Source organism: Micropterus salmoides, unplaced genomic scaffold (genome assembly GCF_014851395.1).
Source record: "Micropterus salmoides isolate LMB-PRFRI ecotype aquatic unplaced genomic scaffold, ASM1485139v1 Ms_hic_scaffold_2, whole genome shotgun sequence".
In the NCBI taxonomy this organism is placed as follows: Eukaryota; Metazoa; Chordata; class Actinopteri; order Centrarchiformes; family Centrarchidae; genus Micropterus; species Micropterus salmoides.
This window is the reverse complement of record NW_024041150.1, coordinates 14,668,042-14,812,220: the sequence shown is the minus strand read 5'-3', so window position 1 is coordinate 14,812,220 and position 144,179 is coordinate 14,668,042. Positions and strand designations below refer to the sequence as shown.

General features: G+C 40.1%; 7 protein-coding genes and 1 long non-coding RNA gene across 12 annotated transcripts; 7 read left to right on the top strand and 1 right to left on the bottom strand.

The window, feature by feature from the left end:
* Positions 1-4,112: 4,112 nt before the first annotated feature.
* Positions 4,113-11,300, top strand: LOC119912446 (titin homolog). Of its 2 annotated transcripts, XM_038731640.1 has the most exons (8): positions 4,113-4,564; positions 5,127-5,483; positions 5,696-5,728; positions 5,910-5,948; positions 6,155-6,193; positions 6,376-6,414; positions 10,229-10,345; positions 10,461-11,300. In XM_038731640.1, the coding sequence occupies exons 1-8, from the start codon at positions 4,519-4,521 to the stop codon at positions 10,556-10,558; spliced, it is 768 nt and encodes a 255-aa protein (XP_038587568.1). In that variant the 5' UTR covers positions 4,113-4,518; the 3' UTR covers positions 10,559-11,300. The 2 variants fall into 2 exon arrangements, with proteins under 2 accessions (XP_038587568.1, XP_038587569.1); XM_038731641.1 differs by lacking the exons at positions 5,910-5,948; positions 6,155-6,193 and having other exon boundaries at positions 4,123-4,564.
* Positions 11,301-14,105: 2,805 nt separating this feature from the next.
* LOC119912445 lies at positions 14,106-16,167 on the bottom strand. The gene is made up of 3 exons (XR_005446156.1): positions 15,149-16,167; positions 14,794-15,058; positions 14,106-14,675 (listed from the first exon to the last, which is right to left on the bottom strand). It is a non-coding gene; the product is annotated as an uncharacterized LOC119912445 (long non-coding RNA).
* Positions 16,168-36,724: 20,557 nt separating this feature from the next.
* LOC119912443 (transmembrane and immunoglobulin domain-containing protein 2-like) lies at positions 36,725-41,489 on the top strand. 2 transcript variants are annotated; one of them, XM_038731637.1, is made up of 5 exons: positions 36,725-36,888; positions 37,250-37,591; positions 37,895-38,002; positions 40,355-40,461; positions 41,273-41,489. In XM_038731637.1, the coding sequence occupies exons 1-5, from the start codon at positions 36,831-36,833 to the stop codon at positions 41,336-41,338; spliced, it is 681 nt and encodes a 226-aa protein (XP_038587565.1). In that variant the 5' UTR covers positions 36,725-36,830; the 3' UTR covers positions 41,339-41,489. The 2 variants fall into 2 exon arrangements, with proteins under 2 accessions (XP_038587565.1, XP_038587564.1); XM_038731636.1 differs by having other exon boundaries at positions 36,726-36,888; positions 37,238-37,591.
* Positions 41,490-41,958: 469 nt separating this feature from the next.
* On the top strand, positions 41,959-44,871 carry LOC119912444 (protein S100-P-like). The gene is made up of 2 exons (XM_038731639.1): positions 41,959-43,809; positions 44,627-44,871. The coding sequence occupies exons 1-2, from the start codon at positions 43,513-43,515 to the stop codon at positions 44,765-44,767; spliced, it is 438 nt and encodes a 145-aa protein (XP_038587567.1). The 5' UTR covers positions 41,959-43,512; the 3' UTR covers positions 44,768-44,871.
* A 17,627-nt stretch (positions 44,872-62,498) lies between these two features.
* On the top strand, positions 62,499-77,976 carry kiaa0232 (KIAA0232 ortholog). The gene is made up of 8 exons (XM_038730846.1): positions 62,499-62,770; positions 64,816-65,393; positions 65,814-65,954; positions 69,346-69,415; positions 69,542-69,626; positions 69,768-73,125; positions 73,321-73,429; positions 74,917-77,976. The coding sequence occupies exons 2-8, from the start codon at positions 65,157-65,159 to the stop codon at positions 74,931-74,933; spliced, it is 4,017 nt and encodes a 1,338-aa protein (XP_038586774.1). The 5' UTR covers positions 62,499-62,770; positions 64,816-65,156; the 3' UTR covers positions 74,934-77,976.
* A 445-nt stretch (positions 77,977-78,421) lies between these two features.
* On the top strand, positions 78,422-123,656 carry tbc1d14 (TBC1 domain family, member 14). Of its 3 annotated transcripts, XM_038730847.1 has the most exons (15): positions 78,422-78,537; positions 78,847-79,055; positions 83,185-83,938; positions 98,154-98,277; positions 109,554-109,678; positions 111,203-111,285; positions 111,597-111,714; positions 112,334-112,440; positions 114,026-114,106; positions 114,309-114,397; positions 116,819-116,890; positions 118,969-119,097; positions 119,528-119,637; positions 120,670-120,928; positions 121,026-123,656. In XM_038730847.1, the coding sequence occupies exons 2-15, from the start codon at positions 79,007-79,009 to the stop codon at positions 121,080-121,082; spliced, it is 2,157 nt and encodes a 718-aa protein (XP_038586775.1). In that variant the 5' UTR covers positions 78,422-78,537; positions 78,847-79,006; the 3' UTR covers positions 121,083-123,656. The 3 variants fall into 3 exon arrangements, with proteins under 3 accessions (XP_038586775.1, XP_038586777.1, XP_038586778.1); XM_038730849.1 differs by lacking the exons at positions 78,422-78,537; positions 78,847-79,055; positions 83,185-83,938 and adding an exon at positions 89,979-90,246; XM_038730850.1 differs by lacking the exons at positions 78,422-78,537; positions 78,847-79,055; positions 83,185-83,938; positions 98,154-98,277 and adding an exon at positions 103,390-104,016.
* Positions 123,657-124,750: 1,094 nt separating this feature from the next.
* Positions 124,751-126,203, top strand: LOC119911870 (C-C motif chemokine 4 homolog). Its single transcript, XM_038730851.1, has 3 exons — positions 124,751-124,911; positions 125,005-125,116; positions 125,461-126,203. The coding sequence occupies exons 1-3, from the start codon at positions 124,842-124,844 to the stop codon at positions 125,552-125,554; spliced, it is 276 nt and encodes a 91-aa protein (XP_038586779.1). The 5' UTR covers positions 124,751-124,841; the 3' UTR covers positions 125,555-126,203.
* A 14,234-nt stretch (positions 126,204-140,437) lies between these two features.
* Positions 140,438-141,412, top strand: ccl36.1 (chemokine (C-C motif) ligand 36, duplicate 1). Its single transcript, XM_038730845.1, has 3 exons — positions 140,438-140,598; positions 140,692-140,803; positions 141,132-141,412. The coding sequence occupies exons 1-3, from the start codon at positions 140,529-140,531 to the stop codon at positions 141,223-141,225; spliced, it is 276 nt and encodes a 91-aa protein (XP_038586773.1). The 5' UTR covers positions 140,438-140,528; the 3' UTR covers positions 141,226-141,412.
* Positions 141,413-144,179: the final 2,767 nt, after the last annotated feature.

Genomic DNA, 144,179 nt, shown 5'->3' with positions numbered 1-144,179 from the left:
GGAAAGGTACTTGTTATTCCACGAAGAGAGCTTTGGAATATTGGTTTAGCAATGATATTGTGTTGGCAGATCAGTTTTCAAATCTCAGCCAAGGGTTATTCATTATCTCCTACTGACACTCCCATAGGTAGGCTAAATTTGTTTATGGCATCATTCTGGTAACAGCAACATATCTATAAGGGCATTTTTTCAAAGAGATATTACTACCATACCATACGTGATTTCATACTGGAATCAATTTGTGGATTATTTAGTATAGAAGAAGGCGTGGCTTTACCTAATCGACACTTGATAACCAATAAAGTTAAAGAAATCTCTTTTAAACTCATTTATAAATTCTTTGCACATCGATGTGAATTGTAGTTTCTGTTGAGCATGTCCAGATATTATTTCTGAAAATTTTGACGAAAGTTTTGTTTTACTCTGGAAGAACGTATTGTTTGGTCTCTCAGAAAATAACACACAGAGAAACACGTATGTGTACTTGATTAATCTTCTTATTATAATGGCCAAATTTCATATCCATAAATGTAAATTTTACAGAAAAGAAGATAAGTTTGTACTTGTTGCAAACTTGAATAAAAAACGTTTTTGAAAAAATGCTGCAAGGGCCCAAAATGGTATAATGGTACAGCACTGCACTTTGCAACATATCACCTTACGTTACCTTAAACCTTTAAACTTTGTGGGTTTGGGACTTTTTATTTTACATGTTTTACTCTCTTCACGCCGGAGACACTGAAGGGACTAACTGTACATTTTCAAACCACAAAGCTAGAAATATTTAAAAAATACATTTTTATTTCAAACCAAGGCATCTAATTTATCACAAATCACCGGCATTAGGTTGAGCAAAAACTACTAACTCTACTAACACAAAAATGACAGAAATTATTAAAGCTAAAATAAAAATACATAAATAACAACACAGAATTAAATAATAAATAATAAATAGGACTATCTCAAAATCTATTAAAGAAAACAACTACACAGAACAGGTTTCAGTGACTTACTCAAGAGTTTCAACTAATTCTTCCAAATGGTTCAAGATGGATTTAGTCTTGAAGTATCTACATTTATGTATTGCAAATCTCCAAATAACACAATATTGAGAAAAAAGTAAATCTACAAAAACACCAAACTTGACAGTCACTGGTGACAAGTCACTCTCCTTGGACTGTAGCCAGCGTCACATCTCACTCCAGAAAGACTGCACTGACTCACAACGGAAAATGTTCCACATCTCAGGAATTCCTTTATTGTTTACATTTCATTTAAAATTTTAACGTTTACCTCTTTTACCTCAGAATGAAGTTAACAACGGAGCCTTCAGGGCCACTGGTGTTCAGGGGTCCAGTGTAGTTGCCTGCTTTGTCCAGTAAACCAGCCTTGACCTCAACAAAAGTAAGATTTTGCACACCACAAAGTCTAAGAGAAAGGTTCGTTTGGCCATCAAGTCAATTGACATTTATTTCACATTTCAAACAATTTTTTATGTAGTCTGAAAATTAAATAAAATTTTATATGGAGTACAAGCAACAGAAGCAAAAGTTATTGGCTGTAATTTCAAAGTCAGTACAGGAATTAATGCAACATCTGTTTTAACGTCTTCCTAGAAGTAGCAGTACAAGTAGTTACTTCTGCTTCTTGGAAGGGAGGAAGGGCCCCACCAGGAAAGTGTTGCATTTTGTCTGACTGGTTTACCACAATACCAACTCTCACGCCTCTACTGAAGGTTTGCCACTCCTATAGTAGTTCATATTTTGCTTATATTTATATATACTTTTATATTCAAGATCATTGTAGTACATGAACACAAAAAAGGAAAGATTGATTTTTTAAAAGACATTCAGAGTTGCATGAACCCATGTCTTGCGTAATTTCCTGGGGTATCATACATACTAGGTTATGACAGGATGTTGCCATGAGAGATTATATAGGAAAAAAAAAAAAGAGAGAGGAAGAGAGCAAGGAAGGCCAGAGAAGTCATAGGTCACAGTGTTGTCTGTCATACAAACTAAGCTCACAGCTGTTTTCTGTGAGGCTCCCATTGAATTACTGGTGCTTTCTGCCCTCTGGTGGAACTGAACTCTGAGTGTCATACAGTGTGAATAGTAGCTATGGATTTGATGTGCATGGCCAAAAGTCAGTGAACACCACGACTAATTAATGAGTTGAGGTGTTTCAGGCACAATGCTACCGGTCAACTGTAAGTGCTATATTTGTGAAGTGGGAGTATAGAGCCAGGACACTGACTTCAGAATTTAGCACTGAAAACCAAACCAGAACTGAAAACAGTTTCACTGAAAAATAATATATTTTTTAGTCTGGTTTGTTTTTCTATGACAGTGTTCTGATTTTAGTTACTCTTGGTGACATTGCTATGTTCATATTTAAAGCATGTTAAAAATAACCATGAATGTTAAAATATAAATACACAAATACTACAGTTGCAGTCGATCAGTAGTCTGTATCTGATGCCAGTGTTTGTTGCATTATATCACCCACTGCATTTTAAATTGTCTTTGTTCATTTCATTGGGTAGTCAAGGGGGAATTTAACCTGCAATCTCTGGACAATAAGGAAGCATGCAATGGTCACAGAAAGGAAGAGTGGTTGGTTTAAACTCATATCAAAAATAATTATTTCTTTAGACACTACAATGTAAGGTACAGTCAACATACTCTATGTGGTATTTCCTGTAAGTTCTACTAAACGGAAATGGCCTTGTGCTCTGCTGTGGACTGTCAGTATGACAGTATATAACAGGAAGACAACCAACCGCAAACCAGTAAACTGTTGGGCTTCAAACTTACATAGCCCCTTTGCAACCCTGTTTTTGACATGCAGTGTCTAAACAGATGAACAGACAAAAGTATTAATTCTGTTTGCCCTGGTTGATCCCTTTGACCTCACTGTACTGCCATTGCAGCATGAGGGCTCTCAGCAGTCAGGGTCTATATCAGCACAACTCAAAGAGGAAAGTCTTAAGCCTACTCTTAAATGTGGAGATGGTGTCTGCCTCCTGAGCCCAAACTGGGACCCGGTTCCACAGGAGAGGAGCTTGATAGCTGAACGCTCTGGCTCCTAGTCTACTTTTGGAGACTCTAGGAACCACAACTAACCCTGCATTCTGGGAGCGCAGTGCTCTGGTGGGGTAGTAAGGTACTATGAGCTCTTTAAGATAAGATGTTGCCTGACCATTAAGAGCTTTATAGATGGGGAGAAGAGTTTAAAATTTTATTCTGGAGCCAATGCAGAGAAGCTAAAACAGGAGAAAGATGATTTGTGGCAGGTGATCTTGTCAGTAGACGAGCCGCGGCATTCTGGATCAACTGGAGAGTCATTATTTATTTATTCACTTATTTGGGCAGCCTGATAATCAGGAGTTGCAGTAATCCAGCCAAGAAGTAACAAATGGACTAGTTTTTCTGCAACATTTTGAGACAGGATGTTTCTGACTTTTTTTGAATTTTACATAGTTGAAAAAAAAGGCAGCCCTTGAAGTTTGTTTTATGTAGGAGTTGAAGGACATGTCCTGATCAAAGATAATTCTGCTGCAGGTCAGGGCACCCACTGGTTTGTTGACTACTGTTTTGAAGCCTCGAGTTTGGCATATTGGCGCTCACCTTCTTGGTTTTTGGGAACCAGAAATGACCATATTTGGACGAGAGGGTGGAGCTGGGGACAGATCCGCGTTGCAATTGCTGACAGGTCGTCGTGGAAGCGACTTTACAAGGTAGCCACGCAATAAAGCAAACCCTATCTATTTTACTCTAAATAGGACTGTAATTTACTAAATGAACATCATGCTGTATTTAAGAAGACCTGAAACTAGTGATTGAGACTTTAAACTCAGGAGGACAGTGTATACTGAGGTAATAAATTAAGTGAGAATTATGCTCAGTTTGTCATAGACTTCTACACAATCTGACTTATTATGGCGACCCATGGAGCTGCCCCCTGTGATGGACTGGCGACCTGTCCACAGTGTACCCCGCCTTTCGCCCAATGTCAGCTGGGATTGGCTCCAGCCCCCCGCGACCCTGTACGCAGGATAAGTGGTTGATGATGGATGGACGGATGGAGCTGCCTCTGCTGGTCATTAGAACGAATGCAGGTTTAAGTCACCTCTGTATTGGCTTCATTTTTCAGATCCAGAGGTTCCCACTTGGTTTAACATCAGAAACATTGCAGGTCATCCAGGTTTCTGTGTCCAAAAAGTTTAGAAGAAATAAAAGGACATTTTGTTAGCCTTTGTAGCACAGACAAGAAGAAAATATGTCATCCAGGACAATCTGACTGAATTTAAAATATAACTTATAGATGCCATCAACTCATCTGGTGGGGATGTGAGGAACAGAGGTTGTGGCTTTATACATTTATCTTCAAAACCTTTGAAAACCAACAAAATGAGGATGACGCCTGGTATGTGTTGTTTTGCGCGTGTGTTAGATGTGAGGGGCTTAGCTCGGAAGAGATAAGTATCAGTATTCGGTGGTGAATCAGAGTGAAAGGATGAAACTTCTACTGAGCGGTCTGTTCTTCACCTCCCTCAGTTTAAGTAAGTAAAAACATTACATTAGCAGTTTAGAGCTCCATATTCATATTTTATTAGAGTTTCCTATAATTTATGAAGTTAAATGTGATATTAAAAAAAGGATTTAGATTCATTTTAAAAAGAATCCCTGTTGGTAATAGACTTACAAACAGATTAACGCCTGAAAATGTGTGGAGTTTCATTGTGTTGAGATTGTGTGGTAATGATCATAGAAGAAAATGTCATTTCAGTTCACTTAGTACGCATGCACTACATTAAAGCAAGTATATATTTCCATATTTTATTTGAAATGTTTGTGTGTGATTTAATTGATTAAACTGTCCAGAGGTCAAGTAATTGGATGGTATCGTTGGCTGGTGTGTTTCTGTGTTTTCTTGAAAGTGCTGGCAGTAAGTCTTTGTTTGTCATCTAGGGTTTTTTGAGACAGGAGCAGGTCATATTTCTAAAATGAGATACGATTAAGAGAATGCGTATTTCTTCGTTACAAATTATAGCTGTTAGAGCGCGTGCCCTATGTACAAGGCTGATGAACTACCAAATCATGCATCACTCTGTCTGTTCATAGGTGTTTCTTCAGGCACACTTGTTGTTACCCAGAGTCCTGATGTCTCTGTCATGGAGGGGGAGAGAGTGAACATCACCTGCTGCGGGACAGGGGGGTCAAGAATGAGAATTAGTTGGCTGAAAAATCAAACAGAAATAAAGACGGAGACATTTGAGTCGAAGAATTACTCTCAAAGATCTCTGAGAAAGGAGTCATCTGGCTGCTCAGACTTGATCTTTACTAATATCAAAAGAGAGGATGCAGGGAGATACACCTGCAGGATGACTGTGGAGATACCACTTTTAAAAGAGGCTGAAGGAAATGGCACTTTCATCACAGTTACAGACAGAGACAGATCAAAGATCAACCCAGCAGCAGGTAGGTAACAAAACACCAACAGCTTGACAGTGTTGCATTAAGGCTTTGACTAATATCTTGGTTTGCAAATGGAAGGAGCTAATAATGAAGCGTATTCAGAATGAGGTCTGGTTTGTTCAGATCAGTCAAATCGGACACATTTTTATATATAAGCTACTAATGCAGGATGTTAAAAAACATTTATTTTTCATTATTCTTCATCACAATTACAGACAGAGACACAACAAAGATAAACTCAGCAGGAGGTAGGTCACAAAACACCAGCAGGTTTGACTAATATTTTGGTTTGACAACGGATGGAGCTAATAATGATGTGTATTCAGAATGAGGTCTTATTTATTCAGATCAGTCAATTTTCTTGTTTTATACTGTATATATAAACTGGTAATGCAGGATTTTAAAAACCTTTTATTTTTGTCATCACAGTCACAGAAAGTGACAGATCAAAGATCAACTCAGCAGGAGGTAGGTAACAAAACACCAGCAGCTAGACAGTGTTGCAGTGAGGGTTTGAATAATATCTTGGTTTGCAAATGGAAGGAGCTAATAATGATGTGTATTCAGAATGAGGTCTGGTTTGTTCAGATCAGTCAAATCGGACACATTTTTATATATAAGCTACTAATGCGGGATGTTAAAAAAGATTTATTTTTAATTGTTTTTCATCACAGGTACAGACAGAGACACAACAAAGATCAACTCAGCAGGAGGTAGGTCACAAAACACCAGCAGCTAGACAGTGTTGCAGTGAGGGTTTGAATAATATCTTGGTTTACAAATTGATGGAGCTAATAATGATGTGTATTTAAAATAAGGTCTGGGTTTGTCAAATCTTTCTTGTTTTATACTGTATATATTAACTACTAATGCAGGATTTTTTTTGTCATCACAGTCGCAGACAGAGACGTCACAATTATCAACACTTCAGGAGGTAGGTGACAAAACACCAGTGCATACACACCATACCACTTTGCCAAAGATCAGGGCTGATCATAATGTTAATCAAGATTAATATATTACAGATATTCTGTTACTTTGTTTCTTTAAAGCAATACTGATAATGGTAAGTCTAACTAAAAATAGCATTAATACCACCAAATAAAGACAGTCAAAAATATGCAACTGGTCCACAATAATCGGTACAATAGATGAAGTCGAGTGATTGCTCTTAGGCATTCAGAAATAATCAGTACTTATACCAAATAAGAGAATTTAACTCAGATTAAATTCATCTCAGGGCACCACCCTAAAAACCTCATTCAGTCTCAATTCTGGAATTCTCTTCACTCACGTTCAGTGACCGTAATACTTTAACAAAAAACACGTAATTCACTTTTTTTTTCCTTCATATAAATGAATCATTAACTAACTTCTTACCCTGACCTGTATTTGGGGCCGTCCTTTATTTGTCTGTGGCAACCACACCGGGCCAGACCCAGCTTTGATTATTATTATTTAATACTTAATAATAATATATATTATTATTATTATTATTATTAGTAGTAGTAGTAGTAGTATTAGTATTAGTAGTAGTAGTAGTAGTAGTAGTATTTATTAATTAAGAGAAATAATTGCTGAAATTCTTTCTTTGTTCTTTTTGTCCACTTTAAGCTTGGGTACTGTAACTGAATAGACCAGGGGTTCTTAACCTTTCTGACAGTCCGACCCCTTTTTGAAGTTGAAAATATTTCTCTTGAACGTGCTATGATTAGTGTAGCTAGCCTAGGCTATTTCTCTGGAGTTTTTGAAGGTGCACACATAGCATAACTTGAAAACATAGTGTTCACATAGAATACTTCAATGATCAGTCTGTAGATGAACATAGTGGCAAAGACTGTACCTGGTTTGGTACCTGTTACATCAACAAATAAGGTTAGTCCATAATGTTAGCAGTCTGGTGGTTTGCGTGAACAGGGTGGCCTGGGATGTATTATTATTGAATTATTGTGACAGTCCACTCCGGTTGTGTCAGAGGTGTTACCCAATTAACAGTAACGTGTATGTGATCACTGATATATTAAAAAGAAAGTGAAATGCATTGCGCTTCAAGATATATGTTAAATAATGTAATAATTATTATTATTACTATTATTAATAATAGAATATAACTTTAAGTTATATTCACCTCAGGGCACCCCTCTTGAAACAAGAAAAAACTGAAAGCCAATTAACTAATTCAGTGTCATTAAAATATACTAAACTATTAATGTGCAATTTTGGTTAATAATTAAATTTCAGCTTTTTCTGAATGCTTAAACAACAGTCATTCTTGAAGCGCTGTTTCTGAAACCATTAACATGTGTAGCGATTTACCAAGTTTGCCAAGCCGAATGCATATTCTCTGCTTTACACTCTAATTGTAATTCATTAACACACTAACAAAACTGTGAACATTACTATATTTTGCTACACTATTTTGCCAATTGGCATTCCACACTGACAATGTGGAATGCCACATGTGAAAACATTTTTTGATTTTTAGTTCACATACCAGTCAGAGCTTGAGCACTATGTAAACCGGCCACAGGTTAACATTTGGAGGCAAATGTTAACCTTTAGAGGGGTGATAATTACAGTAGGAAGAGGAGGACATGGGTGAGAAGGTGAAGAAAGAAGAGGAGGATGAGGAGGTGAAGAAGTAAGAGGGGGAGAGGGCAAGATAAAGAAGGATGGGGGCAGTACAGAGTCCCTTTCAAAATACATTTTTTTTCAACTGCAAACCTGCATTGGTCAAAACTGAAGTCACATTGTCAAAACTCAGTGAAACAGAAGTGTATTTGGACCAAACTGTGAATCATTTCTCACTGCTTTCACACAAAACACATTCAATGACCACTTTCTTCAAAATTCATGAACTTTTTTCTCATTACTACTCCCCCACCTACAAAACACTGTAAACTATATAACACTGCAGCACATTTTTCAAATGCTAACACAAAGTGTCCAGAACTGTTAAAAACACATTCAAAATGTCCTGCATTTCTACAGCAACCAAACTGAAATAAAGTTTAGTAGAAATAGAAAATCTTATCAGAATATTTATGTAAATTTTAAGTTTATATACTTTACTTATATGTGCGTGGAGAGCTGTGTGTGTGTTTTGAAATAAGTGTGTTTTTTAGAGTGACAGTGTTTGCTTTCTGAGTGAGGATTGTTGCCAGTGTTTGGTTGAATGAGTTAATTCTGAAACTTATATGAAATGTTTTGGTTGTTTTTAGTGAGTTTTGGAGGTGGGATTGATGCATGTTGGTAATGCAGACTGGATGAAGCGTTTTGAAAAAGGGACTTCAGTTTTGCCCAATGCTTGTTAGCAATAGAAAAAAACTGGAAACTTAAGCTGATAATACACAGGGCAACTTTTTAAGCAATGTTGCTGGGCAGTCTTGCTGGTGACAAGTCCAACCATGTTTTCAATGGATAGCGGTGGTGCGGGGAGGGTGGCAGAGTGATGGAGGAAGGGGATTACGGTAGTAATCTTTACTCATTACCATTGACAGCAACATTGCTCTAAAAGTTGCTCCGTGTATCATTAGCTTCAGTGAAACAAGTGAGGAACACACATCCATACTTTACACATTTGGGCACCTGTGTGTATGTGAGTTTTACTACATGCATGACAAAACTTTATTGCAAACTGCTATGTCCTACACAGAAAACGCAAAAGCCACATGCGTTTTTCATTTTTACTATCAGTGTGTATTTATGTGTACTGAATTGATGCAAAAATACAATGTTTAAAAGAGTTTGAAGAGTTTTGCAAGAGATGTATGATGTTTTTTTGGTGTATGGCTTTGCGAATAGCCAACAGTTTCAGAAATTGTGTCTAAGCAATCAGAAAAAAATGTAGTAACTATAACAAAATTACCGAGGAGTTTGGGTGAAGAGGTTGATATATTCACTCTTTTGGAATATTAAAAGAAACCAGCATGTAACAAGATAACAAGATAAACAAAGAAAAAACACACTAGATTAGAACTGAAATGCAATTAACTAAAAGAAGGAGAAGACAAAGAGATCTGCATGTTAGATAAGGAGAGTGTGTGTGTGTTTGTGTGTGTGTGTGTGTGTGTGTGCACATGTGGTTAAACAAAGGAGCTATGGGAACTTTACGTTTCCTCCTGCATATGAGCGCTTGTTTAAGGCCATATAGAAGTACATACTGTGCGTCAAGCATAGCATCTCTAACCAATTCAGCATGGGCTGAGAACTGTGGTTACATATTCTCTCATAAACAAGGATGATCTGTTTTCCTTAGAGGCTAGCTGGCCAATCGTACAAAAAAACCAACTGTATTGTAAATGTGGCTGTATTAAAACAGTGATCACAGACAGCAGGAGGACACTAAATGGTCTCTATGACTGCAGCCAGCAGCCACTGTGTGGCAGCAAAGTTCGACATGACAACATTTTGTCATCATTTTGTGAGCACACATTTTAAATGTCGATAGGCCAAAGCCATCGCACAGCTATTGTTGTTATCCCGTATTCATGCTGATTTTCTCCGATGATGCCAATATCATCAAATAATGATTTGGTCTGTCCAACTCCTTAGCAGATGTTAGCTATAATGCACAGTTTTGTTGTTTGCCAACTGCAATAAAAGAGATTCATCCATTTCACTGTTGATCAGATGTTTCTCTGTGGGCAGAAGGAAAAAATTACCTGGAAACGTGAGTGTGGACGCAGGTTTTCACACTAAAACAGCATTTTATTAATTAGTCGGCTGTTTCTGTGGGTAAATTTCAGATTCTCACAGGAAGGAAGTGTTTATGTTTGCCCTGAGGTGCCTGCCCATCCTTGCCCTTGTCATAACCTTCTTCTACCTCTACAAGTTAGGGAGCAGAGCTCAGCAACACATACCAGGTACAATACAACTTTAACTTAACTCCATTATGGTGATTTGGTGTCTAGATCATACATTGGCAACATATATGTTACAGCACGTTATGACTAATCGATCAGTGCATTCGTGTTTCAGATGATCCTGGAAATAAAGTCATTTCAGCCCAAAGAATGGAAGAAGACCAAGAAGAAGAGGAAACAGACGAGAGAGAAACAGAAGCAGAAAGTAGATGAAGAAAACCATAGACTGTCTAATTAGGTGGGTTTCCATCCACCTGTTTTTTTGCACATTTTGAATTTGCACATAACCCTTGGGGGAAGTGGAAAAGTTGGTGCATCAATTTTCAAAAGTGCAATGCAGACAGACTCAGAAAATAAATGATGTACATGAAGCATGTGACTTAAACATTCACTGAAGCTTCTGCCCCCCTGGAAAACAGATCTGTGTGGAACAATGAAGAGACTGTAACCTTCCTCACATTAATATATCAAACTAACAGGCTGCTATATTTCCATCATGTTTTCTAAGTTGTTTGAGGTTTGACTGAAGCTCTTCTATTTGTCTTGTCTTGTTGTGCCCTTTTCTACAATGGTATGGTGGCACCTGAATGGAGCTGTAGTGCCACCTACTGCTCATCTGATGAACCAACACCTACTTTCTGCATAAAAGCAGTGGATGGAAACATGAAACCTTTAGGGGTTTTTTTCCTCTTTTTTGCCGATTTGGATGGAAAAGAGGCTACAGTCTCGATTGGGATGAATTTCCAAAAAACCTACAAACTGTTATTAATGCTCTCATCACCTTCAGACTGGACTACTATGGTTCTTTACTTTTTGACATCAGCCTCTCTATTCTGTTTAAAGCTCATTCTAAATGTGGCTCAGGTATCTGAAAGGAAAGAACAGAGGTTGTGGTTTGGCACAGCTCAGCAAAAAAATTTCTGAGAAATACAAAAATAAAGATGTATGAAACCTGTTTTGTGTGTTGTGGGCAGGGATGTGCTGGGACTCAAATTCAGCCCAGGCCTTTGAGACGGAGAGGGCTTTTAATGCGAGATTGTTTGCAGTTATTTTAATGCTAATAGTGTTTTTATGGTGAGAATCAGTACGAGATTATACTACCAACATGTCATGTGTACAGTCAGTCAGAATGCTAGTTACAGATACTCACACACACATCCACACTCAGATACTCAATGGGCCAGATTTACTAAAGGTTTCCGTGAGTAAAAATGTGTGCAAACTTTATATCAACATGCACGCAGAATGACATCTTCCAAAAGTGCAAGATAGCACCTGTTGTTCATTTACTACTTTTGCCTTCATGTAGTGTTTCTCGACGGGGGCGGTACCGACCCCCAGGGGGCGTTCCGAGAACGATGGGGGGCACTGCAAGCAATATTTTGGAAAGGGGGGCGCTGAGCTGCTTTTGGGGGGCATTTGTTAGTTGGAAATTCTAAGGCCAGTTTACACCAAAGATTCATAACAATACGAGTTTAAACTACTTGCAAAAAAACTGGTCTGCCACATTAAAACCTGCCAGTTTAGTCCACTGCGACTGCTGCAGCTCCGTGCTGCCTTCACGGGAACGGGAAGTCAGAGTATCAGTTCTTCACATGGCAAAAGGGGTCCTGTCTGTCAAAGAAGGCTACCGCAAATGTGCCTGTTCATAATTATTTGTGTGTTCCCATCTCAGGGCATCAAATACTTCCGCTTTATAAGCGTTAGTTGATGCAAAAGGTACTGTCGGATTTACCATGAAAGCAACTTCGCTGTGACACCAGCGAACGAAGTGGACCCACCTTGCGCTGTGTTGCAAACAGTTTTGCCAAAGCGGACATATACAGTAGGCTAGTTTCAGTAGGTTACAAAATGTAACGTTAAAAACTGAAGCACTAACTTGCTCTGTTGGGGATTGTAAGCGGCACTATCAGAGGTGTTGAAGATAACGTGTGTGGAATTATTCGTGAGCTTTCTGCCTGACCACAGGTGTTGGTTAGTTTTTCCCGGCATGAGCTCCTCCTCGTCTCATCCAGTTCTGTGTCTGTTAGAGGGGACACTTCCAGCCAATCAGTAATGTAATGTAGTAGGCCTATAGGGTATGTAGTAAAATATTATGAATTCTCTTTACATAGGCTAATGACGTTAGTCTCGTAATACGACTTTTTTCTTTACATGTCAGAGAACAGATACGTGGGAGAGATTCTGAATGTGCAGAAAGTTTTGAACATGAGGAGATAAGTTACAGTGTTTCCCATACGTTCATTTATTTGTGGTGATATCAGCGCTGACCACCACATTTTTTACTAGGCTTATTTAAAATCGTATTTGATTGCAGAGCTGCAGGCAGGACGTATTCACACGGCACATCCTCTCTCTCTCTCTCTCTCTTGGTGCTTTCAGACCAAAAGTGAAGCGAGTGTTCGGTGGTGAGTTTACATACAAAGTCAATGCAAAGACGCGTAGAGCCAAGATTTCCTGACGGGCGGCGCGAAGCGACACAAAGGAATTGGCCTGAGTTGAATATTTTCAACTCAAGTGAGAAAGTTGCATGACGCTGAGAAGGTTGAGATTGTCCGTATGTTACCGACAGCTTCAGAGCGTTGTGTGGAGAGGGCCAGGAAGAGCGGGCGATTGAAAATCTGCTGGCCGGCGGAGAGCTGCTAAACTTTGGGGAGAGGAGCAGAGAGCAGCGCGGCAGCTTTTGGACAAATAAACACCCGTAGTCGGACTGGATTCTGCTCTGACAACTATGCCGTTTACTCGCGGGAGGAGCTTGGAGTAAACTGCTTTTATTAAATTAGCTTTAGTTTTTGGGATTACAACTTTGATTTATCTTCACTCCAGCTTCTCAGCAGCTAGCTTCCGTGTACATCCGGTTCCAGTGTTGTTAGCGTCGTTTGGCACTACTTCATATTTATATAAATACCGGACAAAACTAGACATTACTTGGAGAAAAGAAAGCGAGGAGGTTGAACTACCTGGTGAGTTCAGAAAATATGTGTATGTAACTTTATTCCAGCTACCGTTGTACTTTACTGTGACCAAGTTAGCATAGCATAACGTTAGCGCCGATCGAGCCGAACTCCATTCAGAAAACAAACAGTTTAGAAGTTGTTGTCCTGCTGTCTTGCTGACAGACCTGACAAAGCATGAATTCAGTTTAACAAATCTGTTGTAGTTATTTTGGCATCAGTTTGATCTGATGGCAAATGCTTTGACACATTTATGCAAATCAATGTGCAATAGTCTGCTGTTTCCTACATTATCAGTTGCTTACTCTATGTCATGTTGATTACAATGCATTACAGTATACTGGTTCTCTGTTGAGTAGCCTTACCCCCCAAAACATCTAGGCATAAGTTCATTGCATAAGTCACTACATGCAAAATGGTTGAACATGCCATAATGTGCAAATAATTTTTCCTACATGTCTATAAATGTGTGCTACGGTACATTGATGAAGATATCTGTTATGATGTTACAGGTTTTTTTTTTTACAGTCGCTAGGACACATTTCCCAATACTTAGGCCACTTTTTCAAAACTCTTCACACAGTTCTCCAAACCAACTTTCAGCTCGGCACAGCAGTTCATTTCACTTTCAAAATGCACTAAAACTACCAAATCACTTCATACATGTCTCAAAATCAATTTGTTGTTTGTCAACACTAGGTTGACAAACAACAAACACACCTTGTCACCCAAAAAACAATGACCTAAAAAACACTAACAACAGGTAGCATTATACAATGTTTTCTTGTGTAAAACAAGGACACATCTCTGTTTATAATTCACTGCAATATAGGTTACTGGAATGAATCAGACATGATGCAGAATGCTTCAATATATTTTATGTCTTTTATTATTATTTTTTTTTTTGCACTGAGTAATTCCAAAATACAAGAATTTGTATACACACTATCCACTGATACAGATACAATAGTAATGCTAATCTACTCGGTCTTCTCCATTTGGCCACAGGTCCACATCACATCTTATGTCATCTAGGGCAGTACACCTAGTAAAGAATCTTCTGGCATGCCTGATCCATCCTTGGCAATCTTCTGCTGATATGTCCAGGCATCCAGCATTCATTGCGTCCAGGAGGGACATTTGATCATGTGGATTCCATAGAGATCATGCAGGAACGCAAGGAGATGTTCAGTGTTGTATGGCTCAATTAGTGGTTTGTGTAACAGCAGTCCATCAGTGGATATTGCTGCGTACATTGTGATGTTGGCACCCCTCTGGCCCCGGACATCCACTGTGGTTTTGGCCAAGTTGAAATCTGCCTCATCAACAAAGATGAAAATGTGGGGTGTTTGCCTGCCTTCAATCTCCGTGACTCTCTAAAATAAATCCACAAGGCAACATAAGCTGTTACAGTAGTAAACATTACATAAAAAGTTGTCTTTGTATGTGTTTGGTTTTGTTCAAAAACAGTTCTGTATCTCATTGTGATCTTACCTGGACATATTGGTTCCTGAGTTCCTCTCAAAAGGCACAGTGTACAACTGTTTCATCCTTACCTGATGTTTTTTTCAGGACTCTAGAAATAGTTGTTATGCTTACACTGTGAATATTTGCAAAAGTAACGTTGTCTGCCAAGACTCTGTCTCGAATCTCAGTGAGTTTTATGCCATTGTTTCTGATGACCATATAAACAATGGCAGTTTCCTGCACATCAGTGAACATCCTTCCTCTCCCACCTGTGTGAGGTAACCGTTGAGTCCTAAGCAGAAATGCAAAAGCAATTACACACACGTCTATTTACTTCTGTAATGTGCAACTCAGTCAAATGCCCTTGCAGAATACAAGTTACCTGTTGGTTTGCCGGAAAACTCTAACAATAGATGCCACTGCTGAGCGTTGCAGATTTGGCTGCACTCTCTGACCAGCCTCTCTCATTGAGAGACCATGATTTATTAAATGATCAATTACAGTAGCTCTGATCTCATCTGAGACTACAGCTCTTGATCTTCCTCTTATTTTTCCTTCCACCACGCATATGTATTCCTCGCCCCCTCCCAGCCACTCTTCTTCCTCTTTCAGTCACTTCTCTATTTCTGGCTGGGTCCATGTTTACATCACAATGCAAAACTACTCAGCAGTTGTCTCCTTTTGTAATCAAATTGAAAGAGTAACACCTGTGTAGATCAGCTGTGGTTGGTCCAATTGTTTTTATAGCATTTAATTGTAGGATTTACAATATATTTCATTAAAATATTACTGTAGAATTGTAGCAAATTGCTGTCTTATTCAGTTTTGTATTATGTTATTGTTTTGAACTTAAGTTTAACAGTTTTGAAAACAGTGTGTAAGCATGTGCTAATTGGCCTGTAAGTACACAGAGTTTTGGCGGTTGTTGTGTCAAAGTGAGAAAAGAATGAATGTAATTTGGAAGATGTAGTCATTGAATGCATTTTGTGCCAAAGCAATGATAATTGATCCTCAGTTTGGCCCACATATACTTCTGTTGTGCTCACTGTGTGAAGAGTTTGCTCTGTCACCAAATTACAGTGCATACAGAAAAGTGTAACATTGAATCCTGTCCAATTCCCAGCAATGTATAACTCTGTACTGTTGAAAATGATCTGTGCCATACAGAAAAAGTGCAGCCTTGTGCATTTTGAATCATTGTCATCTAATCCTTAGCCATAGTTTACAGATACAAATAGTTTTGCAAATGTTGAGGATGATTGTAGAAATGTACCAAAGCAACTGAGAAAAACTTGTTCCTGAAATTTCAGTGCTGCAATTCAGTTGCAGTAACACTGGTACGTACGTGAGACACAATGACCACAACTTGTATTAGAAGCACCAACCACTTGAACCAGTTCTGCTAAAATACAAGCACATTTCCCGCTTTACACTCAGCTTGCAGTTTTACAGTAAAACCAATTTCATAAAACTACAAACATTTCTCTATGCACATAGATTTAAAAATAAAATGTATGTAAATGTAAAAGATTTTCTATATATTTCAAATGTAAAAGATTTTCTATATATTTCAGTCTGGTTGCTGCAAAAATGCAGGATATTTGCAATAATTCTGTTTTGAATGTGTTTTTAACAGTTTTGGACACTGTGTTAGCATTTGAAAAATGTGCTGCAGATATACAGTGTTTTGCAGGTGGTGAAGTAATGAGAAAAGAATTCATGAATTTTGGAGAAAGTAGTCATTGAATGCATTTTGTGTGAAAGCAATGAAAAATGATTCACAGTTTGGTCCACATACACTTCTGTATCGCTGACTGTGTGAAGAGTTTTGACAATGTGACTTCAGTTTTGACCAACGCAGGTTAGCTGTAATCACAGCAAAATGTTTCCTTTGGGTTCATACAGCTGTAATGATGGCGAGTTGTGCTTATTCGCGTTATCGCATTGTGTGTAAACACTCAGCAGTTGTCCAGCAATAAAACCCTCACAAGGATAGCATTGCGTCGATTAAATTCGCGTTTGGTCAGTTTGCTCACTCATGAACACGGCTGCTCAAATCAGTCCAGCACTACGCTGTCAATGTCGGAGACCCTGCTTAAAAGAGTTATTAGCAAGCATGTAAGGAGCCTAGCTAATAAGGAGAGCTAAGTTAATGTTAGAACACTAATAGCTGGTGGTCAGTATCGACTGCACCCTCCACCCTCCATGTTTTTTATAACAATAGTAACAACAACAATAAAAAAAACTAATTAACAATATTCATGGCAAATACCCAATATCTTTTTTTGATGGGGGGTGTTAAGAGACCTGGATAATGGATGGGGGGGGCGCTGGCCCAAAAAAGGTTGAGAACCACTAACTTAAACTTAGACCATCAGAATAATGTGAAATATCTCATAAAAACTGTACAGAATTGGCTTTAAGTCAATCTACAAAATACAGTGCATTACTACAGGTTACAATTTTCGGATGTTCCAATACTGATAAATAACTTCCAATAAATAAAAAATATCAGGTTATGTTGCGTTTTTTCAGATTTTGAAAAAGGAGAGGCTCAGTCCAATGAAAATTAACAAAAAGATTTAATTACAAAAATTAGTGAATAAAGAGATGGCATTACAGAACAAACAAATAACACTGCAGTGGACTGAAAAGTTGGTCCTCCGTTCAGATTTACAGCTTACAGTCAAGTCCGAACAGACTGAGCTAAAGCCGCCTCCAGCAGTGGACTGAAAAGCTGCTTCTCCTCCCAGATCCACAGCTTACAGTCCTGATTCTCACAAAATAAATTGTTAATATCCTCCAGGTACGTGGACGGGTCCATTTTCCTCCAAATGGCTTAGGTCCATAGCCAATGGTCGTCACCCAATTGGGAAGGGTGTACCTTACTGTTCTACCTTTTGGTCGAACAAAAGAGCACTGATCCCAGACGTGAAACCCCGCTTCAATCTACAGGAATAAACAGTCTTTTGCTCTAAACTAATCATAGAGAACAACTGGGCTTGTCTCCAAAATGGTTGACACCTTGACCTATCTTAAGTGTCAATGAAACAGTCAAAACAAAACAGTCCTTCTGGCACTAAACAAAGAGGTGTCAGTTTTCTTCACATTACAAAGAGGATACAAACAATGGTTTAATCAACATTCTAATGCAATTGCCTGGCCTAAAATCCTGCAGTTTTACATTTGAAGAAAAACACTGAAACACTGGAATTAAGTTTGTTGTAACTTTTTAAAACTCAACAATCCCTCCTTTCACACCATTGATTGGTGTGAAATCACTATTAGACTTCTCTACAATTATGTCATTGAAATGTCAAAGTTGTAAAATCAAATCATGGTTTAAGCAAAAAATCATCTTCCTCTTCTCTGACCTCTTCTTCCTGCGTTGGTAACATGCCAATGTTACGTCTCCCCTCTGCATCCTCTTCTTGCATCTTCACTGGTTATGACCTTTTTTGTGTGAAACAGTACGTGTAGAAAATCAGTGTAAATGACATCAGTTCAATTGGTGAGTGCAAATGAATCAATAATCTGTGTGGGTGTTGTGGTTATATGAGTACTAGTGCAGTCTGTTTGTTGAGAGCTCCAAGACTTGTCTGTCATCTTGTTGAACTGTGCTGACCAGGACGGTGGTGAGCACTGCAGCCATTGTCTGTGTTGTTGGAGGGGATCCTCACTGGGGAAACACTTTGCACTGTGATGCATAGACCCAGGTGTCCCTCTCAGCTACCTTGGCGACAGTTGAAGTTGTCCATATCACCTGGGATGATCTTGACTGTCTGGTGATGGTCTCACTGATTGGAACCCTGGAAACTGCACAGTGAGGCCCCCAGGTGGTGCGTGTGGCCAGGATTCTTCTGGACCTTGTTCCTCTTCCCAGGCAGTCATTGGCAACTGGGAGTAGTTAGTTGACATGTTACTCCCTCTTCCTCTCCCTGTGTTTGGTAGTCCTCTTCTGTTTGAGGATTCTCTTCCTCTCTGTAGGCCATAAGGCACTGGTGCATGTAGACCTTCGAAAGGACAATCTCTGGACCAGTGTCCTAGCTGTCCACATTTGTAACAGCCAGTGAATCCTGTTGTCCTGGGCTTATACTGTCCTGTTGATGGTGGTTTCTGGTATTGCATGGGGTATGGTTGTGGAGGAACTGGTTCTGTTGTTGCCCATGGTGGCCACGTGGGTGAAGGTGTGGTTTCTACTGGTAGCTTTTTCATTGCAGCAGCTATGGCCTGTTCAACCACGTCTTGTATTTCTCCTGCAAATGATCCCATTATCATTTGTTTTTCGGGTTTATTTTCCTTTGCTTTGTTTATAATGTCTTCTTTTTCTGCTACTTGCATCTTCAGCAGTCTTTTGTTGAGGGCCTTTAACTCTTCATCATGTTCATCCTCTGTTTTGTTATATCTGCTGCAGTGATGAGTCAGTTGGAGTCGCCAGTGTTCTTCATCCATGATGTTGAGTCCCGCAATGTCATTCAATTTGGCTTGGACTGCTAATGGGAGAGCCTTTATCACTCTGTCTCTGTACAGCATGCGATTAGAGGTGGAGTGATCATAGCGTTCTCCAGTGCTTTCCAACCATTCATCTTCACACCTTCTTAGAAAGACATGCAGCTCCTCATCAGGCATCTTTTTAAGGCTGTCCAATCCAGTAAGGGATCTTAGTGTAGGGAATTTATCTCTTACTGCCTCCCAGTAGACATTTCTGTACCTGTTGAAAGGTGTGCCATCTGCTTCAGTGGTGCATCTGGCTATTCCATCCAGTTCCCGGACTCTAATATTTCCTTCTATGCGTCTCATGAGTGCTCTTATGTCTCCCAAACAGAGCTGGTCTCCTGCTGTGTATTTCTCACATTCGATGATCCATCTTTGTCCTCCTTTTTGTAGTGGTGGCAGTTTGGTCACTAATGCTTCCATGTCCCTGTGTTTCCAAGGCTGGTAGACTGTTGCTCCTCCTCCTCCAGCCACCAGAGGGTATTGTCCCTGTGTTGTGCTTTCTATGGGTGATCGGGTGGGGCTTAAGATGGGACTGGTCAGGACTGCTCCTTCAGATGTGGTGGGTGGCAGGGCAACCTTTACTTTGCCCCTTAGTCTGTGTGTGCATGTTGTGTTGTTGTCCTCTTCTTCTGACTCAGAAGAATCACTGGAGGTGTCTTCACCTTTTTCCTTCCTCTCTGGATGTGTCACACATCCCTTCTTTTTCCTTTCTTTAATTTCTTCTTCACTTTCTTCTTGTCCTTCACTGTCATAACCAGTCCTATGTTTTCTAGGCTTTTTCTTACTCTTCGTCTTTCTCTTCTCCTCTTCTGTTTGTCTCTGCCTCAGTCTCTGTCTTTCACTTCCCAGCATGGTGGCTTCCTCCCTGAGCCTGAAGGCTCCATCTCCAGTGCACTCATTATCTCTACACATTTGTCCTTGATCCAGGGTGGAGAAGGATGGATGCACAGGGCTTGTCACTGGCGTTCCGGTGCCGCCACTTCCTGTTCTGCTTGTTTCCAGTATGCTCTGGGTCTCGCTTATCATTTGCTGTGCATTTTGGGCCACAGCCAGAACCTCTGATATCACCTCATTCAGTTTTCGGTTTGCATCAGGAACTCCATCAACTTCCAGGACTCCTCCTGTTACCGGCATTAAGGGGGCTTGTACAGGTGGACGAGAGGGGGTAGGGAGCCTGGGTTGAGACAGCATGTATGGTGGGGGAGCAGTGGGAATCACTGAATGTAGTCTAAGGTCCTTAAACTCATTCTGCTCTTCCTTGGTGGTGTCCGAGTTGGCCTCTTTCTCTGAGCAAGCTCCACTGGGCTCTTCTGGGATGACATGCTTCACGTACATCAACAACTGAGAGACACGTGCCATACGTTTTGCAGCCTTGTCAAGGGCTCTTTTTGTTGATCCAAATCTCGGTTCTCCTTTCCTCTCCCATTTTGTTTGAGCTTTGGACGCTTCTCCTCTTTCATATCCTATTATCCGTGTTCTGTATGTTCCAGTGGGACATGGGTCTGTATCTCCTGGGATCAATTTTCTGTCCTGCCAATCCATCCAAATTTTTTCCAGCTTCTTTTTTGTTTTTTGTCTGTTTTTCTTTTCTGTGGCTGCCTCAATTTTCTGGAAAATCTTATTCTTCCAGTCTTCTGTTGTAATGCTTGAGGATGGCTGCAGGGGTTGTTTGTCTGCCATTTTGCTAATTTGTCTATCCCTGACTTCTACACATCAGTTTGTGTCTTATTCTTTGGGTTTTGGGTGTGTGTACTAAAAATGAAATAATACAACAGAACAACAGAACAAACTCTAACCCTAAGGGGGACTCTAACCCCTCAACACTAAAACAAACAATACTTAGGGACTCTAACCCTAAGGGGGACTCTAACCCCTCAAAACAAACAATACTTAGGGACTCTAACCCTAAGGGGGGACTTTAACCCCTCAGCACATACACAAACAATACTTAGGGACTCTAACCCTAAGGGGGACTCCAACCCCTCAACACTTAGACAAACAATACTTAGGGACTCTAACCCTAAGGGGGACTCCAACCCCTCAACACTTAGACAAACAATACTTAGGGACTCTAACCCTAAGGGGGGACTCCAACCCCTCAACACAAACAATACTTAGGGACTCTAACCCTAAGGGGGGACTCCAACCCCTCAACACTTAGACAAACAATACTTAGGGACTCTAACCCTAAGGGGGGACTCCAACCCCTCAACACTTAGACAAACAATACTTAGGGACTCTAACCCTAAGGGGGGACTCTAACCCCTCAAAACAAACAATACTTAGGGACTCTAACCCTAAGGGGGGACTCCAACCCCTCAACACTTAGACAAACAATACTTAGGGACTCTAACCCTAAGGGGGACTCCAACCCCTCAACACTTAGACAAACAATACTTAGGGACTCTAACCCTAAGGGGGGACTCCAACCCCTCAACACTTAGACAAACAATACTTAGGGACTCTAACCCTAAGGGGGGACTCCAACCCCTCAACACTTAGACAAACAATACTTAGGGACTCTAACCCTAAGGGGGACTCTAACCCCTCAAAACAAACAATACTTAGGGACTCTAACCCTAAGGGGGGACTCCAACCCCTCAACACTTAGACAAACAATACTTAGGGACTCTAACCCTAAGGGGGGACTCCAACCCCTCAACACTTAGACAAACAATACTTAGGGACTCTAACCCTAAGGGGGGACTCCAACCCCTCAACACTTAGACAAACAATACTTAGGGACTCTAACCCTAAGGGGGGACTCCAACCCCTCAACACTTAGACAAACAATACTTAGGGACTCTAACCCTAAGGGGGACTCCAACCCCTCAACACTTAGACAAACAATACTTAGGGACTCTAACCCTAAGGGGGGACTCCAACCCCTCAACACTTAGACAAACAATACTTAGGGACTCTAACCCCTCAAAACAAACAATACTTAGGGACTCTAACCCTAAGGGGGACTCCAACCCCTCAACACTTAGACAAACAATACTTAGGGACTCTAACCCTAAGGGGGACTCCAACCCCTCAACACTTAGACAAACAATACTTAGGGACTCTAACCCTAAGGGGGGACTCTAACCCCTCAAAACAAACAATACTTAGGGACTCTAACCCTAAGGGGGGACTCTAACCCCTCAAAACAAACAATACTTAGGGACTCTAACCCCTCAACACAGAACAACAATAACATACCATTGTTCTGTATTACCATCTCAAATTCTGTTTAACAGTCGGTATCTTCACTTTAAATCACTTTAAAATTTTAACAGACTTACGGAGTAGACGGTGCTTGATTCTCACACCTAAAATATCCTATACAGCCTATACAGAGTTTTGATAAAACAGGTCTCTGTTCTTACCTTCTGATATTTGGGCCCGTGTGAAAATCAGGCAATCGTCTGCTCTTGGTCTGAAGTTTTGTCCTGTCCTTTTCTCAAAATCACGTTGGGGTCACCAATTGTTGCGTTTTTTCAGATTTTGAAAAAGGAGAGGCTCAGTCCAATGAAAATTAACAAAAAGATTTAATTACAAAAATTAGTGAATAAAGAGATGGCATTACAGAACAAACAAATAACACTGCAGTGGACTGAAAAGTTGGTCCTCCGTTCAGATTTACAGCTTTCAGTCAAGTCCGAACAGACTGAGCTAAAGCCGCCTCCAGCAGTGGACTGAAAAGCTGCTTCTCCTCCCAGATCCACAGCTTACAGTCCTGATTCTCACAAAATAAATTGTTAATATCCTCTAGGTATGTGGGCGGGTCCATTTTCCTCCAAATGGCTTAGGTCCATAGCCATTGGTCGTCACCCAATTGGGAAGGGTGTACCTTACTGTTCTACCTTTTGGTCGAACAAAAGAGCACTGATCCCAGACGTGAAACCCCGCTTCAATCTACAGGAATAAACAGTCTTTTGCTCTAAACTAATCATAGAGAACAACTGGGCTTGTCTCCAAAATGGTTGACACCTTGACCTATCTTAAGTGTCAATGAAACAGTCAAAACAAAACAGTCCTTCTGGCACTAAACAAAGAGGTGTCAGTTTTCTTCACATTACAAAGAGGATACAAACAATGGTTTAATCAACATTCTAATGCAATTGCCTGGCCTAAAATCCTGCAGTTTTACATTTGAAGAAAAACACTGAAACACTGGAATTAAGTTTGTTGTAACTTTTTAAAACTCAACAGTTAACACACCCTCACCTACTGCTTCTGTTATACATGAACGATAGCTTCCTTCCATCTGATGAAGGAACGGAAGCTGTGGGTTTTCACACTTCTCTGCAGAAATATACTGAACACTGAAGAATTCATGATGACCATTATTGTAAGAGTGTGTGTGTGTATGTGTGTGCATGTGTGTGTATGTGTGTGTCAGTATTCAGCGGTGAATCAGTGTAGAAAGATGAAGCTTCTACTCAGCAGTCTGCTACTCTCTTCTCTCTGTGTCCTCTCGTCTTGGAGTAAGTAAAAACACAACAACTTATCCTTTAATATCACATCTGTTTCCCCGTGACCCGATCCCGGATAAGCGGATGAAGATGGATGGATCACATCTGTTTCTTAGATGAGTGCATGCTAATGTTACAATGTAATGCTAAATGTCTCAGGATTTGAACCAACATGTTTTGATGGTTTAAATAATTTAAACTGATACATGAATTAAGAGAACTAATAGTCTCTTATTGTCGGTGACGTAATCACTTTATTTCGTTGTTTGGCAAAAATCTGCTCAAATCACTGTGATGGATTTTAAACCATGTCTATATAGTGCATGTCCTTTTTTCCCCTAAAAACTCACTACAGTTAACTTCTGATGTAGCTTCTGAAATGAAGCAGGATGTACGGTGTTGTGATGAACTACCAAATCATGCATCACTCTGTCTGTTCATAGGTGTTTCTTCAGGCACACTTGTTGTTACCCAGAGTCCTGATGTCTCTGTCATGAGACTGCTGCGGGACAGGGGGGTTTGCAAGAATGAGAATTAGTTGGCTGAAAAAACAAACAGAAATAAAGATGCAGACATTTGAGTCGATGAATTACTCTCAAGGATCTCTGAGAAAGGAGACATCTGGCTGCTTAGACTTGATCTTTATTAATATCACAAGAGAGGATGCAGGGAGATACACCTGCAGGATGACTGTGGAGATACCAGTTTTAGAAGCGGCTGAAGGAAATGGCACTTTCATCACAGTTACAGACAGAGACAGATCAAAGATCAACCCAGCAGCAGGTAGGTAACAAAACACCAACAGCTTGACAGTGTTGCATTAAGGATTTGACTAATATCTTGGTTTGCAAATGGAAGGAGCTAATAATGACAAAACGGTTTCTTTTAAGCATTACTGGTAATTGTAAGTGTAACTATGTGTAGCGAATATGTATGACAGCGCTTCTTTAAACCACAGCAAAGTTGAAACATGGACATGATCAACTAACTACATTGCAGATAAGTCATGTATTTAAATTCCAACTAAAATATAGACACTTTTGTGGTGAAATAGAAAGTACTACATATGCAGTTAAGTTGTTTTAACTTGAAACTGTGAGCTAGTTAAGGGAAGTTTTTTTGCATTGAGAAATCAAAATAAGTTTTTGTTTAAACACAAAGCATGTAGTTGAAAGTGATAAAAGTTCAATCATCTAACAAACAAGAATGAGGCAACCAGAACACTGTAGTTAGATCGACTTTATGGACCTTAATTTGTGAGTTGAAACAAAGGCAATCTTCAAGTTGAGTTAACTTGGATTTTCAAGGCAGCAGGTAAACTTTTTTTTAAACAAACTGAATATAGTGAATACATATTGAAGCAATTTAATTGTAGCAGACCTAAAAATTTTTAGTTATGCATTTTAATAAATTTATGAGAATTGATACCCGATTATGAATTCATAATTGAAAATTCATAAAATCAAAATTTTCCTCGTTAAGGGCACCACCGGAGTTGTTATAATCCTAGAGTCTCCGGACCTCTAGGTAGTTTTGAATAATTATACAATTATTACTAGTGATCAGTTAGTTAATAATCGCCCAATTATCTTAAATCAGTCAGTCAGTCTCATATCTAAAGGGTCAATTCTCTTGGCAGGAACTAGAAATAGGCAACACACACAGCTCTTGATTATATTACAGTGAATTTATTCTCTAACTAAGGTGATAAAACGATGGTTGGATACAGGGAACATAAACATTTGCTGAACAATGAGCCTGGAGGTTCGGTTGTGAGAAGCATTTGACTCATACGGCATAGAAGAGCTACTGAAAGTAAACTAATGCTATAATTTAGGAGTTAAAATGGACATCTGATCACAGGACGTGTGTTAAGTCTTACTGCTTGTCGACAGTCTGCTTTTGGCCTGTTGCACGGGTCCCACGCTAGCTGCCGATCCTGGCTTTTTGCTAGGGATTCTCCGGGGTTCTCCGTGTCTGATTGAAAACGCCTCCTCCGGCAATTCGGCTGTTTTCAGGTTTCCTTCGTTGTAGCTGGCGAGACCACGTGGCTTGGTCTGACCTCGGTGAAGTTGGCTCGACGAAAAAGGCTTAAAATGGAACTTGGTCGTTCCTGAATGAGTCCAGTTTAACTTAACGGACTGATAACTTTAACAAACAAAAGAAATAAAGAAAATAAAACAAACTGAAGGCAGATCGATGTCGCGGCACTTCAGGTGTGTAGCTTCAGGCGAACAAAGGCCTGTTTGTTTCGCTGGCCGAGTCTGGGCGTTGCCTGGCGAGGCACGCTGCTCGTGCCGAAACGTCCAGAGAGCAGAACAGAGTGGAAGAGCCAACAGCGAAGAGAAGAGAGCGCGCAAGGTCGCGTGTCGCTCTTTTGTTGCCTGGGGCGTGGTTCCCCAGGGGGCGTCTCAGGTTTCCCAAGGGACTGCCTTTCTAAACTTAATGTCTAAAGAAAAGAAATCTATTTGCACGTATTATAATCAAATATTTTCCACAATCGAACCTCAATGGTTGAACGGTTGTACTGTTCTAAGCATTTGGTAACAGGAAACAATTGTTACATTATTGGTCAGGATATTTATACATTTAACGGCATTTCTGACGAGGGCATGTAATACTTATTTCGCCCACTTGGGGGAGCTCAGGTTACATGAGGAAAGCTTGGATTAAATCAAAGATCGTCTCTCCTCAGGAACCGGGGATATTGTTGATTCATCCTTAAATTCAAGCTGGCAATTAAGAGTATAGTAAAACATTTCTTTGTCATCATTTCTAAAGGAATTTTGTAGGAAAGTATTTTGAACAAGCATTGATTACATCAGATGAAGGAGTGTATTGCTGAAAATAAAAACACTGCACAAGTAACTTTCTTTTCAGCACTAATATCAACAACAGATAGCAACAACAGTTAACATAACTACTCAAATAGAGGCAAACGTATTCAGGTAACTAAAGATTTAATTAACTCAATTAAATGCTTTGAGTCTTTGGAGACTGCAGTCTTTTTACATTGAAAGTTCAGTGTCTGGACCATGTCACACTTGGGTGAGACAGGAGTTTTCCTTTCTGATGTGGTAATTAAACAAAGAATAAGGTCAGTTGCCACGGAAACGTGTGTGGGGGGGCCGGTTTTGATAGACTGATGCCAATGGCTGGTTCGTGTCCCTTTGTCAGTTTAACAGTCAGGCCCCGCGTTATCAGCTTCAGAATCAAAAAGGGGCCAGTTTTATGATCGGGATAGCACTTAGAGAAAGCAACTTTGACCCCTCCCCTTCTTCTCTGGGGAGGAGAAAGGAATTTAGGGTAGCTCCAAATTTATTCAATGTAAAATGCACAAATCCACACCGTTGTTCACTACATAATTAACATTCTCCCCAATTAACATACAGTTTATTTCTAGCTCAGCTTTACACTAAGCGCTGTGTCTTAATCAGCCAAGAGATAATGCACAAATTACTTTGTGAAGGAATTAACCTGAAAATCAGGTAGCAAGAGGGTAATGGATACGTAAAGAGACTGAAATAAGTTACAGAGAATGAAGAGCAACAACTTTATATGTGAAACATTTATCACACACACAACTAATAAAAGGTAAAAGTTTTGGTGGGCGTCGCCTCCAATACATCATGAGCGTTGGCTTTACATCGCAGACAGTTTCTAGCAACATCTCTATATTCCTGATAGCAGAAACGTCTGAGAGGAGCTCTCATACAGCCTCACCCTGTAAATCAAGATATATCCTTTCTGACAATTCCTCCTCACTGAATCACTTTCCTTCTTCTCCACTTTTCAGAAACTTGTCAGAAAGACTATTCTTCTTCCTTTACTTTTATTTTCAAATCCTCTCGTGGCCTTGTTTCCTATAGTTTTCCAAATCCTCCTCTTGCTCTCTTTTCTCCACCTGCCACCTCTCTTCAGAGACTACTTGCTCTGTTTTCCTTGCAGTGTGCTCTTTAGCTACATTTTAATTATTAAATATCATAGGCCATATAAATACATTTATTACAATTTTTATAATTACTACTGATAATAAATCATTTAAAAGATTTAAAAGTGGGGTCTGGGGGTCCTCCCCCTTGAAAAATTTAGGCTTTAAACACTTCATTTGCTGCATTCTGGTGAATTTTTCTGTATTTACAAAAACAAATTTCAGGTGACAACTGTCAAATATGTTTCTCCTGTTTCTCATTTTATTTCATCCCTGCTGAGTCAACACACATGCAGACATGACTGAAGTAACCTAAAGTCTTTAAATGTGCACGCGGCACCTTTTCACCTCAATGATAAACGAATTCCTTGTAATTCAGTTATAAACCCCTGCACCTTAATTGCTCCTATGTTTCAGCAGCTTTTCTGCTCATGTTCAAAACTTTCTGCACACTAAAAATCTCTCCCACACATCTGTGTTCTCTGACATTTACAGAATAACAATTTGAGATATAATGAGAATTAAGTCATTAATATTTTAACAAAATCTACCTGCCCTACTGCTGTGCATTACCCTGCGTTATTGCTCTTCTGATATGGTAGCAGGCTGCTACCCACTTTAGACCGTCTGACAGACAGACTGTACTGGATGAGATGAGCTCACTGCTCTTCATCAGAGGTAGAAAACCAAAACTGAAAACGCTTGTGATTAGACAGAAATATCACCACACATCCACACACGTGTTCACTTCAGCGCCTCTGATAAAGTTCAGCTCACAGCCACTTCAGAGGAAATAAAGCATCATGGAGTAGAGATACAGTAAAACAGCAAAGTGTCTCTGAGCGAGGAGGACAGAGACAGCAGAGAGAGCGACAGGTGTCTGTGTCACGGTCAGGTGTGTCATGTTATTCTCTCACTACTTTGTGGCGGACTGTTAACCGTTTGTGAAGTAAGTACATTGACTAGACGCTGACCGCCAACATTTATATTTAAATGTTTTGATTACAATTTTGCTCGGGACAAATTAGTAGTTGCTGACAAGCCCTGAAGCTGTAAGCAATGCATGCTCTCTCGCACTGTCTCTCTCTTTCTCTCTCTGAAGGCAGGTAGTAACGGCGGGGAGTCTATGGAGGACTGATCCTGACAACATCAGAAATAAATACAGACATAAATAAACGCTCAATAAGCATCCGATTAAATGCACAAAAAATAAAGTAAATAAATAAATTTAGGTAGTAATTAAATTATACAAGGAGACATAAATGTATATACGCTATCTATTTTTAATTAGCTTCTTTACTTATTCACCTTTGTAATAATTACCTTATTTATTTATTCTCCGTTATAATCTTCAACTTTATTTATTAATTACTTATTTTTAAAATGTATTTATTTATGTGTGTTTTAATATTTTTGTTTGTTTTATTCTTGCGTTGCATTTTCTAGCCTATTTATTTTCACCCATGGTATTTATTTCTGCCTGTCCTTTTTACATTTCTCTATGCATTTCTGCCTCATTATGCAAATGAGGAGGGGCTGTGTCTCAAGGGGTGAACTTCTCTCCTATTGGTGGATCAGTCAGACAGGAGAGCTCTAGGCCTACTCTGCCTGCAGACATCAACGAGCTGCTCCTCACACAGTCAGATGGCTTCCTTCAGTGCGCTGAGGTGTTTAGCAACTCTGTTTGAAGACACTACCAGCCATGTCTTCCTTCTTTTTCATGTGGATGCTCTGACCTACAGAGTTTTAATTTAGTGACTTATACGGACACAGAACTGCAGGAAAGTGAGCTGTTCCTGAGAGCCACATGGTCAGTTAGCCGCAGCTAAATTGAGTGCACTCCTATTCGCATATGTACGGTAAATGCTCCCACAGGGAGCACCTTGTTGCTCTGCTGTTATCAGCTGCTGTTTCAACAAAAACGCCATTCAGGGTGAAAAATCAAACGTGGTGTTGTGTCAGGAGATGCAGTGACTTAACCTGCGGTGAGTAAGAAATTGTTAAAAGTTGTTAAGCTATGAGGAGAGTAAACGTCTGTTAGCCGCTAGGCTAATTTATGTAGTGTTAATATCATATAAGCTAAAGCTCTAGTGGTGGTGACTAAGAAGCAAATTTGTCAGGATCAGTCCTCCATAGCGAGTCACGTTATGTGAAATTCAAACAAAATGTAGCAATAGTATTGCGAGTAGCCTCTGCTCTTTGAAGAGCTGCGAGACAGGCTGCCTGATGAGGATTATTGCAAATTAGCCTACTATAGAAAACATTTTTTATGTTGTTGTTGAGTTACATTCAGGGCTATTGTCAAAACAGTAGGGGCTAAAGCCCTGGAAAAATGACCTGGTGACGCTGTTGTAAAAGCGTCCCCAGTGTAAATGACCCTCCCTCCCTGCAGGTTGAGCTACTCCTGCTTACCGCTTCACCTGCTCTCTCTCTCACACCGCTCTGTCACTGGCTAACACACACCTCCTCTCCTGCCTGGCAGCGGCCACAGCTCTCCTTTACTCCTTCAAGTGCCTGTGCAGCTCTACTCAGGGTACCGCAGCTGATGTTGAAGCTACTGCAGCCGCGGTAGCAAACATAGCGGTTGTTTTCGCGCATTAGGCGGCCTCCATCTGAAGAGAACAGAGAGCAGAGGGGGCTAGTAAGACATGTGATTGGGCCGCCCAGTGTCAGTATAGAAAATCACCCAATGGGCTGCTGTCCATGCTTTATGGGCCGATCGTTGGCCCGTTTTTTAAAACAGTTAAATAAATAATTTACTACACCGGCCCCAAAGGTGCGTCGGCCCACCGAGCATTTGCCCAGTATGCCAGATTACCAATCCAGCCCTGGGTTCAGGGGCTCGCTCAAGGTCTCCTTCATCAGTGCCCAGGAGGTGAACAGGCACCTCTCCAGCTACCAGTCCACACTCAGTATCTCTGGTCCGATGGACTGAGCTACTGCCACCTTACACAGCTACTCAGCAGTACAGCAACTCCCATGTTCTGCAAGGTAAAATTACCAAAGTTACCCCTTAAGGTTGCAGTGAGCAATTCCGTTTTGTTCTCCTACTTCTCAACATACCTACTCTGTTTTGGATTGAGTGTAAATGTCTTCCCCTTATTGTGTTATCCCATTGCCACTTTTCTCCACACTATGTCTTTCCCCTCTGATTTTCATCATTTAATATTGATTTCAACTATTTATTTTTTTACTGTTTCTTCTGCCAATTTTTCTGCTCTCTTGTTTCCCAAGATACCTGCATGTACTGGGAACCACACGAACATTACAATATTCTCCTTGCCTAACTATTTTTAAATGATTAAACAGGACTTCATAAAGCAGCTCCTGGTGACTTCTGGCTGTACCTGTCTTAATGATGCCAACACAGAATCACTACATATTAAAATGTTGCTGCAGCTGACCTGTTCTGTCCATTCTAATGCTATCAACATGGCAAACAATTGAAGAGCATGCAGATTAAAAAAATCAGATGTTCTCTTGTTAAATCCCACTTGGTTACCAGGTTCAACAACTGCAGACCCTGTTGCATCTGTTTTCAGATCCTTTGATCCATCTGAAAAAAAATTCAGAAAGACTGTCATTATATTTAAGGTCCTTATAACTACAGTAGTAATTCCAGATGGATTTTTTTACTTCCCAGACAGGCCTAACTGGCCTTTGCCTTTTGTCAGTTGCTATCCTGTCCAGTCAAAACTTCCTCTTTGTGTCACTGCTTCTCCCATCATGTCTGCAGCAAGCTTTAAATTGGATGGCTGTCTCCAAGCCCCCTTAGATTGAACCAGCTGTTTTCGACATAACCGCGTTGGCATATCTTCGGCTTCTGCTGTCCATCTGTGTGGCCCCTGCCATTTCAAACTCTCCCTCCAGCCTTTGGGCCACACCTCCCATTTACATACATCTTGAAAAGCAAAATGTCAAATTGAACATCCTTTCATCCATTCATTTCTTTTTCTTATTTCCATTGCCATTTTAAATTTCAGGTTAGGCTTCCACTTTGACCATTTCCATTTAAACTTTTGCATTTTAGACTTCATCTGGGTGCCTTTGATCCAGTTGCTCTTGATTTTAACCTTCCTTGGATATGTCCTGGGTGACTGAGAACCTTCACAGACATTTTAAAGTTCACTTTTTTCCTAAATGATCATTTTACATTTGCTTATTTAATTTCCTTTTTCTTTTAAAGTTTAATTATGACCTGATTATTCCCAGTAGTGTAGTAAAATAATCATCTTTTTAATTTAATTTCAATCCTGACCGATAATAGCCTATCTTTAATAAGTATCTATTGTCCCTGCATCAGAATCAGCATGTTGACTCAAGGTTTCATACTTTACCTAAATTTTTAAAGGTTAAACTGCATTTCAGCTAAAAACCTGTACTATAAATTTCGCTGGATTAAAACACAGTGATCACAGAAATCAGGACACAAAACGGTCTGTATCAACAGTCTACTCAGATGTTGGCTGTGATGCCCTCAGAAGTATAAGAGATTTAGCTGTTTCTCTGTTAATCAGATGTTTCTCTGTGGGCAGAAGTCAAAAATGACCTGGAATCATGAGAGTGGATGGACAGCATTTTATTAATTAGTTGACTGTTTCTGTGGGTAAATTTCAGATTCTCACAGGAAGGAAGTGTTCATTTTTGCCCTGAGGTGCCTGCCCATCCTTGCCCTTGTTATAACCTTCTTCTGCCTCAACAAGTTAGTGAGCAGAGCTCAGCAACACATACCAGGTACAATACAACTTTAACTCCATCATGATGATTTGGTGTCTAGATTTTGTATTAACAGTATATACTTTATGTTACAGCACATTATGACTAATCGATCAGTGCATTCGTGTTTCAGATGCTCCTGGAAATAAAGTCATTTCAGCCCAAAGAATGGAAGAAGACCAAGAAGAAGAGGAAAGAGATGAGAGAGAAACAGAAGCACAAAGTAGATGAAGAAAACCATAGACTGTCTAATTACTGGGTGTCTTAAAAAGTCTTAAAATGTAATAAATCAATTATTTAAGGCCATTAAAAAGTTTTAAAAAGTCTTAATCGCCATTTAAGAAGATATTATATTTTGAAGATATTTTTTTCAATGTGAAAATCCTGTTTGTCAAGAGTTTGTTTGCTAAAAGTGTAGGTGAACGTATTTTGGCCTATTTAGAATGCATAGCCAAAAATACTAGACAGGCAGTGAGTAGCGACTGTGTGATTCCCGCAATGCTAGTTGTCCAAAACATAGTCGGAGTGGCGATCAAGAGTAACGGGATTAACCTGGTTGAACAGCCGGTATAGTGTATAGTGTATAAGTTATATACTATTATATGAAATTATATTGAATATAGTAACGTAATGAATAAATTAATATCAAACTTACAGTTTACTATTACATTAACAATATACTTTTAATTTAATGTTATAATATTATGTATTATTAATTATTAATAATATTATTATGTATGTATGTTATAATTATTAATATTATTATGTATTACTAATACAGTCATTTAGAGTAGTTCCTCCTCCAGGTTGTGCCTGTGCTGCACCGCCTACACTACTTATGTTATTCATCACTCAGTTTATTCTCTTCATCTTTGTTCCCTCCTGGCCTATTTGAATTTTGTGGATGGGGAAAGTTATCACACATATCATTTGCTGTAATGCTGCATACATAAACGTCATAGCTTATGTAAGACAGTTCCTTTTTGCAGGAAATCTGACCAGTCCTTCACATAGAAAACAGTTGGCCATTACAGGCTGTTATAGGCAACTGAGAAAGTTGGTGAATGCCTCAATTTTTAGGTGGCGTTACAACCTGATGACATATAGGCGATAAATGTTATAAATATATTTAAATTCCTTTCAAAAACTCAAAAATGTCCCTCTTTAAGGTGTGTGGCTGATTTAATCGGTTACAGCTCAAAGTGGTGCAGCAGTCTTAAAATATGTTGAAAAGGTCTTAAAAAGGTATTGAATTTTACTTCAGGAGTCCTGTATATACCCTGAATTATCATGTTAGGTGGGTTTCCATCTACCTGTTTTCAATTTGGCCATAACCCTTGGGAGAGGTGGAAAAGTTGGTGTATCAATTCAAAAAATGCAATGGAGACAGACGCAGAAAATAAATCATGACATTTATGAAGCATGTGACTTCACTAAAGCTTCTGCTCTGTGATCTGTGCGGAGCAATGAGACTGTAACCTTCCTCTGACTGGAGCTTTAGTGCCACCTACTGCTGATCTCGCTGAACCTACTTTTTGAATAACGGGTGGATGGAAACATGCATACCTCTGAAAAGCCTACATATTGTTATTAATGCCCTCATCACCTTCACACTGGACTACTGCACCTCTTTACATTCTGACATCAGTCTCTCTATTCTGTTTAAAGCTCATTCAAAATGTGGCTGCCAGAGTGTTAACTGATATCTTAAAGGAAAGAACAGAGGTTGTGGTTTTGTACACCTCTGAGAAATACAAAAATAAAGGTGGTGTGTGTATGGAGGCTGGGTGGGTGTGAAGGGTTTGGGTATAGAAAAATGTCAGTAGTTGTGTTAGTGGTAGATCAATGTGGATAAATAAAGCTGTAAGCAGTCCACTTCTCACCATCACCTTGAAGAATAAATATTAAGGACTGTTCAACTCTGACCTTTATAACTCTGACCCTTTTCCCGATCTTATTTGACTTTATTTTATCCCTTTTATTTTATTGTATTTTACTGATTTTATATAAATTTTTCATGCTCTTATCTTGTTTTTTTGTATTATTCTTTACACTTGTTAAAGCACTTTGTAACTAGTTTTTGAAAAGTGCTCTACAAATAAGGATTATTATTATTATTATCATTATAAATAGCCCAAAAATCGGATCCAGGGAGATACCTCTTTAACTGTTGTTGGAGGAAAAAGTTCTGCCATCACAGTTACAGCCAGACAGAACACAGATGACAGCACAGCTGGGTGTAAGTGATTAAATATCCAACATAATAAAGTGTTACATCGACGATGACTCGGTGACCAGCGTTCCAAAATCAACACGTGTCACCTTGTATGAGTGGCTGATATTTAGGATTAAAAAACGTGGCATGTAGCTAACACTATAAATCTGCACTGTGAGATGTGTCTTGCTGCTTTCATTTTATATACATATATTTATTTTATTTATATATATTTATTTTATTGATATATTTTTATATTTAGATCTCTGTGGTAAAGATTGGACAAAATTCCACAAATGCGTAAACAGGAAGTCACAAATGTAAGGTGACCTACAAATTGACAGGAAATGATTGTCAAATGTGCAAAAACTATCCACAAATGTGTAAATAACACTGTGTATGTGAAATTTAAATTTGTGTGGACAGTAAATTGTACATATTTGCAAATTGCACTATATTTTTGTGGATATGATTTTACACAACACACATGTAAAAATACATATTTGTAGACAGTGAAATATTTGCGCATCATAGCACACATTTGTGGATTGTTTTCTGTGGGTTACAAATATTAAAGTCGAATACAATCTTCCATAGAAATCAACAACAATCCTGCTGACGTTGAGCAGTAGGCTTTTCTCTGTGTTCCTCTCTGTAAATTGTTGATTTTCTCCCGATATGAAGTCTCATCATTGTTTGAAATCTGTCTCTCTCCATGTTGGGGTTTGCAGTTGTAGGGGCACAGTGTAAACAGGAGGGGGCTGAGCACACAGTCCACAGTTAACAGATTATATCCCCTTTGTTTAATTTGTACAAAAACAAAATTAATTCGCTTCATTTTACAGGGGGTTATGTGCCGGACATATGTTTCTTTTGGATGGAGCCAGGCTAGGTTTCCCCTTTTCTCCAGTCTTCATGTAAGCTAGCCTGGCACCGACATTACCCTCAATGCAAGATGTGCTATGCTAGTACTGGCTAATAGCCAAGCTGCATGCCTAAAGCAGAGATGAGCAACAGGCTACAGAGGTGGGGCATTTAAAGCACTCAATCTAACCCTAACCCTAATCTTGTGTGTCCCTCGCATGGATACCTTTGATACACGGTAGCTATAGTCTTTGGAACCAAAAGCAGTCTGGATTTTGTTTGAGGGGGGCACATAGTTGCAGACTTTGAAAACCCTAGGACCTCATTTGTAAATAGGTTTCTACTTGAACTTTGTTTTAAGATCATTCCCAACGGTGTGCTTACATTAAATTCATAGAAGATATTGATGATAAAAAAAACCTTGCTTATGCAGGTTCTAAGAAGCCAATTTGTAACTTACGCACATGTGATCTATACATCTCAAATGAACTTAAAATTGACGGCACCTGCCATGGACCAAAAGAGAAAAGCAAACTTTTTGGAAGACAAGCTTGTGATAATGGTAGAGAAGACTGAAGCCAGGCAACACGTATATAAATCTTTAAACCTCTCCTCCCTAAATGTGCAATAGCATTTTATAAAGGAAGACACCTTAAACTCTACACAGTAAATCAAGTCTAGACTTTGCTTAAAAAAAAAATAAATAATATAATTGATAAATAACTACTTACACATGGTTTTCTGTGTAAGTCATACTTAAGATCAAAATTGAGTGTAGGTCTGTTTTATTAATGAGGCCCCTGGCATACACAGCGTTTGTTTGAACAACATGAATTTTCTAAACACATTGGACGCATTGAAGGGTCTGGTTTGGAGACTCCTAGTGGTAGTACTAAACAGATACTATTACAGACAGAATTACACTGCTGCTACTTTAAAGAAACATAAAATAAAATATACCATGTAAACTTGGGACTGGGTCTAGGATTAGAAATGGAGCAAGGACTAGCAATCATTCAAATTTCAATAAAAATGGAAATATTGTGATTACTGCTTCTCTACTCTACATTTAATTTGTTAGTGACCTTTTTCAGTATTTCTTTGTTGCAGTAAAATAAACGGGGAGCCATTGTGAGAACATAGAAAGTGAAAATACTTCTCACCTACAGTTTTTATTATACATCAACTATGGCTTCTTTCTTTCTGAAGGAGGAAGGAACAGAAGCTGTGGTTTTTCACACTGCAGATATATAGAACACTGAAGAGAACACGATGCCCATTATGTGCGTGCCTGCGTGTGTGTGTGTGTGTGTGTGTGTGGTAGGAAGGACTTCGAGCAGCTGTAAATAGTCAGTATTCAGCGGTGAATCAGTGTGGAAAGATGAAGCTTCTACTCAGCAGTCTGCTACTCTCCTCTCTCTGTGCCCTCTCATCTTGGAGTAAGTAAAAACACAACAACTTATTATCACATCTGTTTCATTGACAACTGCATGCTTATGTTAATGCTATGGTAAATATCTCAGGATTTCAATGGTTTCAATATTTTCACCTGATAAATGTATAAAGAGAAATTGACACTGACAAACAATGTGACCAGTAGTTCTTTATTGTATCTTTTTTGGCATAAATCTGCTTAAGTCACTGTGATGGATTTTAAACTATGTCTATATAACACATATCCTATGATTTTGTATGACAAATACTCACAACATTTAGTTTCTGAAATGATACAGTATGGACGGTGTTGTGATGAACTACCAAATCATGCATCACTCTGTCTGTTCATAGGTGTTTCTTCAGGCACACTTGTTGTTACCCAGAGTCCTGATGTCTCTGTCATGGAGGGGGAGAGAGTGAACATCACCTGCTGCGTGACAGGGGGGTTTGAAAGAATGAGAATTAGTTGGCTGAAAAAACAAATAAAGACAGAGACATTTGAGTCGAAGAATTACTCTCAAGGATCTCTGAGAAAGGAGTCATCTGGCTGCTCAGACTTGATCTTTATTAATATCACAAGAGAGGATGCAGGGAGATACACCTGCAGGATGACTGTGGAGATACCACTTTTAAAAGAGGCTGAAGGAAATGGCACCGTCATCACAGTTACAGACAGAGACAGATCAAAGATCAACCCAGCAGCAGGTAGGTAACAAAACACCAACAGCTAGTCAGAGTTGCATTAAGGATTTGAATAATATCTTGGTTTGCAAATGGAAGGAGCTAATAATGAAGCGTATTCAGAATGAGGTCTGGTTTGTTCAGATGTCGTGCTTGCTTGTTTTATACTTTATACATAAACGACTAATGATTTAAACACATTTTGTTTTTTTTTGCAACGTTGTAAAATCATCTGTAATTAACACAAATCACATTTTACGTTGTTTTATGTAACAAAAACTTCAGTCCTAGTCAGCATTGCAATATTTGTGTTTAATTTTTTTCCAGGTTCTCACAGCAATCTTCCACCATATCCCATGATAATTTCCCTGGCTGTAGTGGGCCCGTTGTTCATCATCACTCTTGTGTATTTCTGCATTCTGCGAAAGAGACATGGTAAAATCAGAAACTGAATTGATGCACTGTCCCTGGTTAAAATGTTTAGTTCACCAAAATGACCACAAAAACAACCATATTTTTGTTTTTTACCTCTAGTGGTATCTAGTCATTCAGATAGCATTTTGAAAGAACATCAAAAACAGTGATTCTGTAATTCAGGATAATCTACATGCTGTCAAAAGTTTTTAAGTTTGGATAGGGCTCAGAGTAACTAGGACATTGTTTCTTTAAGGAGATGTTGCTGTTGATTTTTAGAATGAAATTTATGTAATTACATGTAAATAATGTAATGTATTTTGAATGCTCTGAATGCCACTCACTTCAGAGTTCTTGGGATTGCAGCAGAAATGTCAGAGCTGGACATGACGGCTAGTTAAAAAATTTTATTTTTGTATTTTGGGTAAACTGAGCCTTAATACTGTAGACCATAGACTCATCACATTGTTTATTCTAGGACACCAAGAACAAATTATAGTGCTTTAGCTCATTACAGAGCTTTGGTTGCAGAGATAATCTTCTACAGTTTCAGTGAGAAACAAGAGTAAAAAATCTTGGAATATTGAATATATTGAATATTGGGGCTCAGAGACACAGGAATTTTGAGAAATATTGTAAGGTTGATAGCTTTAATTCTTAGTGTGAAACAGCAAAATAGTGATAACTAGTATCCAAAAAATTCTCTGAAAGAGCTGTATAGGCTTAAAAGAGGAGAAAATTTAGACATCACAATTAATACAAGATTCAATCATAAGCAACAGTGTGTTTTAAACAATTTTAAGATCAGCGATACAGTTTAGCAAACCTATAATTCTATAGACATTAACAGAGAAGCGACTTATTGTGTTAAGTTAACAGAGGAGTAAATTAAAAAAACTTTTGACCATTAGGGAATTGATGCTAAACCTTACTATGCTTTAAAGATGACCAATAGGATCTTAAAATAAACTCTTTAAATCGCATTAACCATTTTCTTTTTGGAAGTGCAAAACACTGTCATACCTTTATATTTACAGCTGCCTATTCCACATCCATCAGACACAGACATTAGAACATTAAAATGTAGAGTCGTGTTTATGGCAAGCTAACAAATGCATGTCCACTATTCACTCTACTTTAACCTCTGTTTTGGTCTCTACCTCTCAGGAAAATATCTGACTCTTTAGCAGCAAAATATTCCACCATGTTCACCAGCTAGTTGCTAATATTTTCTGCTGTTGGACAGGTATTGTACAGTGGGTTCATCAGGGCTTTTTCATTGAAAACAGCTGCCGGCTGCATCTGGAAACAACGCTGACGAGCGCTTAAAGTGATCCATAAATCCATGATTAGAACAGCGCTGAACTTTCATTCATTGGCCCTGGTGAAAATTGTTGCAGCTGAAGTTGAAAAACTGACAGAATAGTTTGACTTGACTAAGGACCTCAAACAATAATACCGATAACCATTTCTAGATAAAACAAAAATTACGCCGACGTGCTGATTTTGAGTCTTATTCTGGAGATGACAATAAGCCTAGAGAAACGTGTTATTTCATCCTGCATTTCTGCGGTGAAATGTGTTTGACTCCTCCACATCCAGCAGATGTGTCATTTCTGTACCTACTTACAGTACACCTCAAAGTTAAGACAAAACCACTCAGTTTGGTCGCTGGCTGCTTGGTCATCTGACGTAGCTAATCCATGTAATCATCAGCACAACAACGTGACAACACATTTTGTCCTCTGCATTACCAGTGTCAGACATTCACTTTTTTTCCCCAGCATGAAATCAAAACGATATTAACATCATATTTTTTTCAACTGTCTATCTACTACATAACATGAGCTGACGGCAGCCTGCACACATTGCTGACAGTTATCAAAAACTTGGATGATGTGTTTACCCGTCACAGTATGCCAGTTTTTTTCATGTATGCACAGGCAATTATAAGGTGTCTTTATACATTTGGCATTTCAAGGTTTTAATGTACAAAAAAATGACAGCTCTATGGGTGTAAATGTAGTAGTTTTTCAGGAGAAATGGTAGTAATAACACAGCGCCACATGTCTGTTAGCAGTGCAATACAATGAACTTCCTGCAGTACTTTTGTTGGCTCCAGGCCCCCGTAACTGTGAATAGGTGTAGAAAATGGAAGATACCTACAACTACAAGGCTAATACTATCGGTACGTATTAGTGATAGTATTAGACTTGTAGTTTCAACAATAGCAGTAATAGTACCTGAAGCAAAAGCAAATGGCGATAGAGACTAGAATACCCAGCTAGATTAAAATAAAGCTTATGTGTGCCACTTTTATCATGACAGTATTTTGAGCAACAATCCTATTAATTATTTGCGTGTGGTCCACAGGTTCATCACAAGCAGCCAGGGTGATCTATGAGGTTCCCCATATTGACTCTGAGGAGGCAGACATGGACAAACACAGCACCAGCTCCTCCAGAGGCTCTTCTCAGTGGGTGAGGACAATTGTTTCAAGTCTACTAAGACACTCTTTGCCAAGATCAAATAGTGGGAGGAGAAGAGAAACCACCGTTTATAAAATTGGTGTGTGTTTAGTATGTTAATGTAGTCTCTTCGACCACTCAAAGCGCTTTTACACTACATCCACCAGTCACACACATTCATACACTGAGCCTAAGTGCTCAAACGGAAAGTAACATTCACACACATTCACACACTGGGGGAGCCGGGGATTGAACTGCTGACCTTCTGATTAACGGCCAACCCGCTCTACTTCCTGTGCCACAGCCGCCCCCGCATTACAGACCCAGATGTTTCTATGTTTTGCAGCATCTTACATGGACAGCTTCGATTACAATTTCAACCTATATAGAGAAACATTTCATTACGGTAAATTCAAGACTCAAGATTTCGTACCATCTGTTGGCACATGCTGCATACTGTTATACTGTGTGTCTGCACACTCTTTAATCCCCATAAGTCACAAAAAACAGTGTCTTTCACGGTAAAATATAGCAAAAAACACATGTAGGATGTAATACAGTGCAAATATCAAACAGTTAAGTTTTAATTTGTACAGTTGTACTTAAAGCGGTAAATTCCAGTGTTGAGACATTATTATTATGAAATATAACCGACATCCTGTTTCTGACTAATCGTGCCTATTGCTCACGCCTACTCAGTTTTAGTGTTCACATTAGCAAAGGTCCTCTATTGACCTTTGCCATTGTGTTACTCTTATTGATGGAGGATGTACTGCTACACTGTGTGCTTGCACTAACTGTTTTATCTCTCTGTTTCTTTCAGTGTCAGGTACCAGTGTATGAATCCGTCGATTACTTTGAACGTGTGGAGACCAAAGAATGTGGATGAGGGTTTGCTCAGTACACAGTATTTTCTTTCCCTGCTTTTCTGCATGTACTGTACATATTGTACATTCATTTACTGACCTTTACCTGAACTATGTAAATGCTTTTATGGGTGTAAATATTTTGTATTTTTCTATAAACTAAGTCTAATCCATCCTTGTGGTCTAAGTTAATTTCAGTGACCAGGTGTGTGTGTGTTTAGAGACAGGTTTCCTTGTATCAGACTTAATGTAGCTGCTTTTTGTTTTTGACACCTGCTGCCAGCTAATCAGTGGTCCACACCAGTGATTGATTCTATAGCAGCTGTGCAGGTTTCACAATGACTTCAGATCATGATCAAGACGCTGAGTGGAAACTGTGGTGTTACGGGGGTCGCTGCACTATAGGTCAATGACAAGAAGTGGAAACAGCGTTTGTGACGGTAGTAGCTCCTCTCTAATCTTCTTGTGTACATTTTTGACACAGAAAGCTGATTTAGAGCGTCTGAAATGTTAGATACTGAGTAGTGGAGAAGCATTTTGCTGAGAAATATTTTACTGTCATTCATCTCTCTTAACATATGTGCTCTGCATTTCAGGTTATCTGTTCATTTTCTAAAATTTCCTTTTACCATGTTGGTAAAATGCTAATTCTGATCAACTATGACCAAATCTGGGAGATAAAAACAGAAAGGAGGTCAAATTGAGCTAACATCAAATTAGTTAAAAACTTGATGCCGATTGTCTTGCCTACAGTTCCTCAAAGTATCACAGGCGTTATTTTTAGCAGCAGCATTTACGCGGCCCACAGCTGCTTCAGAATTCTTTGAAATATCATGCAGTCGCAATTGCACAACTCTGGGGAGGCCTTTAGTTCGACATGACAGTGAAGACACATCGTGGGAAACGATCTAGAATCTTTCGCGACACCAGAGCGCCGAGGAAGTCAGCAAGAGAAGGGTAGATTTAACAAGCTAAACTTAAGTTGGATTGAAAAATCCTGGAGGAAACTGGATAGCACTGTGATCTTTGTGACACAGATGATTTTGGTGTCACATTACCTGTGGTTATGAGAAAGTCATGATGTTTAAGTAAGTGAACACATACCAGCCTGATGGGTGCCTGGAAGTTTCTTGACTCAGTGAGTCAGCCAGTTTCAGGCTGCTAAAGAGGGTGAGAGGCTACAGAAAGACACTCCTTCACTCATGGGAACAGAACGTCTTACAATATACTACCCCTTACCTGCCCACCAGATGTATAACCATACTCGTGCGACCTGCAAAAGGTGTTAACCACCACACAACTTGACTGCTACTCTCACACTTTCTTTATTTTGCAAAAATTCACCCCTGTTAACCCCGTCCGTGTGAAATAGTAACACTGTGCATTGCTTTTGCTATAATGCACATAATTTGGATCTTTGCTCAAACCAGTGATGGTACAGCATGTTAAGTGAGACTCTACATTTCTTATATCATTTAACCATGTTTGGAACACGTGGGGTAACACTGCTATAGTTCCTGTAACATTTCATTCAGTCCACCTCCTTGAATGCGTCCTGCATGCTAGAGCTGCGATATGTGGAGTATTTCATAATGGTTCTTCCTTATTGTGCTTCACTTAATCTAATGGACCCAGAGCAGCTCTGCAACTTTGTTGAGTTGTTGGTTGTACAACCTGAGAAATGCCTTTTATACAGTACATCTTACATTTACTGACACAGCAGTGTTTCCAGGAAACCAGAACACGGTACCAGAGGAAACAGACGCATGCGAGCAGAGGCGCACACTTGTGTACTTGTACGCAGTTAAAACTTTCCTCGTGTGGTCTATAGGCTATATGTCCACCCTTACACAACACCACTGACAACCACAACCCGCAGCAGAGGCAGTGAAACTGGGTTTAAACAGGTTTCAGTATCATCTGGGGATGATGCCTAAAGGGACCTCCAAAACAGCCTTTATTTGTTCAGAAAGGTCGGTATGATATACTTCATCTCAAATTAAACACATCACTGTTTCTATTGCTTTTGTGGTTCAGTTAATAAAAACACCACCCCTTAAATCAATAAGTAAATGATTAATGTCCTAATGGTCAGTGAGGTAATATGTACACTGGGCGTTGTAGGACTGAGGTTGTATTGACACAGTTGGAACCGCCACCAAGATCAAACACTTTAGCTGGTTCTACCTGATCTTTTATGCATGTGTATTATCACCGGTCCCAACCCCATTTTTCTGAAGGTATAAAAAGACTTGCCTCCCTCATCTTCCACTTCCAACACATCTACTGCTCTGTCGACCTGTGTTGGTCTTCTATTTTCTTTTTTACCGTCTTAACCACCTCTCAAGCAGCCACCATGACCCAGATAGAGACAGCCATGGCCATCCTGATGAGGACCTTTGATACATATGCTGCCAGTGAGGGCAGTAAGGACACCCTAAGCAAAGCCGAGGTCAAGATTTTGCTGGAGAAGGAGCTGCCCGGGCTGCTCAAGGTACGTACAGACCCCCTGGGGAAGGATAACTGTGCTGACCAGGGCGGTGACAGCACTGAGACCTGCTTAATGAGGCTCATGTGCACATGCTTTTAATATTATCCTCTAAACTTCGCACATGTGGCATAGCATGAGGTCAGCGTTAAGTTGAGGCCACCATTACTGAAAATACATTCACTTATGGTGTTAAAACTTATTTTTCCTGTCTAATTCAACACATCACACTGATGCTAAAACAGGTCAAACATTTTTTACCTTCATGGCCTAAAAATATTTGTGGTTTCCAGTTTTGGTGGTTACTTTGGAGCTGCACGTAAACATTTGAACAATGAATTGAACAATGTCACATTATCTGTGGATACTTAATAAGTGAATACATGCTAGCCTGATGGGCACCTATTGATTGCCAAGAAGCTTCTTAAGAGACTTGGCACAGTGAGTCAGCCGGTTTCAGACTGATAAAAAGTGTTTAAGCTATAGAAAGACACTCCTGCATACCTGCTGTACAACCACTGATATAACCTGCAATGTTTTGTTACGGTGGATTTTGCATTATTTAACCAGTTGTTGAAACAGTCCCTCCCATCATTGTGTCCTCACTCAACATTAAGTTATTACTATTTCTGTATGTATTTTACATACCTATCTTGAACTCGAACAATACACTTTTCATACTAAGTCTTCTAAATGTGGCTGGAGACAGGGACTGATCAGGAAAATGTATAGAAAAAGGAAGTTCAGCATTCACAATTGCATATACGGTACTAGCATGTACTATTGTAACAATATCCAAAAAACTGATTGTTGGTTTGTGCAGGCAGCAAAGAACCAAGAAGAGGTTGACAAGCTGCTGAAGAGTCTGGATTTTAACGGAGACTCTGAGGTCGACTTCAGCGAATTTGTGGTGCTGGTCGCTGCTCTCACCTGCGCCTGCCACGACCGCTGTCCCAAGAAGTGAGCAGAGCGACCGCACTGTGGGCTGGCGCCGAATATGGCCAACGACAACATATAATCCCTGTTTGTTTTCTGTACTGTCTGAATAAAATGATTTGTTTACCGGTCTGCTGTTGGAAATGTCTGGTAAGAATATGGTGAGGAAACTATAATAGAAATAACACAGATGCTAATGATGCTTGGTGAAATTAAAGAATTAATTCTCTGCTTTGGATGGACAACTGCATACACCCTCTCGGGATGATGCAACTCAGAGTCCATTGCGTGACCAAAAAAAATATGTAATAATCAAGATTATATATGGTCTGGTTTTGGTTCCTTAAAATGTAGTTCCTTAAAACTTTTAGAGGCTTTCTAGTGTTTTCCCATAAGTGACAAAATGAATGATATACATACAAAACAAAACAACACAAAAAACGTCTTAATAAAAAGATGCAAAGCATAGAAATTGACAGCAGCCGGAAATAACTGAGACAAAGAAAAAGAAGTGCACTGTGAGTTTAACTTGGAAATGCAAGTTCACCTGCGACCTTCCTACTCACAAATAAATAAAAATACATAGAGTTGATCTAACTACAGTGTCCTAGTTGTCGCAACGTTGTTTTTTTTTTAGTTGATTGAATTTTTTAGAACTCGTTGCAACTTCAGACTAGTTTAAACAAATAATTGTTTTAATTTGTTTTTCAACACAAGACAACTTCTCTTAACTAGTCCAGCCACATAGTGTGAGAGATGGTGAACTAAAGGAAATGGTTTTAAGCCGCTGTAGCAGGTGGTCAAGTAGCCTCACTGATGTTGGAACTATCAGTAGACTTCCTGTCTAAGTAGGACAGGGGGGCATGCATGTGAAACTAAAAGTTCAAAATCTTCTTTCTTGACAAATTTTTTCGATGTTTTCACTTCACTTGAGGATTAGACGACATGTGTTCATTAGTTGAGAAAATACTACCAGCTTTGGTTTGATAAAACCATCTCAAGGTTTTCACCAAAAGATGACATTGTAGATACAATATATATAGATACAAGGGCCTCAACAGACAGCTGAGTGTTTTAAATCTCAGAGAGCATCTAGCCCTTGCAAGACGCCTGCAGAGGAAGAGGACCCTTGCAAAATCTCAAGCGAGTGGTCAAACCCGTGGCTTTTTATCTAACACAACAGTATCAGCCACATGCAAAGTATGTCGCTCCTTCACAAACAGCGACTTGTAAACATCTTAGCGGTCACACAGTTATTTGTAACTCAATTAGGTGAAAAAAGTCAACAGCAAGACAACAACAGGAAGTGTATCAAGACCACATCAAATTCAAGTAGAGGGGACGTTACTCAACGGCTCTAAAATGTAAACTGATATTCCGCATTAAGCCTGACTGGGGTTGATATCTGGCCTGCGCTGTATTTACACCTGATTTGAACAGTGTCTTTGAGTTTTCATTATACAAGCATCAAAATTGTTGTGCAATACTTACGTACGCCCACTCATTCTCTCTTACAGTTTTTCTCAGTCGCTTTGGTGCATTTCTCGAATCATCCTTAACATTTGCAAAACAGTAAGTGCATTTCTCGAAACAGGTAGTACAAGCAGCACAACACAGTGGTTTACCTGCAAAAGCCCGTAACTCGCTCAAAATTCTTAGTCTATCTCTCAAAAGCAAACCTTTATGTCAATGAACTTGTCAGTGCCATCAGAACGACAAGTCCTTGTGTCTCGTTTATGAGCAAGCAAGTCAAAATGTTTAGCCATTTTGTCAATATAACAGTGTACTCTGTAAGTATTTTCTGATGTACACAATGATTGAAAATGCACAAGGCTGCACTTTTTTCTATGGCATGTATCACTTTCACAGGTACAAAGTTATACATTGCAGGAGAGAGGACAGGAATCACAGGTATGCTTTTACTGATAACAGAGCATGTCTTTGTAATACAGAAAAAAGAGAGACAGGACTGTTGCATGGGATACACCCCTTTGGCTGATGTTCTGGTCTGTTGTATCACAGATGCTCTTCCACATCAAAACAGATAACTTCATCAATTCAGGACACATTTACAAAAAAATTCTAATAGACATGTATAGAATGTCTGTCTATACATTCATAAATATATATATATATATATATATATATATACACATATATATTATGGAAGCCCTAATTAAATATTTTTTACTCCATTTTCCTGTGATAATGGGATAATTTTCTCATGATTTCGAGATAACCATAATGATAATTATAGGCTGGTTTATTGAATCATTGGTTAGCTCACTTGTTGGGCACAGGGCTAACAGTCTTAAGGTTGTGTGATCAATCCTCACTAATGACTAAATTTTTCTTTTTTTAATTTTTCATAATCCTCTTCCATAAAGTTCTTATGAAAAGACTGTTTCACATGCTCACATTACTGTAAAGCACGTGCATTCCAGCATTTGGTCCACATCCATCAACCTATGGACTTTTTATTTCCCCATCATTTCCATCCATCCATCCATCCATCCATCCATCCATCCATCCATCGTCAACCGCTTTTCCTGTGAACAGGGATGGTCTGAGTGTTGCTATTGCTATGTTTTTGCTGTCTATTCTTATTTTGTTTATGGTCCATAAGAAACAACGTTTCGTTTAGCTATATACTTGTAGGCAAAGGATATGAATAAAGGATTTTAACATTGATTTTGGATAACATGTTCAACCATTTTGCATGTAGTGACTAATGCAATGAACTTCTGACTTGAGACTGGTATAATACATTGTGATCAGCATGACATAAGCAATTGATAATTTAGGAAACAGCAGACAATTGTACATAATCATTTGCATCAGCGTGTCAAACCATTTGCAATTTGTTCAGAACAATGAGAAAGTGCCGAGATGATGTGGAGGTTGAACAATTAGTTTTGAGAATTTCAATTCTGATCTGAGACATGCACCAAAGTGACTTAGAAAAACTGTATTATACTGAGGACTCATTAGAACCAGATGCAAGTCAATGTTGATGAAATTTATCAATTACAGGTATTTAACTGTATGTGTCCTTGGGATGTGTGACGTGAAACATTGGAGACACATAACAAGAAACAACAGCATGTGGTGAAAATACAACAACAAAAAACAAGAAACATTTGAAAAATTAAAACAAGGTAGGACACAAAGAAATTGAATATTAAATGTAAATGCTTTGAATTTATCAAAAATAAATAGATAAAAGAAAGGGGGAATGATAGAGAAATAAATAAATAAATGAAGCAGAGCTAAAAATAAAAAGCAACATATGTTGCTTCCTCCTCTCTCCCCTCCCTCTTTCGTTTGCGTCATTTTTCAAAGTTTTGTGAATGAGGAGCCTCAGTCGGCCCGGGGAGGGAGCTGGCTGATGGAGGCTACCTCAAACAACCGCCAGACCCAGTGGGAGTGGATCTGTCCCTGTGTTTGAACGTTCATTTCTTTGTTATTTGTTTTTTTTCGTCTTCTTTTTTGCCTTTTCCTTCCCTTTCCTTCCTCCCCCCTTCTCCTTCAAAGAAAGACGGAAAGGGAGGGTAGGGAGTATCAACTAGGGCTCAAGGTGAGGCAGAAAAAGATGAACAAAGGAAACAAACAAATAAAAAACACTAAGGCGGATGAATAAACAAATAAATACATAATAGAACGAATGAATAAATTAATGAAAAACTGAATAAATAGTGGTTTGGTTTACAGGGATTGGAATTAAACAGCGTTAACGGATGGTATACAGTGGGGAGAACAAGTATTTGATACACTGCTTATTTTGAAGGTTTTCCTACCTACAAAGCATGTAGAGGTCTGTAATTTTTATCATGGCTACACTTCAACTGTGAGAGACGGAATCTAAAACAAAAATCCAGAAAATCACATATCAAGAGATCAATCAGATCTACCAGTGCAGCCATTGAAGTGTCGAACGTTAATTGTTTAAGGAATAACATTACGTTTATTCATTTAGCTGATGCTTTTATCCAAAGAGACTTACAATTGCTATACATGTCAGAGGTCACCCGCCTCTGGAGCAACTAGGGGTTAAGTGTCTTGCTCAGGTGGATGTGTCACAGTGGGGAACTGAACCCCGGTCTCTCCAAAAGAACGCAACTCATCCACTACACCATCACCACCATAAGGAAGGAATCTGCGAAGACAGCTGTTCTGTGATCTCCGTTATCCATTTTCAATCCAACGGATTAGCCTGCTAATTGCTATTGCTAACGGTTCTAAAGCTAAAACAAACAGAGGCGGTGATCAAGATGGTCCTTGGCAGCATCCTCTTGTGATATTAAAGTGGAAGGGCGTCAGCTTTTAGGGCTGATATGTATTCATTTCATCCAATAACAAAACGTGTCTCAAACTCTAAACCGAACGATAATGTCAAAAAGACTGGCCCCATTCAACCCTATCAAAGGCCTTCTCTGCATCCAGCAAGAGAGGATCCCTTTTCTCCCTCTGGTTATTAGAATATTGAGAACACACGCTTGTCTCCCTGTTTCCACCTGGTTAGTCTGAGGTGGCACGCGTCACAGAAACAACAGAGGGATATGGAGATTCAAAGACACTTTTGAACCAGGTAGTTTGTTCATCCTGGGATCAGAAGCATCAAGCTGTCTTTTAAAACCCCCTCTGTGATACTTTCTGTCTTTAGGTCAGGTCAGCGCTCTATTAACCCACCGGGTAGCCCTGGCCAAGTGACACACTTTCTCCTGCTGGGACAGTTGTGTAATTAGAGAACGTCTGTGCTGCCCTCTAGTGGCAGATCCACTCTCACTTTCATGAACCTGTGTTGAAAACGGGATTTCTAACAGGAACAAAGTGCAGAGGTTTTGTCTTTATCATTAGTGCCATCATGAATCACTACTGCTGTCCTGAACGAGTCACCTTGTCTGGATTCACGGCTTCCCTTTTCTGTGAGACTGCTGTTGATTTGACTGCAAGTCCAAGTCCTCACGGGGCTGTTTGTGAAATGTGGCTGGCCTGTAATCGGCTTGCAAGGTCATTAGGCTTAGACTCGCTCTCTCTCGCTCTCTCTCTCTCTCTCTCTCTGTCCAGGGCATTATAAAGGCTTATGGGGATTAGGTGTCCAGAGTGGAGGGGATGTGGCTCTGCAGTCAGGAGATACAGGTGGGAAGATAAGAAGTGTGGTGGGGTGACATACAACATATTTTGTAGCGTATGTGTTCTCTATTTCTACATCTTATGTTTTTTTGTTAATCTTTTTATATTTATCTTATCATATGTACTTCCTAGAGTGCTGCTTTATAGCTTAAACCAAGGCAAAACCACGAGTCAGAAGATGATTTTTAATTTCCTGCCCCTTCAAATATTTTAAAATTCAGCAACAAGACAATGACATCTAATAGTGTATTTCACTGTCTGCTTTTTTACCTTTTGTTGTTTCATTGTATGTGCTGGCAGATATTGGGGATCAATAAAGTACAACCTTAACTATGATTATACAAACAGAAATCTATGTATTTCTGTTGTTTTAAGAAGACAACTCCACATATTGTGGCTAAAATTGACCAAATTGTTGTTTTTATTTACATACTTACAGGTAAACTTGTGTGGGCAGCAGCGGCGTTTGCTCTGCTCTCCTCTGTCCCGTCAACAACTGATGGGAACATTAACTGATGCTCAGAATGAATGGGCTGTTCACAAGCTAATGCACAAAATCATAAAATTATCATTTTGTTTCATTCTGTTCCATTCTTTCGAAACTACGACAATTAAACTTGCTTATTTGTGACTTTATTAACTCAGATTGTCGTCCCATGATTCAGCTCTAGCCAGCATAGCTCATGTTCTGTGTCACACTCTAATTGCTCCCCGGAATAAAACAAAGTAGGAGCAACAATCATATTGTTACACAGTAACAAAACACAATAACAATCAAAAGTGTTAAATCCTACTTAACACTCATGTTACATTTTAATTTTCCACTTTTTAATACATTTGAAAGAAATGATTGTACCTACCCACAGCAATCAAGCAACGGCTTCTTCTGGGCTACGGCAACAAGACATGGACAAACCACATGCAACCCACAAGTTAGTTAAGATTATGATTACATTTAATAATGATAATACAGGACGGCAGTGTGTGGTTGCTTGTGTAGCATAGCCCATTATTTATATTTTTAGACTAATATGTTGGGGGGACATGGTGAGCATGTAAGAATATTGGGGGTATGTGTCCAATAAATATTGTAATTACGGCCCTGGCTTACACTGTTGCTACCACTATCTACCATATTGTAGGTCGTCGACTCTCTGAAGAACCCCATGGAACCTGGTCAAAAGCAAGTAAATGGACCGTAAAAGAGTTACCGCAGATATGTGTCCCCAAAGTCAAGAATGAATCGCAAAGCTCAGCCTTTATTAGTCATAACAAATAGCCTTATTGATTGTTATAATCATTCCATCACTTCACTGCAGGAATTATGCACCAATATCCATTTATTCACAACTTGTTGACATTAATGACGATTGGTTATTAATTATTAATATAGGAATTATAAAGATTCCTAACTTGGAACAATCTTCTGGGGAATTCAAACCTTGTAAACTCAGATGAAAAGCATAATTTTTGGTGATATAATTTTAAATTAATTTCAACGCTAAGTATTCAGCAATGTTAAATTTCAAGTGCTTATGTGATTCAAATCCTTGTGGTATTTCTTTGCTTCCATATAAAGAATTAGCAAATGGTTTAATAACATCAATAAAACCAATATATTTGATCATATGAATCCTCTTCCAGTGGTTTGCTGTATTTTAAACACGTTATACACATTAACCATATATTATTCCTATACTATTTGCAGGTGGTACTTTCTCTACTGAAAAAAACTACTTATTTCAATACTGTAAATGAGTAGGTCTCCACTTCAACAAGACAAAGAATTCTGATAAATAAATGATAATCTATGAATTGAAGAGAGGCACTGTCTAGGTGTATTCATAGTTTGTTTTTTTTAAAGCACAGTTTCATTTTACTACTGATAACATTGGAGCAGATGTCTTCCCATAGGCTTGCATCTCCAACCGTGTGTGGATGCAAGGTATTTATGGTCAGAGGTTTAAACCAAATACTTGGTCCATGTGAGGAGTTATGGCAGTTATGAATACCTCATTCTGTTTTAAAGCCACGCTTCTCTGGTCATATGAGCTGCCAGGGTGTCCGGCTCATCTCGTGGCCTGACGTTCAGCAGGAGAAACACGATGAACACACTGCTGTTCTTTGTCTCTAAACTTTAGCTGAGTGTGTTTTCTCGTCTTGTTGGCGTAACAGAGCGTCACTGGGTTTCACTGAAGGACCAAAGTACATCTGGTGTCACTGAAAGGCTCTTTGACACATGATTGTTTGACTCATGGGTTGTTTGAATATTGATGATGTCAACTTTCAAGCTGTGATGTGTCATTAGAGGTAAACATAGAGACTGTTTAAAATACGACTTTCAGATTGTGGTCAACAACAGGAAAACAACACCAATCAACACCAAATGCAAAAAACAATGGGGACTTTATGGCACATTTAGCATCTTTCAGCTAATTGTTTTGACTCCACGTAACTTTAATCTTTTGTTTTTTTCTCGCTGCTCTCATCAACCTTGTTTCCAGGTGCAGCAAGCAGCTGTTCTCAGCAAAAAAGTTCTGATATACCCCAGGGGTGAAAGAAAACCTCATCATCCTTTACAGCCTACATCCTATTTTGTCTTTAATTAGTTGTACAAATGTCTTTATCACTGTGAAACCATGACACAACAAATGTTGAGGATGTTAAATTGCCTCCTGCCACCTACGTAGGAAAAAAATCGCATTACAAATTTTTAAGTCATACAGCATGGGTATGGTAGGAATTTGGGTAAACAGCATTACTAATCTTGAAACCTTTTTTATGTGATACTATGCTGGAGTAGATACACAGAATAATTGTTTAGTTACAAATCTGCTAGATTTGAATCCAGGTCTTCAATATGCTGAATTGAAAAGTAGGCCAACAGAAGAAAATGTACTTAGCAAACACAGTGACATCTGGCGATCTATAAAACGTGTAGCAGAACCACCACACCTCGCTGATACTGATAGTTCTATATCATTCTTTCTGACTGCCAGACTCTGTGCTTAGCACTGAAAGTCATCTGTCCTGGTTGAGTATTTAATATCAATAAAGTCACATGTAACCTGGGATGACACAGGGCATGGACACAGGATGTAGTGTAAATCAGCCCATGTCATAATGAACGATTTCCCTTGTAATCTGCAAAAGCAGGTTAAATTTAAGTAAGAAGATAGCCGTTATGTTACGTTAAAGAGGGACGTTATTCGCTCCCCCATTGTTTTGTCGGTGTCAAGCTGGTGTCTTGTTATTAAGAGAGGGAGCTGTTTTGACTTGACTTTCAGAAACTCACCCTGAGCTCTGTAACTAACGAGTGATTCCACTCCCGAGTATCTTATTCTCCGGGGGAAAAAATTATAAACCTAACTGAAAAATAAATAAAGCCAACCAGAAACACATCATTGTCACTCCTGCATGCTCCCGCTGCTAGCTACTGGTGATACATACCTGTCTAACACTAAATGCATGAACTGCAGTATCATGCTGCAGGAACTGAAGCTGGCCCGACTAGCTGAAGTCCAGCTTCTTCCATCTGGTGTAGCTTCAAATGCGTGGAGTGGGCATAGTTGCCCCACCCCTGAAGTTGCCCGACCTAGGAAAAGTGGACTGTCTGGCAGTTATGGTCGACACACTAGCCTCAGAGTTTGCTGAAATTGATCGGTTTGCTCCTTAACCTTGAGCCAGACGGGGCGACTGAAACCAGGGTGGACAGCCCCTTGTCCCCATGAGGATGGGATGTCCTGTCTACGGGGGCTTACTGTTGCCAGTTCTGTGAAGATAGACCTGGACAGGGAGAAGTAGAGGCTTCCGCTCACTTTTCCGACACCTGCTGCCCAAGCCAAAGTAAAGTCAGTGGGACTTAAAACGCTGGCATGCTTGGATGAAGCGCCAATGCGGTCTTTAGTCAGGTCCCATGACAGGCTGCTTTTTCTGTGCTGCTGTCCCAGCCATTCATTAGAGGATGTGTCTCTGGTCATGTCATCGGCAAAGCGTGAGTGAGCATCACGCCTTGTCGGTGAGTGGCTAACGTATCATTCTTTCCAAAGAGGTTGGCTCCAGCCCACCTTCATCAGGTCATTGTTGCCCACAGGATGAAGCAGCTGATTCGGCAGAACTGCTCTGCCATGTGAGGGCCTTTGAGTTCTTTGGCACTCAAAATCCTGGTGAGAAGATTCATTAATTTCACAGTCCTGTTCCTGATGATGCAAGCACGGGCTCATCATGTAATCATTGTATTTGCCAGACAAAATGGCGAGAGTAAAATTGTCAGGGAAATGATTTAGTGTAGTTTTATGACTTAAAAATCTTGGCTCTAAAATGGCTCTTTAAATTACTACACTCAAAACCACATGAGACGTGTCTTTATACCAGAAATAGTTGCTGAGTGAGGCTTCATAATTATGCAAGACTGGAATTACTTATGTGTCAATCTTGTATTTCAAAAGAGGAGGAGACCATGCAAGAATAATTTGCCAAATGATGCTGATGGGGACATCATTACCCTTTACCTTCAAATCCAGGTCCAACCTGTTGACCGTGTATGTAGACTGGAGGTTTATGTACTGGCTAACAAACAGTTGCCAGGACAACATACCATACATACATACCATAGTTCCTCAAATACCATGCATTCCACAGAGGCGTTTTCTATCAAACAGGATTCTGGTATCTGTATGCTTTAAAGATTAAAGTCCTGTCTCCATTGCTGAATACTGGTTTATGAACACAGCTTAGCAATGCTGTCTGTCTCTGCCAGGTGCATAGCCCAAACTACTGGACTCTGTATGTAGGCATTCTCAATGGGCCCCTCCCATCAACCCCATTTATTCATTCTAATATCTTTGTATGAGGCTCCTGTATAATCAGTCCCCTTCCACCCCCCAGTCCTACGCCCCTGGTCTCCACCGTGTGATTTGTTGCGCTGTCAACTTGACGCAGAAGCTCTGAAAGGCTCTAAAGTCTGATAGTGATGGGAAAGAAACACAAACAGCCCTCATTCATACCAGACAGTAGTGTCAACACTGCTCTTACGTTGGGTTGCAATGTTTTTAGGGCAATAAAATATATGTTTGGTTTCACTTTCAATTTTGTCTGGCACAGATGAAGATTACATAACGAGCCCATGCTTTCAGAAACAGGATTTGAAAGTGCCACAGTGCATATAGTCACAGATGAACAATTCATAGTAACATAGTATTGAAATTGTTTTTATTCATTAGTCAGCACACCTGTGTGTAGAATGTGTTTGAGATACTTACATGTCCCTAAGCAAGACACTGAACCCCTAGCTGCTCCGGAGGCGTCCAGCCTCAGACATATATAGCAGTTGTAAGTGGATTTGGATAAAAGTGTCAGCTTCAGCTTAATAAATGTAATGTAATATAATGATCAAATAGAGCAAACAACAAAGTCTAGGGCGGAAGAGATTGTTTCCCTTAACTCCAGGTGATACATTTACTTTAGATTGGGTTCAGCTCCTTTAAAAGTATATTGTCTGGTATGCAGGCTCTGATCAAAGAGTGCAAACAACAAATTGAGTGGCTGAAGAGAAAAAGAAACAAAACTGTCCAGGCTCTGTTTGACTGGGAGCACTTTGTTAACCTGCCAAACCAACAATCAGCAATCATTCATCTCGACTGAGGGCTGTGAGGCCATGTTATTTGCATTGAGAGCACATTCATACCTGTACTGTGTTGATAACAGGCTCTCAATGACTGTGACCGCATGATTTAATCCACATTTCCCTGCTTTTACAGCCACTTGCCTGTGACTTAAGTAAAACCAGCAGTGTTTGTGCTCTGCCCTGATGCAAACAGGCCTGCTCTCTGTCTTCACACACACACACACACACACACACACACAGAAAAACACATGACAAGGAGATTTTGTTCTCCTTTATCGTCAGCAGCCCTACAGAGAAGTCCTTCAGCACAGACACGTTTACACATTGTCTCGGCCTTACATCACCATCAGCCAGCAAGTGTCTGAATTCATCCAAAGCCACCCAGAGAAACCCTTTAATGCTCCCAACTCCCTCAGGATTTCTTTCACTACATGAAGTTTGACATCAGCTGTTACTTCAACACATTTTAAAATGAGTAGTTGAAATTCCTGGACATCCTGTAGGGTAGACAATTATTGCCTCAGTTGTGTTGTTTTGCCATACAAAATGGGATACTGCTCCTTATGCAATGATTAAAGATGCTTAAATTAGGGTAGTAATAAAACTAAATCTGGTAATCATTTTACTAGTGGCTTTGTGGAATTAGGCTATAGACAAAGATCAATCACCCTAAGCCATCAGACTGATTGACCTGCTGATTGATCTCTCTGCTGGAGTAATAATTGAGTCACAGCGAAATCGACCTCTTCAGATCATGTGCTAATGAGTTCTTCTGAACAAAGTTGACCTTTCACATGAGTGTAACCAGTAGACAAAGTATGTGTCAGGCTGCAAAGTGAAATACCTACTACAGAAAGAACTCAGTGACCCACTGTAGAAGTATGTGCTGGTGTGACACTCTTTATTGCTGCAGTAAACCATATCACATTTAGTCTAGATGGAAACTAAATGATTGGAAAGTTGTGTGAAAGGCAGGTGTCTTCTGGAAATTACGTGAATGAAATCATGATAGCCTTGACAAAGATATTTTACTTATGTACTGGAATAAAAATAGTTCGCCCCCTGTGATACAAAAGTTTTCTTCTATTTATATGTAATAAAATGTGTAATAAATGTGATTTATGTCAATCGTTAAGTCTTCAGGCTCTTTCAGAATAAAGAGTTAACGAACTGTGTATGAATACATGATTTATTTATTTTAAAGTGTTTCTGGGGGCATTGTATGCCTTTATTAGACAGACAACAGCAGTATCAGCACGTTGCTAATGAAGCTAATTATGTGAATTTGCTAATCCCCCTACTCGGCCGCTGATTGGCTCAGACTGACGATGATATTTTGTAATGCAGTGCTGGCTAGAAGAACAGGACTTTTTTGCTGTTCTGCTGTTGCAAAAAAAACTGACTGGATCTTGTTATGTTAACCATGACCGTGGCTACAAGTCTGTTGTGCCCTAAGCCATGTCTTAAGTTTATGTTCAAAAGTTAAATAGTTACCTACCTCTGCTGTCCTTCTGCTTTATGAACTGGTTAAGTGGGGGAGGGGCTAGCCAATGTAACACCTTAAAAACAAGGCAAGTTATCTGCAATTTTTAAAAACTATCTAAACTGAATAGATAGTATCTTTTTAATTATATGACAGTGATTATAGCTATTGACCTTTCTATCAAGAGTTTTTATTGTCTGTTTGTACAGTGACTCAATTGGTTAGTTGTAATGCGTTCGTTTGAGACCAGCAATGGGAAAAGATCATAGCATGCATGATCCCCCTACTCGGGGGCTTGGCTGCCCCTGTTGTTAAATATGGTCTGATATGTCTAAAATTAGCCAAATTAAATTTAATCATGAAATTTTATACCTGCTTTTAAATGTCATCTTTGAATCTAAAATGATTTAAAGTGAGACACCACCATGATCTTTTCACCATTAACAAAAACATCGGGTTGTGGGGACTCAAAACAAAAAGTAAAAAATACACACACTTTTGTTTATGTTCAGGTGTAAACATGAATTATTTAGCCAGTTAGAAACCTGTGCCAAGGCTGCTGTTAGTTTGTTTGCAGCTTGTTGTTTGTTTTTTGCATGCACATATAGAACTGTGTCGTCAGCATACATTTGTATGCTGACAGAGGGACAGGCTAAGGGTAGGTCATTAATATACAAGCTAAACAAAACTGGGCCCAGCACTGACCCTTGGGGAACACCAATATTACAGTCTAGGTATGTGGACTGTGCATTGCCAATACGTACACTTTGCTTTCTGTTTATTAAATATGAGTTAATCCATTTAATAGCATCTTTGGAAAAATTAAAAAAGGATAGCTTTGAGAGGAGTACCTCATGGTTTACTGTGCCAAAAGCCTTCTTTAGATCCAAAATACTGCTCCTATTTCACCACCTTCATCTAATTTCGTTTATTGATTTGACTCTTTAAGAGTCGATCTACTCTTTGTTTTCTTTATCTTTCTGAATGTCCTAAGGTGAGGTAACTGTAAGGACAGGAAACAATACGTCATTCTAGTAGGCAAGTCACTGTTACAACTGTAACAGTCTGTATGACAGCAGATGCAAATGCATGTATGCACAGAGTCCAGACAGAGAGCAGAGTGGTAAACAACTGTGGAGACCAGAAAGAGGAACCAAAGTCATGTGGCTTTGTTCGAGACGAGATTTGGTTCTTCCCCAAATAGCCTGATTGGTCTCTTTGAGTAAAGCTTCAAGCTGTGATTGGTCAGTTCAGTCAAAAGATCATCTGGATTACATCATGATTCACTTCACAAGAAAAACTACACAAGATTGATCAGGATTTCTCCTACTCTGAGGCAGTGAAATTGGTTACATATTGTATTTACTGTAGCACTGATTAATACTGTATTGGCTGCCTGTGGCAAGTCCTGCAGAATAATTTAGCAATGTGTTTCTTCCTTTATTTTACAAAAATATTCATATTTAATTATCATAAAATCCCACATCTCACGAAGAATACAACAATATCAAGTGAAATTTTCTGCAACAGAAAATTTTATCTTGAAAAACGTTGGTGTGTTAATGTGTTGATCATGGTGTGTACCAGGGCTGCCAACTTTTCAATTTAATTTGGAGTCAGATTCGATATCTGCGAAATTGATGCATTTTATTAGTAGGCCTTCTGTGACATTAAGCAGCACAGGGGTCAAGGTCATCACTCCTCCACCCCTTAAGAGTTTTGTTCAAAGGTTCAGCAGCTAAATTCACTAGCTACATTTAAGCAACACATTGTTATTATTAAGATGGGTATCATGCTTAGCTGGGTCATTCTGGCAGAAGTGTGGTAAATATGTGTATATCAGAGAAAAACAGAAGCTGTCTTACTCTCCACATGCAGTTGGCTAATAGTGAGAAAAGAATGGAAAACCAGCAATATCGCAAACATGTGTCCAGTGGCACTTCAGTCCTCCAGCAGGTTGTCACCACAGAGGAAGCTGGGAGCGGCTGATCTGCTCAGTGAGAAACATTCTGAACATCTCAATGAAGATACAACTTTTGTCAGGGTGTTGTGGTGGTTGAGCAGGTGGGACCCAAATGCAGGGCGCAGAGCAGAGGAGGTATAGTTCAAAAAAGGTTTAATTCCAACAGAAATCCAAATCCATGGGAAACACGATTAATAAGGCAGGCAGGCAGGCATTTAAGTTCATTTAAGTTCATAATGTAAAAGAGTAATTTACATGGTTCACTGATTTGGAAGGGATGTTGATTGTTGCTGCCTATTAACTTTACGAACCTTTAATTGCATGGGGATACTCATGCGAGAAGGTTTTGGTGAGTAATCTTTGGGGACAGTCAGGCAAGCAGAGTGGAGAGACACAGTTATTTGACCTCCCTCTCTTTCTCTCATTGACAATTCTCACTTCTGTAATTGTCCTGTATAGATGTTTTCTTGTATCTAAGTAAACAGTTGTATTTTTACCAAGTGGTCCTGTGGATTTATTGATGTGGATGCGGACGAGGGGAATAGTTAGAGCGTCAAGCTGAGGCTTCATTTGTTGGAAACACCTATGTTAACTTTAAGATTAGCTGTTTAACTGTTTTGGCCAGTTAAACCAGTTAATTTTTTTGAAGTCATTCTTGAACTGAAGTCTTAACTTGTAAACACATTCCTTAAAGCTACGGTCCAACCGAATAAAATTCCACCCCCTCCCTTCAGGCCTTCTTTCACAACCACTCCCCCAAAACACATGTGCAATGAGTGCACGGGCAGAGTGCGCACAGGAACGTAGGTACAGGCAGGTAGGGTAGCAATTGGCTGTGCTTATTACAGTCCTGCAACTGCCACAGATACCGGATTTATTTTTTTTTTGTGTCAGAGCATTTGATTTATTGTTTGCGGTCGGGATGTAAAGAGAATTTCAACAAATATAACAAAAATACTTATAAATTGCCTACCCCTGCTTTAAATTTTGATGGTGCAACCAGATGTATTAAATCACTAGTTAATAACTTGGTAGTTGTTTCTAAGAATTTAGAAAGCACTTTACACAGAGTAGCAATGGATTTCCGAATAGCTGGTAAAACTCAATCCCTGGAACTGACTTTAATGAGGCTTTGTGATTAAATTCAATAAATCATGCACCAGTATGTTATTATTCTATCCTAAACGTCAGTGTTTTTGTGTTTTGTTTTTCAGCATGAAAATGGTCTGAAACCAACACATCAGCTGGTGTTCTTGGGACCCATGCAAATTACAATCTTATGCATTTACACTGAAGGTAATTGACCCTTGGGGGCAAAAGCAGAAAAGACTGAATAATGTCAGCTTTGATGGACAGTATGAAAATGCTTATGAGGTTGTGTTAGGACACAGAGACAATATCAACAAGGCAGCGTGTACAGTATGCCACATGTCTATAGTAATCTAGCTGGCTTGTGAGCTGTGACTAATAAGGATTTACCTCCGTGACCTACCCTGCGGATGATAACCAGCCCCACCTCAGTCAGCATTGGGAACTCGCTGTTAAGGTGGAAAGCAATGCTAAAGCTTTGTGGAAAACATTTTTTCTTTCACAACCTTGGAGTGAAATCACTCAGAGGCCTCTCAACCCCCCCCCCTTTCCCCATCTCCCTAACCCCTTCCTAAGAGAGGATTAAGGGGCATCTTTTAACTGCGCCATCTGCTCCAAATTGACTCTCAATTAACACTGGCAAAAGAGGAAACTGTCAGAGCGAAAAAGCAGTGCGCATTGAGCTGCTGCTCTGCGACTGTGAAGTCGTTGCATGTTACTGTGCTCGTGGCTTGGGTTCAGATGAGATTTTATCAGTGACAGGAAAGACAGAGCTAAGGAAGGCAAAGAAAAAAAGAATCCTTCTTAACAACTCTGGTATTGAGTCTTACAGCTCAATATTTCTAGTAGTCTTGTAGTCTGTGACTACAGAACTTATTGAAAAGGAAGTTTGCAGCGTGTGCACAGTATAGTAATGGTAAAACCCATGATGAAACCTCATCATCGATCAGTTTATTTGTGTTTGGCTACAGTCTGTTCTCAGGCCTCAGATAAAGATCAAAAGCAGAACTTGGTGCTAACTGGCCCCGAGTGACCCTGGGAACTGTAGTAAAATTACAGCCATTGCCTTTTATAAGATGTCAGCTGTTAGATTCACACACTGTTTCACTCACACAAGCACACGCACCTCTCACACACACTTCTACACTCCCTTTCTTTTGTTATTGCTTTTTGTTAGTGCACATGCATAGACTGCACACGCCTCCTCCTGACCTCTCCTGCTCTCTCACACACTCACCTCACATAAAGATAATTATGTCTGGTTACACAACAAGGAGGCAATGAAGCTTTTGGGTGTATTTGTGTGTGGGGTGGTGGTGGCAGGAGTGCAAACAGCTGGTCAATGGGACTTGGCTCATCTTGTACCAGAGGTCATTAACCTTTGGGGTCAGAGGGCAGATCAAGTGTGCTGGTTCAAATCACAATATGTAGTAGACTGGTAGTAATGGAACCACCACAGCTGTAGCAATAGGATCAGTTAATAGAGGGACAGTAACAATAGCAGTACCTTACTGATAGTAGTGATAGAACTGTGTCTAGATAAACAGGTAAGACAATGTGAAGTAGAGCTGCAGGTATACTCTGCTCAGACCAAAGAGTGGTTCATAACAAATAACAGTAGGTTCCAGTAATACTAAAGCAGTAAAAGTGAAAACCATCAATACCTTGGAGAGCATGTTTTCTGACAGAATGCAGGTGCTTGTATTTGTGCATCTACATGAATAGATACATTGGAAATGAGTTTGCATGCCAACAGATGTCTTATCCTCTATAAGTGACCAGACCACACCAGAGTTATTAGTACAATATTCCATAGATACGATTTTAACAAGAATCTAAGCTCATATTAAATAAATAAATAAATCAATCCAATTTGGTTTGCAGTTTGGTTGCTTTTCAAAAATGTAATAGCCTATATAAAATAAGGTGTCATTTTGTAACCAATAATTCCTAGTTCTATTTATGAAAGAGGTCTAACTCAAAGCTTCAGTGATAAAAACAGAAATATTATTTCTGTGAAATCCATTTGTTAAGTTGTTGACTATGTTGATTAGGTGTGAACTCAGTGTAACAAAACACAACTAAAATATGAAAATACCAGCATAAACACATTTTAGAGCAAATACTAATTTATTAATAATAACAAATTTGACACACTGCAAAACCATATTGTACGATGGATATTTTGTACATAGAAATAGTGGCTCTGTGTTATTTGTGTTTTTATATTTACAAGTTCTTCAAAACTTTTTGATTATGTGATTTATTTAATTTGCAGTGCTGAATTTAATCTGTTCAGCGTCATCCATCTTTTTACTTTAGTCTGAGCACAAACGATAAGAGTACTAGTTGGGCTTCTGATGCAATACCCCAGCGGAGGAATCAAATCCGACACGAACAGGACAAGAGAGGTTTGCCTTGTTGCCTAGATACGAATGCGGAGGGTGGCGCATTCAGCAGCCCTTCTCGGAGTGAAACTGGCTTTTTTGCAGCGGACATTGTGGCTCTGGGTATAATGTGTCGTCGAGGAATGACCTTCCTCCTGCTTGAACCGGAATGTCGCCGGTTTCCTTGACGCTGTTGAAGAAGTACTGGACGTGAAAACAGCGCCATTTCTGTCGGCGTCCATGATACGCGATGCTACCGCAGCGGATTCCAGAGCTCGAGCTCGAAACGGTAGCGGGAGAGAAATAGCCGCTCCCCTTTCGCTGCTCCTCTTTACTTCAGCCCACGGCAGGTAAGTGAACCCGCTGGGAGTTTTGTGTTCGCACTGTGCTGTGTTTTGTCTCCGTTTCGTGTTTCATGTTTAGTCAGCCTACCATTTCGCTGTATGACGATATGGCGTAACGTTACATTTTTGAAGGGACAACGTCTGACAGTCCGCTGGTAACGTTAGCCTACCGGGGGGCAGCCGCTCCTCCTCCCCCCTGTCACAACAACAAGCCTACGTGAAAGCTAACGATTGTTTTAATCGGACATTTATGCTATATTGTGTGTTATTGAGTTTTGGCCAAATTTCAGACTTCGCCTACTATTCGCTAGCTATCTAACATTATCGTTATTTAATGGAGAACTGTCTGTGCTCCACTGTCAGAAGCAGCTTCATTTCACCACCTGTCCGACAAAACATAACGTTAGCAAACTAACATTAACGTTAGTCTCCGCGAGCACGGGGAGACGCCGTAATACATGTTAGGTAAACGTAAAAACTAATAATAAACTGCTTAAGGAGACGAGCAGCTCTCGGCAGCTAACGTGGCTAACTTAGCACATTACGTTAGCTAAAGGTCGGTGGTTCAGCTAACCTTGCCGTTTTACTGCAAACTGAGTCTAGATAACCGACGTTAACACCGCACATCACTTACAAAATCACAGATGCTGTGGCACATCACAACAAGACATGAATATTTAGGTTAATCTCAAATGTTGTTCATGACCGTAGCTACATCGCCGCACTCGATAGTCCAGCAATGTAATGTCAGTAAGTTAAACTACACATTTGCAAAACGTTGCAATACATCTTAAGTGAAGTAGATTGCTCGTTAGTTACTGCACAACCGGCGTTATTTTGTTCCTTTCACGTTAGAAAATGTGCCTTGAGTAATGGAGTTGTACGTTGAAGTTGGTATGTGGACAGTGCAGTCAGGAACTAGCTGCCGGGGCTAATGTGCATACAAGAAACAGCTGGGTTGTTGTAGACGCTGGTCAGCCATATTTAGCAGATATCGATGAAGCTAGCTAACCTTTCAGCTGTTGTCTACTTATATTTATTTAACTGACACAATGTTATTCTGCGGAAGGGTGATGGCTGCTGTTATGTTATGGTTGCACACTTCAAAGCTTCTTATCTTGCCCTTTTGACGTTTCTAACGGGTAACCTACTATGTGCCATTCTTGAGTGACGCCTGGCCCAGCCAATCAGATCGGCGCAGCCTCCATTTGCTCTTAACGTCGGTCCCCTAATCCACAGCTGCCATACAAACACATGCATTTGACAGCAAGCGTTTGCCGGCCCGTTGCCCACACGGTTAAACCCAACTGCTGGAGCTCACTTGTTGTTGTTTTGTCATGGGCACTAATCCAATACACATTTGGTTTTATTACTCACAATTGAAACTATGCAGCTGCTGTGTTTCGTGTTTGCAGTGGATGGAATAAAGTAATATTGAGGAAAGTGGTACTTCCTGTTTTGTGGGTATTTAAAGCCTTGCTGTCATTCAGGTGTTTCAAAATTACCACTTCTCCTTCACTTAGTTCTTGTGTTACATTGCATTTACCTACTCATTACACCAGTTTGAAAGACTTTCACATTAATGTCAGCAGTCATTTTGTAGTAAATTTGCAACCATGGTTTAAACCCAAGCCTCTGGTAGAGTGCGGACAGTAATTCTTTTTACCAGTTTTATTTATTATATATGCTTTAAATAGAGCTAACCACCTTGATGTGTCATGATTGTGGCTGCAGTCTGCATTATTTACAGAGCTTGTGCTCTCTCAGGAGCCCATTACCCTGCAGATAAGCAAGGCTATGGGCTGCTTATCCTCTGGGATACAGAACAAAACCTATATTCTTCGGTAGGATCTGTCATAACATTTGTCCCCCTGTGTATTTCCCCTTTTAAGATGAAACAAAATAATTTCCATTCTTAAGAGCAGTGCCCTCATGCCTTCATGCATTTTTAAAATATAAACAGGCGTTGTTTCTTGATGTTTGGCGCTGTGTGTATCTTTGTAAGATTGAAAATATTTCAGAGAAACTGAAGCATGCTTGCTGTTTTTCAGGTTGTGCCGGTGAAGTAGGACGCCCCAAAATGGACCCCTCTGATTGAGACGCAAACACACTGTGTGTTTTGCTCTGCAGCTGAGATCTATCAGCAGCATAAGCCATGCCTGACGAGTAAAATTCCCTTTTTTGCTCAAAGCAATTTAAAAAAAGAAAAAGAAAAAAACATCCTACATGCCTCCCCATGTAGAGACCCTTCAGTGCGTCCTGCTGGAGTGACTGCCCCCACTTCCCAAGGTTCTGCCTCGTCCTCTCTCTGTACCCTTCTTCACCGACCACCCTACAGTAACTACCCATCGCAATGCTGCTCCACCTGAAAATGGCCAACACCTGAGGTCCCATGCGTCCAGTGAGCACCGATTCAGACGGTCCTGCTCCTCCTGAAAACCTCTCTTGCCCCTACCCCCTCGTGGGCCCCCTGCCTGCCTCAGAGATGTCTTTGCTCCAGTCACTGGGTCCTGTACAAAGCTGGCTTGGCCAGGAGCTTGAGAAGTGTGGGATTGATGCCATGATTTACACCCGCTATGTCCTCAGCCTTCTCCTGCATGACAGTTATGACCATGACCTGCAGGACCAGGTGGGCCCTCACAACCTAAAAAAAAAATTTTCTAACCAAGTCAAAAAGCTTACAACATTTTTTGTTTGTCATTGTTTGTGTTATGCATTGTCAAATAAGTGGGCTTTATACAGGAAGGGAAGTTAGTGTGTGAATGTAATGGCCTCGTTACTGGAAGACATTAATTTGCTAGGAGAGGTTAACAATGAGGCTTTTCTCTCACATCATGGCAGTCGTACCACTGATTCCTCTTTTGATTTCTGGCATTATTATTATACATTTATTGATATGCAGTTTGCAGTGTTTGTGTGCAAGTTGTTATTGTTTAGGAGCCTGTATTAAAATGTTTACACACATTTAGCATATCATTTGTGTAATCTTTATACTTTGAACACCAGTCTGGCCTTTGTGACTGACTTTTGTTGGTTTTGTGTCTAAAAGGAAAATTACATCTTCTTGGGCTGGGAGAAGGGAACCGGGAAGAAATGGGGCAAGAGTAAGAAAAAAGGAGGCACCGATCTGAGTCTTGAGGAAATGAAGAAGCAGGCCGCTGTGCAATGCCTTCGCTCTGCATCTGATGAAGTAAGCATCATTATCATTCAGCCTGATTGTTGTAATCTTGTGATTCTCATGGTAATTATGAGAAGGGCCGTTAATCAACTTATGCTTTATTTTTCTGTAGTGTAAATAGGGCTGGGCAATAAAACAATAAGGATAATTATCGCAATATAATTTTCCTCAGTAACAATCTAATAAATGTTCAATATATCGTCCATAAATATTTGGTTCAATTCATTTGAATCACAAACAAATTAGCACTTAATTTTTCTATTAAAATATTTCTTTTTTTGAGGAAAAGGGACTGGAAAAAGATTTACTAATCGTATTTGTTGAAAAAGATTTTATCTTAATAGTTTCTAAAAGGTTCTAACTCAGATTTGTTAAGCATTTGTTTGGCATTGAGTGTTTGTCACATTCTGAGCATAAAGAAAAGTTTAACCACACAATTAACTCTTAAATTAAATCTGTTTTTTTCCAATTCTCACTCAGGAGCAAAAATCAGCCTTTAAACTTGAAAGAAATAATGATTTGATATATAATTGTGATAATTATCGATATCGAATGATATGAAATGTTTATATTGTGATAACATTTTTGGCCATTTCGTTCAGCCCTAAGTTTAAAATTATCGTTAATGTTCAATCACTTTAGAGGAAAGCAAATTATTAAATGATAAGCATTCTGAATACAGAAGGCATAATCATGTCAGTGTGTTACTCGTGTATAAGTTCTTACTTGTTAGGGTGCAGTCATGCAGATATTAATTGCATAAAGCATGATGAATAGAAACTGAATAAAGCAATGTCAACGTGGGAGACTAAAGCATTGACCAAGGGAAGATCTTCATTGAGCATGCATTGTCATTTAATTTGGTTGGGGGGGGGCACACCTTTTATTAGTCTAAATTGTATATGTTAAGGTAATTTGTTTAAAGGAGTTCCTTAACATAAAACAGTGCTGTCCTCATTTATAATGCATGGCTTTTGAAGAAATGCCATTTGCATGTAAGTGGCCCAGAAGTATATTTATTTTATTCCATAACTTTGTGCGGGTAGTACGGGAGGTGTGATTAAGTTGAGAGTGACATAACATAATGCTAGAAGGGAGGGTCTGCAAGGAGGAGGTGTGTTGAGCTCCTCTCCGGGGACTGGACTCTGCAGTCTATTTTTTAACCAGCACATGCTGCACAGGATTGCAGCAGTGAACAGCAGAGTTGGTCGGCTGTCAGCTGACCGGCATTAGCACAATGATGCAAGAGGAAACACAGGGCAGGAGAAAACTTTGCTTTGCTTTGCTTTTCATGAGGTGGCATGGTAAGGAATATTCTGAAAGAGTGAGCTAAAGAGTCTGGCAGGACTGGTACTGAGGTTGCTGTGTTATGATTTGTTTGAAGCTTTTTGCTTCGACAGTGCCTTGGTCTAAGCTAGCATGTGAACGTGGTTGTCTTGTTTATTTCAAACCCTTGTTGTTTCTAGTTTTCACATTTCATATTGCTCGATTTGAGAAGCAGTAAGCTAAACGGCATATGTAGTAAATATTCTGTGTCTCAGAACATTGTAAGGCAATAACTTATTACTGTTACTCCTTCTTATTCCTTGTATTTGTTTATTTTGTGAAAACATTTCTGCACCATAGCTAAATATAGCACAGTCATAGCCAAGCATGCCTAAGCTCTCATAAGTCAGCTGGCTTGACTTGTGTGAACCCCGTGCCTTTCGTTCTTTCTTTTGGTCACATTAGGGGTCAAAGTAGCTTTTGGGAACTCTACCTTCTTACCTAAGGCTACTAATTCTCGTCAGTCAGGGTTGTGTTTCGAGTTAGAAAGATTAATTATTTTAAGTCAACTGATCCCTAAAATGTATCACTACAATGTTAATACCAGTAATACTCTTCCATGATATTGACAGCGTCATCAGTCATTCATCTTATATTATACAGTGTTTACCACAGGATTTTGTGAGACTATGGTGGGTGGACCTCGGACCCTCTCAGGGGTCCCTGGAAGAAGATTTTTTTTTTTTTTTTTTACATTTTAAATTTAAATGCATTAATCTGGTGCACTTTGAGAGCAAAATTAAAAGGCTAGATCTATGAAGAACTTTGCACTCATGCAAACAATTTGATCACAAACACATTTTATAGACATAAATAGTGATGACGCAGCAAAAAGTCAACAAATGTTTTTAACATTTGTGTTTTTACTTTTAATGGACACATATAATCCAATGAATATTATTTCCATACTGTATAGATGTTGTGCTAAGACCCCTTATTTTGGAAACCAGACGTTGTCACATGTGAATCCTCGCCATGTCTGACTTAATTTGATAAATTACATTGTATGTGGCGCTCGTATCATGTACAGTTAAGACTTCATAGCCTCACTTCAGGTGAGACTCATACTGCAAAACTTGTCTCTGTAAAGTGAGAAATGACCGAGTTAAGTCTCTAACCCTGCCTGTCAGCTCGCTCTGCTCCGTTTCACTGCATTTACCATAAGGGCTAAAATACGTGTTCACTCCAAATTTAGGTGCAGCACGCTTTACCATATTCTCACAAACAAGTGACAGTGGATAGACTCAAAGCTGTTCAAACTTTTAGTTAATGTTACTGTACTTACCCTATATAATGTTGTGTCCTCCAAAAAAGAAAATAAAAGTTGGTTCTCTAGTCTGATGCCAAAGTGTGGGAGCGTGCAAGCTTTCAGCAGCAGCGGTCTTTAATGTTATGTATATTTTCGGTTCAATTTGAAACTATGGCGGAACAAATAAGCCTGGTGGGCCATGATGGTTTTGAGGAAACACTGTATTAAGATGTGCCACTTGATTAGATTGTTGACAAAGTCCTCAGATGTGTAAAATTAACTTTTTTGTTCACCAGCCAGTGGCTAGTGAATGCTCAAAGTTTACCAGCCATTCCTTAGGTTACCATTGTTTTTGGCTGGTGAGTGAAATAAATCTACCAGCCATATGCATCTTTTACCAGCATGGTGCTGGTGCTAAATTTGCAAAAATCCAAAAGAAATCTGTCATTATTTGCTCAGAAGGTGACTGGTTCACTTCTCTAATTTGCTTTACTAACCTCAGCTCCTCCATGGTCACCAACACCCTTTCTTTTCCTAACCAACCACCTTTTCAGACTCCTCTGAAAGTTGAAGCAATTGGGGAAACAGAGACGACAGTTCTCGTGGTCTTGGGAATCTGCAGCATTTTTAAACTGAAACACTGTAACCTACACTACACATTTACACATTAGTAGCCCATTATATTAAATGATCATGTGAAATTTTAGTAGTGACGCTCATAATTATCACCACTGCAGAATGAATATAGGGGAAACACTGGTGTGCATCATGTAATAAAATTGTTATCAGCTCTCAAAAATCTGTTCCTTGTGTTTCTCATTCGTACAGAACTCTGGAATTGAGAGCCTGGTTGAAGAGCTTTGCTCTAAACTAAAGGATATCCAAAACAAACAGAAAGGTTTGCTTGATACCCTTTTTAATTATCATATTTATCATATGTCATACTTTGTGATTACATAGATGGAAAAAGTTAAGGATAATAGGTGGTCTAATGAGATTTGTTAATGTCCAATGTCTTTTACAGAGGAAAAACAAATTCAGAAGAAATCTGATGGCTCTCAGTCTCCCGAGCGAGCTGAGTCACCCTCTTCGAAAGACCAGGTGGAAATGTAAGCTTCATCATTGATACTGTGTAGCTATGAGTGTTTACAAAAAGTGGCTGCAGAACACACTCCTTCATTTGTTTATTTGAACTTCATGGCTATGAGTGTATTTAAATCAAGTTGCATCTCTGTCTGCTGTGACTGCAGGTATTATGAAGCCTTTCCTCCTTTGTCAGAGAAACCTGTTTGTCTCCAAGAGATCATGACGGTGTGGAACAAGGCTAAGGCCTGTGCATACTCAAGTTCATCATCCTCTGCAGCCCCACAGACCAGCACGGACACCTCTTCCCCAAAAGATTGCAACAGTGAAGGCGAGGCTGCAAAGGAGCGAAACCTCGAGGCCTGTAGTACCATCAGTACTGTGACCAGTGAGAGAGGCCAGCAACGACGAAGCAAGAAAGAGAAGGAAAACCGATACTATGGTGGTGCAGCAGCAGAGGAGAAGTCTACCGTCCACTCTAAGAGACAGACAAGACACAGATGTGAGGGCAAATACCGACCCCGATCCTGGTCGTCTGGTTCTAGTGAGGCAGGCTCAAGCTCAAGTGGGAACCAGGGTGACTCTAAGTTGTCTAGAAGCAAGGCAGTAAGAATAAGGCACAAATCCAGGGAGGCTGCAAAGAATAAGAGAACACGCAACAGCGGGCAGGTGAAGTTGCAGGTGAAGGTAATCGACAAAGAGGTGCGACGAAACGCAGGAGGGAGCAGTAGCAGCGCCACTGGAGGCGCTGCCAAACAACCACAGCTTTACAAAAAGGGGAAGAGACCGCTGAAAGAGATTCGTAAAGATCCAGGCTGGAAGGAGGCAAAAGAGTCCGGAGTTGAGGCCAGAAACAAAAAGGAATACATGGAGGAGCCACTTTGGTACACTGAGCCCATAACAGAGTATTTTGTACCTTTCAGCAGCAGGCAAAGCAAGCTGGAAACAAAATATCGAAGCAAGGGACACTCTCCTGATGGCTTTGCTTTGTCAGCCGACATGGAAATGCTGCCAGAGAGAATCCAGGGAATCTGCATTGCCAATGAGAGCTACCAGAGAGCATACCTAGCAGCAGGCTCCTTTGTGGATGGGCACTTTGTGGAGGGGCCTGGCAAAGCAGAAGATGAAACGGCTGAACTCACTGGGACCTCAAGCTGCCCTCAGCCAGAGGATAGTAGAGATTTAGATGACGAGCATCTGTCTGAATTCACTCACTTCTATGAAGTTGATATTTATCAATCCATATTGGATACTAGTGCCTCAGACTCAATACAAGAGAGTCGGATCTTAAGCATGATTCGACAGAAAAGCATAGAGCAAAGAGACGTTGAGGCACAATGTTGTTTAGTGTTAGATGGCCTTGAGCAGCAAGGGGAAAGTGCAATACGGGCAGACTCACAGGAAGCTTCGGGATCTGTTGGATTCTTAATGGAGGATCTTGAAACCATGGCTCAAGTGTGGGGATGTTATTCACCATCCATTTCAGAAGAAAGCTTCGTTGGAGACTCTCCCATTCGGCTGTCCCCTCTTCTTGATAGTGTTTCATTCACCTTGAGCAAACTGTCTAGAAATCTGGAGGAACCAGCTGTCCCTGAAGCCACCAGTGAACCATCTGGTTTGAACTCATCCTGCTTCTCTCTGTTTGAGCTGCAGTATGACAGCCCCACTTTTCCTTTTCCCCGCGACTCACTCACCGTTGGTCACGAAAACAACACAGATTCTAGTAGCTGTCTCGACCCACATTCTAATAAACAGTCTCGTTTGCTAATATGGACCAAAAATAGTGCCTTTGACGAAACTGAACACTGTTCTAACCTTTCAACACGAACTTGCAGTCCATGGTCACATTCAGAGGAGACTCGTTCAGACAACGAGCAAGGAAATGTTCCTACAGAGGATGCTGCTCAAATTGGCAACGAAGAGATTGATTGTATAATCCCTCCTCTCTCTGGTACATATCTGGAGGACGAAATCTTGGATTTTTTGCAAGAAGAATCTGGCCGTAAGTGTGAAGAGGTCAGTGTTAATACATCATCCAATCAGACCTTCACCAAAAAATCTAAACTGGAGTCTATTTGTGGTATAGCATTAGAAGAGGATGAGAGTAAACAGTACAGCACTGGCATGTTTTCAGAAAACACAAACCAACACAGTGATGACTACAGCTCAGGGATAATAAAGGACATTTGGACTGCAATAGGAGATGACAAATCTGTAATGTCAAGGCAAGGAGCTGAAAAGCCAAGTGAGGGGCTCTTCTCAGATGAGTCAAGCGGTTACTGCTGCAGCTGTCTGGAGGTGCAGGCAAAAGGAGTTCCAATTCAGGGACCTCAGAAAAAAGCCGTGCAGCGGTCAGAGTATCACCTTTGGGAGGGAAAGAAAGAAGAGCAGGACTTAGCCAAAAACAAAGTAGATGGTGCTGGGGATTATATGACTCCGTCCAAGCCCTGGGACTTGAACCCTGACAAGGAGAGTACATCATTTATCCTCGGAGGGGTTTATGGAGAGTTGAAGACACTAAGTGGGGATAAGAATTGGGCTGTCGTGCCACCAAGTGACACCCAAGATAGCCTGCTACAGTGTGCCGCTGCAGCTGCATCTGCTTCTAGCTCAGACATGCTTACCATCACTGGCACAGATGTGTTCATGAACACCGGCAGCTGCTTTGCCCCTGGACACAGGCCCCTGTGGAGGCCTCTTGTGTCCTTCGGACAGAGTGACCAGGCTATTAGAGGAGGCGGAGATGTATTGAATAAGGGATTTTCTTTCATCTTCCATGAAGATTTGCTTGGATCTTACGGAGGCTTGCATAGTGAGGAGCATGGTTTAGAGTACCCATTTGCATCCTTCAACCTGAACAATCCCTTCTCTCAAGTCCTCCATGTTGAGTGTTCTTTTGAGCCTGAGGACATGGCTTCGTTCAGTCCGGGGTTCAAGCCCAAATCTATTCTTTGCTCGGACTCTGAGAATGAAGCCCTCCACCCGCGAATATATGGCATCAACCGGACGCAGTACAGGGCCATTCGCATTTCCCCCAGGACTCATTTCCGACCAATATCGGCCTCAGAGTTGTCTCCTGGAGGAGTGAGCGATTCCGAGGCTGAGACTGACAAAGAGGAAATGAGTTTTCCCGTCCTGGCGCCGGTGGACGTCTTTGATGATCCTCAGGCAGACCTCAAACCTCTGGAGGAGGATGCAGAATGTGAGGGCCCTTATTATGGGAAGTCAGAACTGGAATCTGGTAAATTTTTACCCAGATTAAAGAAGTCTGGCATGGAGAAGAGTGCCCAGACCTCTCTGGATTCACAGGAGGGTTCCAGTACCCTTCTGCCAATCGCTGAGGATGAGATTTGCTTAGACTGCAAAACAGTAGCAGCTGCATCTGCAGGTAGAGAGACAGATGTTTCAGTCTGCAAGAATCAAAAGGAGGAATCTTCAGGAGATAAACAGTCCTGCTTATGTGCACCAGCAGGACAGAACCCCAAGTATGGGATTGCTTATGACTTTGTTGGAGATGTGCCCGAGGTGAGATGCTCTTAAAATTGTCTCAACACAATACAACTGTCAATATTTTGTTGTCAGTGTGCAAGAGAATTTAACAAGAATACTGACCCCACAGTGTTTTATGATGTGTCATCAGCTGTAAATGGGTTCCACCTGTGGTGTCTCAGGCAGCGGTTTACTGAAACACACTAACCACTTCTCGTTTGTCTTGTTTAGTTCCCTCTGTTAAATGTAAGTGGACAGGGAGGAACTGGCAACCAGCAAGATGAGTGCTGGTGGCAGAACACACTCTGTTCCCCCCTTTTTCCTGGATCTCAGTGTACAGGTAAAAAACATTGTTAACTTTTAATACTTTATTCACAATACTTTCTTGCAGCATATCACGCTATTTATTAACCCAGCTTTTTCCATTTGAGAGATGGTCAGTATCAACAAATTTGTTCTAAAGGGCTGAAGTCATTAAGCAACATACATCTCAACACCAGAGTAGCTGCTGAAAACTGGTCTGAAAGTGAGAAATCTAGCACCAGACTGTACATTTATCACACTCATTAAACTCATGACTGTTTCCTGCTCTATCTCAGACCTTGTATCTTATCTTAACGTAAGAAATCCTAACTGGAACTGTAAACTTGATTCTTCAATCGGCACTCGTCCTGTCATGTCTGTATCTGTGTTTACAATGTACACCACACTGCCTAAATGCTGGACAACAGCTGTCTCAATTTGGCTATAGCTAGCTTACTATCATGGTTAGAAAAGACGGCCATTCAATTTTAGCTTTAATTTTAGCATTGAATCGGAGGCATTTTATCGCGTCCTTGAAGGAGTGGAGACCCCAAGGTTTTGGGAAGTCTAAATTATCGGCCCAGGATAAACATTTGACAGACGAAGCACATCGATCAAAACATTGAATCATGTTGGCAGTCTATAGATAGGCCTACCCATTAAAGCAGCAGTAGGGAATTATTTTAAAATTATTGTTTTTCATATTTGCTAAAACTGTCACTATATCCTGGCAGTAGTACATGAGACAGATAATCTCTTAAAATAAGGGCAGTGAAGCGTTAGAGGGTCGTCTTTGAGAAGATGAGTCAAAGCGAAAAAGGCGAAACCTGGAGAGTGAACTCTACATGGTATGAGGTTTCTCAGCCTGGCAGCCAGCTCCTCCTGCTGCCAGAGTGAGACAAACAGGAGAGAGAGAGATTATTACTGACTGCACATTCACTACATGGTCCGGTAAATTTAAAGCATCATCCGTCATACTGTTTATGTAGCCTTTCAATCGTAATATTCATGTTATTCCCCATCTCGTTGTAATTGCCATACAGACCTAACAACAGGGGTGCTGCCAGTTTTGCTTATGTTAATTCCAATCACAGTGCACTTTCAAATGATTTATTCAATGTAGTGTGTTGCTGGCATTACACAGAAATATGTGACTTATCAGCTTCCATGGTACAGAGTTGCTCATAAGAAAAGAGACTGACGCGGTGTTCTAGATATAGATCTGTACACAACTGGCAAATGGCTTTTGCTATGGTCATCAAAATATGTGAACTGTCTATATACCAAACTCCACAGTGATTTTGATAAAAACAGTGGTAATATAGCTAAAGTTCCTAATTAGGTCACAGAATCTGAAGCGTCCCAGCAAGACGGCTAACAAAGACTGTCTAAAAATGGTCGCTAGTTAGTGTGGAGCCCTATAGAGCATGTTCAGTTAGAAAATACTACTGAAAGGAAGCAGGAGGACATGGATATTTACGTCTGCAACAGTCTAACCATTTTGTGTCACCTTTTGTTCTCCAGGGAGCAGCAACGTTTGAATACTCCAGTTTTGCAGAGGACACCTGACGTAGAGAGGAAACTTTCCTCTCCTTTTGTGACTGGACCTCTACCAGCAAAGATTCAGGGTCATCTCAGAGCTGGGAAATCTAATGTAGACTAATTTTCAGAGACACCGCTCCATAACCCCCACACATAACTCTGCTGGTTTTCATTTACTAACTTAAAACCTTATGTAATCAACAATCAGATCAACGAAAAGTGAGTGAAAAAAGGAAAACTCTAAAAATATGTTGTCTTTGAGTGATGCCATGATGCATTTTAGGCATTTTAGAATTTGTTTAATTTGATTCTTCTGTTCACTGGTCCTCATTCAAGTCTCGGTTAGGTTGTAGGGACAGTTGTTCTATCCTTGTCAGTTTTGTTCCCACCATTTTGCTTTTGAACTAGGATACTGGTAGTTGGTGGTGTCTGAATGGTTGTACATGTGTGTTCGTCCAGCCAGTCTCACTACTTTTTTTCTAGTTGAACCTAACGTTGTGTGAAACAACTGCTATCGCATCATCTACCTTCCTTCTTGTGTTCAGAAAAACAATACTTGCATATTGAGATGTTTGAGTTGTGTAAGAATTTGGGAGTTTAATTTAAATAGTTTGTTTGGACGACTTTCTGAATGTGAAGTAGAGCATGTGTGCAGCTTTCTTCTAAATATCCCTGAATTCCCCGTGTGTGAAAAGTTATCATAAGAGTCTGATTTTTGAATGGTGATAGTCTTGCAAAAGCTAGTAGTAGACATAGTATGGTTTGTGAGGCTAAAATTTACAAAAATCCTCTAAAAATAAAAAAAAACAGGAAATCAAAAGTTTTGTTGGGGGAAAAAATACTAATAATCTTGAAATGCAATGCTGTAAAATAATTGGGGAGGGTGTTTGTGTTTTGGGGTAAAGACCCATCATGAAAATACATAACTACAGCCATTTCTGCAGACACCTGTGTTGCAACTGAATGAAACCTTTTATTTTTTTTTTGTAATTTCTATGGTACAGACTATTGGTGCTATAAATATGTTCAAAACATTTTTGAAGTTACAGTTCCATAATATGGCTGTGATAAGTAGATGGCCTAACCTAGTTTTGTTTGTAGTCCAGTCAGACTCCATGAATATCTTTTTGTGCAAAATTGTGAAAAAGAAGAAAAAAGTTTTGCCTGATCGCGGTTCTTTCTTAATGTGACTTGGTTTTTCTTTTAAAGTAACCTCTTAGTTGTCAGGCATATAACAGCTGAAGCAGAAATCCTTGCAGGTATTTGAATCTTACGTACTCTCTACACATCTTTTCAGTTTATTATCCCCGAGCAGAAAGGACACGATCAGGACCGGCTGATGATTAGTTGTCCACGCTACAAGAAAACAAATATAACAAAGTGGCGGGGCGATGGTCAAACCAAAAACATGGCATAATTACACTAAGGTACAAATGCTTATTTTTCCATATGAGGTGTGTTTTTATTTTTTGGTTTACAATGTATCTTGTGGAAATATTGAGTAATGTCTCACTATATGTGTGTGCGTGTGTGTGTTTGCAACAGACCTTGTGAAGGCACTGGTTCAGAATGAGTGTACGAGAACTTTATCTTTATAGAAATGAGTGTATGCAGAGACATACTCTCACAACAATGCAAATGCATTAGCGCCCCCCTAAATTTGAAACGCACGCTGAACAAATAAGCTGTAAAACACTTGAGGTGTGGTTGGACTGGCCCTCCTTGTGCTTTGAAAATTAAATTGAGTAGAAGCATCTGCAGAAAATCTTACGTTTTTCGAACAGGTTATGAGGACGGTAGCAGGGTGACTTATTTGTCACATCGTACCATGAAACTGAAGCACAGATGACTAAAATCATCCTTCCATTAATGGGCAATTAAAAATCTGTCAATGTTGTGAGCAGGCTTGTAATGCACTGTCGCAGGTGAAGGTGTCTCTATTGTGGGCATGGCTTTGGAAATGGCTTCCTCGTGTAAAAATGCAACGATTGTATTTAAAGGCCCATGGTGTGTTCAATCCAATACCACTTCAATTGAAAAAGGACCCCCGAGTAGCTGAATGAACCGTACTCCAACTTCAGGGTCTTGTCACCTTTCTTTGACAGTCATCAGACACTCAGGAATTTTTTAATGTAAGCATACTGCATAAATCTACACTCAGACCTGAGACAGTGCATTGATGCATTAATGTAAAACCTTTCTTTGATTGTAGAAGAGGAATTATTGACAGGAGTTCTTTCCAAGCAAACCACAGAGGTGACTGTCATTAATTTAGAGCTATAGTTTTAGGGAAAAGAGGAAAAAAAAACAACTAAGCCATTGTAGATTGCATAAGCAATGCGAAGGGTAATTCAAGAGCCCCAAGTCCTATGCAATACCCTTGGCGCATGTAAACATTCAAGAATATATGGAGAAATGTCAGTTAATTTTGCATGTTGATTTCTTTTTGAGTGAGGGACACTTGAGGGGGGGAAAAACACCCATAAAATGTCTCTAAAAATGCAGCATGCAAACATCACACTCCATATTTTGTATGTCGGATTAAACAAAAAAAATAAAATATTTTGGTTTAAAAAAAAAAATAATTACAAGTGAGGTTAAATCAGTGGTCGAAAGTGTGCGTACACGTGAGTCTGAGTGAATGCAAGAAGCAAAGTCAGGAGTTGAAATGAATGCTTCACACCTTTCTCCATTTAATTCTTCCATTTTGATAGGCCATGTTTAAAAAAACAAACAAAAAAACATGTATGGCGAGAAAAACGCATTGAGTGAGGGTATATGCATTTGGATCGACACTGAAAGGGCCACTGAGTTTCGATTGCACTGTGGTCTGAGGAACATATCCAGCACTGAAAACTTGAGTTTTCCTCGTCTTTTCATTCCCACCTAGATGCTTCTTCACCCTCCCTCCCCTTTCCTCTACGTCCCTAAATCCCATCTATCCCAAATAGCTCTGTTCTAATTTCATGTACACCCTGAATAAATTGTTTTGTTTCATTGTGGATTTTCTTAACATCTAATAAAGGAATAAACCAAACCTCAGCCTGTGAACCTCGCTGTCTATTTATTTATTTATTTATTTGCTTGTAATGTTTTATTTACTGGATTTACCCACAGGGAGACTAATCCCCGAGGAAGCAAAAGCGCCTTCACATTTATTTTAAATCCCCCTCACGGTGACACTAGAGGGCAGGGTTAGGATCGTAATTCACATCACATATCAGGCTATAGGCATTATTTTCTGGTGATGGTTAATAATATCTTAGTCAAAGCTTTAAAGACTAAGAAATATCAATTGAAAATCCAATGTTTTTGTTAAAAGGGTTATATACTGTTTGGTAAATACTATTCTACAAGTACAGTCCCAATATTTTTAAGCTTAATTATAACAGCAGAAATGGCGTGCAGCAATTGTAGATATTGGGAAATGACTTTATTTACCAGAACGTGTTGATAATGTCAGTCTGTAGGTAGGAGCTTGATTAATTGTGCCTTCGGGTCCAGACAGGTGAAGGATCCATCGACGGTGAACATTCTTGACTCGATTGCACCGCACTCACGGTTGAAGTTTGTTTTAAAATGGCGGCGGAAGCGTCGAGACAGGTATGACATGTCAACGATACCGGATAAACTTGGGAAATGTGCTTGTTCACGTAATTCCATAAACACCGGAGAAGTGTTTCCTATCCTGCAGAGTAGTGATGCTGTCAAAGCGGAAAACTGTCGCATTTTAAGTTGGTATGACTGCACTTGAGGAAGCTGTGGTAAAGTAAGTGAGTTGGCGTCAGCAGCCAGCCAGTGCACTGGGCGAGCAAGTCCGCTTCGAAATGTTTGTTTTACCAGCCGCCTGTATTTTTATTTTTTTTTATTATTATTATTATGTTGTGGTAAATTAATTTATATATCCCATAGGTTTGTCCCGATAAATGACCCCACGCTGGTGCCGTTTGTGTACACAAAGCTGCGTTGAGGAGGCACGGAGGTGATGGTGGTACAACAGTAGGCATAGCATCAGCATGGACCGCCCCGGCCGGCGACTACCTGCCACCCACCTGTAGCATCAACCCGCAGCATGGCGAACACGACCCACGGTACCCAGGACCGGAGAGACAGCCGCTGTGGTAGGTTATGATGTGCTGGCACGGGTCTGCTATTTATCACGATTAACACACGTAGCCCGCCACATACACTCATCCTGGTGCTGTTCATCCTGGTAACACTACAGGTTTAGCCAAACTGCATTAAAAATATTTTAAGTTAAATGCGCCATTGAATATTGTAAAAAATAAAATACTGTACACAGCTAATAAATCATGACATGTAGCATTTTGTGAATTGCTTAAAGTACAGTCTTCAATTCGGCATACATTTCATGTAACAAAGGTCACTTGCTCAGATACAATTTTAACTTTTGTCTACTAGGACTTGGTCACCACCGTACTGCGAGATGTAGGCTATTTGTAAGACGGTATCTAGGAAGTGGTTATGAAAATGTTATGGAAGGAAATGCAACAGATGAAAAGAGGCTCACATATTTGTAGATTTTTGATGTCATAGGTGTGTTATACACCCATGCATTCCAATCTTTAGAAGTGCCCCTTAGGCATTTGTATTGTTTTAAATGGGTGTGATTGATTACTCAAAGGAGTGTTTCAGTAAAGTAGACAATAACTGCAACCTTGGTGTTTATCATGACTTACAAAAACATACTTGCCTATGCAGGTGTGGCCTTACAGTTCATTGCTAATACATTTTAATGCTTAGTTATTAAAACTTATGACATAGCATTTTTATTTAAATTTAATACATTTAAAACAAGGATGACAGTTTTTCAGCAGTACATAATAATAATAATAATAATAATAATAATAATAATGAGGTTGTATAGATTCTTACATGTACTGGTGGTTGTAGATTATTTCCACAGTGGCACAGGAACAAACCTGTTGCTGTGTTTTGGGTCAAATTCTACCAGGCTCACATGACACCCTGTAGGTCAGGGTTTAGAGCTTGGGTAAGAACCTGGCTTTGTGTGTTTTTTTTAAAACAACCCGTTTTATTGTCTGACTTCAAAGTATTGATTTTACCTTTCTATTTTACCTACCTATTTAGTTTACCTGTCTTCATAAAAAGACATTTCTGTGTGTTTAGAGCCTTTACTGGCACTATTTCCTGTGAAAAACACGTACAGCTACAACAGCTCTGATTGTGTGCTGTCAGATGTATCAGAGTGTAATATAAGTATGCAAGCGGTGCCAGTTGCTCTGTCCACGAGAGTTCAATTAATGCAGCTGAGAGGTTAGACACGCTAGCTTTAGCTTAGCTTCCCAGCTGGTGTTACAGCATGATGTAGCGTTACTGTATGGAGTCATGTCAGTCTCAATATTAATGCACACAGAAGGATTCACAAATGTATTTTTGGATTAGTATATAAATGACTCTCCACAAAAATATATTTCAATGCACACAAAAAATATTTGTTTGTGTGTGTATATAAATGTAAAACAAATACACAAAAAATATGGGTTCACAAATGTATTTCTGATGAACACACACATATTTCTTGTTTTAAAGAAATTGAATATAAAAACCACAAACATAATGTATTAAAAAATAATTGCAATTTTCATCAAACACATTTGGATGTTGTTAAATTAATATACAATCTGTTGAGTATGCATTTACAAACTGCTTGTTATGTGTGAACTTCACGGAAATTGTGTGGGGGTGATTTGAGAGTCCCCTGCCATGGTTTAATTCGCAAGTGCATTTTATTTTCAACGGGGCCAATCAATCTGTAGCCAACCAGATGGCTCCTTCCGCTTAAGCCAGTCACGTAAGTGAAGATTTGAGCGTATCATTTAATGTGATCATGTACTGTTACATCAACCTGCAAGTCTACCTCAACATGGAGTCTGGCAGCTGCTCTCCAATAGTAAGTGATAACTTCAGTTGTGCATGATTAGATATATTTGAGTTATAAATGCTTCGTAAGTTAGTGATGTGGTATTTAGCCCTAGCTTTAACTAACAAGTTAGCTATAATGCTGATAGAGAACTTAGGATCTGCCATTAGGTGGCTAGCCAACTAACCTGGCAAGCAGTTGTAGCACTAACATATTTAATCATGCACAACAGGAGAGTTATAACCTTTGGATAACATCTACCACACTCTATGTTGAGGTTGAACTGCGGGTAGTTGCAACACCGTAGACAATAGCTACAGTAGATTCTGCATTCGGGCTTGTGAGATCCGTCTGTGCTGCTGCCAGCTTGCAGTTTGACCCATTAAAAGAGTAGAGAAGGTCAGACTTTTGTGACGCTTTTGGATTTCTAATGAAGGAGATGCCAACACTAAGAAACAGGCACGCATCATGTCACAGCTGAGAAGTTATTATATAATAATGTGCATTGTGTATATGTCTATGGATGTAACAACACGTGGAAGGAGCCTCTGATTGGCTACAGATAATTCCCTGTTGAAAAAAAAAAATTGTGAATCGAGCCATGGCAGGGCAGTCTCAAAACACCCACACACAAATGCAGTGTTCACCCATGACAAGCAGTTTGTATATTAATGTAACAATATCCTACTTCATTTTTGATGAAATGCTTTTATATGCATATTTGTGGATTCCTATTACATTTATTTAAAACAAGAAAGCGTGTGCATCAGAAAAACATTTGAGAATAAACTTTTATTTGTGGATTTATATACACAGCAATGTATTTTTTTTTGTATGCATGTAAAAACAGTTTTGTGGAGAGCCAATGTGACGGAGTACACATTACTTTGGTTGAGTATGCGCTCTGACTGCCATATCAACAAGCCTGGCTCAGTGGAATAGCGGTCAAAAGTTGCATGTTCAGTACCCGGGTTTATATCCAGGTAGGGTTACTGCGCTCGCCCTTTGCTACGGTTATTTATATACAAATCCTGAAATGTGTTTGTCTGTCCTTCTGTGTGCATTCATTAATATTGAAACTGATCTGACTCTGACTCATACTAATGGGGCCCTGTTCACATTACAGTACAGACTGACGTTAGAGCCTGGTTACTGTGGCATTCATTTTCACACACCCATTTTCCCAGAAGCCCTGATGAAAGTCAGAAGAAACATTTTGTGTGTGTGTATATCTTTGCTAGTTCTTTTTATTTATATAGAGTTCTGTAAAGGATTTAGGCAGGTGTGTATCAATTAACAAAGTACAAATTGAGTGAACAGAAGAAAATCAATAGCAAATCAATATTTGGTATGACCAACCTTTGCCTTCAGAACACCATTAATACTTCTAGGTACACTTACACAAAATCAGGGATTTTGTGGGCACATTGTCAGGTGTATGATCAAACATATAATATACCAAGCTAAGGCTGGACGATATGGTGTAATCGTGATAAAAAGTTTCATATCTTTCGATATCAATAATTATCACGATAAGTATCAAATCCTTGTTTCTTTTGAGTTTAAAGGCTGACTTTTGCTCCTGAGTGAAAGTTGAAGAAACCTGATGGTTAATCGTGGTTTAAACTCTTCTTTATGGTCATCACTTGAGGCCAAACAGTGGATCACTACACAGTTCTGAGGTAGAACATTCAAAACAATTATTATAAAATCTTTGTCAACAAATATGAATGAGTAAAATTAAGTAAAAACTTTTTTTCAGTCCTTTTTCCTTAACAAAATAAACATCTTTAAAAAAGTACGTTCTAATTTGTGTATCATTCAAGTGAATAAAATCAAACATTTATTGAACATTTGTTAGATTGTTAGTGAAAAAAATTATATCCTGTCCTATGCCAAGCTACAGAAACACAGGAACTGGCTGCAGAAAAGTGGCAGCGGGTGATCTGCACTGATGAGTCAAAATTTGAAATTGGTTTGATTTGGTCAGAATGAATAGTCTCCTCATTGCTGAGAAGCACAGGAAGATACTTATTCATTATTGCAATACCGTAAGGGAGGCCTTTGGCCCCAAATGTATTCTGCAGCATGACAACGACAAACATACCGGGAATGTCATTAAGAACTATTTTCAGCATGAAGAAAATTGAGGAGTCCTGGAAGTGAAAGACTGATGGAAAGCCTGGTCACACCATGTATTGCTTTTCTTCTGTTCACTCATGTTGCCATTGCAAATGGATAAATATAATTCATTAATAATAATAATCATTTATTAGGAAGGAAATTCTGGTCAGTAAAAAAAATGTATAAAAATCAAACTAATTGGAGGTTAAATTCTTTTGAAGGTGTGCCTGGAAGAACAATAGTGGAGAATGGCTGTGTAGTGAAAGACCTCCATGATCACACCAACCACCATTGCCATCAACACAGCGAGCCCGTCTTGCCCAGGTACAAGCCATCCTGCTCCTCTACCCCCATCTACTACAGCAGCCCCCAGAAAAGCTACTCAGACCTGAACCAGGACAACCACAGCTTGTCTTCCCAGGACTCAGGTATCCCAACTTTGGAGATCAACCATCCAGAGCCCATCCTCCATAGCCACCAACGTCTAGGTGACGGAGGCCTCATCCTGGACTCCAGTCACGACTCTCCTGCCACTTTACCTTTGGACGACGATCCTTCTGATGGCAACACCATCCGCAAATCTTCCACCTTCCCTCGCAGCGGGTACGACTCCATCCGCCTCTTCAGCCCCGCTCACAGATTAACCGCTACCACGGAGATAAGTTTTGGGGGCGGAGCCTTAAACCGCAGCGATGACATCTCTGTGTGCAGCGTGTCCAGCATGAGCACCGAGCTATCGGTCTCTAATGAAGACATCCTGGATTTCACCGTCACTTCTGACTCCAGCGCCATTGTTACCTTAGAGACCGATGACAGCGGCACCGCTCACTTCTCTGATGTGACGCTATCATCGTCACCAGGAAACCCCAGAGACTTATGGAGTCCTGTACGACAGCATCCAGGGTCAGGTGTCAAGCAACAGGAAGAGGATGGAAGGCAAAAGAAACTGGGACCTCTGGCGAGCTTATTCAACAGGTAAGTTCAGATATTGTTCAGAATATCAAAGGATAAGTTATATTTTTACAAGCAGTATTTAGAAAGGTTGATAAGCCTTTATCAAAAGAGAAATGCATGACTCCACACTCTTTATTCTGTCATGCTCATTCATTCTCTTCACATGGCTCCACAAATTGCAGGGGTTTGTCAACATAGGTGTCAATCATGTAAGAAAATTCATCTTTCTTTTTTCATAACCAAAAACCATTTCGGATATGACACTTCCATAGAGTCATACGCACACATTTACAAGGTGTAGAAATTAAACTTCAACACTATCTGCCGTTTCTTGATTTTTTTAAAAAAAATTTTACTGCAACCATTACTAATGCCCTTAGTTTAACTTAATAAGCAGTATATAAATATTTAATAAATGGTTTATAACTCACTACAATGTAGTTGTAGGCAGATTAGTAGTAGTAGTAGTATATCTTCACAGCTATAACTCTTCCTGTGGAGGTCTGGGTATGAATCACAATGTAGTAAAACTCAGTTGTAATAATAGAAAATATGTTATCATAGGACAAGTTGTAATTCTTGAAATACTGTACGTAAAATCCAAAGACATTCCTTTTACCTGCTTGCGACAAGCTTTTTATAGTTTGTTATAAACCATATATTAAATGTTTATATAGTGCTTATAAATGCTAAATGGTGGAAGTGTCTGAATCTGATGTTCATAGGAAGAACAGTCACATTTTTAAGAAGTTTCATAAAACAACTGTGACGTAACATCTGGGATCATTTGCGCGCTACAGTAACTGCTAGCTGCCACCCTCTGCTCACTACGTAGCGGACTATATAGTGAGCTCGCCATTTTGTAGTGCTGTCCGAATGTATAGTGAGAATTATTATACCCTATATAGTCCACTCAATGTATCCCAGAATACATTGTGAAAAGTAGTGTACCACCAATGGTCACTAACCAAGCCGTTTATACCATCATGCATTGCTCAGTCCACCAACCGATTGTCCGACAGCAATGACGTAATTAATGGCGCTGAGATAATGATCGTAATAGTGTCCAAAAGTGTTTTTATTTTGCGGGTGAGCTCACTATATAGTCCTCTGCAAACAACTCACTGGATAGGGAGTAGGGAGGAGTGAATGAGTGGTGATTTCGGACACAGCTTTAGTGTTCAGACAGAGGGTGAAAAGGGGTGCTGAAGCAGTGGACAGTATGAGAAATTGGATGCCTTTTCTGAACATTAAAGCATGTAAACATCTTCTAGCAGAAACCCTAAATACAAGTATGAACCTGAAAATGAGCACTCTACGGCACCTTTTTAAAAAAGTAAGTTCTGTAACAAGTTCCGTGATGCCATGAGTGGCCCAAATTAAAAAAGAATTGTAAGCAGCCTCAGAAAGACAATTATCCTTTCTCTACTTCCTCTCATTATGGGCTCTTTGTTGAAGGCCTTATTATAGCCTTGCAGAAGTGGCATTGCTCAAAGTTGCTTTACAAATCTTGCTTAGCCAACACATGTCTCTCCCACCACTCTTGCGTATTACAGCACTATAAAGTTTGCCTAAGTACTGATTGGCCCATAGCAACACTGCATCATTGTAGGTGGCCACCCTGCTGCTCTGTTAGCAAAGAGGATACTGTCAGGTTGTAAAGTCCTACTTCTCAGTTCTGTATGTGTATGGTTGGGGTGTGTAGTGTTCCTTCCTCTTAAACTGACACACAGTATATTGCAGACAAAGCAGCTGGGGGGGAACAGTATTTTATCTTTTAGATATTGATGCTGCTGTCTCCAATTACTTTTAGACCATTAGCCACCCATTGTGTCTACCAATAGGGCAAGAGCATACACACAAGGTTAAAATGCTGTAATGTATTTCCATTAATTCTCTGTAAGGTCTCGTCAATCTGATTATCAGTGGTTACGTCTACAAAGTTTTGGAGAAACCTTTTCAGAGAGCAGTGTTCCCCACATGTAGACTTTACTTTGGCGGGCTGCCATGGTATATTAACGGCCGCCAAAGCATATTTGGTGACCCATTTTAGCATTTCGCAGAGAAACAGAGAGAGATGTTATCTGGTATTACATTACAAGATGAGGACACAGTGGATATTTTACAAACATGGAGCAGGTAAAGCAACAGTGAACACATCAGTGCAGATGCCATCCGGGTGGTTTCGATCATTTGGATAGGCTACGTCATTAACAACAAGCCTCCTCCACATGCAAGCGCACCTGCTGCTGTCAAAACAGAAAGGTAGAAAAATCCAAAAGAACAGTTTTTGTCTCTTTGGCATCTTTATAAAACATACTGCTGATGGAGAAAGTCAGCAGACACATACAGGGAGAGAGAGAGAGAGAGACAAGGAGAGGCGAGGCAGGATGGTGTGTTTGCAGTAAGAGACCCGGTGCCTCACGTATAAAAGACTGCACAGCTTTCGTACTGAAAGATGGCGTACTCACAGAACTTAAAAAGTACGTATTCACAGAATTATCCACATGTATAAAACCGGCGTATGCCAGGTCCTGCACACCTTTCCTTTATACATCCCAATCAATGGGAAATTGAGCGCACATGCACGAGCCAATACCCCGCCTTGGCTCCTCCTGTAAACTACCGTGCAAATGACCATAAATACGCCATCGTCCCCTCCTGAGGTCCAAATAAGAACGGCCGATCCTGCTGCGAAACAGTGAAAAAGAGAAACTTCACTGAGTGCGAGATTGAGGTGCTGATTACTGAAGTGGAGGAGAGAAGAAATATTTTATTTGATGATTTGAACTCTTGGATCAGCAACAAACGCAACGACTGTGACGAGTGTCACAATGGCAGTCAGTGCAGCCCGCTCAGAGACTCATAATGACTGAAATAAAGAAAACATTGTCTGAAATAAAGTGGATGTCAAAAAGACGGGGAAAAGAGTTTTTTCTGAAACAGAAATCAAAGTGCTTGTGAGGTGGAAGTTTTAAAGCACATCGCTTGATCGTCAGTGGTGTCCCCCATCCTGGGATATCAAGTGAAGACAGGTGTTGACAGGTGAACACGTTTTTTATGTTGGTTTTGTTATGTTTGGCCTGCATCATGATTAGGACTGGTAATAAGGATGGAGTGTAGCGAGAGAGCTGTCACTGGCTTTATTTCCAGACATTTTTAATTTACACAGCTTTATGTGCAGGTGCTGAAGATGTGCAGGGTGAGTCGAGGTAAGAAGGGAGATCTGTTTGTGCACGTCTCAGTGCACTCTGTGCGCCTGCCAGCACAGTCTTGTTCACTGCAGCGATTTTAAACACGAAAACTAAACTGAAAACTAAATATGCACAGAGGAGATTATTAAAGACTACAGACGCTCTCTTCTGCAATTCTTTAATGGTATTTGATGTTATCTTGGATTTTTACGATGATGATAATGACATCTGTTAGCTGAGTTAAAGTCTGAAAAGGACTCAGTAGCTAAATTCACGTCTAATATATCATTATCCTGGCATTACGCTGGCAGTTCCACAACTGACCGTGAGTGCCCGTGGCATACACTCTCCTCTGAACTCCAGGGGGACTGAAATATTTACCAGACATTGATTTGAGATTTGACTCGCTAGCGTGAGCACAAATAACGCTGCTGGTTTGAATGTTTAAATGATAAAATGATAACGTGTGATATGAAGTAAAATGAAATATGTGAGAGGCATCCTTATCTTTTCCCCTCACATTCAATTTTATTTTGATGTTAAACAGCCACATACATGATCAAACTTTTATTGTATATCAAGGGACATAATTACGTTTTTCATATACACATTTTTATACATATACACAGTAACTGGAGTGGAAACGTTATTTTGAAACATTTGGTGAGTTTTGGAACTTTGGAGTTTACTGACAGAGACAGGCAAAAGTTTGCAGGTGGTCCGCACATTCGAAAGAAAGAAAGAGAAAAGCAAGGTGAGCAGATTCAAGTAGTGAGTAAACACTAAGATAAGTTGGAGAATGAAGCACCAATGGTCAAAGAAGAAATAACGCTGCCCCCAGTTACTCTGTCATTCTGTGGGAAACATAGTCAAGAGAGCCTTCTTCAAATAAGTGAGGCATTGCTAAACGTGAACAAGAAATCCAGCTGCTTTCAACGTTTGTACAAAGTCAAAAGTAGAAAAGACATTCGTATGAAACAGTGAGCACACCAAAAAGCAATGAGCCAGGAGAGCAGAGCAGCTAGCTACTAGTCGACCTAGTATCAAACTAGTGTAGTGATCGAATGCCAAAATTACCTGTCCTGCCACATTCAGAGTGTGTGTGTGTGTGTGGGAGTGAGGGAGGGAAAGAGCACCAGCTTATCCGGTGTTGTGCAGAGTTGTACGAACTCCTTGCAGGACATTTAAATCATTTATCACCACTGATGGAGCACACAAAGAATATTATATCGTTTTTAAACAGTTACTTGGAATAGACTCAACTATGTAAATTGTTAGTTGGCTCAATGTCAAAGAGTTTCAAACTGTATAATTAGCTCATCTCAATCAGCTGCGTGTCCGCCCTGAGCTCAGAGGATGCCATGGTGATGGTAAGTATATGTAACTCCTGGCTCAGACAGCCGATTTCATAGTTTAGCTAAAGTGCATCTATCATACTAGTATAACAGCCAGTACACAACTCTGCTGTGAAGAATGTTGGAGGACGCTGTACTAACGTGAACAAGGACTTTTTTTGTTTCCCGTCTGTGACCGCAAACACAATACTTTGAATATCTGCTTTGCTTAAATGCGCTACGGCTGACGGAACGAACTATCCTCTTTTAGCTTACACTTTTCTGTGATACTCAATGCAGGAGTATTTTGTATCAGACTGCAGCTAATGATTATTTTATTATAGATTCATCTGTGTCACAGATGATAATAATTAATGTGTCACATCTTAGTCAGTCATTAATGTCTGCCGTTCTTCCACAGTTTTTATGCTTTTGGCCTTTGAACAGAAAGAAGAATCTCTAAATACTGGTTGGTGAAAGTTAAGTTAGCTTAAATGTGCCGGCTGTTTTTAACATCTGCATACCCTGCTGTTAATAGAGTTCAGAGCCTTTAATGACACAAATTCACCTGAAATTTATAAAACAATATATTTGAATTTATAATCGGAAATCTGATTTAATAATCTCAGCCTAATCTTATCGCCAAAGGCTTGGCTAAGGTCGCTTTGGCTGCTTTTTTACACTGTTTGGAAGAATTGCTCACTTTCACTTTTCAAATGCCAATACTCTGTCATTATTGGGTAGGGTTAGACTTTGATACATTTTTGTTTTCATTAGTATTTTCTTTTACCTTTTTATTACTGAAAATACATGATAACTTATGACAGAAATGCAGTCATCAAAATTGGAAAATTTAAGTGCAGGGATCGGATTGAGTGCGGCGGATCTGGAGACAATCACTGGCCACAGCATCTCCACCACAACCTCCCCCATGAAACTGATTGGCAATCCGAGCACTCTGGACTTGAGTACCACACTCTGTGACTGGATATTTGACAAACACAGTTCAGATTGGTGGCCACACCTCCTCCACACTAGTGCTCAACACCGGAGCCCCCCCAGGGCTCCCGACATGGAGAGAACTATGTTGTGATGTTTGCGGACAACGCCACCATCATCAGCCGGATGAGACTTCATATCGGGAGGAAATCCACAATCTTTCTTAGTGGTGCACAGAGAAGTGAGTCAGCATCACAGAGAACCTGACATGGTCATGTCACATCTCCACGCTGGTGACGAAAGCCTCAGAAACTGCCGTATTTCTTAATGGAACTTAAGAAGTCTAAATTCCTGTGCAAAACTTTTGTCAGCCTTTACAGAGAAGCAATAGAAAACATCACCTCCTGCCGTGAACCGGAGGGCTCTGCAGCGGGTAAAAATCAGGAGATCATCATCCCTCCTCCCTCGTGTGGAGAAGTTACTCATTCCCTCAGTGCCCTTCAGACTTCTTGTCCTCACACACTTTCCTCCCCTCCCATTTCCCACGTCAGGCCTCTCATTGCCTGTTCCTCCCCTATCTCACTCTGCCTGAACATAGTGGCTGTGTGGGACTTTATTCCCTCTCTTAAACTCTCTAACCCTTAAACCATGGAAGCTATGGTCCTGGATCTTGCCTGAAGGAGAGCTTTAATTTCGTCAGGAGGTCTTGCTCTCCTTCATTTACGCTTTACTTTGACAACAACCTCCGCCTATTTCTGTGATTTATTTTTTTTTAATTTTTTTGAAGGGAAGCATTTTGATTCAGTGTTTCGTGGAGACCGATCAGGATGGCAGCCTCGTCGCTTCTTTTTTACATAGACAGGTAGGCTAACGCAAAATTGCACTAAATATACTCTGGTCTTAGTGAACTTTGTCTTTTCTTACTGGATTTAGTGTGTTCTGGTTGACTGTTATAAAAAGCTATGCCTTGCTGGCTGATTCATTTTATGATGCAGGAAAAACTGAATGTACTCTGCTTTCCCTGTTCTTGTACTAGCTTGTTTGGTATTTCCAAGCCAGGTGTCCTCATTGTAGGTTGAAGCATGTGAACTACCAGGACACCTTATTTGCAGACACAAGACTGAACCGAGGTGTTATGAGATCCTTATATTCCTGAGAGACTTGACCTCAAACCAGTGCAGTGCAAAGCCTCAGCTTGAATTTAACATAAACCAAGCACCTCTGCCAGTCCTGTAGGATTTTCTAGCCGTTCCTCTTGAGCACCCGACCATTCAGCTGTAATGTTGAGACGCATTTGGCCTGGACCTGCTTTGTGGACATTAGCTTAGTGGTGTGATAGGTCATGTAACTTAAAGGCATTAAAATGCTTATAGTGAATGATCTTAATTTTGGTGAGTGGAAGAAACCAAAAGGAACAGATCACCGCTCCGGATTTCCCAGCTTTCAGAAATAAAGTTAGATAAAATAACTTAAAGAACGATGATCAATAGATGATTATTTTGGCCAGTGGTATTGAACTTGTGTTAACAAGGGAAACTAAGTCAACAAACTTTAATATTTACCAGTGAGAAGTTTTGTTAAGTCAAACGAGGTTGTTGGTAAATATTATTATTATTAGGTATTATTAATTATCTTAAGCAGTTTACAATTTTGAGATGGTGAGTTTCGGCTGACCAGGGTTGACGTTGGAGCCCCCAGGGCTTGTTTTCGGCTTGTATTTGCTGTCGTTCCCGCATGCCGACTTTAGCACGTGTCGGCTCTCCCTCTTTCCATAAGGCTGATGACATTTTCCTTAGCTGTGATGGCAACGCACACATTCACATCTGCCAGAGGATGACTAAGTTTAGAGATCATTACAGTACTAACGGCGGTATCATGAGGACGCAAGGTGCTGCAGCAAACTGGAGCACTCTCCTTGAGTTGGACAGCAATTTAAGAGCGCTGACTGGGCCAGAGCCAGAGGCACAACAAACAGAACCCTCCTGTCAGTAATCAGCAGCACTGAAGATGAGGAAATCTTGAAGAGAAGAGAGAGAAATCTTCTATAAAAAGGTGGCAGGGTGTTTGGTACTCCACTCTCCCTCTATCCTCCCTACCCTCTCCTATCTTAATTATTTTCTTTGTTTCAATTTCTTCCTAAAGAACTGATAATGTGTGTTTACATAATGTGTGCTGTTTACATTCTTCTCAGACACAAATTCAAAAATGCACTACATAATGTTCTTGGTGTATATTTGTCTGTATATAGCCTATTGTGTTATCTAATTTTATATGTTACCATGTTTTAATACACATTACAGAATTTGGATGTTGCGTATCATTGTGCATTGCGTTTTTTTTTACTGGCTGTAATTATAGGATGCATCATTGTACCCTTTACTATAAAGCTAAATGGCCCTCTCTTTATGCAAGAAGGTACACTCACTGGCTGTGTTTCATCTATAAGGCACTTCTTGGACTAGCTCCTACCTATTTGAGTATCTTTTTAACAAGTACTCACGGCCATTATGGATTACGTTCAAAGGAATGCCTACACTTGTTGTTCCCCCCCCGTGTCCGAACAGAGTTGGGTAAAAAAGCCTTCATGTTTGCTGCACCTTCTGCTTGGAACCTTCTTCAGAACTCGTTGAAATTGACTGCCTTTAGTCCTTATAGACATTGAGTTTCAACTCACATTGGTCAGTGTTGCTGTTCATAAAGTTGTATTCTGCCTTATTCAACACAGGGGCTTGTGTTATATACACTGCTCAAGAAAATAAAGGGAACACTAAAATAACACATCCTAGATCTGAATGGATGAAATAATCTCATTAAACACTGCTTTCTTTACATAGTTGAATGTGCTGACAACAAAATCACACAAATTATCAATGGAAATCAAATTTATCAACCCATGGAGGTCTGGATTTGGAGTCACACTCAAAATCAAAGTGGAAAACCACACTACAAGCCGATCCAACTTTGTAATGTCCTTAAAACAAGTCAAAATGAGGCTCAGTAGTGTGTGTGGCCTCCACGTGCCTGTATGACCTCCCTACAATGCCTGGGCATGATCCTGATGAGGTGGCGGATGGTCTCCTGAGGGATCTCCTCCCAGACCTGGACTAAAGCATCTGTGGTCTAGCATTGTCTTGCATTAGGAGGAACCCAGGGCCAACCGCACCAGCATATGGTCTCACAAGGGGTCTGAGGATCTCATCTCGGTACCTAATGTCAGGCTACCTCTGGCGAGCACATGGAGGGCTGTGCGGCCCCCCAAAGAAATGCACCACACCATTACTGACCCACCAAACCGGTCATGGAGGATGTTGCGGGCAGCAGAACGTTCTCCACAGCGTCTCCAGACTCTATCACGTCTGTCATGTGCTCAGTGTGAACCTGCTTTCATCTGTGAAGAGCACAGGGCGCCAGTGGCAAATTTGCCAATCTTGGTGTTCTCTGGCAAATGCCAAACGTCCTGCACGGTGTTGGGCTGTAAGCACAACCCCCACCTGTGGACATTGGGCCCTCATAGCACCATCATGGAGTCTGTTTCTAGCCGTTTGAGCAGACACATGCACATTTGTGGCCTGCTGGAGGTCATTTTGCAGGGCTCTGGCAGTGCTCCACCTTGCACAAAGGCGGAGGTAACCATGCTGCTGGGTTGTTGCCCTCCTACGGCCTCCTCCACGTCTCCTGATGTACTGGCCTGTCTCCTGGTAGCGCCTCCATGCTCTGGACACTACGCTGACAGACACAGCAAACCTTCTTGCCACAGCTCGCATTGATGTGCCATCCTGGATGAGCTGCACTACCTGAGCCACTTGTGTGGGTTGTAGACTCCGTCTCATGCTACCACTAGAGTGAAAGCACCGCCAGCATTCAAAAGTGACCAAAACCTCAGCCAGGAAGCATAGGAACTGAGAAGTGGTCTGTGGTCACCGCCTGCAGAACCACTCCTTTATTGGGGGTGTCTTGCTAATTGCCTATAATTTCCACCTGTTGTCTATTCCGTTTGCACAACAGCATGTGAAATTGATTGTCAATCAGTGTTGCTTCCTAAGTGGACAGTTTGATTTCACAGGAGTGTGATTGACTTGGAGTTACATTGTGTTGTTTAAGTGTTCCCTTTATTTTTTTGAGCAGTGTATGTATGTGTACTTGATGTCTTTTATATGTTGGAAACTGTTCTTTATGTTCTTTTATGCTGCGTCTTGGCCAGATCTCTCTTGCAAAAGAGATTTTAATCTCAATGAGACTCATCTGGTTAAATAAAGGTAAAATAAAAAAACATTTAATTAGGCTATCTTTTAAGTTCTGTGTATGAAGCATGAAGGAACTACAAACTCATTTTGTAATACAACCTTGTGTTGTATAAGGTTAACCAACCTTGTATATTGTGATGAATGAAGGATTGAATTAATGAAGCCGTGTCCCAAATTACCAAACATCCTGTTAGTTCAGTCTTTATTGTTCTTTATCAGCAGCAGCATAACAAGATACACATTCTTCTTATTGTCATTTAAACATATCATATTAGTTAATCTATTTTGATTCTGCATAGCAAAGTCATTTCTTTGGAGTCCAGATCATGGGATATTGGTACAGTGGAAGTTTTAGTTTACCAAGTTAGAGAGGGTCGTAAAGTAATAAACAGGCTTAGGTTCACCCCCCACTGCCACTCAACATTCCTTTGTTCACCTTCGTGAGTGTTTGCAGGCCTGTTGTAAATCGAGAATTGACTTAAAGTCAGGTGTTGCTTTGTAAAGGTGGCCCTCTGCACTGGATCTATGCAGCATTGTTTTATGGTGGCTCACAGGGTTACTCAAGTTCACCGCTCCCCATAGTTCAGATCTTGGATACATTTTATTGTTTTCTCCTCAGCTTAGCTCTGCATTGCAGATGGATGATATGAGGTTTTTATTAAAAGTCAAAAAGAATCCATTTGTTAACAAATTGTGACGTTGTTATTGTACAGTTCATCAGTAAATCATTGGTTGAGTTTGAATGTTCATTATTGATCTTGGAAATGGTAGTTTGATTAAAAACAACTCTTTGCACAGGGTTCAGGTTTTAGTTTAGTTTATCTTTAGAAATTTCCAGAACTTTCAACCTTGTTTCAAGGTCTTGTTTCAAGGTCTTCTTCAGAGGAGTCAGTTCAGTTCAGAGCTCAGTTGTTACAGAAATGGTTCATCATCACGTGAATTACTGTAAGCATCAAATGTTGGTCACATAATGAGCATAGGTCATGAATGTGTCCAAACGGTTATGGAGACCTTGAGAATCGGACCTAGAGGGTTTTTTTTGTTTTTTTTGTTGTTTTTTTTTGTCAATTCACTACTTATTGGTCAAACTCATGACTCTGATATCATCCTCTCTTTAGATCTTTTTCATTCTCTTCCACTGCTTCTTTGTGAACTGAAAGCTGATGTTTACTTACTTTTTAAAATTTGGGTTACTTTGATTATAGCAGTTATTCCCGTATTCAAATGACAGCTTCTCTTAGTAGCTCTATGCATGAGTGCAAACGGTTTTATCGGACGTCTCGTGTCTTTGAGCAGTTATCTTTCAGTGTGTTTTCCATGTGCAGTTCTGAAAATAGCTGAATGAGATAAGCCTCAATGTCACTGATGAATGGTGCACTGTGTTCTCAATATGTCAGAACATGTGTTAGACTTTAATGTCTGTGTTGTCATCAACTTTATTAAATCCTTAAGTCACTGCTGAATCAGGAAATACCTTCCACTGCTTTTATTATCTTAGTGTGCTACAGTATCAGAAAGCAGAGTGGATAATATGCTAGACTGACACAAAACATGCCACTATTAAAGCTGCAAGAGTGAGGAGTTACCACTGAAAAGTAAAAAATGTTAAATGTGCTGTACTGGCCCACGCAGCCTTGTGTTCACTGACTTTCCTTTTTTTTTTTTTCTCGTGAAATTCAAACCTAGATTTTGGTCTGGGTGAAGTATGACTTGTCTCTAGTCACTATGAAATGGTTGGGGGACGTAAAAGACTAAAGATTCATCGATCAATCAGCCGGTGACTGGAATCGGCCAGTTTTCAGCTTCATCGGCCTGATCACGTATCTCACGTATCCGCCAAATACACCCATTTTAGCACTAGACGTTATCTGGTATTATGTTAGAAGACGGGGACAAGGTGGATATTTTACAAGCACAGACCAGGTAACCCATTTGGTCTCGACGATTTCAGTAGGCTGGTTGTGGTTTTTGGGCAACTGTTTTAAAACATTCTGCTGACGAAGGAAGTCGACAGAGCAGATAAAGGGGAGAGAGACAGAAAGAGGGGTCATGGCGATGTGCGCGCAGTACGAGGTGTTGCTGTGTCCGTGTGTCGGGATGTGAAAGAAATAAAAAAAGATTTATTAGTGTGAAAGAACTTCCTGTAACCTCATGCAGTTTTGGTTAAGTTATTAAATAATGAATGCTTTATTATGAATATACAATTGAATGGACCGAAGTAAGAATAGACTATGCTGATGCTAATGTGGATTAAAAGAAGGACAGAAAGAAAATCGAAAGAAAGAACTTTCCAAAAAAGAAAGGTTTGCTGTCAGTTATAGTTCTTAGAAAGTCTTTACTCACTCACTCACATTATTTTTCACACATAACGTCTGAACATACTGTTTCCTGGCTGTTTGCACATACTGGATATATTTTTAGGAGCATATGTGAGTAGTACTAGTAATAATAATAATAATAATCTTTATTTGTAGAGCACTTTTCAAAAACAAGTTACAAAGTGCTTTAACAGGTGTAAAGACAATAATACCCAAGAGACAATAATACAAAAACAATACAAGATAAAAGCATGAAAAGATTGAAAAGACTAAAATACACGTTTAAGATAAATATAAAATTAGTAAAATAGAATAAAATAAAAGGGATAAAATAAAGTCAAATAAGATCAGGAAAGGCTCTCCTATAAAAGTATGTTTTAAGAAGGGACTTAAAAGAGTTCACTGACTCAGCCGACCTGATTTCCTCGGGCAGGCTGTTCCAGGACGTCGGGGCCCTGACAGCAAACGCTCTGTCCCCTTTAGTTTTCAGTCGAGACTCTGGAACAGACAACAGACCTCTGCCCGAGTGAAATACTCATTCTGCAGAGCACTGGCAGACACAGTCATCTATCCGTGAATGAAGCCTGCAGCCTGTACATGTGTCTGCTCAGTGTTGTGACAGAGTGTTTCCTGTCATCACTACCTTGGACGTGAACCAGAGAGGTCTGGACAGGATGGGTAGTAGTCAGCTAGTAGAAGGTCATTGATCCAACGGAGACAACTTGTGTAGTTACACCACCTTTCCATCTCTCCAGGGTCCACTGGGTCAGGGCTTAGTGGTGTTAACTAGGGCTGGCAATAAAACAATAATAATAACAATCCTCAATAACAATATAATAAATGTTCAATAAATCGGCAATAAATATTTGGTTTAATTCACTTGAATCACGAACAAATTAGCACTTAATGTTTTTATTAAAATATTTCTTTTGTTGAGGAAAAGGGACTGAAACAGATTTACTAGTCATTTGAAATCAATTTGAAAGAAATAATGATTTGACATTTATCATGATAATTATCAATATCGAATGATGATACATTTTTACCTAGTTATAACACAAGTTATTCAGCGCAAATGCTTATTAATGTTAAATATAGCAAATATTTCCTATTAATGGATGAGTCAAAATCATCAGATAAGGCAGTTGCCAAGGTGAAGTGCCTCTCGATGGTATTCAGCAGCATATAGACTCTTTTAGTTATGTCATGTGTCCTGGTCAGAAGAGGCTTTTTGTTTGACCAGTTCATACATGTCTTTTCACAGCTAGGCTCTATTCAGGCCTTTAATTAAAGCCCCTGCTAACAGCTCTGTGGCAGCGCCGCACTGATGGATAAATGAAAGGAAAAGCTGGCTAAATGGTACAGTGCGCTTTGCATGTGGTGTTTGAACACCAGGGGCCTCATTTATAAACATTGCGTACGCACAAAAGAAGGCATATGCCACTCAGCAAACATTGGGTTTTATAAAAAACAAATCCCAATGTTAGCGGGGGGTTAGGAGGTATATTCCTATTCTCCACCTTATTTTAGTATTTACTCACTACTTGAATCTGCTCACCTTGCTTTTTACTTCAGTTCTCTTTTGCACACGCACACACCTTCACCTCTGGTCTCTTGCCCCGCCTCTTCCTGTCTCTCTCTCCCTGTATGTGTCCGCTGACTTTCTCCGTCAGCAGGAAGTTTTATAAAGTTCCCTAAAAGACACAGAACTTGTCTTTTGGATTTTTTTCCCCCCACATCTCCATTTTGACAACAGCAGGTGCGTCGCATGTAGAGGAGGCTTTTCAATGACGGAGCCTATTGAAACAATCAGAACCAACGTGGTGTGTTCACTGTCGCTTTACCTGGTCTGTGCTTATAAAATATCCACTGTGTCCACATCTTGTAATAGCAGATAACATCTCTCTCTGTGCTTCCCTGCAAAATGCTTAAAGGGGTTGCCAAATATACTTTGGCAGCTATTAATTTACCTGGGCGGCCTCCCGAAGTAAAGGTGTGAGGGGAAAACACTGAAAAATAATTTTCTTCACAATATATCACATAGTTTGTTGAAATGCTTGGTGGCCTGTATGCTTTTGTTATCCGAAAGTTCACAGATTCCTTTTCTGAGCTTATCTAGCTTGTGCTCCACTTTTTGTTTTTTTACTGCATAATGACCTAATTTATTTGTCCTCCAGTCTAATTCCCCCTCTCCATTTGTCTCTCAGGAGCCTGTTTGCCAGGAGGGTGAAGGACAGTCGGCCAGGGGTGCAGATAGACCCAGGGTGGAAGCTGTTTGGGAAAGTTCCACCACGGGAAGGCCCCACTAAGGACCCTAAGAGAATACAAACGGTAGAATTGTCACATGATAAATGAAGACCACCCACCTTATTGACACCTCATTTACTTACACAACACACCAGGCAAAAAATCTAATCACAGGTTTACGCACACATCAGTGAATACAAACATGGACATTGCCTGATGATCAGACAAACTGCATTTTCATTATTTTGCCCTAACCACTCAGGGGAGACTGACGTTTCCATTCTGATGTATGTTAGCTGTAAGCTAGCTAGAAACAGACTCACTAACAGTGTCCATGAAAGTGTGTCTGCGTGAACGAAGACCCCACCAAAAACTTCTTTTAATCTCTGTCCATCAAATGTGGTTAAGGGCTGGACGATTAATCAAATTGTATTTTCAATTATAATTTTGTCCTCCAACAATAATGAAACAAAGATTATTTTGCTGTTTTGTCCTATGTTATTAATCCCCTATTTTAGGACGACAGTGATCAATAAAGGATAACTAAATCCAGTGCACCCCTTTCCTTTACTATGGTGCACCTCCGTAAAAGTCGAAAGTCACCTTCAGCCAGGCTGTGGCATGTTCCAGTCAGCTTACTGTGGTCAGGTAAATCGTTTTTTGCGAAAGTCCGATCAGGCCGCCCCTTGGATTTGGATGTGCGTCTATCTGTGCTGTTACGGTACCGGTGCTTGGAGCGGTCAAATAGGATGAGAATCACATTTCAGCAATCCTTTCTCACATTTAAATAAAAACAACATCATACACATCATATAAAAAAATAATGAACAAGAGATTATTAACCAATGAAATAAACAGGCAGTCCAGATAAAATCAGGATTTGCTGTCTGATAAGTGTGTTTTAGAAGAGACTTCAAAGAAGACATGTAGTCAGACAGCCTATTTTAATTAGTATGTGTGCACTAGCATCACAGTTTGACCGATAAGTGAAATTGGACTGCTTCATGCGATGTTCAAAATGTATTAAAATGTAAATGCATGTCAGCCAACCGCTGGTAAATGAATTGATTCATTCATAATAACTTTACTTGATGTGCGTCGCCTACTGACAACAAGTGTGGTCTACAATTGATATGTATTGATATATACATTGATATGCAACATGGCCTATAATTAGCAGGTGTTCTATAGCGTAACATAGCGGATGCTGGAAGTGACGTTGAACTCGTTTACGCAATTTCCAATATTTTTGAGCATTCAGAGCCACGTCAACCAACCTCCGGTAACACTAGATTTTTTCTAAAAAATTTTTCAGTAGAATTACATTTAAAGTTCAAGGTAATAATTTACATTTACACCTTTTGGCAGATGCTTTTGGCAGATGCTTTTATCCAAAGCGACTTACATTTAAGAAACGACATACAAGCATCAACAAAGCATCAAATACAGCACGAGATCTACAACTGACAATAGATACTAGTAAGAGCAGCAATAAATACTAGTAAGAGCTCATAGCGCATATTGCATTAATGGGGTAATTACCTAGGGAAAGAAGAAAGGGTTAACAAAAAGTGCAATCAATACAAGATAATTGTAAGGGGATAGAAGAAGAGCACAGGAAGTGCATGTTAGAGGTTAGGAGTTAGAGGTGTTGTAAGAGGAAGTGTTCTGGGAAGAGTTGAGTTTTCAAGAGCTTCTTGAAGTTAGAGAGGGACGCCCCTGCTCTGATGGCGTGTGGTAGCTTGTTACACCATCGTGGAGCGTAAATTTGTATTATGGAGCTTAGGTAGATGTTAAAAAGACAATAAATGCATAAAGTTTTTAAAGTTGATGAGTAATCGTGTTAAATAATTGTAATCTCAATATTGACCTAAATAATAGTGATTGCTATAATCGAGCAGCCTTAATGTGATTTGACAGTGTTCAGAGTTCCTCACAAAGGCGGTAAAATATTTCATGACATCTTTAAAGTTTATGTTGCTGCATTTAAACATTTAAACTACCAGCAGTGTGTAGGGCAGTAGCTCAGTAATGCAGGTTCAAACAGCATTAGACTGGATAATGCACTGACTGAATCTATTTTATTAAGCACGGTTTTATAAAGTCATTATTGTTTAAGGCTTGCTTTACCATTTTTGTTTCTTTTATTTTGAATTTCAATTCATTTCAGTAGTAGATTGGATCAATCTGAAACTCTGAAGTGTTAATTTTGACCTTCTGAAACCACAGATAATGAATATATTATGTTGCAGCAGCTCGTGCTGCAGAACAGCTGTTGTTTAAAGGTCAAATTGATGAGCAACAACCTTTGATCAAGTAATGCCTTTAGCAGAGCTTATCAATGCACATATAAAGACCAATAAGTGTACCAACTTTATGGTTCCGTCTCCGGACAGATAACATAACAACTGATGGCTAAGACTCTGTTATGTAATGGCTCGGTGGAGCAGGATGTTAAAGAGGTCTAAAGTACCAAGAACATACTGTAAATGAGTACAATCTTTGTTGTTGAATATCAGCAGCACAATCTCCTGAGCAACAAAACTCCCCATCAGTGACATTTAGGTTCTTCAGCTATTTATATAACACCACATGCTGAAAAGCTAACAGCCACTCGCTATTTTTTTCTTTAAGTTCTTCGAAACATAACGCGCTGCTTAACGCGCTGCTCAAAAAAAATTAGGGGAACACTTGAATCACACATCAGATCTCAATGAACGATATAGTTCAAAATCTTTACTGTAATCCAGCCCTCAGCATTTTCCTGCACCAAGATGAACCCAGGGCCCGCTGGAGGTCATTTTGTAGGCCTCTGGCAGTGGTCCTGCTGCTGGGTTAAAGCCCTTCTATGGCCTTGTCCAGCTCTCCTTGTGTAACGGCCTCTCCTGGGATCTCCTCCATGCACTTGTGACTGTGCTGGGAGACACAGTAAACCTTCCTGCAACAGCAAGTATGGATGTCATGGTTTTGGCAACACGTGGGAAATGAATGTCAATCAAAGCTGTAGCACTTGCTCAGTAGCAAGTCATTACTTGACTGGCTACTCTCTGCTGTCTCAGACCACAACACCTTTTGTCCTGTGTCAGCCATCGTAGATATCCTACGGGGAGGCGGGAGCGGTAGACTAGGCAGTTGGCTCCAATTTGCAACCTAACGTCTAGATGCCACTAAATCCTACACTCTTTTACCCTTTAATTAGGTGAGTCAGATAAAGATAGTGTTTTTACATGTAACGAGTAGCAATCCATTGATGCTATTAGTTCAACTACATTTCCCAGTAGCAGTCAACTGTAACAGTTTTCAAAGTCATGTAGCTAGCAGTATCTTTCCAGTAGCTAGCTATTGTTTAGTAAGAAGCAGTGTTGTGTATAATGTTGTATATACTACTACTGCATTTTATTTGTCTTGTAGAAAAAAAAATCCCACAACTTGTTGATTGGAATAAATGACACCACCAATTTATCTGTTTATCATATTACTTAAAATAGATGTTTCTGGTTGTGAAATAGCTTCAACGTAGTTAGCTACTATTTCTACTCATTAACACCTAATTCAAACTCGACCTATGCAGAATAAAACTCACCAAAACCGTCTTGGACTATAACAACAGCCTGTAACGTTAGTTTAAGCATTTTTCTCACTCATACATGGTTGTTAAAGTAAACAGAAAATATAAAACAACCTAATGTTAGATGACGCATGGTGTATAACCATAATAATGATGTAGTACATGATACAAGTGATTATAGACAAATTCAAAATTTGAGGCATAGATCCGGACCCAGATTTACAGATTCAGATCACTCTTATGAGACTGTTCTAATCCCATACTCAGCAACCTGAAATTCAAAATGTCAAGGTCTTTGTAGGATAGCCATCTGGTGACTAAACACTCTCTTCCCACTTCCACTCAGAAGGAAGGCAGCGAAGTGTCTCGGGCCCAATTAAAGAGCACAACAGCTCTGTACTGGTTAAAGAAACCAAATAGCAAGATGGCACCTTGTAATTAGAGTCTGTTGAAGCCTGTTATTGCGGTACATTTTACCCAATGTGTGACACCACTGAAGTAGCATCCTCCTTTATGTTCTGTGTTTTTAAAGCCTGGTTGAAAGACCTGTTCATGGGCAGTTCCTGTAGTTGACATATTAGCCCTTTAACATGTCACATTAAATAGCTTTTTATGTTGACTATCTTGTTGTGTTAGTTTGAAATTACTTTGTCTCCTATTCAAGCACGGATCTACACACCCACGTGTGCTTAATATCTTAATTCCATCTCATCTGTGGTGTCTTGCCACTGACACTGCTGTTCAAAGCCAGGGCCAGTAAACTCTGTGTGTGTGTGTGTGGAAGGCTTTATTTGTCTAGGTTATTGTTCAACTGCTAAGATACACAGTGTTAATTTTACCATCAACTTTTACCCTCTGAGAACAACACTGCGTATCAAGTTGTATTTTCTAATTTACTCCACTTTGCATTGCTCCAATTAGGGCTGTCACAATATCAGATTTTCATGGCCAAAACAATTCACAATAACGATGTTTTCTAGCTGACCTGAATCCCTGGCGCTCTCTCGCTTCTTTGATGTTGCCTAAATAAGCAGGAGACAAAAAAAAATACTGTAATGCCACGATAACTTAGCTTTAACAACTTAATAACACAACTAGCTAAGAACTTACTGTAATTTAAATGTTTTCTGTGTCAGGACTAGCACACTAACTACATCTTACACTCTCATATCGAAATCTGCAGAATGATGGAGGCGAAGGTGGGTGCAGGCTTCTGGTATTGCCTCACTTTTGGTTAGTCTTGATGGCACGTCCTGCAGATTGGGGTCTTTACAGTACATACATTACAGTGATATAACATTTTCTGGGAAACCTACCAACTAACCAGACAAAGTTTTTTATTTTTGCTAATCCAACAAATAAAATATTTTACAAATCAATGTAATTCATCACATTAATGCAAAAATCATTTTAAAAAACTCATCCAATGTGACCTAAAAGAAGTCCTGCTATTGATTTATAAAATTGTCCACAATTGCTGAATTCACCAAGAAGTGTTATAGGTACAAACGGTGTAGCGAAATGGTCGACAAATTTAAATTCACAGTGTATATTGCCCTACTCTATTATCAATTGAAATGGCTTTTCAACATTTAACACTTGCTAGACACTCACATCTTAGCAACAGAACTGAAATGTGTAATCAGACAACCTCTGCAATCTATGTATAGTAAAAATCATCCAATAAGCAGGGAACAAGTTATTCTCCCAGTGCACAAGATGCGTAACTCCGCTGCTGTGTTCAGTCCTGACTGGAATAAAAGAGCAGGAGGCTGAGTGGCTGAAACCTGATCCATTGCTCTGGGGTTGATTTAGAACGGCTGCCTGGGTACAGCAAAGCGCAGCGCTCCTTTCAGTGCAGCAACGGTAACAAATTACACACGGCGGTGCTGATTTGCTGACACACACACACACACACACACACACACACACACTCACAGCAGCAGTAGACCTGATGCAGAGCAGCTGTGTGTAGCGTCATTGCTCAAAGAGAGGGAGGCGGTAGAGGGGTATAGAGGGGTATCATGCTGCTGCTGCTGCTGCTGCTGCATCGTCTCCAATGCGGGGTGTGTCCCTCTGTTGGCAGTTTGACTGTCCCTCTGCCCTCCTTTTTCACCTCCCACTCGTCTTCTCGCTCCTGGGTGACCGGTTGCCAGGAGTGAGCCCCCAGGAGCAGCAATGACGCTAGGCTAGGGTTTGGGAAAGGAATCCCCACTGGAGGACTTGGTCGTCTGGAAGGAACTGCAGCGTTCATGGTGAGTGAGCATTTGCACTGTGAGTACAAGCTGGTGAGCTCGGCGACCCACTGTCTCTCTCCTTGTCTGGCAGAATCAGAGGGCATCGGTAGTGACGGCGTGAAAGTGAGGCAGCAGAGGAAGATGCTAGCTCGGATTTGACATAATAGCCTCTTTCTGCTTGTCGTAGCTCTGTGCTTTGTAGTGGTTGTGATGGAGAGCGGGGTGATGATCTCTGGTGTCTCTAGAAAGGTCTGCTGAATGTGTTGATGGACTAATGACCACCCATCTTCATTGCATGTAAATGGACTTCTAATCTTCAGCGTAGTACAACGCAAGCATGTGCAGCAGCGTGACAGCGCTGTCTCTTCTCTATTTTGGCTTTTTGAAGCATGTTAAGGGATTTCCTCCTGCTGTTAAAGAGACACAGAGCTCATTTGACGGATTGAATCAGTGGGACTCCCATTTATTTCTGCTTTCCAGTAAAATGGTTAGATAAAAAAAAAAGCACTGGATCATATCTGAACCTTTGGTACCAATGCTAATGGTTCCATCGGTTTGTCTGGATATTGTACATTTTCTTTTTTTGTATCAACAAAGCTGCCAGATTGTTGCAGCCTTACTAACAGACTTATGCTCCCCCTCCGCTCCCTTGATGTACCTGTTATTCAACCTGTGTGTCAGCTGCTGAATGCCAAAACATACTACAAACAGATGAAATCATTGTTTGGAATTCATTTAGATATATTTGATTCCCTCAACAAGACTGCAGCAGATGTTAAATGGGTGTTTCTTGCAGTTCTGTTACTATCAATGACCAGATATGAAAACAGTGGGACTAATTTATTTGCACATCCAACACTAAATGGATTTAGTTGATAATAAGGTTAATTTCTGTGTCTGTGGTGCAAGGGACATTGTGGTTGTTTATGGTTAAACCTTCCACCACCGCAACCAATAATTTTGTTAGTGAATGGAACAACTCTGCTTTGTTTCAGTCTCAGTGTTTCTGGCAAATGAGACTTATCAAAACACTGAAAGAAATCAGACTTATGTACAGAAACAAAAATCTGATTTAAGATGGCACCATTGCACTGTGCGATTTTGGGTTGCCGGTCCTGACAGAAACCTGGTGAAATCCTTGGTATTCAATGAAAAACAGTGCCACTAAATCTTATACTGTAATTTTATACTTTTCTTTGGTTTCCCAGAATGTCAAAAATCTTGACAGTAGACAGATGAAGCCTTTTTAGTGAACAAAGACCTGAGTTAGTCTGCAGAGTAATCTTTAGTTTATAGTGCCCTCAACATTAGACTACATGTCTATGCACGTTTTAGTGGATCTGCATCAAACTCCTCAACTGCATCATTTACTGCTCTTAAGATGTGCCACTTACCTATACTTATTCTTGTCTCCCTGGAGTACACATACGATAAGGTGTGTTTCCACACTGTCCCTTATCAATGGATTTGTGGTTCTTTATTAATGCTTGGATTTCATTGCACACTTCAGTGTCGAAACGTTCCTCCGTCAGGCCACTTTGTAGCTGCTTTTCGCTATGTTTCTTCCATTTATGGAAAATTTCTTTTATCTTTTCTTGCAAACCACGGGTGATTTCCTCTGCTGTGAACGTCTGGGGAGCAGCCAGTTCTCCCTGTCTGCTCAAACAAGGCACTTTTGAAAAGTCAAAAAACGTCTATGGGTCCAAACCAGCCGTGTGTTGCTTTATTATTGCAAAATGACATTTCACTAAGTCGTTTCTTCTCCTTTTTCAGAAGCCTAGTCTGGTTTTTATAGTTAAGTTCTCTGGATGTATAAGACCTGCTTGAGCTAAATCTAAGCTGCTTATATTGTGCATACAAATATAGATGTTTTAACTTTTGTCAATATGTACATGCCACACATCATACATCGGGTAGATTCTTCACAACACGTTACTTTTACGGAAACAATGAGCACCAAAGTATTATTCTGTCAGATACCAGTATGATAAACAAGAGAGACGGGGTGAAAAGTGGTGACTCAGTTCCTTTGAAGCGGTCTTAAAGTCCAGATATATATTTATTCCTCGATTATTTATGTTCCTTTAGTGCGTAAGGGTTCACCAATCAAAATAGTCTAAATGGGGTTTTATACCTACAGTAACCTTCGGCTTTCATCCGTTCTACGATAGTCTCTGTCCTGTCTCTATCTCAGTCTCTCAGAGCTAAATGTTCAATGGTCTGTACTTGTATAGGGCCTTTCTAGTCTTCCGACCACTCGAAGCGCCACATTCACCCCTTCATACACTGATTGCCCAGGCTAAGGTGCCGACTGCTCATCAGAACAGAAATTAACATTCATACGCATTCACCCACAGCCATTGGGAACAATTTGGGGTTCAATATTTTGCCTAAGGATACTTAGTCATGCAGACTGGAGGATCTGGGAATCGAACCACCGACCTTCTGATAAGTGGCTCTACCTTACAAATTGATAGTAGCCCATTACAGTAAATGCGATGAGTCACAGATTGAGGAGTAAGTGCTTCCTTTATATTAAGATTCCTTTACGTAATTGAAGTTAATAAATGAAATCGTGATGGAATTTGAGTAACAGTTGTGATTAGTGAATTTGTAACCTGACCCGCAATTGCTGCCAAACACGCACACCGACATGCAGCCAACCACACAGAAGCCGTCTGACTCATTCCCACTTTGAATTGTGCTCAATGACCTCTGGGGGAAAAAAAAATATGGAACTGCCTAAAATGGTTTCCAGTTAAAAGATGCTTGTTGAAGTTTGGTGTGCAGTGAACCAGGCTGAGTACCCTGCTGTGGCCTTTCATCTAGCAGCTTAGAGAAAGCCAGTGGTGTTTTCATGAGAACATAATGCATAGGTACAAATCCAAGGCAACACAGGAGGACAGCTCTACCAACATTTGCAACCATGGTGTACTTTCAAGCCCACTTTGCATACAGAAAGAACTTGCCTCCAGTTGCTCATCATAACAAATGCAATTAGCCAATTGTGTGAGACTTTGTAAAGCCGCAGGGTGTGATGCTAACAGACACATTTTAAATCAAAAAAAGTGTCTTCCTTATGTCTATAATTTTACGCCATAAAGGCCATTAGCAGCCAGCATGACAGCTAGTCAGTCAGTCAGAGCCGCCAGGAACCATAGAGCTCTTATACAGCAGTACCAGGGAATTTGAGAAGTTTGCTGAACACCAGCGTGACAAAGCTGGTTGCCCTGGCTGCAGGCTGTCATGGGATACAACTCCAGCAATAACTACTACCCCATACACAGAAAGAGTAACAGTCCACACTATAAGTGAGGGGACAACAGGGGTTTCTTATCATTAATGAGAAAAACACAATACACGTGTGATTTATTTATTTTTTCTTTTAGGTGAGATCTGAACACAAGATTGCACACATGGAAAGGTCTCTGTATTAAACATAAGTACTTTTTTAATACCCACTGAAATATGTCTGAGCATTGAGTAGCAAAAAGTGCTGAAAGCTGGAATCAAAAGTATTGGTGCTAAAAACCGGTACAAAAAACTCTGGGGGCTGGAGTTGGAAACAATTGAGCTTATTAGACCTCTGTAGCTCGCTCCTCATCTCTGCTTAAATGCTAGATACTCAAGTACACATTAACCGCTATTAACATAACACACCTGAACCTGTAATACGCTGATCTAGATTCCCCAGAGATGTGCTCTTGGATCTGTGTTCTAAACTGGGTCCAGCATTAGACTGACCAACCTGTGAGAACCTCACCATCCCATTACAAATACAAGTAGGCTATTAACCACTCTGAGGTTTCTGGCAACCGGCTGTTACCAGTAAGAATTAGCCAACAGGTGTGTTTTTGATGTGATCAACAATCTATGAAGGTTACCTTTCTGCCTGAAGCCCCTTGTGAGAATTATATAATGTAGTTAAACTCGCTGCATTTTCTTTTTGTGTGTGACCCCGCTGCTGTTGCCATCAGACAATAACTAACCTCCCCATCACACAAGCACCTAGATATCTGTGTCAGAAAGAAATCTCTCTTTTTGTCTTTTTTTTCGTCTTCCTCTCGGTTGTTTGTGCCATGATTCACGGTTAAGCAGGCTCAAATGTGCATCATTGTTCATGGGGTGCTTGGGCGTGTGGAGGGCTGGATATGAGGCTGATACACGTGCGCACATTTCCATGTAGACTGATTTATAAAGGAAAAGCTACCTGTGTGCACACATGTTTTTTTTTGTTTGTTTGTTTTTAATCTCATTATTTTTTAGTATGGATCCTAAACACTCGCTTATAAATGAGGCCTGCAGGCTTTAGAGATCATAGATTGGGTCTAGAAATGTGGAAAGGTGTGGGCCTAAAAACTTGTTTGTGTTGATGGAAAGCGTCAGTGCTCAGCCTGAGGGTGATTTGGACCAAACCTGTAGCTTGGTGGGTTAAAGAAGGGACCAGTAGTGGGAAGTACACACACGGGTCTTCTGTGTCAGCTGCTTATATCTGAGTCAGTTACCTTTATTTGTCCCCTAGGGTCAATGAAGAACAGGCCCTGGTGCAACAGACGGCAACACAAAGACAGGACACGAGCCACGGGATGCGTCACTAACAGCCATGCATGCACACTCACACAGTCCGGTCGTAGGAATAGATTTTCCTGTCTATGTTGGCCTGTGCTGATCAATGTGAATGTCCCTGCGTTAAGCTGATTGCTTGCAGTCCTCGGCCTGCATTATTAACCAGCTCATCGCACGCTGGAGGCCATTTTGGACACATAGTTCAGGGGGTGCTCATATTGCACTTGCCCTAGTTCCAGTACCTTCCTGATTAACCTGTTAGTTTCCACTAGCAGTGCTCTACCTGCTCCCTAATGCTGGCTTCTGACACACACACACACACACACACACACACAATGTGTAAGTCAGCTGATGGTTGGCCTTGTGTTAAACTGCTCTGAGGCCTTAGCCTTTAACAGACTGTAAGTCACATGGCCTCCTCTTTCTATAGGTTTTATTCCACTCCCAGTGGTGAAGCAACACTCACACACTCATTAGACACGAGCTGACAAATGCTCAGAGGCCAAAAGAGCATTGTCACAAGGTTGTCAAGACATTTCTCAGTGTTTCCATGTGACAAGTCCTCTCTCATATTATTTCTTTTAAGTGCTTTCATCTCCTTTCTTTCCTCTCCCCATCCATTAAACCTTAGCTGTCTGTCTCTCACCACAACATTAGTTTTGAGGTCAACTGTGACCCTTGTGGCAATTTTCTCTGGCTTCGGAGCTGGATGCATGTCCTATTTGTACTTTGACATGGATTATAAAGCAACTAATCCACCTATTTCCCTCACTATAGTCCTCACTGTGTGTGTGTGTGTGTGTGTGTGTGTGTGTGTGTGTGTAAATGCTGCAGACATTTCATCGCCAGCAGCAATGTGAAACTAAATATATCCCTAAAGAAACTGAGGTCAAAAGCTAGTTGTGTTCTCTGTAAAGCTGTTGTATATTAAAACTCCACTTGTAGTTGTTAGTTTCTGTTTCTAAATCATGTGTTTATTTTGTTGTCAGGAATATGAAACAAAGAGTGGCAGAGCTGGACCCGGCAACCCGACGTCTCCCAGGCAGAGTGTGAGGAAAAATCTGGACTTTGAACCCCTCTCCACCACCGCACTTATACTGGAGGACAGACCTGCGTATGTAAACACACACAGACGCACACCGTCTTAGATCTTCGGGTTGTGAGACAATCCCACATTTTTCATTCTCCCTCAGTGCCAGAGGAGTTTATTAGACACTAAAGCCACGTCTGTTGTCTTTCTATCATCCCCTCCTTCCTCTGCCCTGTCATCAGACTCCATTCAGTATTGTTCCTGCTCCCACTATGTCTCTGTATCACAGACTCTAAGAGACTAAAAGAGGTGCTGCTGAAAGTTTAATGATCCTCCATCAGTCTGGCTCCATTACCCTGCTTTTTTAGCATTTTACATTTTGTGAACATGCAGACAGAATGCTGGGCTTCATCTTTCATTCAGTGGTGCCTCCCAGCTACAAGATTAGCACTTCTTCTGGGGAACATGGCCACTGAAAATAATAGTGTACACAAGGAAGTTTATACTGACACCATGACTGGCAAAAATTGTGAAGTCAGTTGCTGCTCAGGTCTTTTGCTGCATGAAACTCCCACCTCTTTCCCTTCTTCACTGTCTCCCCCTACTGGTAACAAATATGCACACAAGCTTCTGTGTTATGGAGTAAAATTTGAGTGCACCATCTCTTTATACGTGTAGAGTGGGGAAAAAAAGCAATGGATCAGATGACAAAGTCAGGCAGCAATCCAACACCACATCAGCTAAGTGTCTTAAAGAGACTCTTTGACTGACAAACAACCTGCAATGCCACCCTTACTGTGCATTCAGACCAAATGTGAATTTAATCCTCGCAACTCTTTCCTAGCAGGGGTTCAGACACAACGTGATAACGCAAACAAACACAACTCGCGATTACTACAGCTGTATGAACCCAAAGTAAACATTTTGCTGTGATTTAATTGCAAGAAAACGGATCAAACTGATGCTGAAATAACTCCAATATGATGCTGATTTGTTAAACATATGAATTCATGCTTTGTCAGGTGTGTCAATGAGACAGCAGAACAACTTCTAAACTGTTTGTTTTCTGAATGGAGTTTGGATCGATCGGGGCAATGCTATGCTAACTTGTTCACAGTGAAGTACAACCATAGCTGGAATAAAGTTACAGACACATATTTTCTGAACTCATCCGGTAGTTCAACTTTCTCGCTTTCTTTTCTCCAAGTAATGTCCAGTTTTTTTATATAAATATGAAGTAGTAGTCCAACAGAGCTCAGGGTGCCAACCGACGCTAACAACAACAGTGGAACCGCTTCACTTTTGGTCTGAAAGCACCATTAGACTCATGGGCTCTCTTTAATGGTGCATAGAAGAAAAAATTGTATTTTAATTCAAGTTAGTAGCATGATCAAATGTGTACAACCACTGAATCATATGGAGCTGTATATATGCACAGCACAGGATAGAGTTCACTTCATAAACACAAAAGTTACAAGAGCAAGGTCTGTTCCTTTGTCTGTGTATTTCCTCTCTTTATATCACACAAGCTTGCTCAACATGAATAATGAAAGTCAAGCTGACAGAACGCACAACTCATTTCTTTGTGTTGATGTATTTGTGTTACAGTAATCTGCCTGCCAAGCCAGCTGAGGAGGCACAGAAACACAGACAGCAGTATGAGGAGATGGTGGCCCAGGCCAAGAAGAGAGGTGAGCTCATTTGACTAAAGTAATCAAGGCTTCTCTTACCATCTTCTTCCAGAGCTTTAAGCCCCACAAAGTGAGGTCATCACAGGAGCACTGGAGTCCACCAGAGCTGCAAACGAAGCATCACTAACCTGACTAGAGAAATCCTTGGAATCTGTAAAGCTGGATAACAATGTTGTTTCATCCCTCATTCATTAACTAACACATGCAGTTTATTTTTCCTCCACCTTTCTCTACTACATGGTTCAACAAACTCTACCTCTGCCTGGTTGTATTTTGTATCTAACCACCTCTATTCACACTCCTGTCTGTAGAGTTGAAGGATGCCCAGAAGAGAAGGAAGCAGCTGGAGGATCGGTGTAAGCTTGAGGAGAGCATTGGAACAGCCGCCCAGACCTGGAACCAGGAGATCTTGCCTAATTGGAGTACAGTGTGAGTACAAACGAAGACTGAGCTCAGAATGATAAAAACACTGATATTCCAAGTAGTCTTCTTTGGAAACGTAACCTTTATTAGGGAGTTTCTTGGGCTATCAATGAAGAGATTCTGCTTTAGTGACGATTTTATACATTGCATTCAGGGACTTTACTCCTCTCCTACTGCAAGAATAAAGGTCAATTGTAGCCTTTCTAACTCCCTAACACTGTGCAGGCAGGTCTGCCCTGTCAGCCCCAATCTCTTCAGTTCACTCATCGAACATCTGGCCCAAGCAGTACGCAAGAAGACAGAATTAAAGGCTAAATCCATAGGAGTGGAGTGTAACCTATGTTTGTGTGCAAATAATGTGCTGGTCAGTAAGTCAGGCATGCCTCTACTAATGAAGATGCTGGAAACGTATGGGGTATTCAGCGTATGTCCTTAACATGCACAAAACACAGGATATGGCATTTTATGACACGACACAATATTACATTTCAGAGGGCTTAGTACCTAGTTATGGATTAGTGTTATTCACTAATGCAGAACCTTGGGGCTCTGATTGATAAATGATGCCTTCCTCTTATTAAACACAACTGATAAGGAGCCTCTGATGTGCTAAACCCTCCTCCAGGTGTACATCTCGACGAGTGAGAGACCTCTGGTGGCAGGGCATCCCCCCCAGTGTCAGAGGCAAGGTGTGGAGCCTGGCTGTGGGCAACGAGCTCAACATCACGCATGGTACATGTGCATCTGAGTGTGTGTTATTTATGTTGAGAAGAAAAGACTACGACTACTTCCTGTCCTTCCTCCTCCTTCTTCGTACGTATTCATCATAATGACGAAACGTGCTCTGTAGAGTAGGTAATAAAACATATCGGTTCATTATTTAAGGACTTTATTATACACAGCTGAAAACATAGTTATGGATATTATATTGCATTTCTGTCAATAGATCCTAAATATTACACACTTGACCTTTAATATAACACAGTTGTAACCTGTGACGGTCATGTCCTGCTTTGTTAATTGACTGGTTTTTGTTCCTCTCTTAAAATCACACCTTAATGACCTTTTACTTTTTTGTTGGTTTATTCAACACGATAGAACAGGCTACACACACACACACACACACACACACACACACACACACACACAGATGCATGTAGCAATTTGTCTAATTGTATTTGTAAGAAGTGTCAGTGAGTTAAGATAATAGAATCCATTAAGAAGGAGCATGGTCCAATGATTTCCTTAGTACAAGAGGCAGCATTTCAGTGAGCTCTCAAGTCTGGATGGAGATTATACACACACACACGCACACACACACACAGCAAATTCATTCTCTACTTACTAAGGGAGCACCAACTTCAAATCACTCAGAGAAAGCTTCTCAGTACCCTCGGGGCTACTTGCAGATAAGCATTCGCTCGCTGACTGCTGAGCTGGCCCACTCTGCTTTCTGTGACTCAGCCTTTTAAGTGGAGCACAGTGCCATGTATTATCACTCTGCACACACACACACCTCATACAAAGCTCGGTCCAATACAAAGTCGTTTGACTTCTCATAGATGGCTCACCGACACTGTCTCCCTTTAAGTAAAGTTGTGTTATTAAGGCTGCTAATGCTACTCCTACTGCTAGTACTGCCAACTACCACTACTTCTAATGGTAATGGAAAGATTCTATTATGCTATTAATGTACAATAATACATTAAAAATTAAATACTAACGCTAGGTCGAGGCAGTTCTACGTGAGGTGAAAGGGACAGGTGCATGCTGGTCCGGTGATAGCGGTGTGTGCATCATTGTGTACAGTAACAGGAACTAATAGCTAATTTAGCACTTTCAATACTTTGAATGGTGCTATTTTCCCACACTGTGAACAAATAAAGCATAAGATATCCGGATTCAAGAGTCACACATTGCAGTTCTCAGCTCCTTGCGAGCCGGTCCAGCATGGCCTGTATTTGCCATCTTCTGCAGTTAATATTAATCTGCTGCTGTGCAAGCTCAGGGTCAGTAGTGCAGAGCTCCATGTCAGGTCTCAGAAACCTAATTATTTTGATTCAGCATCTCATCACTAGAGGGCAGCCCCAGGTCAAAGCACAGCCCGGGAGCTTCAGTGAACTGCAACAAAATAAATGTCTTCTGACAATGGAGGAAGAACTTTTTCCTGCAGAGTAAAGTGAAGAGCTGAATGCTTTTATCACCTGAATTGGTTTCTGTCCAGTCATCTTGTTTTCTACGCACTTTCTTGTAGCCTCTGCCCTACTCACTTACTCTCAAATTGACTGTACTGTGGTGCTGTTGCGTGTCCCTGCAGAGCTGTATAACATCTGTCTGGCCCGGGCAAAAGAGAAGTGGAGGACAACACCAGCACCTTCCTCAGAGACTGACACTGCAGGTAGAGACAGAATAGAACAATTTTTTTGTCGGTCTCCTACAGTGTTGGCCATAGTAATTCATCAGTGTGACTGAACTCATCTTGGCTAAACAAAAAAAATGTTCAATTTAAATTTACTGCGTCATCGGATTAGAGAAATTATGGGGCAGGTTTCAACTTTTTCTTCTCTGTGTGTTTATTGATGTGTTGCCATGTCTTCCAGATGCTGGTTCATCAGATCGGGAATCAAGCCTGGAGCTGATCAAGCTGGACATCTCAAGAACCTTCCCCCACCTGTGTATCTTCCAGCAGGTCAGTGAGAGAAGCTCAGCTACCTCATACAATACTAATGTTTTGTGCTATACAAAAAATGTGTCTTCATTATGAAAATAGTTGCTTTCACGCTGAATGATTTTCCGGGAGTACTGCGCCAATATGCCGAGGTACGGAGCCGGTAAGGGGGAGTCAGATTTGATCAACATTGGTAGTAACAGAGCCGGAACGTTGTCTGTGTGAAAAAGGACATACCTGGAATGCCGTAACAGGTGTGACATTTTGATGACGTACTGTATGTGCGACCCTGATCACACAAACACGCTGCTGGTACGAGGCTACCACTGGATGCATCTGCATGCTGCGTATGATGCACAGCAACTTCACTTGGGTGTGAAGCCATAAATGTGCCAGGAGAATTAATGAAGTTCTCGACACAATTATAGAGACACAGTCAGGCTTTGAGGAACAGCCACATCTCTAATATTAGACTTGTTAAATAATCCTAACTACTCTGACTCGATATGTGAAGCGTCTTTTCTTCCTAGAGTTTTGTAAGGCCTTTAATACAATAGAACACCAATTGATCTTTCTTTCATATGAAAATTATGAAAAATTATTGCAAAGCAATTAAAACTCTTAATGGAAAACAGTTCTATCAAATTGAAAAGTGGAACTTTCCATAGATTTAATTTGAAACGGGGAATTCATGTTTTTACTTTGTACACAAGTTCTCAGAACCCATGTCGTCGATACCTGTGCTATTCAAGGAATTTCCATTGCGGGCAGGGATGCAATCATCAGTCAACTTGCTGACGAAACCACAATCTTCAAAACAAAACTGCAAGCCATCCATGTAATTAACAACTTCTCACAGGCTTCTGGGCTTTAATAAATATAAATAAGTGTGAACCGTTACCTTTAAAAGACTGTAATGTACGCTCACTACGTCCAAGGAAGATCAGAAAGCAAGATGTTCATTAAATATTTGTCCAATCATTAAAAAATATTAAATCAGTGTTTGCAAAGGGATTTATCTCTGAAAGTGTGTTACTTACCAACGCTGAGGAGATATCTCAGCTCACAAACACTGCTCTCTCTTTACACCTGGACAGTAAAATCTGTCTCAATCTGGAATTTTATTCCCCATCACATTTTCTTTTGTTTTGGTGGTCTGAGCTTTATTTTAAATTGTAATTACAATGTGGGCAAACTCCCTGTGCTAACTGATTTATAAACACATAATAATAGATATTTTATATAAATGTAAATGGGTTCAGAATCTGATTATACTGGTGAACCAGCTATTCAATGGAGAGGGTTTTTATCAACATACAATATTCCAGTTGCACCAAACAAATTTGCAGAAGTATTTGACGCCCTTCCACCAGGCACGACAATGCTTTTTAGAAATACAGGCAGACTAGTAGACTTTTTTGAAATATAGGCTCCACTTACTTCCCACTCCCTCCCCGGTGCAGCCGAGTCACCAGTTTGAAAAATGTGTTTCTCTCCGCATCTTTGAAATAATAATAAGAACATACATGCCTTGTTTCAGAAAAAAATTCCAAGTTATCTATTCCAACTTATATCATATTGGAACCGATATGTAAAGAAAATGAGTACTTTATAATGCAAAATTCCACGTTTATAAATATAAATTCAGCAGTAAAAACTTTGTACGCTTCCTCCATGAGGTTGTACATTACATTATATCATTTATTTATTTATTTTTTATTAAAACTGTTAGCATAATATAGACCTACCCCTGGCAATGATATTGTTATTTGTGTCTTTTGATATACTTGAATACTGTTCTGTATACCTCTGTTTGTTCCATGAACACTATATTTCTTTTTATTTAATAATAAAAAAATGATAAAGATAAAATTTACATTTATTCATTTAGCTGACGCTTTTATCCAAAGCGATTTACAAATGCTAAGTAAGTCAGAGGTCGCACGCCTCTGGAACTAGGGGTTAAGTGTCTTGCTCAGGGACACATTGGTGGATGTGTCATAGTGGGGAATTGAACCTGGGTCTCTCACACCAAAGGCATGTGTCTTATCCACTTTACCATCTCCACCCACCCCTAAAACAAGAAAAAAGACTGGAATAAATGTGCACGGCTAACAAAGCGACTTGCTACAATGTTCACCCACCATTGTTGTAATGAAAGCAAGGTGACGTATATCTTGAATGTCACATGAGACACCAACACTGTTGTGTTACATGTTATAGTCCTTTTCTGTCTATAGTCAAGCCTCTGGTCAGACACGGTTGGGGGATTATGCTGCAAACTTTGGTTCAGTATGAATGAGCGAATGCGTCTCATTGGCAGATCTCTTCAGTACAGTGTTGGCCTGCTAACCTTGCAAGAAACTGTGAAGCTCTGTGTGTATTAGTGTATTTTTAGCCTGTTTGATAGCCAATGACTTTATTATGTTGTTCATTCATCAGGGCGGCCCATACCATGATGTACTACACAGCATTCTGGGAGCATACACCTGTTACCGGCCAGATGTTGGCTACGTAAGTCTCATACACACTTACACACAAACAGCACTACATCCTGTTATTGTTTTATACCCACTTCGTCTACTGTTTTTAAGAAAACAGTCATGAAGCCTCACGTTGTTGTCTTAATTGTACACAGATCAGCACAACAATCAACACCGAGTATTGTTTTTTGGGTCTTCATGTATGTGTGATACATGCGTCTCTTTATATGGTGTTAATATTAAATTGCAGATCAGTAAATAGGCTGTAGTGACCTTTAGTAATAGTAAGTCAGCTTTGAGCTTTTATACAGTAGTAGTACTACTTGCGTATTATGAAGGGTAAAAATGACACAACGCAGACCTGGCTCTACCACGTAACGCCTACATAATCTGTTATTACCATTAAATAACTTGAGTTTCATTGTGGTCGAGATGACTGATAGCTTCTGGTATTTGATTTCCACACTGTGTGTGGTGTCTAGTTAAGAGGGTGGGTAGAGAGTATTGAGGCTTCTCTGATTTTAGGAGAATAAGATATGCGGCCTTTGTATGATGCCGGAGATAAATAACTGCCATTCAAGCCGGTGTGCGCGGACCATCTTTACTCGTGGCTCTCTCCTGGGTGTGTAATTGCGGGAACAGCTCGTGTCTTCGAAGTGGGAAATCATCTTAGAAAACTATATTTATTATCAGGTAAACCAAGGTTTTATGTAACGCACAAATAAAATCACACAAAAAGACCAAATCATCGCAAATTAACTCAGCGCTGACAGTGTGCAGGAATTCTACTACTTCTAAGTTCATATAATAACTGCTAGTAGAACGCAGTGTCTGTGTTATGATGGAGAAGGAAAAGCAGGCAACATAACCGGGCTCAGCAGCCTCAGTGGACATAACGTTCACTAATAGCAGAGGGGAACAGACCGAGGAGGACGGTGATGGAGGAAGCTAAGAAGAAAATGCGCGACTTGCTGATGCACTTGAAACGGTAGAGGCGCCAAATCCCACCAGATCTTACATAATGTCGCTTTAAAACACTCTGAAATGCTTCCAATGGACATTTAAACTGTGACAGAGACGTGAAAAGATGTTAGAGATGTGCCGGTACACCCGGGAGTGGGACCAAAACGGTGGCACAGGCCTCCCCAAAAATCTGATAGGCCACCGTCTGGTGCCCCGCTGCCAGAGCCAGAGGTGGCAGGTATTTTGCTCATGGGTACAGAATCTAGTGAAAACTGGCTGAATTTGACAGCTGAAATAATCATTATCATTATAAATAATTATAAAGACAATAAATAAATCATTATAGATCAGAATGATTTAATTTGAAGGTGTATTCATTTTGTAGAGCTTGCAACCACTAGGAATTTTGAAACTGTATTCAGTTGGTCAGAAGTCAGCTGTCTTAAACGTTTAACAACCAACCTGCTGTTATTTATGGTGTTTTCAGTGTATTTGATATTTGTTCATTTGCATAGTGAGGTCTCATTAAATCCTGTGCAGTCATGGCAACAATTGTAGTGTTCCCAGGTCTGTAGCGATAAAACAGCACTAACTAGATGCACACATCTGTGTTCAGCAGGTGAATAGAGAACGTCCGGACTTTAGCACTCTGCGCAGGTCAAGTTAACCCCCTTTTGATGATGACTGTATTAACCTGTGCTCCTACATAGAACTTCTTTATTGAGCTTCTGTTGCTCTTCAGAGGCACACTGGGCTTGTAGATTCTGTGGTTTGCTGTGCTGCTCCCCACTGCAGGCCCACGCTGTCAGTTCTTAGGTAGAAATGACTGTGACTTCCTGCACTGACCCCAACCCTTGAACTGCTACACGCACAAAATATATGCATTTACCTCAGTGTGCAGGTTTTTTTTAGTTGTGTTCTTTGCATCAGTCTGCATCAGCATTTCACCTCTCTTTGCAGCTGAAATATCCAGACTGACGCTGACCTGTTTGTGATTGTAAATTACTGTTTGAAATGAAATGAAATGGGTTGTGCAGTGCAAAATTCACTTTAAGCAGGTGGCAGTGTACACATACAAGTGTTGTAATTGTTATTTTCTGTCGTGTGTGTGTGTGTGTGTGTGTGTGTGTGTGTGTGTGTGTTTAGGTGCAGGGAATGTCGTTTATCGCAGCAGTGCTGATCCTGAACCTGGACACAGCCGATGCCTTTATAGCTTTTGCCAACCTGCTCAACAAGCCCTGTCAGATGGCCTTCTTCAGAGTCGACCACAGCCTTGTCAGTACACGAGCACACACACACGCACGTACCGCCATTACCGCTTGATTTGATAATAGATCAGACTGTTTACCTGAGCTGTTTTATATTGACTTTGGAAACAGTATATTGAAGCAGATAAGCAGTTGTGTGAACACCCCGTCTTATATTTAGGTCAGGTGAAGGAAAATGTGCACAAAATTGATTTGTCCACAGACTAGAACAACACTTATAATATATAATATGACCCTCCAGGTGGATTATTAAAAATCCAAATAGTTCAAAAATGTTATAGGGGTTTACATATTTCAAAAAGAGGCAATCATCTGCAGTCTCAGCGAATTTAAGGAGCATTAAACTGAATATTTAAATCACTGGTCCATTCCTACAGATGACTCATTAAACACAATGTGGTTTTTGTGTTTACGACCACCTTTTCCTCTCTCCACAGATGTTGACTTACTTTTCAGCATTTGAAGTGTTCTTTGAAGAAAATCTACCAAAGCTCTTTGCACATTTCAAGAAAAACAACTTGACTCCTGATATTTATTTAATCGACTGGTGAGTTTCTCCACCTGCGTGCAGGGTGCACATTGTTCTCCTTCCTGTTAGAAACGTGTTGCATGTCATTATCTCAAAACATAACACTTGGGTCACACTGAGCCCGTCGCAGCTTCAGTGTGAAACGTGTGTTTCTGACTGAACAGGATGGGCTGTCAGTGTGAGCAGGGGTCTGTGACACACACTTTCTTTTAGTCACACTACACCAAGCTTATAACATGAAGAAAGCCAAACAAGATACGGTTCTTTTTTTTTGGGCAAACAACAACCTGGTAAACAAACTTCAGGGTCTTGGCCAATCAGAAGACAGTGGGCTTAAAGAGCCAGGAGCATGTGTCAGGCAGGCTGAAATGAGGGGCCTGAAGGGCCTTTGTAAGATAGGAACATGAATCATCTAAAGCTACCAGAAAGGAGTCACAGAACTACAATGTAGAGCTGGAAATGCAGTATAAAAGGTCCCCTTTAAATATTGTGAATTATGATGAATGTTTTTTATTTAAAGTGAGACTACAAAACATTAGCCATGTCATACTTCTCTAACACTGACATCTGAACTACTTTGCAGTATTGAGATTACAGCTCTAAAATGTCTGGGTAAAAAACATCAACTTTTTCCCATATTTAATTTTTAAGCAACAACATATACTACTGCTGCTAAGAATAATAATACTAAAAAATGCTATAAAATCAATTCAAGACTTAAACAAAAGTACAGACATGATACCAGCTACGTGTAATTATTGTAGTACTCTACCGTTTCCTGTTCTGCAAAGTTACGTGACGAGTGAAAGTAGCTGATGTTAGCTAGTTAATTAGCCATGTTGGTAGGAAGTATTAAGTATTAATTTCACCAGTGCTGAACACGCTAACTCTTGCCTCATGATAACAAACCCCAAGTTTATGTGTCACTTTTTTTTCTTCTTTTTTTTAAAGCTGTGTGTGACTACGGACGAAACCAACATTTAAATGTTTTTTAATGTTTTAGTGTATATGGTTCCAAATGTATCTCAAAAATCCACCTTGTCCCTCCAGGATCTTCACCCTGTACAGTAAGTCGCTGCCGTTGGACCTGGCGTGTCGGGTGTGGGATGTGTTCTGCAGAGACGGCGAGGAGTTCTTGTTCCGCACGGCAATGGGCCTGCTGCGTCTCTACCAGGACATCCTGACCAGCATGGACTTCATCCACATGGCCCAGTTCCTCACCCGCCTGCCCGACCTCATCCCCGCGGACCAGCTCTTTCAGCACATCGCCGCTATTCACATGACCAGTCACAACAGGAAGTGGGCGCAGGTCGGGCATTATACGGTTTAGGGGTTTTTGTTTTGTGCGATTTATTGGTGTGTTGTTGGGTTCTTTTTTTTAACTGTACATCCCTCCGTCTCCTCAGGTCCTGCAGGCGTTACAGAAAGATCAGGAGCGAGGCAGCCCGGTGCTGAAGCGCTGAGCCTAAGATCAGAGGAAAGTCATCCCACACTAAGAGACTCCACTAGGAACATCTGGACCTTTTGAAAGACCTTTGTTCAACTTCACCGTAACATACCTGGTTGTAGCCGCTGTAATAGACCTGAGCCGTGTTACTGCTCAAACTTGAACCAGGACGGGGGTCTGTCAGAGATGAAGGAGGGTGAAAAGGAACTCTGTCACCCCTCCTCTGTTGACTGAGAAATGAAGGTGGCAGAGGCTGAAGAATGTATCACACACTCGCATACAGGCTGTCTCAGGTCTCCACTGACCAGAGGAAACCACTGACATACCAGTTACTACCCAACTGTTCCACTTAGCTTGAAATCCCCTGCTGTCAACACTCTCGCGAGCTACAATTCCTCTTTTCTTTTTCCCCCAATAACAAAAGTCAGGGTAAGTAATAGTAATGTCCTGTAATGACATCTCCGGGGTCAGATGTGTGTTGAAATGTGTTAAGTGGAACATTGTCTCTCTGTCTCTCTGTGTGTTTTTTGCACCTTTTTTTTCTCAAAACTTCAGTCATTCCTTCAATGTCCTCTTGAGTTTGATTTTGTCTTTTGACCTCGGCGTGCTTTTCATTTGCGTGTTTTCCAGCCAGTAAAGATTTATTTCCTGAACCATTCCCTGAAGTCAACTCTGAGTTGACTGAGTTGAGCCTTGAAGAGAGTTTTGTGAGTTAAAATCCACGACCAACACCTGAAGACAAACTTGGTGTCTCTGAGAGCACCGCACTGTTACATTGAATGAAATGTTTTAATCCTCTACAAAGAGGGCCGTAAGCTGCCTGTAAAATACATTTTGCAGTATGTTTATGTCGATGAAACTGGTTAATGAGGTAATGTGTTGCTTTTAGACACACACACGACATAGTGTCAGACGTGGGCTTACCGTGCCCTTAATATGTTTGAGGTACATTTCAGCTCGTTTGATTTCCTGATGTCTTGGTGTGAGTGTGATGTCGTTCAATGTTGTGTTTATTTAATATTTATCAAAAGGATGATGGGACATAAACAGAGCTTGTTCCAGTCAAATAAAGTAACTGTTAGTCGCAGCCCTTCACAGAGATGTCAACATATGCACACAAAGCGTGTTGTTGACGATCAGGTCCTGGGCACTGCACGGCCTTTGTCGAGTGGCAAACCTGTAGTTTCTGTAGCGAGTTTGTGCTTTAACTGCAGCTATCTGACCGGTTGTTCACAGTGGCATGAAAATAGATGACTAGTTTTGTTTTTAATCCCAGAGTGCTGTTAGAATTTCAGGTTTTTGTTATTTCCTGTCAAGCAGAACATACATGCATGTTGGTGGTAACACCTGGTCCTCAGGTGTTACTGTGTCATCTGTCAGGCTTTGTGGCTGCTGTTCTTTGAGGTTGTCAGAGGGTCAGAACTCGAGATGCTGCATTCACACTACGGTTAATGTGTCACTCGTGAGGGAAATTTCTTACCAGCATTGTTTTGATGCACTCACATAGGCTAGGCAGTGCTAAGTTAATACACAGCATTTCTTGATAATTAGATATGAAGTACCATCTTACTGTTGATCCCATGAAGTAAAGCAGCAGTTTGTTAAGTGTGTTTTTGCCCAAGTTCGGTTGTCAGATTTTTCTCAGCAATCTTGAAACAAAACAAACTGCTGATGGTATTTTTCAGTGTGAACGCAGCGACAGTCCCGTTAAAGGTTGTGAAGCTGCTGCATCTGATGTGTTGTGCTACTGACTTTGTGTGTGAGATGGAGTTTACTTCCCTTTTGTGCCCTGTAATATTAGTGATATTATTATTAAAATACAGAAAGCGCCTTTTTATTTGTAAATCATCATGTCTACTGGTTCACGGCTGCTAGCAGACTCACTGTCTGGGTTTCAGTGTCTGCATCAGCTCAGCACCATGCAGCAGACTTTCTGATCACTCTTCTCGATGCACTCCTCCCTCCCACAGCCCCCCCACCCCCGGTGTGGTTACACACCATTGCAATAAAGCCTTTTGCACATTGATTGGAAGCCTTTGAGTTGTGTCTTGCATCATCACTTTCTCATCACTTGCAGGTTTTAATGGGTTGTCTGTTTTCCATCCTTTATTTTTGTGTGTGTGTGTGTGTGTGTGTGTGTGTGTGTGTGTTTTACATGTTTATGTGGTTAAGTGGCATTTCCAGTATGAGATCTGTTAGTTACAAATTGATTGTAACTACCTTTTAAAGTCTGGCCTGTGGATGAATTGACCCTCCCAGCTCTGCCAACACTACCTACTTCTTGCCCTTGTATCACACTGTATGATCCACAGTGGTCGAAAACAAAATTCAATCAAACACAATTTGAATAAAAAGTGTAGTGAGCTGTTTCCTGATTATCTTTTTGATATGGAGGATATCTGTAATTTCTTTCTAGTTGTTTTTTGTTGTCTATTTTCTTTTGTTTTTTCCCTCAAGAGACCTGTGTACTGTTGAGGACTGATAGACATAGATGGAGACAGCAGAGGATTACCATGCAGCTGTATCTAATTTGAAGTGTGTTTAAACAATGGTTTTATTAAAATAAAGAGCTATACATATTCAACCATCAGCAGTTCAGTGTTCATATTTAATGGAAAATGATGGTACTGAAATGTTAAGCCCCTGACATACTCACTTTTTAACAATGCTGGAGACGTGCACAACCTATGTTCCAAAGGAGCACAGGATACGCTTGCCAGCTATCTTGCGAACGTGTAGTTAAAAGCAACCCTGAACGTACTTTATCAAGTAAAACTTGAATGCCACATACGGCCAACTCTCGGTAGCGTGTAGGGTAGGAGCATGTTTCTGCCAAGTCACGTCTGGAAAAATGAACACACTAAGTAAAATTTATTTAATATAGCACCTTTCACAGAACAAGTCACAAAGTGCTTTACAAAAAACAAAACAATTATAATAACAAAAGCAACAATAAAACAGTGGAGCAGGCAGTCATAAATAAGCATCAAACATTATAAAGGCATCAATCAAAATAATCAATGTAATTGTGTATGTTGAAAGGCACATAAATAATCAAAATTAAGGCATTTTGTATTTTAAAGAGAACATGACTATTCACAGGTAAAAGTTTACAGGGAGACAAAGGCCTGTTTAAAAAAATTCCTCCCGCTGATTTTTGAATGCTTCGACTGAGACCTCAGAGTGTAGGTCTGACGGAAGAGTATTCCACAGCGTTGGTGCAACCACTTGGAAAGCACGGTCACCTCTAGTTTTTAGATGTGTACGCGGTATAACTAGTAGGCCTGGGTCTGAAGATCTTAAAGGCCTAGTGGTAATATACGGGTGCAGCATGTCTGATCTGTAAATCCAAACAATTTTCACCAGTTAGTCGTTAACTGTTAGCTGTTTTGTGCTGGGCAAATCATTTACAGTGAGTTGTAAACCTTTAATTTTATAATAAATTAAGAGAAATATTGTAGCTGTTGGTTTTGCTGTATTTTACCGTCATGCTTTGAGTTAGTTAGTCTCGGTACTAACCACAAGTGTATTTCCTGCAATCTACCACTCACCCTTTGTAAAAACCAAGTGGAAAGTTTCTGTCATAGGCAGCTTCGGTCCCCTTGACACCACAACCGCCCTCCCCTTTCCGCAAAGTTGCACCTTTTTTTCTTTTAACCTTTTTGATCTTAATAAACGTGACACCACACCACCTTTTGTTTAGGAGCCCTTTATTGCAGGCAAAGAGCAGTTGTGCCCATCTCCATCATCGCATCCAGAAGAATATCGAGTCATCATGAGGACCAGTCACATCCTTCTCCTCTGCATCCTGGGAGCTGCGTTGCTGGACTCCGTGATCTGCAGCAGTAAGATGACCATAACCTTAATAAGTTTAACATATTCTGTGTTAGAGGTGTTCTCAGGACATCATGATAATACATTTATGGCCTTTTTCTTAGATGGAATTGGTCCTGATGACTGCTGCTTCAAATTCTACCCAAGAAGATTGAACAAAAACCTCATCACTTCATATTACATGACTGATTACCGGTGCCCAAAAACTGGAACCATGTAAGTGCTGAAAGTTTATTTTAATACAGGGACCTTACATAAGTGTATTATTCAGTGTGACTATTTGTAAATCAATTACATTTCATGGACATTTAAAAAAACAAACAAAAAAAATAGGTTCATGTTTAACACATCCTGCACACTCTATTAATTTTCACATTAGATATGAGGTACATTGCATAAATTACTTTATTTATTACGTTTTCCATATCTGATGATACAGTTAATCCTAATTTTGTCTCAATTTCTAATTTTTACTTTGTTGTTCTTTCAAAAAAATTTAACAATTAAAAACACTGTTGACCAACATACTGACATGAACACTTTCACCTTCTTTCTTTCAGTCTGGTTACCCAAAAGTCTCGTCATATCTGTGTGGATCCAAATCTCTCCTGGGTTGAGGACATCATGAAAATGGTGGATGAACGCTCCTTGTAAAGCAGCTGCCTGCTCATCCTTACTTCAAGTTACTGTGGTTTTTGTTGCTTTATCAAATCACATACTATGAAAGGCTTGTAACAATATGGTCATGATATTGGTATTAATGTGCAAATCTGCTTTCTATTTTCCTTTGTTTTTGTAATATCTTTTGGTTGCTTTGTATTACCCACAATATCATACAGTAAAAAACCTCATACAAACACAGTCAACAGTGTGAAAACGTTGCCATGTCTCTTCAATTCCTTGTAAGCTAGAAAACATGCTGTTGAGTCTACGGTTTGTGCAAGCCTTAATCGGCTTAGACTTGGTCTAAAATAACAAAAGAATTTTGACCCAAGAAAAAGATGCTAAAAAGCTGATAACACAACCTTATGAGCTGTAATGATGTAAAGACATTTTCTGAAATACGTTTCCTGTCATTTGATTTATATTAAATTATAGGGAAAAATAGGGCATTTCCTTGAAAGGAGAGCTTAAACACAATTTAAAGTATTACCTGCTGAGCACTGACTGAAAGACACTTTATGTCAAAGGGGATATATGTCGCTTTTCAACGAAGTCACTAAATAAATCAAATTTTTACTGCCTTGTTGTCAATGGGCTCTAACCTCACTTAGAAATAAAGCACACACCTGTTTTCTCTGTTGCCTGTCTCCACTATTCTGCTTTTAATGTGCGGACAGGGGGGCGGGATGTAGCTACATGTGCGCTCCTGAGTCTTTCTCCGACTACAGCTACAACACCGCAGCTAACGAAATGCAGTCCACCAACACCACAAAACAACCGGCTCCCAGCACAACACACTCCAACATTTACTCCACGTAAAGATACAAACAACAATTAAGGTTAATGTGCTGAAGTCCATCAGACCAAACGACATTCAGATGACGTGAAGTGAAAACGGTCAGTAACAGAAAAGCTGGAGTCACAGAGAGTCACGTTAGCTCGCCGCCTAACACCAAGCAGTTGCTAACATTATCCAGTGCAAATTTGTATCGCTTTCCGCATCACCAGCTAACACGAGCCGTATTACTATCCTGTGTACCACCAGTATTTTTATATACAGTCTATGGTATTATGTCAAAGTGTTGATATTAGCCTGCAAGAAAGAATGTGATGTAAGGCAGGGCAGCGGACCTGCAGCTTGTTTGCTTCAAAATGTTTAATTTAGATATATTGTTATTTTACTGATACAGCAACACAGAAGAAAACCCATCCACTAACAACACTGTAACGTTACTTACTGCAATCTAAGTGTTATAAAGTATAGCAACAATCTCATTTAAAATATTTAGACTAGCTCACTGACCGTTTTCATCCATTACTGTGCTCACATTGCTGAGCCTCCAGTGGAAGATACACAAAGAGCAATGTTAGTTTGCTGATGTAGCATGTCGAATAAATGTACTAAATTTAACGTTATCATGTAGAGATGCTCACAAGTCTTTGAGCTAGAGTCCAAGTCAAGTCTCGTGGTTATAATGAATGTTGTATCACCTGCTGCGTTCAATCCAGGCTGCTTATAACACTGCATAGCTAGAAGGAATTCTGTAACTGTAACATGTTTTTCACTTACAGAACCATGTAATGTGCACTGCGACATGACAGATTATTAACTACTGTAAGTCAACACATCCCCCAGACTCCCAGTGTAACATTATAACTAAATAAAACAATAATGTTACATAATCAACAATAAGCCTGTAGCCTTTTTGCAGCCAACATTAACGTGATAACAGCCAGCAGTGCTTCCGCTTCCGGCCCATGGGACCTTACTTTGGAAAAAAACATGTACGGTCAACTTATTTTTTGATCCTGTTTGAACTGTGCCCTGAATTACACAAAAGATGTTTGTCAATTTAAAAGATAATGTTGTCCGTCAACAAAGTTGCAGTCAGTAACAATACTGCTGAAAAACATGGAAGCTGAAATGTAAAATTGGCAGAACTAGAAGCTAACTGCACTACCTAAAGAAGCTGAGAGCTAAAATGCATTGTTAGAAAGCACTTTTAGTGCCACCCTCAACTGGAATGCCGAGTTGTCTTCGTTCAGCCCGGAGTTTGCCACTTGCCCCCAGTCCCCCCTTCACATGCCCAAACATCTGTCCATAGTATATCTCCACTAGTCAGAGCCAAGTGTCATTATTATTACCATATATCATATGTGTTGGTAGTTATTGTGGTAAAATACAGATGAAACTGGAAGAAGAAACACCTCCGTAGGCAAAAGGAAGAAGGTTGACCCTTTCACAATCCACATACGGAGAGATGAAGAGGAATGTGAAAGAAACACACACAAACAAGGACAAACATGAGTTTAAAAGCACCACACAGTGTGAAAACTAATTTCCTATTGTTAACCGACATCAAGACAGGTCCAGGTCTATTTGTTGTACGAACAGACCTGATAAATCACTTTCCAGATAAATGTAATTTTAACAGTTAAGGGTAGACAATTTTTTGATGTAATCAACAATACACGTGTGTTCTATTAAAACCAGGTGCGATTTTGTGGAATGTGGAATGACTGCTATATAATTTTATTTAGAATGGAAGATGCAACATTGTCCATCTTCACTTGTAACTGCAAACATATTATGTCCTTTATGATAGTTAAAATATATATAAAATTTAATTGTTATTACAATCAATCTGCAATTGGATTTTTTTATTAGACCTAGTATTTCAAATGCACTGTAGGCTACAGCCAAATACACAGTCAGATTCCACCGCTTAATCATCCATTAAGGAAATGTAAGTATTATTGTATTAACTTTGTGACACTTTCCCCCTCTGACTCAAGCTCTTTATAAAGATAGATTTGCATAGTATGTATGTGCATGTATACATGCATTAATATCTCTACGTCCACTGGATAAAAATGAATTTTATCTGCCACTACCAACCTGCGTTTGCCTGGTGCTAATTTCAGACCCTGCCTTACCTGCCCATGATGTACTTGTATAGCAGCTTTCTAGTCTTTTCGACCACTCAAAGCGCTTTTACACTACAGCTGCATTCACCAGTCACACACATTCATACACTGAGCCTAAGTGCTCAAACGGAAACTAACATCCACACTCACTCATACGGGGTTCAGTATCTTGCCCAAGGACACTTCGACACGCAACCAGGGGGAGCCAGGGATTGAACCGCCGACCTTCCGATTAACGGCCAACCCGCTCTACCTCCTGAGCCACAGCCTGCCCTGGATGCACTGAGCTCCTCTCCCTCTCCATCTGTATGCATTCTTATCCTATTAACACGTTACTAACTTGACATCTCTCCTCTCCCGTAGTTTTGTGCTTCCTCGTCCTTCTCCTCTCTGCTTCTGTCGCTTTCTGCAGGTATTTCTGCCTCCGGAGCCGTGGAGTCTGGATCAGTAATTACCAAATGAACTGGTGCTGAATTGTAAAGTTTTTTTCCCCTTTCTAAGTGCCAGTATCAGAGCCTGTGAGGAGTTCATAGACAGACATACAACAGTTTGTGTAGAGCTGGTATCAGGTCCCATTTATTCTTTTACTCACTGCTGCAGAAAGACTGAAACAAAAACTTATTTCAGCTCTATATACAAACTGTGACACATTATTTTGCATTCTACAGATAACCAGAAGGCCATGAATTACGCATGTCTTCAATTATTTCGATCAGTTTAATTTTTAAACTGAACTGTGAATATAGGGAGCAAAAATGCTCATAAGGTCAACAACTGTGAATTTCCTGGCAAATCTCTGCATATACACTTTTATACAGTAGTGCCATCTACTGACTCCAATTAAAAGTAACATTTTCTACTATATGTAGGGGAGACTGAGTATGGTTGTAAGTACCCACATTTGTTCACTACAAATGGAACCAATTCAATCCGCTACAAGAATATCACAGACCTCGTGAGGTGATTTCAAATGCATTGTGTTCCCTTGTTATAGCCTACCCCAATAGCGGGGTATGTTGTAACAATCATAACAAAAGAATCAAAAATAGATGCCACACTATATGATAAGCTTCCAAAACAGGTATCAAAGATATCAAAGAACAATTTTTCACTCTTGCTGTAACAGACGTGCATGAACAGTATGTGTATGTAAATATATAAAAATAGGTGTATGTGTGTGTGTGTGTGTGTGTCTATGTATTCAGAGTCACAGTCAGTGCTTGTAGTGGGCGGTATTAACCGGCATGTATACCAGCACTTCTATATTTTACTCTTTGGCGTACCGGGAGTTTTTTTACGCACAGGCACAAGCTGCCCATACGCTTTTCTACCCTCTCCACCGGAGGAGACAGAGTATGGAAAACGTCCAGTGACGATACACACACCAATATGTGTACAACATGTGAATGGGGAGTACTGATCACAGTGCTGACAAACTAATGCTGGTAACCCTGGAGTGCAGGTTTGGTGGGCCCAGACTGCAAAGGGCACTCTGTAACACTTTTAAAAGAAGTGTTACAACCCACCCCACCCCTGTCAGCCAATGTTTAGCTAGCTGTATTACGACAGTGGTTTGAAATTAGAAAGAAAAAAATGCATCACATGTTGCCTGAGAAACTATATTTCAATCTAATAAAAGTCAAACAATTCTATCTGCAATAGTATAGATACTAAACAAAAAATAGTCTTTGTCAAAAAATGTACTTTCTTCAAAATCAGTTTTTTCTTTAAATATTCTGAATGCACCTCTTTCAGACTTGATAACCACCATGCTAGGTAAATACTGAAATGATCACCTAACTCCTATCTTATCTCTATTTGGTGGAATTGGTACTGTTACAACTCTCCCCATGTTACAACCATACCCAGTCAGCCTTTTTCTTATTGGATGGTGACAAAATGATGGAACTTTATCTTTATTAGAATTGATTTGAATTTGCACTCATTGGCAATAAGGTTGAGAAGATAGGCCTACATATCATTTTAATGGTATGGTACAGTGGACTATATAGCGAGCTTGCCCTTTCCAGTCCAAATATATAGTGAGAATTATTATATCCTATAAAGTCCACTCGCATTTTGAAAACTAGTGTACAACCAAGCCTATATATACCATCATGCATTGTGCAGAAAAAAAGTCCACCAACCGATTGTTCAACAGCAATGACGTAATCAACAGCGCCAAGGTAATGATCAGAGTAGTATACGAAAGTGTTTTCATTTTGTGGGTGAACTCACTATGTAGTCCTCTCCATACAATTCACTAGATGGGGAGTAGGGAGGAGTGAATGAGTGGTGATTTCGGACACAGTCAGTGTGGTCAGAATGGTGCCTGATAGTAATTAGCTTAGCTTAAACAGCTAGCATGGCTCTTTTCAAGTTTTTTTTAAAAATGCCTCCCAGAACTTCATAACTATCTTAAATTGACTGCACAATGTTTGCCAAGAAATAAACTCCCACTGAAACATTTTCTTTATGTATTTGTTACATCTTTACATCTCTCAATCTCCATTTTTTTATTCACACATTGAACAGACATCAATAAATGAGACAGCGCAAAATAAAAGAAAGGTAGGCAAGAAACATTTTGTAAAATAACCTTTAAATAATCTTAGATATATTTTTTAAAATCAAAACCATTAGCCAACCGTTAACTGCTACTTGCCGCTGTTACCTACATCCCAATGGAGAAACAGCAACAAAGAAGCAAATAGAAAATCTTTTTAATGAATTTTATGAAGACCAGAAGAAAAGTTTCGGCATCCTTGTAGGTAACATTAATATATCTGGTAAATTGTACGTAGTTCAGTTTTTGTAGGCTAGAAAAGCTTGCACAGTAGCCTAGCTCTGCTTGACGTAAACCTAGTGGTCGCTATAGAGACCTGTCAGCCACAGAGCAGAGAGCGTGCATACTAAATGTGAGAGTGGAGCAGCTTGGGAGAAATACAGAGAGCCGTGCCTTTGAGTCGTGAACTCTGTAGATGTCAGAATTGTGCACATATACTACTTGATTGCGTTCTATCGAGTTCACCCTTCCAACAGGCTTCTTTAAAATGAACACCCAGTGATTGTTCCCATTTGTTTTCAGATATTTTTCGGGTATTTTTTGCCCTTAATGGACTGGACATCGGACAGTGGTAGGACACGAGGGAGAGAGAGAGAGATATGATGTTGTGACCCGTAGAAAAGGTCAGATTTGAACCCTGGCCACTGCGGTAAGGACTCAGCCTTGTGCATGGGGCGCGCGCTCACATTTGTATGAATGCTGGAGGTCTGGTTTGTTTTTTGTCTGTATGTTGGTGTTCTCTTGCTTTCTCTCTCTCGTCTCTCCTGGCGGTGGAGATATGGCGTGCCGCTGCTCCCAGGGTTGCCACTCTGACTTCATCTCAAGCCAGCTCCCAACTCTTGCACATTCTCTGTTTTCCATGGATGACGGAGTCAGCATGCGGTGATTGGAGCAATCCATAGCAAGATTTGCGAAACTGGGGTCATAGATGTTTGGTGCATATACACTGACTAGAAGTACAGGATTTTGCACTAGCAGACCTACAACAATCAAATATTGACCAAGTGACTCTTATGTCAATTAAACTTGCCTCTAGTTTTGGAGTTAAGATGAGAATGAGACATTGAACTCTCAAATCATGTTAATTCCTTAAAGGATCATTTCAGTGGGCCCTATTTTCAAATATTTTGGTTTTGAAATGTTCAAAAAAGTTTTGGAAACCGTGCTGTAGATGCCTTCAGAACGCACTGACTGAGGTCTCACTATGAAACAGAATTTCAGTCTAATGCAGTTACAGCAGATTATGCAAAAGCACATTGGTTACGTCAAGTTGCCAGGATGAGTTTAGAAAGAAAAAACAAAAAACAATTGGCCTACAATTACTAGACAACCCTGTCCAAAATAAATGTTTCATTGAATTCTTCTTGTAGCAATGCACACATCGCCTCAGTGCTGGAAAACTTACTTTCTGGAACACTTACAATCCCGTTGTTCCGACGTGACCAGGCTATTCAGCTCCTCAACCAGAGTAACTAATCTCTCCTGGACTAGGAGGACGTTGTCAGAGCAGGCAGACAACGACTGTACTATCTTTCTCATCGTGGTTTTCATGGTCACCATGCCATTCTGAACTCTAGTGATTTGCATCTTTTGAAGGGTGTGGCCTTCACGGCCTACGAAGGCATGCGGCCGCAAAAGGCCGAACCGACCGTTGTTAAATGAGACGGTCTGGTCTACGGAGGACTGTCACCTAGCAACCTTCACAGCTGCGGTCCACTGGCATGGAGACTAATATTTTAATTTTAATATTTTACCTCTTAATAGAGGAAATAGAGGTACTTCACCGCCGCCGCATGATGTATCTCAGGCTGAGAGAGGACCCTGGCCAGGTAAATACGGGGGATAAGAAACGTTACATTTTATATGTATTTAGGTACTATAGACTTCCTAAAGCTAACAGTGATGTAAACCACAGTTAACGTAGTTTATTGCTACTGCCATTTCACTTAACAACATAATTTCATATTTAAAGAAAACCCAACCTTACCTTAATATTAAAATATTGACACTGTAACCATTTCAGGTCATAACAGCATGTGCCATCCTCCACAACATCTGCCTTGGGGCTGGTGACATTGTGGCCCCAGAGGATGAGCCTGAGGAGGACGAGGCAGAGGATGAGGGGGAGAACGGTTTGGAGACGGTCAGCGCTGCTCCCTGGCGTGACCAGCTGTCTGCAGAGGTGTCTGCCCTGGAGGAGATGCCCCCTGACCACCAATATTTTTAACAGGCAAGTAAAAGATCGGTAAATTCCTATTCATATCCTAACAATTTTGCCTGTTGAAATATTTTGTAGATTTAGGATTATTTTTCGGCAAGTCTCTCTAGTAGAGAGAACAGCCTGTCCATCCTCTCTCTGCTCTCCTGTGCTCTCCTCTCCTCTGCCTCTCTCTGCAACCTCATGTCTTCCTTAAGAAGCTGAAGCAGCTCATCTTCTCTGTCCCTCTTTGTCTTTCTCGGCTGGCTCTCCTCCTCCTCCTCCTCCTCCTCTTCCTCCTCCTGGCACTGCAGTACTTGGCCCCGGTGTGTCCTCAGGGATAGAGGCAATTACGACAGGTGGGGTGGTGGAATGCCTCTGTCCCAACACCTCATCCATGAGGACAAACCAGGGCCAAGTTGCAGCAGCGGGCTTCCCCCCTGGACACTTGCACTCCTAAGGCACAGGAAATCAATCATGGTAAATAACAACAGCAGAAAAACTAATTTCAGCAACTGTGTTTATTAACGTGCATGACTAAAATGAATGAAATGAATATACAACGTACAAGGTAAATGTATGTATTATATTAAAACAGGGTTGTAAGATGAATGCAGTTTGTACTTCCCTTTATGCAACACAGTGAACGATTTAAAAATATATAGAATAAAAAAATATATAGAATATATACATTTTAATTGTCCCACTTTTTTTTTTTGCTTGGAGGGAAGTCACCTAACTGTAACTTTAAGTATACAATGATTAAATCCAGATACTACAAAAGGGCTATTGATACTTTAATTACCTCCAAGCCACGTTGGCAGTAAATTTTGCCTCGGTGAAGAGGAGGTCACTTTCCTCCTTCAATTTAATAAAGAGGGCAGTTTGCTCCTTGCTCGACATGAAACATGAAACTACATGTTCATGTTCAAGTTTTTTGTTTCACATCACCAAACAGTAAGCAGCATAAATCACAAAATAACCTAGTTACATTAACCGTGTACTATATCCCAAGGTTTTTGTAACCGTTGCTAACGTTAACTGTCTGAAATCCAAGCAGGGGTCACAACTCGTCTAATGTTAAATTAGTCTAACGTTACGTGGTATATTCATGTACATAATATGAAGTGTAAGTGATGTATAATATCGTGACAATCTCGGTAAGACGCAGGTCTGATTCTGAACCTCAATTTTAAGTGAAGACGTTGAAGGCTTTATTTTTGAGGTTGTAACTTGCCCAGCCGAGTTGCATGTAACGTTAACGTAGCACATCAATAACCGCAGGTAACCAGTTAATCACTTAACTCACGTTAACTTATTCCACAATACTATTCGTTAAACGACACATTAAGCTTTTTTGCCTCTTATTTTTACATTTGTGTAGTTGCCTTTTGAAGTGAGATGAAATCCAATACTTACTTTTATAGGTAAAATCTGGGGGGCTCAACTCCACAGACAACGCCAATTGGTCGCTGTTGCGTTTTTTCAGATTTTGAGAAAGGAGAGGCTGGGTCCGATGAAAATTAACAAGAAAATTTTATTAAATAATAGTTGAATAAAAGATGGCATTACAGAACAAACATAAAACAAAAACACTGCAGTGGACTGGAAAGTTGTTCCTCTTTTCAGATTTACAGCTTACAGTCAAGTCCTAACAGAGTGAGCTAAAGCCGCCTCCAGCAGTGGACTGAAAAGGTGCTTCTCCTCCCAGATCCACAGCTTACAGTCCTGATTCTCACAAAATTAATTGTTAATATCCTCCAGGTACGTGGACGGGTCCTTTTTCCTCCAAATGGCTTAGGTCCATAGCCAATGGACCTAACTTCTTCATCGCCCAATTAGGAAGGGTGTACCTTACTGTTCTATGTTGCTTTTGGTCGAACAAAAGAGCGCCGGTGCCAGACGTGAAAACCCCCTTCAATCTACAGGAATAAACTGTCTTTTGCTCTAAACTAATCATACAGAACAATAGGGCTTGTCTCCAAAACGGTCGACACCCAATCTTAGGAGTCTATGAAGAAGTTAAACAAAAGGATCTTTCTGGCACTAAACAAAGAGGTGTCAGTTTCGTTCACATTACAAAGAGGAGATAAACAATGGTTTATTTAACATCTAATGCAATTGTCTGGCCTAAAACCCTGCAGTTTTACATTTAAAGGAAAACACTGAAACACTGGAATACATTAAGTTTGTTGTCTGTGAAGATTCTCAGTCATCCAGGTCATAGTTATCCAACGAAGGTTAAAGTCAAGGGCAACTGGACTTGGTTAAAGATACTGGAAGACGTTTCGTCCCTCATCCAAAGGACTTCTTCAGTTCTGACTGACTGGCAGGGAAACTCAGCTATTTAACCTCAGTGGGGTCGTTTGCCAGAGTCATCTATACTGCTGGTCGTTATTGTCGTTAGAACCACCCATGGCCAAGATTGAACGACCATCGTTGGTATCTTCACCTGAGGCCAATAGGTTACGTTTGTTGAGTTTCCTGGGAAGTGATGAAAGGACAGCATTGTAAGTGGGGGATAAGTGGTGGCGTAGACCCCCTCCCCTGTTCAATGACAGCTTCTCAACCCTGGTGTAGATGGCTTCCTTGACACCTCTTTCAAACCATCCATCTTCTCTGTCTAAAATGTGCATCTGGTGGTCCTCAAACGAATGTCCTCTGTCCTTCAGATGTAAGTAGACTGCAGAGTCTTGACCTGAGGTCAAGAATGTTGTTACGCCAGCCAGGAACACTAGCTGGCAAACGACCCCACTGAGGTTAAATAGCTGATTTTCCCTACCAGTCAGTCAGAAGTGAAGAAGTCCTTTGGATGAGGGAAGAAATGTCTTCCATTAAGTCTGTTGTAACTTTTTAAAACTCAACATCGCCCAACATTGCTTGAAGCTCGGATAACTTCTTGGGAGCTCAGATCAAATAATATTAGCAATCTCCTGCTGTAGTGAAGAAAGCATCTCTGCCTTAATGGCCTTGGTGTCTACATGTGTACTTGCTCTGCCCTGATGCCACCACAGCTGCTTGTAGTTGCCAGTACTAATTGCATAGTAGCAGGGAGCTGTCTTTACACATATACCTATATGGTATGGTTTCTTTATCGTTTTGGCATATTTTGGCATTTTTTATTAAATGAAAAACACTGACACTTAAATGGGAACAAGGTAACAAGGTAGCTTAACGAAATACTCCATTACTCAATTCTGCCGGAGCCTCCGAAGTTGTTGCAAGTCATGAAAATCTTTTTTACATTTGTGTTAATGAACATATTAAACATATGAGAACTTTGGACAAAGCTATCTTTTTCATTCTTAAGCAAACCTAATCGTTTCCTGGCTCTGGCTCCATAAATATCCCCTCACATGTATAGATCCATTTTTCTTTCAGAAAGAAAGTGAATAAGCGCTTTCCCTAAATATCAAACCCTTTCTTTAAAACTATATGTTTATCAAACTCTCTGTTTACCATTTTATTATGCAATGTTTAAAAATACCTAGCAGGACTAGTATCTCGTATTTAATCTTATGGTAATAAGAAGACACTGCGCCTGGCTTTTGTTCGCCATGAAATAGTTACAGCACTTAACTCTCCATAAAACCACAAGTTGTCGTTTTTACATTCCTTTTTGTGAAGATTAAAGGGGACCTATTATGCTTTTTCATATTTTCTGGCATTTCTATAATGTTACAATGTCAGGGATCATGTTAAATATGACAAAAGCATCAAATAATGAGGTCAAAGTATTTAAAATAAATCCCCATTAGGCTAGACCTCAGATATCCCCCTGTTCTGAATGCTTTTAAGCTGTTTTTTCTACCAACGGCTCGGTATGATGTCATTCCGAGATGGATTTCCATATATGGTCATTTGCTCCAGGCAGAGAATACTGGCTACGCCCACAAAGGAACATGCGGCTCTATCCCTGCGGCAGCCTGGTAAACACATTAGACAATAGCCAATCAGAAGACAGTGGGCTTTTGAGGGAGGGGTGGGGGTTCTCAAAGGCTACGTTCAGACTTCAGGCCTTAATGCTCAATTCCGATTTTTTTCCCAGATCTGATTTTTTTTCGTTTGACAGTTCACATTATAGTTTAAATGTGGCCCATATCAGACTCCAGTGTGAACTGTCCGCGGCCTGAAAGTGACCCAAATGCGCAGAAGAATAACATGACGTCACACGCAGCACGCTGTTGCAGACTACAGAAGGAGCAACATAGCTCCCGTTAGCTCGCGGGGGACTCACGTTTTTCATTGTCCGGGTCACGGGTCACATTTCTCCCGAATTATGACAAGTGTTCACAACTTTCTGTTCTTTGTGGTTTCTGGCGCTGGACAACGCAACTGCCTCCGTCTCTCTCTCTCTCTCCCCACTGTGTCCGCTCGGAGAAGTAGCATGCACGTAACTCAAAAAAGAGCTCTGGTCCGGTGAAATTTAGGTATAAGAAAGGGAATTTGTGAACAGATGATCGAGGTAGAAGGATGAGAGCCACATGTTTAATTATGGCTTCATTATTCGCATCAAATGCGACTTTGACGTCACTGTAGAGCAGCTGTTCTACTGTAGACGGAGCCGCGCTGAACGAAAAAGCTCCACAAGAAGCCATAATTAAACATGTGGCTCTCATCCTTCTACCTCGATCATCTGTTCACAAATTCCCTTTCTTATACCTAAATTAAAAAGATCCGATCGGATTTGCACCACATATGGAAGTGGCCCAATTCTGAACTGGAAAAGATCAGATTCCATGTGACTTGGCCTGTTCACACTGTCATAAAAAGATCAGATCTGAGTCACATATGGGCAAAAAAATCAGATTTGGGTCACATTGGCCTGCAGTCTGAACGTAGCCAAAGAGACAGGAGCATCTACAGCTTGTTTCAGAGAGAGGCTGAAATGAGGGCCTGCATGAAGTGCCAGAAATGTGTTGTTTTTTAAAAAACTTTAAATCATACAAAGAGGCCATAGAGGAGTCACAGAACTACAATATAGATCTGGAAATGCAGCACAATAAGTCGCTTTAAACAAGACATACAACATGCTAATTAGTGAGCTTTAAATGTGCTAGAAGGAGTTTTCTTTGAACTCTGCACAAGCTGGGCTAGCTGTTTCCCCCTGCCTCCAGTATTTAAATTAAGCTAAGCTAATTCCTTCTTTGCTCTTTGTTTTATCAAACTCTCTGTTAACAATTGTGTTGTTCAGTAGTAAAGTAGTAAACATCCAAAGAAGAACACTAAAACAAAGCCTGAACTTTTGCACAGCCAAATGTTTATTTTGACTTTACCCATGTTTGCTGTAATCCCTTTTAAATTATGTATATATATATAATATAATTATGCTTTTCTGTATTTTCCGTATCATATCTACAATGTTACAATGTCAGATGTTCATGTTAAATGTGGCCAAAGCTTCAAATAATGAGGTAGAAGTATTTAAATTAAATCCCTGTTCTGAATGATCAGGTTTTAACAGTTTGTTCTGCTAACGGTTCAAAAACAAAATCGGTTTTCCTTATGGTCTTTTGCTCCAGGCCCAGACATACCAGCCATGCCCACAAAGGAATGCGCAGCCCTGTCCTGACAAAAGCCTGGTAAACACGCCAGAGCATCTGCAGCTTGTTTCAGACAGAGGCTGAAATCAGGCCTGCATGAAGGGCCGGTATAAGATAGAAAATTGTTTAAACTTTGAATCATGCAAATCTGCCATACAGGATACAACTGCAATATAGCTGGAAATGAAGTGCAATAGGTTACCAATGATTTCAACATCATAGATTCTACCATAATGCCAGGGCCAGAGATTTTGTCCCAGGATCTGATAGGATTTAGGCTTTTAAATGTTTTATTCCAGAAAGTGTTTGAAATCCATGACCAAAATGTTTGAGAACCCCTGATCTAAGCAGCTTAGAGCTACTCAGGAAGGTGATCAGAGGTTTTATACATCCAAAGAACTTCTATTAAAAACCAGACCAGGGGTCTAATTGAAAACCTGCTCTTATTTATCAAAACATGTAGCCACCCCAGACCAGTAAAGGAGACTGGCATCTAATTGGGACTGAGCTTTTAATTGAAGTTTTACAGTATGCACACAAAGCGTGTTTACGATCAGCTACGGGGCACTGCACAGCCTTTGTCGAGTGGCTGTGGCAAACCATTACCGCTAGTTTCTGTGGTGTGTCTGTCCTTGAACTGCACCTGTCCGACTGGTTGTTCAGCCTTGCAAATGAGTGATTTTCCCCACTACGGACAGCGTCAACAACAGCCCTGTTTCACATGTTGGTGGCATGAAAATATTTGACATATTATATATGTATTAGTTTTGTTTTTAATCTCAGAGTGCTGTTTGAATTTGAGGTTTTTGTTATTTCCTGTCATGCAGAACACATGTGCATGTCGGTGGTGTTGCTGTGTCATTTATCAGGCTTTGTGGCTTATTGAGTTCTTTGAGGTTGTCAAAGGGTCAGAACCTCAATGCTGTATGGTTAGCGTGCCACTCTATCCGACCAGAATCGAGGCAGGCTAGAGTTTACGTCACTCGTGAGGAAAATTTAATCATCAGCATTGTTTTGATTATTTAACATTGGCTAAACAGTTAATACACAGTATTTCATGATAATAAAATTATTTTTGCTGATAACAGCTGCAAACGAGGTTAATGAGAACAGTGATTGTGAACCAAAACAGTAAAGTTGTGAAACGAAAACAATGAGCTTGAAAGAGGCTGTAAATCGCTGGAGCTGAGTGCAGCGATACTACTGACTGACAACACAGTTGCTTCCATTGTTCCAAAGTTTGTTTTTGTTTCACAGAGCAAACCTGACTACTCATCTGGCCAGTTCCTGTCATCTGCTAGCATAACAAAAGAATGGACCCTGAATGCATATACCTCTTGTCAGTGACTTATTAGGTCTTTATTTTATAATGAATTAAGAGTTTAAGCTGTTATGGCTTTAGAAAAATTGTAGCTGTTGGTTTTGCTGTATTTTACCGTCATGCTTTGAGTTAGTTAGTCTCGGTACTAACCACAAGTGTATTTCCTGCAATCTACCACTCACCCTTTGTAAAAACCAAGTGGAAAGTTTCTGTCATAGGCAGCTTCGGTCCCCTTAACACAACAACCGCCCTCCCCTTTCCGCAAAAGTAACACCTTTTTTTCTTTTTTTGACATCTTTGATCTTAATAAACGTGACACCACACCACCTTTTGTTTAGGAGCCCTTTATTGCAGGCAAAGAGCAGTTGTGCCCATCTCCATCATCGCATCCAGAAGAATATCGAGTCATCATGAGGACCAGTCACATCCTTCTCCTCTGCATCCTGGGAGCTGCGTTGCTGGACTCCGTGATCTGCAACAGTAAGATGACCATAACCTTAATAAGTTTAACATATTCTGTGTTAGAGGTGTTCTCAGGACATCATGATAATACATTTATGGCCTTTTTCTTAGATGGAACTGGTCCTGATGACTGCTGCTTCAAATTCTACCCAAGAAGATTGAACAAAAACCTCATCACTTCATATTACATGACTGATTACCGGTGCCCAAAAACTGGAACCATGTAAGTGCTGAAAGTTTATTTTAATACAGGGACCTTAAGTATGTGAAACGTGTATTATTCAGTGTTACTATTACTTTGTAAATCAATTACATTTCATGAACATTTAAAAAGAAAAGGTGCACATTTCATACATTCTTCACACTCAATTAAATTTCACATTAGCAGTACATTACGTAAATTACTTTTGTTTTCCATTTCTGATAATACAGTTAATTCTAATTTTGGTCTCAATTTCCTACTTTTTATTTTTTTTCTTTCAAAAAATTACAATTACAAAATACTGTCTACCAATATAATGACATTAACACTTTCACCTTCTTTCTTTCAGTCTGGTTACCCAAAAGTCTCATCATATCTGTGTGGATCCAAATCTCTCCTGGGTTAAGGGCATCATAAAAATGGTGGATGAACGCTTCATGTAAAGCAGCCGCCTGCTCATCCTTATTTCAAGTTACTGTGGCTTTTGTTGCTTTATCAATTAACGAACTATGAAATGCAAATGTTGGTGTTAATGTGCAAAATTGTTATCTCTCATGCTTTGCTTTTGTAATATCCTTTGAATGCTATGTATTAACCAAACATATCATACAAATAAAGTAAAAAACTTTGCTTTGTTTCTTCTGAATTCCTTCTAAACTGGAAACTAATCTGCAGTCTTCAGTCTTTGCAAGACTTTTTCTAAGTTATTTTAAGAAAAGCTAAAATCAGCTAAGAAGCTGGTAACACAACCCTATTATTTCCTTTTTATTTTCTAAGATGTTTCCTGAAATAACAATGTAATGATACTAATTAAAGGAAAATATGCCATTTCCTTGAAAGGAGAGCTTAATTTAAATACAATTAAAATTATTTTAATAATTTACTATTTATTTATGACTGACTTGGATTATACCTACATCCCTTTTGACAAAGCCTCAGCCTGTAGACCAATTTGACATTTTTACATGTTCATCTGACCTGTTGTGCATTGACGACAAGACTCTTCAGGTTAAGCTAGCAATATTTTGAATTAATTAATTGGAAGTCTACTAAATGATCAGTCTGTGTTCTTCTTATTTCTTTGAAATTATTTGACGGACAGCCACCATCGCTGCCAGACGTGCTGTGTTGCTCCAATAGAAAACGTCATACTGTAGGCTACGCTGCAGTGCGCTTGGAATACAAGCTGTTCTGTGTTGACTATCGTCCATTAGCAATTTAAGCTCTCTGTCTCTTTAAAACATTCAGTGTGGGAGATGCATTGTGCTCCACCTGGAAAGTGCAGGCTAATTAGCCTAGCTTGCTCATGTTAGCACTGATTCCCACTATACCTTACTTTTTGTTCATGTCATTTCAATAGCTGTGCAGTCAATGGCAGCTCTCACACTCATCTCACATTAAAGAACGGAGCAGGGTCTAGCTGGTTTTAGCTGTCTTTCTTTAATGAGTCCAAATGTGCTGATGCCAAATTATCAAACTCAAAACTGTGACAGCGTGACCTTAGCACTCACCTGGGTGACTGTTTAGTAGGCCATTGGAACTGAAGTGCTGTAACCACAAGGGAAATGTATTGGTTTTATTACATTAGGGTTGTAAAAATGAGATGCAGTTTGTAGTTCCCTTTAGGCTACAAAAAGCAAACGATGTAGGCTACAGTATACAAAAATTAAAAGATAATACAGCATGGTGTAGTGCTGAGTTTCCAGTCAGGATGCTTTCTCCTTTGTAAAAGTCCCATCATTGTTTGAAAAATTTCAAATTTATTTGAAAACTAACATTATTAGTCAATACTAAAAATGAGTGCCCAACAGCAATATAAGGGGCCCTAGCACTGCAGAAAAATAAACTTTAATATTGCATTTCCTGCAGAAAATGCATAGGAATGCTGACAGCTGAAATTCATTTGAAAGCATTGCAGGAAATGCAGAAATGGGAAATGAATTGCCTGAAAAATCTGAAAGGCCAAATGCATCAACTGTACTGCTAAAAAGCCTGGAAGCTGATAAGTGAAAATGGCAGAGGTGGAAGCTGAACTGCATTACACAATGAAGCCAAGAGCTATTGCTAGAAAAGCTGGAAACTATACTTAAAGGGGACATGTTAACATATCACATTTGAATAGTCTCTGTAAAATATGCACAGGTCCACCAAAAAACACACAGAAGAAGGAAAAATTACAAAGCATTGCTGAAAATGCAGAAATCTGAAATGCATTACTGTCACCTGTTGCTCAAAGCGGCCACACCTTTAACTGTGCAGAATGTAAACTAACTTCATATAATTTTAACTATACTATTTTGTACTAGATGCTATTTTGTATAAATGTGGAATGACCTTTGTACAATTTAACTTAGAATGGAAGTTGCAAATTGTTTCTAAAAACAACAGTATAAATTATAATTATGCATATAATTATGCTATCCTTTATTTAAAATGTATGACATTGTTCTTCTTAATATGTAATTGTAAACATATTATGTCTTTTATGGTAGTAAATATATATTAAATTATTTTTTTATTACAATCAATCATTGCACAATTGGATTGTTTTATTTGACCTACTATTTCAAATACAACATAGGCTACAGCCAAATAGATTCCACCACTTTATCATCTATTAAGGAAATGAGTGAATGAATGAAATAAGTCCCGTAAATGATGAATTTAAGAACAAAACATGATAAAACTTTATTGAATTAACTTAGTGAAGAAAAAAAAAACTTAACTTTTTTAAGATTAATTTGCACAGTCCATGTGTACATGCATTAATATCTCTATGTCCACTGAATTAATTTTACCTGCCACTGCCAACAATTTACCCGCATCTGCCAGGTGTTTGTCAGACACTGCCTAAACTGCCAGGACACTCACAATGATGCACTGAGCTCCTCTCTCCTCCTCTCCCTCTCCATCTGTACGCATTCTTATCCCATTAACGCATTACTAACTCGACATCTTCCCTCTCCTGTAGTTTTTGTGCTTTCTGTCCCTTTCTGCAGGTATTTCTGCCCTTCTGGATCACTGATTGCAAGCTACAAACAGCCCCCATGTTCTTGCTTGACAGCCACACTGCTATATGCTATCAAAAGATAATGGCCTACAACTGCTATGAAAAGTGCAGTGAGTTAACTTCTGTTTCGAACTGGTGCTATATAAATAAAATTGAGTTGGTAAGTAATGTATTTATGCATGTGTGTTTATGTCCTTTCTAAGTGCCAGCATCAGAGCCTGTGAAGAGTTAGACATAGACAGAAATAGAGCAGTTTATGTAGAACTATTCTCAGGTCCCAGTCATTCTTATACTCACTGCCACAGTAAGACTGAAACGATGAACCAAGCAGAACTTATTTTAGCTTTATTCAAACTGTGATTATTTTATATTCTACAGATAACCAGA

What these genes read in the sequence shown, in the direction of transcription:
- LOC119912446 (XM_038731640.1), top strand. Translation starts at nt 4,519, where the DNA reads ATGAAACTTCTACTGAGCGGTCTGTTCTTCACCTCCCTCAGTTTAA. An exon ending in CTTCACCTCCCTCAGTTTAA is followed by an intron (nt 4,565 to 5,126) that starts GTAAGTAAAAAC and finishes GTCTGTTCATAG; the next exon opens with GTGTTTCTTCAGGCACACTT. An exon ending in AGCTCAGCAACACATACCAG is followed by an intron (nt 10,346 to 10,460) that starts GTACAATACAAC and finishes TTCGTGTTTCAG; the next exon opens with ATGATCCTGGAAATAAAGTC.
- LOC119912443 (XM_038731636.1), top strand. Translation starts at nt 36,831, where the DNA reads ATGAAGCTTCTACTCAGCAGTCTGCTACTCTCCTCTCTCTGTGCCCTC. An exon ending in CTGTGCCCTCTCATCTTGGA is followed by an intron (nt 36,889 to 37,237) that starts GTAAGTAAAAAC and finishes GTCTGTTCATAG; the next exon opens with GTGTTTCTTCAGGCACACTT. An exon ending in CCAGAGGCTCTTCTCAGTGG is followed by an intron (nt 40,462 to 41,272) that starts GTGAGGACAATT and finishes TGTTTCTTTCAG; the next exon opens with TGTCAGGTACCAGTGTATGA.
- LOC119912444 (XM_038731639.1), top strand. Translation starts at nt 43,513, where the DNA reads ATGCATGTGTATTATCACCGGTCCCAACCCCATTTTTCTGAAGGTATA. An exon ending in AGCTGCCCGGGCTGCTCAAG is followed by an intron (nt 43,810 to 44,626) that starts GTACGTACAGAC and finishes TGGTTTGTGCAG; the next exon opens with GCAGCAAAGAACCAAGAAGA.
- kiaa0232 (XM_038730846.1), top strand. Translation starts at nt 65,157, where the DNA reads ATGCGTCCAGTGAGCACCGATTCAGACGGTCCTGCTCCTCCTGAAAAC. An exon ending in TCGAAAGACCAGGTGGAAAT is followed by an intron (nt 69,627 to 69,767) that starts GTAAGCTTCATC and finishes CTGTGACTGCAG; the next exon opens with GTATTATGAAGCCTTTCCTC. An exon ending in TTGTTGGAGATGTGCCCGAG is followed by an intron (nt 73,126 to 73,320) that starts GTGAGATGCTCT and finishes TGTCTTGTTTAG; the next exon opens with TTCCCTCTGTTAAATGTAAG.
- tbc1d14 (XM_038730847.1), top strand. Translation starts at nt 79,007, where the DNA reads ATGGCGAACACGACCCACGGTACCCAGGACCGGAGAGACAGCCGCTGT. An exon ending in CCGGAGAGACAGCCGCTGTG is followed by an intron (nt 79,056 to 83,184) that starts GTAGGTTATGAT and finishes ATTCTTTTGAAG; the next exon opens with GTGTGCCTGGAAGAACAATA. An exon ending in ACAACAGGAAGTGGGCGCAG is followed by an intron (nt 120,929 to 121,025) that starts GTCGGGCATTAT and finishes CCGTCTCCTCAG; the next exon opens with GTCCTGCAGGCGTTACAGAA.
- LOC119911870 (XM_038730851.1), top strand. Translation starts at nt 124,842, where the DNA reads ATGAGGACCAGTCACATCCTTCTCCTCTGCATCCTGGGAGCTGCGTTG. An exon ending in GGACTCCGTGATCTGCAGCA is followed by an intron (nt 124,912 to 125,004) that starts GTAAGATGACCA and finishes CCTTTTTCTTAG; the next exon opens with ATGGAATTGGTCCTGATGAC. An exon ending in TGCCCAAAAACTGGAACCAT is followed by an intron (nt 125,117 to 125,460) that starts GTAAGTGCTGAA and finishes TCTTTCTTTCAG; the next exon opens with TCTGGTTACCCAAAAGTCTC.
- ccl36.1 (XM_038730845.1), top strand. Translation starts at nt 140,529, where the DNA reads ATGAGGACCAGTCACATCCTTCTCCTCTGCATCCTGGGAGCTGCGTTG. An exon ending in GGACTCCGTGATCTGCAACA is followed by an intron (nt 140,599 to 140,691) that starts GTAAGATGACCA and finishes CCTTTTTCTTAG; the next exon opens with ATGGAACTGGTCCTGATGAC. An exon ending in TGCCCAAAAACTGGAACCAT is followed by an intron (nt 140,804 to 141,131) that starts GTAAGTGCTGAA and finishes TCTTTCTTTCAG; the next exon opens with TCTGGTTACCCAAAAGTCTC.